Source organism: Rhipicephalus microplus, chromosome 7 (assembly GCF_043290135.1).
Source record: "Rhipicephalus microplus isolate Deutch F79 chromosome 7, USDA_Rmic, whole genome shotgun sequence".
NCBI classification, from domain to species: domain Eukaryota; kingdom Metazoa; phylum Arthropoda; class Arachnida; order Ixodida; family Ixodidae; genus Rhipicephalus; species Rhipicephalus microplus.
This window is the reverse complement of record NC_134706.1, coordinates 119,269,514-119,413,692: the sequence shown is the minus strand read 5'-3', so window position 1 is coordinate 119,413,692 and position 144,179 is coordinate 119,269,514. Positions and strand designations below refer to the sequence as shown.

The window sequence follows — 144,179 nt, the reverse complement described above, 5'->3', positions numbered from 1 at the left end:
TTGAAGGTTGTGTACACCTTGGCCAGCTTGATGTCCGAGCCTTCTTCCTCGAGCTGCTCGGCAGCCTTGGCAAATTTGGGCACGAGGGCCTCGCACTTGTCGATACAGGAGAGGTCTGCAAAGGCAGCTGAACAATTTCTCAAACACAAAGAAAGAGCGCAATATTTCGAACACTTCACAGATTAGCGGAGTCCGAGGCTTTCGCTTGCTAAGGCCTCATCACTTCTCGGTGACGTCATTTCAAAAGAAGGGGCAGCACGGAGGGTGCGTTCTCTGAAATGACCATTGCTACAAACTCGTTAGTGTTCTAATGGCGAGTTACAAATCCTGCTTGAAAGAGATGCGAAACTTATGCCCGGTTCTTGCGGTTTCCCATTTCCCGAAAGCGCCAACAAGGCAAACAACTTCGTCATAGTGTGGTGACGTAAGTGCTCGGAAAAGAAGATAATAGGTCCAACCTAGTCTAGATGGTGTTGGTTATTCTCTGAGGGTGCTGGTTCTCTAAAGATAGCCAAAGTACTTGTGTTGTTTTAAAAAAGTGATAAACAATGTCTTTCTAGTTATCGTCCGATCTATATTCATTCTTCCCACATGAAAGTTATCAAAAATTATTCATAGTTTGGCTTAACAAGAATAAATTTGATGTATTGAAGTCCTGTTCATTTAGCTTTCGCTCTGTAAGTTCAACTGACTTTGCCCTTCTTTTCTATTCTGACTAAATCAAACGCTTCATTGATTGAGGGTGCTACTATGGGTCAATTTTTTTAGATTTATCAAAGCCATTCGACACCACTTTTCATCTCATTTTGTCCAAGAAGAAAGACGCATATGGCAACACAGGTGCATCCCTCAAGTCTCTAAACAGTTACCTGGTTATTAGAAAACATATTGCGTACATAGCAGGTTCCTTTTCATCGACTAGAACAATAAATAAAAAATTCCCCAAGTTTCACGACTGGGTCCCTTATTTTTTTTACTGTACATTAATGACCTTCCTGACATAATGACCTTCCTGACACGTCCGCGTGAAGTAAATGACCTTTTTACTTCACGCGGACGTGCCACATGTTTGTGAATTCGTGTTTAAACTTTATCGTCGTTCTTTTAAAAGTCTCGTTGAACAATTGCTTTCCAGGTGCTTGCAGAAACATGGGCACATACTCTTAATATTGCATGTGAATGAAGTACAATAAAAACGCAGTTCTAACGCAGTCACTGCAAAGTTTGCATGTGGCGACACGTTCGACGAACGCCTTATTCAAGCGGCGTGCTCATAGACGATTTTTTTAGGGGGTTGGAGATAGTGTCTGGGTCGTGCAACGCAATAGTTGGCTGACCTGTTTGTGCATACTGAACGTGAAAAAGCCAGCCTAGAAGGGACAAAAAGTTACCAAGAAGCAGGGGTAGAGGTGCAGAACCTTATACTGGGTGACTAGCCCGAACTGCTACACTCATACTAGGGGAGGTTTTGGCTTTGCTGATGCTGGGAAGTCACGCCCATCTCGCTAATAGCAATTCTGTAAGTTATTTGAGCACATCATATACAGTGAAACAGTTATATACCTAGAGTCAATCAACTTCCTCACTCCATCTCAGCATGGTTTCAGAAATAGACGCTCATGCGTAACTCAACAAGTCAAATTTCAGCATTACATCGCACAATCTATAGACAGTAGCGCTCAAGTAGATGCATTGTTCCTCGATTTCCGGAAAGCTTTCTATACGATCCCACACAATCTGTTCGAATTTGCAATGCTCTCCGCAAACATAAACCTTAATGTTACCAATTGGGTAAAGAACTATCTAAATGATCGGAAGCAGAACGTAGTGCTTAACGGCTCAAAATCGTCTGCGGTGATCGTTACGTCCGGTGTACCACAGGGGAGCGTATCAGGACCTTTGCGTTTCCTGATTTGTATTAATAGCATAGTTGGTGGTATTGCCTCTCCCATTAAGTTATTCGCAGATGATTGTGTAGTGTTTACAGTGATTAAATCACACAAGGATGCTGAAATTTTGCAGCAAGATCTGTACCGATTATCAACGTGAAGCCAAAAATGGAAAATGAGTCTAGACGTCTGTAAATGTTGCTGTGTATTATTCAACAATTGGTTTAATAAACTAGACACAACATACAAATTAAATAATTCAATAATTAGCAATGAATCCTATTATAAGTATCTGGGCGTCTATTCTTCAGAAAACTTCAAGTGGAATAAACACATTGGCATAACTGTGGCCAAGACAGGCCGGAGGCTTTACTTCATACGCAGATATTTTAGGCAAGTTTCACGGACTGTGCAACAAACCCTTTGTCTCATGTATGTAAGACCTATTCTAGATTATGCTTACGCAATCTGGGATCCCCATCAGCAATTCTTGATTGACGTACTGGAAAAAGTTCAAAACAAAGCAACCAGATTGGTTCGCAACAATTATAACTCTTTTGCAAGCATCACAGAAATGAAACGAACATTGAATTGGGAGACACTGATGGTAAGGAGGCAGAAACTGAGGCTTAAGTTTCTTCATTGTATATATTATAATGGAAATGCAATTAACCTTCTCGATTATCTGTTCAAATCAACGTACGTCTCTAATCGCCAAGACCATTGACGAAAAATATTAGAATAGCGCTATAAAACCCACTCTTTCGGTAGTTCTTTTTTCGTAAAAACAATACAGTACTGAAACCGTCTACCGCATGATCTCGACAATGAAACTGATAATGAATCCTCTTTTCTCTTCCTTGTAACCATGCCTGCAATATCACTGCCATTAAGAATGGTTTGTTGTCTCGAAGCGTGTGTGCGTTTACAAATGCATGACTGCGACGTTGATTTTGCTCACAAATATTCGAATGTTTTTTTCTTCTCTTAAAATATCTTGAGTGCTGTTGTATTTGTTGTATCCATTGTTTCGATTTAATCTATGTAGTCAAATTATTATGTGTACCTCCCCTACGTAATGCCTTAAGGCAATGTAGGTGAAATGTAAATAAATAAATCTTTCTGTTTTAATTCATCGAAAAGTCTATGATAGCTGTTTGTGCATGAGCTATGAACAAAAATTGTCATCAGGAACTGGAACGCATTTTTTATTTCTCCTTTTCATCATCGTCATATTTTTGCTTTTCGACTTTACACCTAAACACGTGCGCCAATTTTAGAGCGCGGAACAAGATAGGTTTAGTTCGAAAAACAACGAGTACTTGAGTTTTGTTCGAAAAACAACGAGTCTGCTTTCGGCTCCGAGCATTGTTATCAAGTTTTTCGCTTTCTACGGGAGACGCTGCTCCCTGCCCCAAGGCGACGGACGCGGAGTCATCCACTGGTCCGCCCAGCCAGAGGTCTGCTATGGCGAGCTCCTCGGTAAATCAGCGCGCCTGGCCCAGAACCAGTGAGGCCAACGGTGATAGTCACTGCATTATGGCTGTGGACGTGGAGCCTTCTGCGGCTATGTCCGACCATAGACCACTTTTGGCAAGCTCGTCGCGGAAACGAAGCACCTGTTCGAGCACCAGCGAGGACACGGAACTGTACTCGGCCACTGGCGACGACTCGTCGGATGACGACTTCGAGACCGTGAGAAGCAGGAAGGCCAAAAGAAGAAGTATCAAGTCGTCTTCACCAGCAGGGACATTAACGTCTCAGTCAAAAGGAGAATGCTGGCCGCACACCATCCTCTTCATGCCCGAGGACTCCACCATCAGCCTTCGAGCAGTAAACAGGCAAGCTCTCTCTATGTACTTTGAGGGGGTAGCACCAAACGACATTAAGGATATCCGGGTGAACACGCGGAAGAATATTCTAGCTGTGGACACAATGACTGCCAGCGCCATAGACAAGCTTCGCAGAGTATCAGATTTGGGAGGCATCAAAGTACGACCGGTTATTCCAATGGACGGTGCCTGCACGGCGGGAGTAATCTACGACATTGATTTGGCCATAGCAAACTCGGACCTCCCAACTCTCATAAAACCAGCGAACGAAGGAGTTCTCATCGCGAATGTACTTCGCCTCGGAAACACCCTATGTGTAAAGATAATGTTCAAAGGAGATTCCATTCCGTCGCATGTCAAAGTGGGACACTTCCGACATCCTGTTCGACCATTTGTCCCTAAACCACTCCAGTGCCATAACTGCATGAAAATTGGTCACATCAAGAGTGTATGTACAAACACCACAGTATGCCCCCGATGCGCTGAGCCGCACACTGCAGACGCATGTCGGGCAACAAGTCTGAAGTGCAGAAACTGTGATGGTCCGCATGATGCTGCATCCAAGGAATGCCCTCGGATTAAGAAGGAAATCGCCATTATCAAACAAATGGTTAGGGACAATTCAACCCACAGAGAGGCTGCTGAAAGGGTACGGCGGCGACGTAGTCGCCGACGGAGGCGTGGAGGACAGAGTGTTGCGCATAACCCATTTCCTCCGAGCACGAGTGAAGTAGTAAGCACGAAGCGAAAAGAAGTGGAGAAGCTCACAGCTGCGGATGAGTGGCCTACGCTTCCGCGTACACAGCCTGCAAAGGAGCCTCCTGCGAGGCCTCGCCGCCCTACACCTTCCACCGAGTCTACTTCCGTTGAGGATGTGTCAAGGGTCGATCGACAGATCATCCCGATGTTACGATCCCTCGTCGCTGTCATGGCAGACATACTAAGAAGCCTGGGAACTCCAACCGCTCGAAGCGGGTTACAGGTGTTGGACGCGCTGAGCCCAGTCCTCGCCTCCCTCGCGTAGAGTCATGGCAGGAGATCAACAATCGTTCCGCAAAGACGTCAGAGAAGCATCAGTCATCCAGTGGAACGCAAGAGGACTTAGATCACGGATTTCCGATTTTCGTCAGTACGTGTTTTCTAACCTTTTCCCAATCATCGTAATATGTGAACCGAAATTATCAAACCCGATCAGGCTATCTGGCTACGAATCAATCCCGTCCAAAACCCGAAACGAAAGCAGCAAGGTCATTGTGTATATTCGTCGGGAGCTTACCTACATCATTCAACCTGTGTCGCCTCATGATGAGAACCAATATGTTTGCCTGACTGTGAAGCAGAAAACCCTCACCTTCACATTAATAGGTGTCTACTTATCTCCCTCAGCCCGTTTTGATTGCCAAAGACTGGATGACATTCTTTCGAGCGTCCCGGATCCGTGGATAATTATAGGAGACTTCAACGCCCACCACCCAATCTGGGGAAGTTCAAAAGTCAATACCACGGGCCGGAGGCTGGCTTCATTTGTATCGACTCATGAACTGTCTCTAATTAATGATGGGAGCCCTACATTTCTGCGAGGATCAACGTACAGCAGCTGTTTGGACTTGACGTTCGTGTCACGTCGCTTCGCCACAAGCGTTAAGTGGTTTTTAGACATCGAGACACATGGTAGCGATCACATCCCCAGTTATCTCACCATCGAAGGCTTTGCTAGCGACCACCCGCCGAAAACCGTACGGAAGATCGATCTTTCAGCATTCAAAACCAACATTGAACACGCTTGTGAAAAAGGCTTAACCTCTGACATTGAGCAAGCGATCAAACAAGCAGCGCAGAGTGCGATGCGCACGCTGGCATATTCTTCAAGGCCCTCAGAAACGGACATGGAGTTAGAGCGACTCCGTGCGACTCGTCGGCGTGCGGAGCGTAGATATCGACGCACAAAATCCATTCAAGATCTACGGATGGCCAGGCGCATGCAAAAGAAGATCCAGCGTCGTATAGACAAACTGGAGTTTCAACGGTGGGCGAAATTTTGCGCGAGTCTAGACCCTCGCAAACCGCTTTCTCAAATATGGCGAACCGTGCGAGGCCTACGCACATTTCCCCAACAACGTTTTCCGTTTAAAGCCTTGGCCCTTTTCCAAAATAGAAGGGATATCGAGGTAGCGGAAGATTTTTGTAGGAAGATTGCGGGCCCACCAAATTGCACAGAAGCCCTTACTGCTCATTACACGCCACATTCACTTGACCCGCACCTGGACCTGCCTTTTTCAATGGAAGAACTGAATGTGGCTCTTGCTTCATGCAATCGATTGTCATCGCCTGGGCCGGATGGCATATCATACCGCCTATTATGCAATCTCGGTGATCGAGCACGAAGTGCTTTGCTGGAAGTATTCAATGAGTCTTGGAGAGATGGAACGGTCCCCAGAGAGTGGAAAACAAGCCGGTTGGTTGCACTTCTCAAACCTGGAAAATCGCCTCTAGAGCTGACATCATACCGCCCAATAGCGCTGGCTAGTTGCGTAGGGAAGCTGATGGAGCGAATGATCCTTGCCAGACTCGAGTGGTTCCTAGAACGCCATAGAATATATCCAGACGCCATGGCCGGTTTTCGTCGTCTTCGGAGCTCCATTGACAATGTCATTGACCTGGTGACCTACGTACAACACCAGAAAATGAGCAGACGGTTATCTGTCGCACTATTTTTAGATGTCAAAGGAGCATATGACAATGTTTCTCACGAAGCCATACTTGACGCCCTCGAGTCAGTTGGTTTGGGTGGGCGAGTGTACCGCTGGATCCAATGCTACCTACATATGAGATCATTGTTTATGCAAACTGATGATGGGCCGACTTCTGAACATTATACACACCGTGGTGTTCCTCAAGGTGGTGTATTGAGCCCCACACTGTTCAACCTGGTTCTGATCGGTCTCGTTGAACGCATACCAGATTCCGTGCAGATATCTCTCTATGCAGATGATATTTGTGCCTGGACATCAGGTGTAACACGTCCTCAGGTACGTGCGAGACTCCAGAAAGCAGCGAATTCAATATCGGCGTACCTTAGAGAACAAGGCCTCGAGATTTCTCCTGAGAAATCGGCGCTGGTCGCGTTCACGCGGAAGGCAATGACGTCATATTCCATCGCCATCAATGGACACAGTGTCTGCTACGCCAGGACCCACAGGTTTTTGGGGGTCACGATCGATCGAAATCTCTGCTGGAGTCCCCATGTGGCCACTCTAAAGAAGCGCCTAACGGCCATCGCACAACTTTTCAAGTTCCTCGGAGGCAAAACGTGGGGCACATCAGTGCACGCGATGTTGCATTTGTACAAAACGCTGTTTCTGGGGTACCTGCGGTATAGCTTGCCGGTTCTGACGAACGCTTGCAAAAGCAGTATACGCACAATAGAAAACGCCCAGGGCCAGGCACTCAGAGTTTGTCTTGGATTACCACGCTGTACATCAACAGCGGAAACCATCGCAATCGCCAAAGATCATCCGGCCACAGTGCACATTACTTTGGAGGTGCTTAGAGCTCATATTAGACACCTTGCTCGCGCCCCTGCCCACCACCTAGCTTCGCTTCCAGAAGATCGACCGAGTGCCTCCTTCTGTAAGAGAGTATTGACTTTCCGTGAGTGCCTTCCAACAGTATACACACCTCCGGAACGGATACTAACACCTCCTTGGTGCTTGGACCGACCAAAACTGCGCTTGACAGTGCCGGGGATTCGCAAGAAGGCGGAGCTCTCGGCGCCAGCTTTAAAGCAGATGATTCTACTCATGCTACACGAAGAATACAAAGATCATGTCAAACTTTACACGGATGGCTCGACAACTGTTGGAGGATCTGCAGGAGCTGTGATCTTCCCAGCAAGAGCCGAAACCATCCAGTTCAGAACGTCACACAAGACGACATCGACAGCCGTGGAGCTCGCGGCACTCCGCAGCGCACTCCGCAGGATTGACCAAGAGACACCACAAAAATGGAGCATTTTTACTGATTCGAAACCAGCTCTCCAATGTCTACACAATACTCTACGTCGTGGACCTCAAGATCAATTGGCGCTCGAAATACGACAACTGTACCATCACCTAATAGACGAAGGACATGACATATCTTTTCAGTGGTTACCAGGCCATTGCGGCATCATCGGTAACGAGCATGCCGACAATGCAGCTAAGAATGCTCACAAAAATGGAGTGATGGAACCCATTCCACTATCAAGAAGCGACGCAGCAGCAAAGATTAATACGCTTGCGCAGGATGTCGCAAGGTCTATGCGGAATACGCCCGGTTTTCTCCACACCCGTCTTCACCGCCTGGACCCATGCCTACGACTTACTATTCCATCTGGCCTACCCCGATCCGAGACGACCCTTCTCTGCCGTATGTGGCTTGGGGTGTCTTTCACGAACGCTTTTGCCTGCCGCATCGGAATGAGAGACAACGCTACATGCGACCATTGCGACAATGACGAAACAATTGAACATATTTTATGTCAGTGCCCCCAGTACAGCTCTCAGCGACAGTCCCTCTCAGCAGTGTTTGCTCGCCTCGACGACCAGCCATTTTCTGAGCAGTCAATCTTGGAATGTCGGAAAGATCGAGCTTCACGCCAGAAAGCAACGAAGGCGCTGATGAAGTTTCTGCGAGCGACCCGCCTCGTAGAACGATTGTGACACTACTGTGTGCGAGTGTGTGTATGTGTGTTTGTGCTTCTCTTCCTCCCTTTCCCCTTACCCTTTCCCCAGTGCAGGGTAGCAAACCGGATATGTTTTCTGGTTAACCTCCCTGCCTTTCCGCATTAAAATTTTCTCTCTCTCTTTTTTCTCTCTCACAACGAGTACGAATAGAGACTGACAAAGGGAGTGTGAATAAAAGGAAGCCTTCCAAACAAAGAAAAAGGAAAATTGCAAGGAAAAAATTCTTCATGGTGCAAGAGTGGCAACGGCGTACTCAAACCATAGCGGAACCATGTGTAGTAGTATGTAAGGCAGGAGACGGAAAACAAGAGACAAGGGTGCAATTCTTGGAGGTGAAGGAAGAGAGAAAATTGTAATAAACAGGAATAGTGACCTTGTTGGCTCTGTGATTCTCACTGTCGTTACCAACTTGGCGCAGCCGTCGACAAGACCCTGTGCTGCGACCCTGAACAGCCAGAACTTCCACAGGACAATGTGCTTCTTAATCGCTGATGGCCGTGAGGATGATGTAAAGACGGTGAGTGGTGTATGGTCAGTCTATGAGGAAAGTACGACCTGATCGCGCGCGTTTTGAGTGTTCGGTGACACTTCGCAAAAAAAAGAATGGTCTCGAACTTGAAGCGGCAGCTGATCATACTTCAGGGCAGCGTAGTGAAGACAGGCTAAAGGAAGGTTGAATAGCGAAAGCACATATGGCTTTCACTGACACAGTGTTTTAAGACTTAATGATATTTTGGAAGCTGTAGTGAAGTCGCAGGAAGAAAAAAATAGCAAGTGGCAACAGCTTCAGTCGGAGCTTATAATGCAAACCGACATTCAAAGGCACCAAGAGAAATAATTAAGCCAGATTTCTACTATGCGTCATCATCAGTCAGTGCCCAGGCCTGGCTTTTCTTTCTTGAATGTGCATGCGATCAAAGTTCTTGGAAACACAATCGTGATAAAGTCATGAACATGCCGTTTTACTTTGAAGGCGCCACGAAGATGTGGCAAGAGATGCATGCAACAGCAACGGCTGAACATACTTCGGCTGATTGGAGGCAAAATTTTCTGTCAACTTTCTCTGAAAACAGGTTTCCGAGTTGGGATTGTGCATTAGCCTCGAAGTACTTTTGTGGTTCGGTTGTGAACTATTTTTTTAGAAATGAAGGCTATTGCACGCAGCAGATCCTGCTCTCTCTGCTCTCTACGACTCATCACTTGTGTGCTTGATAACATTAGGATTTACCAAATTCATGGAGCACATATTCATCTTGGAAGAACTCGAACGCCCGAGGAGCTGCTACAGGTCATGAAGCTGTTCGTTCGATAGCCACATGCTACGGTGACAGTAGTGAGCACGCCCGAAGCGCTTCGAGCTCCTGGACGGCGAGATACGGTTAGCAAACCGTATTCATCTGTGAGATACAGCACGAGACAGAAAAAGAAGCATGCAATATTCAAAGGAACATCTGACGATATCTTGTCTCAAATACAAGAAAGAATTTTTCTCACTGACCACGCCAAGCTGGTGTACAGAGAGAGAGAGAAACGAGAAAAAAAGAAGGCAGGGAGGTTAACCGGATGCTATTATCCGGTATGCTACCCTACACTGGGGTTGGGGCAAAGGATGTTGAAATAGAAAGACAGAGTTAAAAAATAAACAAGAGAAAAACACCGACACACACGCACACACTAAATCAGTCCACTCAGAGACGTTCCGACAGGCCAGTAGTTCGCAAGAAGCCTAGTAGCGCTTGCACAGCTTTTTTCTGTGACGATGAGTCGTGACGATGGTGCAGTATTCTTCTGACAGCGGCTGGTCATCTAACCTGTTTAGTGTATTAGAAAGGTGTTGTCTTTTCAGGTTGTATTCCGGGCAGTCACACAGGATATGTCGAATTGTTTCTTCATCTCCGCAGTGTGCACAGTCGGCGGTGTCGGTCATCCCTATGCGGAACGCGTACGCACGGGTAAACGCGACTTCCAACCATAGTCTGCACAGAGCAGTAGCGTCACCTCGTCGAATGTTTGTTGGAAGCTGTAAGCTTAACGTTGGATCAAGGGATCATAATCTTGCATGCGTAAAGAGAGGCTCATTCCAAAGAGCCATGGAGCGTTGGCGAGCAAGCATGCGGAGCCTCCTAGCAGCGTCTGTCCTTGAGAGAGGTATTGACTGGTTGTTGTCTTCTGTATGGGCTAAACGGGCAGCTTGATCAGCGCGTTCGTTACCGATAATTATACAGTGGCTTGGCAACCACTTAAATGTAACGTGGTGCCCTTTCTCTGTTATAAGGTGTAGCATTTCTGCTGTTTCAGCTACCAACTGCTCGTGTGGACCACGGCGTAGAATTGACAGAAGTGACTGCAGTGCCGCCTTGCAGTCGCAGAAAATCGCCCACCATTGCGTGCTTTGGTCATTAATGAAACGCAGCACAGCGCGAACCGCTGTAAGCTCTGCTGTCGTTGTTGTGGTTGCATGAGCTATCCTGAAGCTGGTGTACGTGTCTATGCAAGTTAATGAACAATACGTGAAAGCTCTCAATGACAGCGGAGCATTTATTACTTCAGTTAACAAAAGCGTCAATCCCGAGTTGAATCGAGGAACGATTGCCCCATCATCATTCATGGGAATGATAGAAAGAAACAAGTGCATGATGGATTGGTTGACATCCTCATTACACGTCAAGGCAAGAGCATCATGGTAAAAGCATTGGTCCATCACGGGGTAAAATATGAGCTTGTTCTGCCCCACCCAGTTATGCAAAAACTACGTTTGAATCTCTATAGGAATGGGCAAATTATCACGAGAGATGACCATCAGCTGGCCACCTTCACAGCCGTCAGCGATCATCTCCGTAAGCTAATGCCACAGAAGATGTTGTTCGTACGTGTCTTGAACTTATTTTCCTAGGCGGATACCCAAAAGTGACCTCAAAGTTCGAAGTTCCATTCGGGCTGCGAGATACAACAGTGTTGAAGCGGAAGGCCTATAACATGTCGGGAAAGAAGAAGCTTTGGCTGAAGGGAGAGCTACAGAAAATGCTTGAGGCCGGCGTCATACTGCCTCCTACGTCTTCTTTTGCTTTGCCTATAAGCATCGCACCTATATATAGAGGACGAAATATTTAGTGTCGGCACCGATTACAGACAGATAAACAAACTGAACTATTTTTCCCATTGCCGCATATTGACGTAATTATTAATGAAAGGGGGGGCTGTCAACTTTCTCTCATCTGGACTTTTGCAGAGGATTCTGGCAAGTGCCTCTGCAAGAGGAAACGAAGAGGTTCTCCGCGTTCATTATGCTATTTGACGTGTATGCGTACAACAAACTTCCATTTGACTGAAAAAATTCGCGGATTGGTTTCAGAAGATGATGAACAGTGTTTTGATGCCATAATTTGGAATCTTCTGTAACGTTTATATTGATGAAATTCTCGTGTACTGCCGGTCAGTAGAAGAGTTTTATGAACACCCTTAAAAAGTGCTACAAGCCTTTAGTGACGCGGACTTGAAGATGAATGAAAAGACGAGTGGCTTCTTCAAGTCAAAAGTCATTCTTCTTGGAAGAGTGTTTGACGTAACTACTAAGACTATTAAACAGGAATTCGTCCATAGGATCACGAAACTTACGAAGACGCATAACATTAACTCATTTTGAGTTTTTCTATAAACAATTGTATCGGGCCAGATGGTAAGGATCCATCTTGCTATGAAGCGCAGCCACTATTACAAAGAACCTACTTGCGTTCCGTGTTCCTTGTAATAGTGGCTGCGCTTCCTAGCAAGATGAGTTTTTCTAGTACTCGTAGGCCACATGATGGGTTTTATCAACGATTTATTGAGGATGATGAAGTGCTTGATGGAGCTCACAAAAAAAAGAAGTACCCTTCGTTTAAACCAAGGAAAGTGAAAGGACTTACCAGGAAACTTTACAGCTCATTTCATCGAACTCTGTGCTTAACTTACCAAACTACAGCTTACCTTTTGAGACGAACACAGACGCTTCAAATTATGGTGCAGAGTCTGTTCTGTACCATAGAGATGTCCGTTCACTTCCAGCTCAGCAGCTGAGGGTAATAAGATATTACTCCTACACTTTCAACCGAATTCAGCCGAATTTTTCAACAGCTGAGAGGAGGCTCTTGTTGTTTAATGGCGGTCCGCTACTTCCGATCCTACAATGACGGAAGAAAGTTTGCATTGGACACACACATTCAAGCACTAATGCACCTTTTAGATACGTCAGAGCCTAGAGAGAAATTGGCCCGATTGGTCAACGAACTTCAGCAGTACAACTTTAATGTCTTCCATCGTGCAGGTGGCTATTATACCGACGCCGATGCCTTGTCTCGATTAGCAATCGAGGTCCCGCATGAAACCGTAAACTTAAAAAAGATTATGGGAAAGCTATGAAAATCTTCAATGCAAGAGTGACGCCTTCACTATTCCAGAGATACTGATTAAAAAAGTTCTTCGCTTGTGCCATAACAGTTCGAAATCAGGTAGTCATGCTGGTTTTTGACAGACCTATAACACAGTTTTCTGACGCTTCACATGAAAAAACATGAAAAAAATGGCAGCATATCCACGGAGTGAATGATGGAGAGTGGGGCGAAGCATCCGTCCGTCCATTCGTTCTTGCTTCCGTCCGTCCATGCGTGCGTCTCTGTGGCCGCCCGTGCGTTCATCCGCCCGTCCGTGCATCCGTCTGTTCGTGCGTCGGCACGTCCATCTGTGCATCCGTCCCTGCGTTCCTCCATGCAATCGCTCCTGTGTCCGTCCATGCATGCATCCGTGCGTCCGTCCATGCACCTGTCTGTGTGTCCATTCGTCCACCTATTCAACACTCCAAGTACCACCATCTCGCATCTTTTCATCATATATTCTTTATATAGAAGCACCGCCTTCCAGCGGACGTTCCAAGGACTGAACGAGAAGAGGTACACGCAGAGTTTCTTACGGCTTGCGCTTCGTGTCTACTTCCCACCTTTAACCACCTCGAATTCATGGTGTATACTAGTTCACTGTATTCATGGCACTGCGGCCCAACGCTCGCTAAACCTTTCTAAAACCAAGGAGGTTATGCCCAGCGAGTATAACGTAGCAACCATTTCTTGTCAGATAGTCCTGATTGTACGTGCGATTGACTGCTAAGGGGGAATGAGAGACAGGAAAATTTGGCTTTTAGTTAACGCGCAAGCTGCGAATTTTTTATTGTTCAACAACGCACAGAAAAAATCTCCCACCGGCACCACATTGGAGGTCAAAATGTAAGATTGTTTACAACTACTACTACTTCTACGAGGGCTGAACGGGTGTCGCTATAAGAAGTTTCGCCCCTGAAACGTCGACAAATATATTAAGTCATGCTACTTGTGTCAGTTGAACAGAGCGAAATGCCAGCCTTGACCCGATGAGCTCGTCTTGCCAAACCACTCGGAGAATCCTTTTGACGTTGTGAACGTGGACTTTGCGGAATTGAAAAAGAGGAGTGTTGGAGTTCACAAGACACAGTGTTTCCTGATTTGTACAGATCAGTGCATGAGAATGGTAGCGACGCGTCCTGGAAAAAAAGACGCCAACAGCGTCATAGCTTTGCTTAACCGAGCAATATTTTCACAGCTTAAACTTGCCATATCGGATAATGAACCGGCATTCTTGCGTAAGAGGCTGCTGCAGTGGGCAGACAGTCGTGATGTTACGCCACGACGTTTCTTTTCACCTACGGGCGATTGAAATTTATTAAAAGGTTATCCATGACATCAAGACAATTATCTCCACGTTGACAACGTTAAAAGGCTGATGGAAATGCTCTCTAGAAGCAGCTGTTGCACACCATGACAGGACACAAACTGCGAGTCTTGGCTGCAGCCCCACACTTTTCAGTTCACGGCAAAGTTCCAATGTTGCCAGCCGGCAAATAACTTGGAACTTACGACAAACTGCAATTGTTTGAACAATGCAAATCCAACGAGGAACCAAGTGGGTACCGAAGGGCGATGAAGATGCAATTCGACAAGCGACACCCAGGGCACAGGCCTGGTATTGGGCTAAACGATCTGGTGCTGTGCGGAAGGGTCTGCCAATTATGGACAAAAGGATCGTTGGGCCTTTTAGTGTTTTCAAGATATTGGTACAGCAAAGTGTGCTCAAGATCGTAGGCTATCTTGATGAAGGACAAGTTGAGTTTGCTGCTGCATGCAACGGTCTTCGCTATCAGCCCAGGAGGGTTGAAGGAAGAAAAATGAGAGGAGTGTAAGGAAGAAGACGGAAAAGAAGAGACAAGGGTTCAGTCCTTGGAGGTGGAGGAAGAGAAAGAACTGAAATAAACAGGAATGGCAACCGTGTTGGTTCTGTGATTCCCGGTGTCGTTACTTTGTATAGTACAGCAATTGTGTAAGAAAGAGAAATGATGAGGAGGTCGCATGCCAGGCTGAGGAAAGAAAAAAAACAGAATGCGAGAGTGTGAAGCATAGCTGAAAAATAAAGACAGAGAAATAGAATGACCAAAAGGCAGAAACACAAAGGAGATGAAGAAAATCAATAAAAGACGGGTGATGTGAAAAGCGCTAGAAAGATGCTATAACTCTGACGGCTGAGAAAGGTACAGCGAGGAAGAGAAAGCACGATTTATTATCAAAGGGTCAAAGTGTCTTCGCGAAACGGGACCCAAACCCACGTACCCATGATCTGAAGGCAAGCCTTTCAATCACTCGGCTATTGTCTTAATCACTCGCCTATTCTAATACGCTAGCCGAACATCTCATAGCGTTCGACAATACAGTATAGCAAGAAAGTGGGAAAGATAACTGACGGTGAGGAGCAGGAAAATGAAAAGTGCAGCATTGACCAAATTAGGGAAATGAGAAGCACAAAAGGCAGACCAACGAATGAAATAGATAAAAAGAAAAGAAGCAAGAAATACTAAGAAAGAAACCTTGGAAGAGAAATGAATAGATAGCGAGCAACAAACAAATCTATCCACGGAAACCCGAGTATAGAAGGAAAAATAAAGACACAGAAAATTTTAATGATTACCGATGCAGCAACACCCAGGATTTGTTATGTTATCATCATCAGTGTTTTTTTTTTCAGCATTGTGCCTCCAATGCAAGGTACAGTAATTATTTGGAAAACCTCTATCATGTACAATTCATATTTATAAAGGACTTCAAAAAAAACTCTTGAAATCCTGAAGTACTTTGGGGCTCTTATAAGACAAGCAGACCACAAAACGTAAAAACTGCTACCTATACTGCACTTTTTTAAACCACCCGAGGCCGCAATTCACGTAGCATATTCTTAAGCACTGCTCAGAAAGGCTGTATCTTGATAAAGATTGAAGCATCTACCCCTTGTCAATTAGGGAGAATGTATTCTTTAAAAAAAGCTGCACATTTGAGAGAATTGATGCAATTACTGAATTTCGCACATTCCACTCACCTACAGTGGTGAATACTGTGCAGCCCATGGAAAGAGAAATCGCGATTTAAGCCTGTCCGACGCCTCCACTAATACTGTGTATGAAGACCGACTCTGCCGGCTTAATAGCTTTTCGTAAAATTAGTGCGTAATAGGCAGTCGAGTATGCCACGGGCACAGTGGCAGCCACTTCCTTGGTCCAGGCCGCAGGAATTTTCCACATCATATCCTAATCAGCAACGACAAAACTCGCTATGGACTCGCCTTTGACACCTCCCATGACACGTCGTCCGTTCCTGTCGCGGCCTGAATACTCAGCCTAGCTATTTAACACTAACATTAGCCTAGCTATTTTGCTTGAAAGCACACATAGTGCATATGTGTTTCACTGTTTAGAAAAAATAGAACGCGTAACAGGCTTATGCGGAATGTCATATTTATGCTTTTGTTTTGATTCTCAAATCATACACATGAGTGGCAAAAAACAAATCTGCAAATATTTTCATTCTGAAAAGCTTGAACAAACAATAAGCAAAAACTCTACAAGGAGTCTAATTGTAATTTCAACACTAATATGTGAAGAAATAGGGGAGTCCAACTACGTGCACTAAGCCCATGCATCGAAGTTATGAAGAAGAATTGCCTTAAACTTTTTTGGAAGTCTCTTAGGCGGAATACTATAATGCAGAAGACTGCACTCTCCTGCATAATTTCAGTATTTGCTTTTCAGACGGCGATAATCAATAAGGAGACGCGCCATCATCATGAGATCAAGTCACCACTAAGCCCTTTAAAACTAACACGCCAAGGATGACACGGCACCTTTGAAAAAGATAGGTCCTCTTATTGAAATGTCGACCACCCAGCCTGACGCACTTCCACTGCTCATCGTACGATTATCCGTATACGTTGTTTCCACCTGTTGGCTCCCATCAGGATTTTGGATTCACCGGCAAATGGTAGACGACTTGAAAAGGCGAAGCGGTACCACGATACGATAGCGCATTTGCATACTGTATCCACGTAACTTGCTAAAAGATTCTACTGCCACAAATGACCAGGAGACAAGTGAAGCCGGACACAGGTGACAGCTTGGCGTAGATTAGAATCCCTGGTGCGACCTCAATAATCTGGCGCGATTTTATTAATACTGCTCTGGTGTGACCAGTGCAGTTCTGTCAGACATCTTCAGAACCAACTTTCAATGTATGGCTGCTTAAACTTTAGGTACAAAAAGACATACTAAAGGCCACCTGAATGAATTAGTGCAGTAATGCACTTATTATTTGTGACAGGAGCATCCTTCCATGGTCACTAAGCAGTACATCAGGAGACCCATAATGCAGAAATTTGACGTGAAGAATGAAGTAAAGAACTTTTGTCCCAGTGCTCATAGTGGTTGTCTCGGCGCAGCGCACCAGTGGTATACGGTGGTTACAATTTACCGCTTGCCAGTAGGTTTGACGAGAAGAGGCCCGCAGAGGTCGAGACCTATAATATTTCCTATTTATTTTCGAAAAGCACACATATATTCGCTTCACTGGCCTTCCATTAGTGACCAGATAGAGGGACACAGAATTTGTTGTGTGAAGCCGTCTTATATTTGAAGTATATGTGGTTTGTCTAACTTTTTTTTGAGGGAGCATCATGAGACAGAAGTGCTCGGCTTCGATTCGAAGTTATAATACCAGGCTATCCTTAAGGCAGAGGCAACTGCCAAAAAAAAGGGTTTCTGGCTTCTGGCTGGTAGGCCAGTGAAAGGATAACAGTCTTTCATTTCATTGGTCTACCACAGTCTACACGATCAGCTCGCCAATCACGAATGCAGTACTTAAGTGACAATGTCATCTGATGAGGTCACGATGACCTTTTATGGTGACGTCATATCATGGTCATTGCTTTTCGCTTGACTCTCGTTGATGCCGCCGACGCTGACAGTCAATTTCAGCATTTGATGAAGAATTTAAGGCTTCCACCTTAAAACATAAATGTTTCGTGGTTATGCGCACAGTCCTATATCAGCGAACTGTGTCCTTGCAAGGACACGGTTCGCAGTGAGTTATCTCCGTTGAAATTGAAGAGCTCGGGCATGCTAAAGAAAACTATACTCACCACGTGCAGTGTCAAAGTTCACTTTTACATTAGCAAGCATAATATCCCGGAAGTTGATAGCACTGTAATAAACGTCTACCTAGAGGCTCTTTCGGCCGATTTTATGACAAGGTGAGAGATAGGCCATTGGTGACTCGTATCACTGCAGACTCAAAAAATCTCCGGGAGTCTTGACTTCTACGTACGCGAACTGCGTTTTTGTCTTACCCTTGGCATCTGAAAATGGAATAATTACGAGTTTGTATAATGATAGGTTTGTGGCGTGGACATGTATGTAAACAACCATAAGAAAGTATGATACGAACACAGTATTATGTGCAAACGTAGTAGAAGTGGGCACTTTTTTGTATTGCTTGTTTTGGACGTGATCGACTTGTACAAAATAAATGCCTATTCACAACAAAAATGCATGAAAGAAAAGCAAGGTATCTTGGTTGTAAAATGGGCCTAAATGAACCTAATTTTTCTGTGTAGTAATATCTACCTTTACACATCAAATTTTTGTGTTGACGAAAATTGTGGTCAGTTTCTATCGAAGGACAAATAACTCTGCTGGCTCTGGCGTATAGATCTGTTATAAGCCCTCAGTTGGTAGCTTCGCTTTCTTTTTACTTGTTTGTACACTGCCGTGACTGACTGAATTCGGGCAAGCGTTCTTCCATATGCCCCATAAGGGCTGCTAATCAAACCAGCAATTAGTTTCATACTTCATGAATTCGTTCAGATAGCGTGGAGCAAAGGCGTTGGGGACGTCTAAGTGCTACCTGTGGCAACAAATGACGAGTATGTTGCTAGTAATGCCAACTTTACTGCTCTTTCTCGACACCTATTGACTATAGTCCCTTAGATTGCACGCTAATGTTTAAGCTGAAAAAAAAGCAATGTTATTTCACAGTTTTTTAAAAAAAAAATTCAGATTTAGTTTTCTATTGACCTTGAAGCCGCCATTGAAATAGCTTCAGTGAACGTCACCAGTCGCTGGTCATTACTTGGCTACTAATGTTGTTAAGTTATCCCACCAACGCGAGTGACGATAGTTGTATGGGTTTTTTTGTGAAAATTTTAGAGAACATTTCGAAGCATGGGATTCCTGAGTGTGCGGTGGCAGACAGCAATTTTGAGGCTTTGATGGGGCTTACACGCACTCGTTGTGCTCATGTGGGGCAGTAACTTGTAGCTATCATAAAAAACAGCGCACGATTTCAGCGTAGGCATATAATTCTTTCTTTAGAAGTGAAACGCGAATGTTTTAGTAAGTCCTAAGGAAAACATGAGAACGCATTTCGATAATCAGAGTGCCAAACACGCCGTAACAAATAGAAACAGATGAAGATACAAAGTTGGACACTCACTGACGGTGCGGTTCCGGTAGGATCTCCAATGGCCATCCTGGTGGACGTTCATGACCAGGTCTTTTTCTACTATGTTTTTATAGGCTAGGCTGGCTACGCTGTTGAAACCTTCCGAATTGACGTCGAATACACCGCTGTGTGAAATAGAATTTAGAAGTCAGGACATACGAGATATCAGTACCCTTTCTGTTCTTTAACTGAAAATACCGTGATGAACAATGCGCATTGTCCGCTAGCACGCAGTGAAACAATGTGGCGATGCGTGTTCAGCCTTATGTTTTTAAGTACAACTCTACTCGTGAGTATACACCCCATTTGGAAGTGCGTCAGCTTTGCTATCATGTTTCAAATAATGAACCAATTACTGATGTGCAAGCTTAACTGCTGATGAGTAACGAATAACACTTAAAAGTCGTCAAAAGCCGGGCTACTGCGTGGTGTGTAACTGAACTAATGTTAGACCAAAGATGCGCCGAAACATTCGTTCTACAGTAGTACACCTGTAGCGTAGGTATTATCACATAATTATTCCTCGCTACCATGGTGACCCTATGAAAAAACATAAGGTAGGTTACTAAACTACAATGCTCGATCAGAAGGAAGATAAATTTAGGTTGCGCTAAACACATGGTATTGCAATATATATGAGCCTTAAGGAGTCGTCACTCTAAATATCTGATATCCAGCGATGCACTGTGCGTAGACCTTGGCGTAATGCCCCATTCAAGCGCGCACTTAATACAGGGGTCAATTCTTGCATTACCGTCAAGGATCCAGCTGAAGTCAATCTGGTCTTAACTGTTGACCAAGTAAAAAGCAGTGCTTTCCTACAACTGCAGCGCGAAAGTGCATATGTCGAAAGAAAAACATACTTTCAAGCATCGACAAAGTGGAATAGCAGCGCCAGAAGCTCTTTCTGCGTCGCAACAATTTTTTTTGAAGGCAGCCTTCTCTTTACGTAGTCTATAAAGACGAATTTCGGTTTTCCTTGCAGTGATCGCTACCTAAAAATGTTCTATGATGCATTGCTACGGTGAACTCTTTTATATATGTCATTTGATATCTAAAGATAGCCTGGCAGATGGTATGTGGAACTCTTTATATAAAAGCTGGTCGAATAATAAATTTCAGAAACGAATTCACATCGCAGCCTGCACATCTTCACAGACTTCACAGCCTTCACATCCTGCACATCTCCGTAAAAGAAACAAAGCAACCCGCTGAGATAAATACGCACCGAATGCGACCACCAACGTTCTCCTTTCGAAGGCAGTTGGTTAAACCAAGGATGCCACTTGTACAGGCGTCTTCAGCGAGTAGCCATATATTATCTCATGTGCGCTTCGTGTCAAGTTCTGCTGATTTATGCTTCAAAGACTCAACCTAATCAAACTGCCCATTTTGTACACTGATAACTGCCTGCTTGGTGACATCGACAGCTATGGTAACTTTCCTTAACAGTAGGAGTGTTGAGAGGTTGTTCGACTTCAGGGCAACCATCCGAAATTCACGACCACTGAACGCTGCAGCCATGCTTCCTCAGTGTGAACTTGAAAAGGGACCACACTCATTTGAGAAAACAATACCTCAGCTGCAGGTGGGGTGGTCCGGTGAGATAGGAGAACAAAGCCGTGTTCCATGCAATGCGAGGCCATCGTTCCTGCCAAATCATTCAGATCACCAGAAGAATTCAACATGCCGCAGAATGTACCACTAAATGAGCCCCAAGTTGTTTTTCTTCAGAGGCCAAATAACGACCCCCTAAAACCACCAGCTTGTTCTCGGGCACATTTTGCGACACGAGGCTGACTGTGTTCACTCTTGACACTGCGTACTCTGTGTTGAGGCACACATTGTACATGGAGAGCAGAGCAGATACCCGAGGACCCATGGCTGCTACACTCTTGTCACTCGCGATCTCGAGCACAGATAGCTTAATGAGCTTGTGTTTTCACCAACTACATCAATGACATCTCGTAGGGGGTCTTCCTCTAGGAGTGCAGTGCTCAGGATATCTTCTTCGAGGGGATTGGCGTTAGACAGCAATGCTATTTGCAGTGTTGAAGCCAGTGTCGCAGGATCAAATGCCTCTTTCTGCCTTGCTATCAGGAACTGTAGTAGGCTTTGATTCTGCTCTATGTTCTCGACATAGTGGGTGAGGAGTTTTTCTGCCACTTCCACAGAACTGTTCAAGGTGGCCTCGAAAAATGGCTCGTTTTTTCTACGCTGAACTTCTGCAAGCCTCGGCGGATGCAGTTGCATACGCCAGCATATTCCCGTAAAAGGTCTTGTCGATGACGACGGGCTATTTCATCATTCATATACGGGACAAAGCGGTGTTCTTCTATGATTGGAATGTGGGCTACTCGCCGCCGCTGCATTGTGTTCACTTTTGTGCCCTGTACTTCAACGCCACCAGCACGGCGTAAGTTGTGGTAGGAGTCGTACACTAGGAGGAGTCCTGTACACATACAAGGGGAGGGGGAGAAGGAGGTGTAATGGGACATACTATGCAAAAACAAAATGTTCTGCTATATTTTTAATCGTTTTCAGTTCTTATGTAAACAGATATACACTGTGAAAGAATACTGTTCAGCCGCTTTGTTATCATATTTTACCAAATGTTTTATTGCCAAGTTCACGTTATTGGTAAATAAATTCATTTTTATTATTGGTCTCTGAAGTAGTGCATAGCACTATTCCCGCGTAATATTTAGTTGTTCTTGTACATCACAGAAGCTGACTACATTGTGTCCTTACTAGTTATTTGCTGGGAGTTCAGGCCCATAGCTCTCTTCTAAAATTTTGAAAGAAAGAGAGAGTTAAACATGCAACGAAAGGCAGGGAGTTTACCCAGACGCACGTATAGTTTGCTACTCTGCGCTGTGAAGGGTTTAGGGGGAGAATATATATAAGAGAAAGAGAAGAAAGGTACACACAATTACGAGAACACACGGGAGAGCACACGCAGTCGACAGGTGGTCACTCAGGTTTGTTGTCTTTAATAATGTAGTAGCGCTTTATTCACTTTCTGCGCAATTTAGGCACACGCCCTAGGTCCCAGAATCTGCTGCACAGAGAATAGCCTGTAGTCCTATTGGTTCAAAACCATCCGGAGCAAGCATCGCTGCGTGTCGTAGTAAGCGCAGCTTCACAGGACGTGTTCGATGGTCTCTTCAGCTATGCAGGAGTCGCATGTAGAGTTGTCTGCTATACCGATGCGGAATGAGTACACCTTTGTGAAATTTTCGAAAGCTTCTCATATAATTGTATACCTTCAGCAAATGTCATGATGTTCCTATCTTGCCAAGAAAATACCAGAGGATTTCACTTGAGACAGACGCTATAACCGTGTTATTGGGTATCTTTTTGCAGGCAAAACTCGTGTTCCACTCCTAAAGCCAGTGAAGTCACATAAAACTAGCAATTTCAGCCTCGAGACGCTAGAGAGGTTCACAAAATTTGCAGATGTCACATTTCCCAATACCTCGAATGTCTTTCGTATATCTCCGTGCATATATTCGTGAGAAGCTGAACGCTAAAGTGCGTGTTTCAGTGTGTTTTCGCTCGTCATTTTGTTGACTCACTGATTGGTTTGAAATGTTTAGGGAAAAATTGCTGATTTTTATTTACTCTTCTGGTTGAAGTAATATGCAAAGGCGAGCTAGTTGGTATGAGTGCATCTTAACTTATTTTTAGCGCACACTGGCACAGGGACAAAGAAACAAAGGGTACAAAACCAGCGCTACTAAAACAGAAGTGTTTATTCAGAAAAGAAACATTTATATATCAATGTAGTCACCGTCTGTCTATGCGCACCATCGTAATTTCCCAACTTTGTCGATCCACTGACCCTGGAATTGCGTGAGCCACGTTGGTAAAAATTTTTACACATCTGCGAAACCTGCTCAACTGTTTTGCCTTCACCTAAATGCGACCGCCATCACTGCCATTCGACCCCGCCACTTTAAATTCAGCAGTCAAGCACCATCGCCACATTGTGTATGTAGTGGTTCGGTTAAGGCAGCTCTTCACCTAACGTCGTGTCTGTTGTTGGCGATCACTATTGACAGTGATATTTGTAGCGGAAAGTTTTGAGGAAATGTTGATGTTGGGATGATGGTTCGAATGTTTTCAAAAAGCGCGACTTGTTAGAACGAGAACCAAGTAGTTGGTAGCGCCACAGAGTGAATCAACTTTTTGAGAATAAAAACGAATGTCTAAAATATTTGTTTCTGTTGTAAGTGAGCAATCAGGGTCTCCTGTTTTACACTATGCGTGATTGAAGCTCCAAGGGCATTGAAAAAGAACGCAGCACTCTCCACCGATTTGTTAAGGTGTTTATTAGCCGGCAACCAGCGATCATACGCCATGGCGACAGTCACGGCCAAGCACGGACTCTCAGTGCGAGCGGCGTCCTTGTTGGGTAACACCACTAGGAGGTACTCAAGTGTTCGACCCATTTCAGAGTTCGGGGGCTTCGCTACAATATATATATATATATATGTATATATATATATATATATATATATATATATATATATATATATATATATATATATATATATATATATAGATAGATAGATAGATAGATAGATAGATAGATAAAAGAGGTATACTTTACTGGCAAAATGTGCCGAAGTGTTTGTCCTGAAAGCATGGTCGGCAATTGGCTAGTTGGTATGAATTTATTACGGACAAGGTAGCACAAACCTGTTTTCGTTGAGAGTAAGCGCTTCTTGTGCATCATTGTCTGTCCCAGTTGTTCGCGCTGCTTAAACAGTCACTGACTCTGGTATTTCAACAGGTGGAGATGCAATCATACTTTGTTCTGAATATTAGGGTTCATGACACTGCGCATTCTGCCGTTTCCTCCTCTGTCAATAATAAAGCTACCGTGCACGTTCCCTACTTGACGTCGTCATGGCGTTTTTTTCATCGACGTGGTCTTCATAATGACACTTTTCCCGTTGACCAATCACAGGTTTCATAAGTTAACATGCAAAAGTATTGTAAGAATTTTATTCTTGTTGGCAAATCCCTGATGTCTGTCACACGAGTTCATGACAGCTTTGTTAACAGCTTTTCATTCTTGATCGCAGCTTCTCTTAAAATCTGAGTCAGTTGTTATGCAATCATATTTATTACTGGATAGTGCCCACGAAAAATTCGGCAGATCCCACGTACCTGGGAATCACCTTTATGCGCAGCCCCTGGAGAGAAGGTGACCATGTTGCATTTTTTTAATTCAGCGACACGTCATGAAATGACCATAAATATATGTACAAATGTTGCACGCAGAGACATATGTCGAAGAGCACATGGGTGTTGAAGAGTTGTGGATGTTTGTGTAACCAGTGTTCCACTAGCACAATGATGTTAGCTGGAAATGTGCTTTAGCAACACCAGACGCTGAAATGAAGCGCTGATGCGCGAGCGTATGACATGCTCGCGAAGATGCTCGCCCTTCACACTGCTACATACCACAATTTCAGCGCAGGGCACCTCACCACAATTGATGTTTACGCGACATAACAGCTGTATGAAAGGAGTACCTATTAATCGTTTATAAAATTGGGTAGACAGCGCCGCAACCACTATTGACGTTTCACGAAAACGAGAGTTTTTTTTTGAAACGTAGTTCCGAGACCTGGGGTAGCTATGTGGTAGAATGCTTGACTGCCACGCAGAATACTTGGGTTCGATTCCTGCTGAGACCCTGTAATTTAATATTTGCATTCGTCGAGTGGCCAACGCTGCCTATGTCTGGTTTTCCATAACACTGACATTTAATCCATGCCTTCGTTGGGGCGACGCTACCGATGTCGGGTATTGCTTAACGCTCATGTGTTGAAGTTTCCTGTGTGTGGTCTCGTCATTCCTGGGTAGATACTAAGTATCAATCACCTGAGGCACATACCCTCTTACCAGCGGCACGTACCCGCCCGTGAATATGTGCCACTGTCTGGTAGGAAGCGTTTCACGACGTACGCAACAAGTGTGTGACATTATTCATGTCTTGACCAGCCCATCATATTTGTCAAACCATCTTACCCTCATATGCTAATTTTGGTTCACGCCAAGTTGAGGGGATGACCACGAGAGTACCCAAACGTAAGCGCCAAGATAGAAAGATAGATAGATAGATAAATAAATAGATAGGTAGATAAACAGATAGATACGCTCAAAGTCGCCAAATTCTCTAAAAAATGCATGCTTCGCATTTAATAACTAAGTACAGGTGTTGCATAGGTTGACTCTCCTTATTTATTGAAATAAACACAAAAACACTAGGAAGGCCACACACCACTTGACACGTTGTGAAGTGGTCCGATACTCCGTGCCACGTCATCTGATTACTTTTCTTACTTTTAGATGCGAAACAGCTTACGGTCGAGCTGTACCCGATGTGCGGCGTGACCACCCTTGCTGCGAATGCACGTCTGCTCTTCTTCTTTCTCATCTCGCAAGCTCTCGTTCCCTCACCTCGCAATGCTGACGCAGGGACTGTCTGCTAACCTACGCTTATTCTTCCCTCTTCCTTCTCTAGGCATTCTCCCTTCGGCGTTTACACCTCCAGTGTGCATGCACGTCCCCCCTATTTTCTCTCATGCACCTCCATCTCTCGCTTCGCAACGCCGAAGCAGGCAGGGTCTGCTAGTGACTTTCTGAGTTTAGAAAATGTTTGTTTCGACATAGTATGAAAGAGACAAGGGGAGATGGTGTCTGTACAACAAGGACAGTAATGAACGCTCTCACAACGAGTAAGCACAATGTACTGGGAAAATTATGACAAAGCTTGCCAAGTCCTTGGGATGATCATAACACATTTGTTCGGAAAAAGTTAACGTGAAAGGCAATTGGACATTGACGTGGAAAGAACACGTACATTCCATGATTCACAGAAACACAGCCACACAAAAATCTGTTACAAAATAACAGATACACATATGAATATTGCAAAAAAAACATGCAGCACAAATAAAACTTGAATATGTAGATTTCACAAATATACATGTTGGCTTGCCATTTCTGCCGGTGCATCGACACATCAGCCTAGCACTACCAGGCCAGCCGTAAGACAAGTTTCACTCATCTGTCACAGACCGACACCAAAGGGCAAGACCAGTGCCGAAGAAATTCGTCTTCACTGAGGAAGAACTGCTCCTCCGACAAAACAGACAGCAGATCCGAGTACAATCGCTCTAGGATCGAGAAGAACGCGCGGCGGCGGTAGCCTGCTGACACCGCCTCGAAACGGTTGCACCAAAGGCAGAAAAAGCCGGCAACAATGAGAAGGCAAGCGAAGCGGCCTCGAGAACAACGTCCATAAGAAACGAAGCGATTTACTCTGAGGCAGCGAAATCAAGCATGTACAGGCGCGTTCACACTTGGCCTCAAAGAGAGCGAAATAAGCGAAACTTTCCGGAAACTGGCTTGTTTGACCGACAGAGCCGCCGGAAAACCGGGCCACGGGGCCGGCACTCAAGAATCGGTTCTAGAGCAATTTTACCACCCCGCCGAACCGGATCCAGCTTCCATTTCTCAGCATTGGCTGCACTAGATCCAACCATGTTAACTAACCAGCCGACCGCAGATTGAACATGGTGGCACAGGCGTCAGTGGTGGCTCGCATCGGCTCAAATCGGAAACTCCCTGTGCAGCACGACGAAGCTTGGTGGCCTCAGCAAGGACGCGTTCATCGAGAGCCTGACTTGGATTATGATCGCCGAGAACTGTGGCAGTAGACGGTGCAGCGGCAGCGAGTAGGCATGCCCCGAGATGTCTCGCTGTTGTGTACAGGTGGTTGACACCGTGCCGCCGGTGTGTTCGATCGCGTCGTTTCTGTTGGCGTATCTCCCAAATCTTGCCGGTACTTAGCTACGGAGCAGAAACCTGGAGACTTACAAAGAGGGTTCAGCTTAAATTGAGGACGACGCAGCGAGCAATGGAAAGAAAAATGGTAGGTGTAACCTTAAGAGGCAAGAAGAGAGCAGAGTGGATTAGGGGACAAACGGGGGTTTAGGATATCATAGTTGAAATAAAGAAGAGGAAATGGACATGGGCCGAGCATGTAGTGCGTAGACAGGATAACCGCTGGTCATTAAGGGTAACTAACTGGATTCCCAGAGAAGGGAAGCTGGTTAGGGGGAGACAGAAGGTTAGGTGGGCAGATGAGATTAAGAAGTTTGCGTGTATAAATTGGCAGCAGCAAGCACAGGACCGGGTTAACTGGCGGAACATGGGATAGGCCTTTTTCCTGCAGTGGACGTAGTCAGGCTGATGATGATGATGATGATGATCTCCCAAAACAACGTTTGAAAAGGTGCAAGCTGTTTCATTTCAATTCTTTGTCAATAACCAGAATACAGACTGTAGTTATCAGATAGCAGGCAAAATCGAAATAATTGTCAAAGGAGCGACGGCAGCGGCGGCGGGATGGGGCAGAACGAAAGTAAACATATTCAACGCACGCAGTTGTGGTTTTCCAGCCATTCTGAGGTTTTCGTTTTCTCTTCACTTCTCATGTGTGAACGCGCCATACGGCTCTCCAAAAAAACACAAGCAATTACAAAATGCCTCAGATAATGCTGATTCATTTCCCGAATGAAGCAGTTCGGACATGTTGCTGACTGGACCATTGTTCACCTTTCGGCGCGCTCGAGAGTGGAAAGCATACCCCATCCCAGGCACCATATAAAGTTTTGGAGATGTAAAGGCAGGAGTGAAGCCGTTGAAGTGCTCCAAGATACCCGATTAGAGCGAGCACGGCGGGCTTGGGGAACCAACGGAAGCAACAAAGCAGCACTTGCTTCGACTACATGGTTGTTAAACACAGCATGTTGTCAGGGTAGGTGGACTGGACGTGGCGAAAAAATTCAACAGTTGTTGCATAAGAAGAAAAAAGTCTTATTCACTGTGGCCCCCTGTTAAGGTGCACATTAGGCATCAAGTGCCGAAGGTGAGTACCCAGAGAGTAATATGCAAGCGCTCTTGCGGGAGATTCTTTCCCTTGCATTAGGCGCAAAATGAAGTACATTGCCAGCAGCCGACAGCGTATGAACACTGAAGGGAAAAGCAAGACTCCCTGAAAACGCCGCTGTCCCAATGCCACACGAGAGACCAACTCAGTGCCGCCTGACAAAAAAAAGGAACACAAGGCAGACTGCAGTAGTTGCACGATACGTACATATGGTTGCACGACGCGAGAAAGGTACCAAATGCGACCGGAGAATGCAGTCTGTGCAAGGTAGGAACAGACGGCAGGAACCCTACAGCCGCGGGCCGCGACAGGCAGCCATTGACCACTCTATGTTTACTATGTTACTCTATGCCCTATTAGTGTTTGCACTGGCCACGCCACTCCAGTACGAGCAGCGCCAAACCACGCCAGATCTTTAAATGGCTTTAAAAGAAGACCTTATGCAGGCGTAATGGCGGTGCAACGTCAATTACGGTTGCAGTACTGGCTATCAAATTTTACAACAAAGCAGTAAACACTGCGCATTCCTCCTATAATACAGGCGTCATGTCGGATAACGCCTGTTGTGTCTCAAATGTAGACATGAAATTTTCAGGAGCCTGATAAGCAATGAACTTGTATGTCTATGATTCAGCAAGCTGTACTCAAGCACTATTTAACCCCGTTGGCATAAGCCAACGGAAGTAATATAGGAGTGGGAAATGTTAGAGTGTCATACGCAAAGCTTTGCGTTTGTCACCACATCACACACTATCCTCATGGGCGCCTGTGTTAAATTATACAACAAACGCTAAGTAACCGTGCGCCAATCTAAAACTTCCATTTCCTGTCGTCTCCCCGCAATGTGCCGTTTGTTTCTCTCAAACTGACGTATTCAATATCAATCGATTGACTGTTATTACCACCTAACTTTCGTTTTGTTTGTTCGTTACAACTGAAGCAATATATAGTTGCAAGCATGAGAGAAACTTAATTTCAGTCTAGTCAATATAGAATAAAATATTAGCAATAGCGACAAAGCATATCGAATACCAACCGCTCTATCATTGTTTTTTTATATGTCGTCGACTGAACCACGCTCCCGACCAGCTAGTGGTGTCCTACAGACCAAACACGGGTTCAATGGTGATCACCATCATAATAATAACAATACTTGGTTTTTTTGTGCGTAAAAACCATGGTCTGACTTTGAAGGTTTTCGTAGTCGAGCGCTGCGAAATTTTTCACCACGTTGGTATTTAGCATGCACGTATATATAAGTCGATGGGCATGTAACACTTCCGCCTAATATTACGTGGCAATTACCTCTCTTGGAAAGACTAGGTGAGAGTTTACACAAGTGTGATTTGCAGCGGAGGCGAAGTACCGATCAAAGTATGCATTGTTAAGGTAATCTCAGGCGAAGTATTGTATCCTTTTTATTTAGCGGCTTGGGACATTACTGACGGGTCGGAACTACGACTTGTTTACCAAGAAACCTTCCACTTGATGAGCCATCTGCATGGTTGGATCACTTTAACCTGCACAAATAAAAATAATAATAAATAAAAATTAGAGGAAACTCAAGCTTCACTTTGAAAAGTTGAATGCATTAGCGATATACTGTCCTTCAGACTCCCCCCTTCGTACCTCTCTCTACAAATTAAGTAAGAATTGTTTCCACCACAACCATAGTTTGTACTTTATCAACTGAGTGCATATTGTTAGTGTGTGATGTTGCTTGACAAGCCGAAATTCTGAGTTTCTACAATGGAATCATTAAGGTTGAAACTGCTTTGTCTGGGTTAAGCTTTCTTACGTGGCTGCATTCTTTTCAATCGGCCGGACGCTTTTCAACAAGAGCAAGTATGTAGGTTAAATGTTTTACAACTTGTTGTGAACCCACTACGTGGTCTTGAAAGAATGTGCTCAGTACGGTGTGCGTCTTTTGTAATTGGTGACCGTCGTTTATGCACTGACGTCGGTGTGATAACAACATGTTTTGTCGCCCGACGGCAATGTACGCTTGTAGGCCTCAGTATTATTGTGATATTAGGTGTGGTATTGTGAAGCCTGTATACATAAGACGCGTGTTTGTAATCCAAGAACGTTGTTCTCACTGCATATTACAGTGCATCCAAACGCACGTGTGGCTGTGTGGTCGCACATCTTCATGCGAATCCAACATCCTGTGTTCGATGCTCACTGGAATCGGGAAGCTTTCGTTATTTTTTGTTTGCATCTTTCTTGGTCTTTCAATGACTGAAAAGCTTATTTTGCGCTCACCACCGATGGTGCCCACACCTACGCCATGCCGTCACTTTCACCAGAATTTTAACGAAACTAGCTCTTTAACGCTATAGCGTTATTATAAACAGAACTTCCTTTCTACTGTTCTCGCAAACTTATTATCTATCGACAACGCCCTGCCTTACCAGGAAAAAACTTTTCATTGTCACGGGTATCTCAGGCGCACTACTTCACCTCATTCCCTTCAGTGGCGACGGCTCTTTTTATGGGACGAAGCTCCTAAATCCGTGGGCAAGCTCCTCCTAGCTCGTACGCGGCCACCTAGTTCCATGACTCACTCAGGAGGTGCGGACAGAAAAATAGATGGACAGACCCACAGGCAGACAGACGGACGGACGAACAGACACACAGACAGACAGACAGACAGACAGACAGACAGACAGACAGACAGACAGACAGACAGACAGACAGATGGACAGACACCAAGACGCATACACATACAAACAGAGAGTTAGACGAATGGACAGATGATTGACGGTTTACCGATAAAACCCTCCGGTGCCTCGCCCCAGTCATCATCATTTACTCCGTAGATATGCTATGATCTTTTGTACGTAACTGATTTAGGCTGATTATGTCTACTTGTGGCGAAAAGGGACACACTCACATTGGATGAACTGAACTTTCAACGCAGTCAGCACGCCTTGGCTCAATCCAGTGAGCCGCGTATGACCGTGAGCGGTCATTGATCAAAGGCACTACACTGTTAGACGGGTTCTTTGGCGTGCTGCGTCTCAAAACTAACGTCAAAACTATTGCTTTCCTATTCTCTAAACGAATACAACCATGAATGCATTCCACACACATTTGGAGCCTACCTTTTGATTCTTCTAATATAAAAATAAAACACAACAGACGAGAAATAATTGAACCACATAGTTACAAGCTTTTAACAATTTATGATTGAAACTCACAACAAATTGTAACAGTTTGTTGGCAAGTATTATGGGAACCTTGAAGATATGCTGTACGAATTTAACACATTCCTAGACAATGCATTATCAATAGCGCCTCAAGGGGTTATATTTGAGGCCCACTAAGTAATTTCATTTGGTGATCTATGCGAATTTCTCGTCCTATTGCATACCACCCTGATAAACCACCGCATAAAGATACATTCTGTGCTAAACTTAGGAATACCTACAATATTACTGAGATAATTCTATAAAGTTTATTCTGTAACACCTGCTACACATCAAGGTAACTTGAATACTTGGGAAGTGAGATATTGCTACTTAAATGGCTTGTGTACTATTCTGCTACTTGTTCTATGCTGATTACATGACTGTCTTGGTTACTTCACTAAATGCTTGTGAGATTCATCAAATCAGTCTATACGTACACCAAAGCAACAGTTGGTGATTATTCATCTGTATATATCACAGTAATAGGCAAATACCTAGAGCAGCATGTCAGGCGAGAAGCCAAACATCTTCCGCTCTTCAATAAAATATTCCCTTGGCTCTCTCTTTCTCATCAATTGACAACTTTATAAACATTAGGAGAACAACAACTATTGTTATTTACTGCTTTCTGGGCGACCGCATGAAGCCCTTCTGAAGTGCCTATCAAGAAATTTGCGGTATCTCTTAGATTAGATTTGTGGGGTTTAACGTCCCAAAACCACCATATGATTATGAGAGACGCCGTAGTGGAGGCCTCCGGAAATTTTGACCACCTGGGGTTCTTTAATGTGCACCCAAATCTGATTACACGGGCCTACAACATTTCCGCCTCCATCGGAAATGCAGCCGCCGCAGCCGGGATTTGAACCCGCGAACTGCGGGTCAGCAGCCGAGTACCTTAGCCACTAGACCACCGTGGTGGGGCTTGCGGTATCTCTTGCCTGGTTAGCTAGCCGCGTATTGAAGTTGAAAGCACAGTCTTTGGGATATTACTGTCAACTTATCTGGACCACTACAAGTGAAATGAACCTATTTAGGCTGGCAGTTCTTCAAAGCAGGCCGTCGGCCACATAGAAAACATTTGATGATAACGACGAAGTGATTCCGGCGTAGAACACTGCTGTCAGTATCTGTAATTTTTCAATGTTTTCTGTGGCTCTGTGGAAGAAACCGTTCCAGTGACTGCGGCGATGGACGTGGATTCGCCTGGGCTTCCACCGCAACCACGGACGTCGTCTGCAGCTACCACGAGAAAGCGTACGGGCCACCCGAGTGTTGCCGACAGCGAGGACACGCTGATTTACTCTACGGCCAGCGACGAAAGCTCCGATGAAGGCGACTTCGTGCATGTGACAAGGCGGCACCGAAAAAGACTAGTGATACCGTCACCATCAACAAGTAGGAATGCGACGAAGATGCGAGAGCCCACAACATACACAATTCGGTTTGTGCCGGTTGATGTGGCTCATAGTCTCAACCGGCTCAATCGTCAAGCCACGTCTACGTTTTTTAGGGAACTCGCCCAGGGACAGATCGCGGACGTGCGGATCAATGGCCATAATATTATCCTCGCTGAAGACGTCACTCAACGAAGCACATTAGAAGTGCTGAGCAACGTCAAGATGGATAACATCAATGTTCACTCATACATACCTGATGGCCGCGACTCTACTGCTGGCGTCATTTACGATGTCGACATTTCCATCAGCGAAAGTGACTTTGCTGCTCTCATCAAACCGGTGTCTGCAGAACTTACCATACTGCAAGCTCGTCGCCTTGGGAAATCACGCTGCGTGAAGCTCGTGTTCAAGGAAGACAGCCTTCCATCGCAAGTCAAGGTCGGCCATTTTCGACACACAGTGCGACCCTTTGTACTGAAGCCCCTTCATTGCCGGAAATGTGATGAATTGGGACATGTCAGTGCTGTTTGTACAAACCTGGCTGTGTGGTCGCTATGCTCAGAATCGCATAGCGCAGACACTTCCCAGGCAGAACTTCCAAAATGTCAAAACCGTCATAGCCCTCACGAAGCATCGTCAAAAGATTGCCCAATCATGAAAACAAAAATGCAAGTTTTGAGTCAAATGGTCCGGGATTGCTCAACTCACAGGCAGGCCGCTGCCCAAGTACAACGCCGGCGGTGTCGTCGCCGGAGGCCGCAGAGGACATCCAGGGCCGAAGCAAGGACTGCACCTTAGCAAATGATCACCGGCATACCACCTCAAGCATCCAGGCACGCCGACAACAAATCTTTCAAGCAAGACAAGAGCATCACCGGCTCGCCTGAAGCATGGCCAGCGCTGCCAAGGATAGACCCGCCGTTTGAGCCATCGCATCGATCGTCTGCAGTCACTTCTGAATGAGAATGTGGTGACAGTCGCGATAAAGAAATCGTAGCCATGGTAAAGGCCCTTATGAATACCAATCGTATGTTCCTCACTGGCATTGACAGCCCGGCTGCCAAGAGTGCACTTCAGTTAGTGGATGCGCTGAAGCCGGTGCTATCAACTCTGGAATGGCACCAAGGCTCCGCCTCGGCAAGCCTTTCGTTAAGAAGTCAAAGAAGCTTCGATATTTCAGTGGATTGCCCGAGGCCTCATGCCCCGTATTTCTGATATCCTACATTTTGAGTTTAAAAACCAGTTTCGAATTATTGTTATCTGTGAGCCACAGCTACACAATGCAATATGACTATCCAGGTACGAAGCCTTCAAGTCCGCTACCTGCAACGAACAGAGCAAAGTCATTGTATATATCAGATGCGACCTTACCTATATCGAGCACCGTGTAAAACCTCACGAAGACAACCAGTATGTCTGCTTGACAGTAAACCGTAAAGTCCTCAATTTCACGCTCGTAGGCGCATATACGTCACCTTCAAGCCGTTTTGAACCTGCAAGACTACGTGCACTGCTAACATCCACACCCAGACCACGGATCATCACCGGAGATTTCGACGCTCACCACCCACTGTGGGGAAGTCAGAAGACAGACCGTCGCGGAAGGCAAGTATTCTCCTCTGCTCTGGTGCAGCAGCTGCTTTGTGTAAACGACGGAAGCCCAAAGTTTCTACGGGGAACGACATACAAAAGCTGATTTGACTTGACATTTCTGTCAGGAAGCAAAATGGAAAGCTTAAGTGGTTCGCAGACTATGAAATTCATGGATGTGACCACATACCAACTTATTTAACAATCAAGGACCTGGAAAAATCGCCAAACTACGACACTTCGACTCGCATCGACTGGACAAAGTTCAGGTCACTGACGGAAAAGAGGTGTCAACAAGATGAAGTGCCTCCTCTTGACACTCTCGAGGATATGATTAGAGGTGCTACTCAAGAAGCGACTCATCATATTCAACATACTTCAGAATATTGTCAACATGAAGCGGAATTGGAACGGCTCAAAGGAATCCGTCGTCGTGCAGAACGAAGATATAGGCGCACAAAGTCCATTCACGACTTGAGGGAGGCAAGACACCTAGAGAAAAAAAATTCAGTGGCGAATCAATTCACTTCAGTCCTTGTGGTGGAAATCTCTGTGTGAATCGATGGATCCACACAAGCCTTTGACGCAGACATGGAGGATTGTTTGTGGCCTACGAATATTGCCACATCAGCATCGTCCCTTCAAGAGTCTTTCTCTTCATCAAGGCCGCACCGAAATTGAAGTAGCGGAAGATTTCTGCATGAAAGTAGCAGGTCAAGCGTCCACGTGCACCACGCGTCACCTAGAAAACGCGCCAGTCTCCAGAGATTCAAGAATGAACACCTTTTTCTCTCAAGAGGAACTACAAGCGGCCTTGACCGCATGCAAACGATCTTCATCGCCTGATCCGGATGGGATCACGTACATGGCTCTTTGTAACCTCGGTGAAGCAGCTCGACGGGCCCTTCTATCCGTGTACAACGAATCGTGGAGCAACGGATTTTTCCCTCATTCGTCGAAATCCAGCCGCCTCGTTCCTGTGCTTAAACGAGGTAAATCTCCTCTGAACTCGACCTCTTATCGCCCCATCATGCTTACCTGCTGTTTCGGGAAAGTGATAAAGAGGATGATTTTGGCTCGCCTAAAGTGGTACCTGAAGCACAACGAGGTATACCGTAATGCTATGACGGGCTTTCAGCCTGGGTGGTCCTCAATTGATAAAGTTATAGACATGGTCTCGTCTGTTCAGCATCGAAACAGACTGAAACGTTTATCTGCGGCGTTGTTCTTGGACGTGAAAGGGGCATACGATAACGTGTCACATGAAGCCATTCTGGATGCCATGGAAAATGTTGGATTAGGGGGTCGAGTTTACCAATGGATCCACAGCTATTTAAAATGCAGAGCTTTATTTGTACAGACGGAGAATGGCACAACAACGAATCATTGCATCCGTCATGGTGTGCCTCAAGGTGGTGTTCTTGGCACCACAGTTTTTATTCTAGCGCTCCTCGGCCTGGTTGACGCACTTCCAGAATCTGTCCATGTATCAATATATGCAGATGACATCTGTATCTGGGCGTCAAGCGTAAAATGCCTTCATTTGCGTGCACAGCTTCAGCAGAGCGGCTATACTAGTGACGAAGTACCTGGAAGAACGGGGACTAGAGCTGTCATCAGAGAAGTGCTCACTTGTAGCATTCAAGCATAAGGCGAGGAGCCCATATGTTACTAAAATCAACGGACACACGATCAACTACGTGAAGACCAACCGATTCCTCGAAGTCATATTTGATTGCGACCTCTCCTGGAGCCCTCCCATCGCCCACACGAAAACTAAGCTCACCATGATCACCCACGTGTTGAGGTTTCTTTCTGGAAAATTGTGGGGTGCATCGGTACGAGCAATGCTTCAACTCTACACTGTTCTGCTCCTCGGTTATATGCCATATTGCTTACCCGTGCTTTGCGGGATTCGAAGAACAAACTTGCACGTCCTCCAGTCGATCCATGCCCAAGCACTGAGAATGTGCCTTGGTCTCCCGAGATGCACGTCTACAGCAGCGACAGCCATCATTGTGCGTGATTATCTGGTCAGCGCATACATCCACGTAGACGCTTTGAGAATGCACATAAGGCATTTCGCTCGGCTTCCATATCATCCCCTCGCCTTAGTTCGAACTTCTAGGTCCCACTCAGCGTTCAGGACAACTGTAGCTCAGCGTTGGGCAGTGCTTCCATTGCACTTCACGCGTGCAGCATGGCGGCAGATACTATTATCGTGCCTAAACCCACGCAAAGCCATTCTTACAATTCCTGGCATCCAAAATAACAAAAAGTCGTCGCATCTCGCCCTGAAACAGGCCCATTAGTCTTCCTTCAAGAGAAGCACAATGGACGCCTTCACGTTTACACCGATGACTCGGCGTCTTCAGTAAGCTCTGCAGGGGAGGTGGTTATTCCCGCGAGGCACATCGTAATCAAAATCATGACATCGCATTTGACGTCGTCGACAGCCGCAGAACTCACCGTCATACGTGCAGCTCTGGAGTTCATAGTTGAAGAACCTTCGGGAACTTAGTCTATCTTCTCGGACTTCAAGGCAGCTCTTCAGTGTCTTATGTCACCCTTTCGCCATGGACCAAATGAAGAGTCAGTAGCATAAGTAAGGCTTCCTCATCACCAAGCAATCGAAAAACAACACAGCATAGTGTGTCAGTGGATACCAGGTCATTGCGGTATATATGGCAATGACCGCGCAGATGAGGCCGCTAGATCTGCACACGACAGTACTCAATACACAGCCATCCCGTTCTTAATAACCGACGCTGCTACAAGACTTCGTTCGCTTGCACGAGACCTTACACTGGTACAGTGGAACTCACACTGGTACAGTGGTACAGTGGAACAGACTTCGCAAATGCGCGCCTGCATAACTTGGATCCCAATCTGCAGGTTCATCTTCCCCCAAAGATATCTCGAGCTGAGGAGACACTTCTATGCCGCCTGTGACTTGGAGTGGCCTTCACGAACACATACTCTTATTTCATTGGAATGGCCAGCTTTTGTACACGCACATACTACAGCTGCGAAGAAACCGTCGCGCACCTTCTGTGTGAGTGCACCCATTTCAACGCGCTAGAACAAGAACTCACTGCAGCTCTGGATAGACTGGACGATCGGCCTTTGTCGGAACAAAGGATTCTAGGCCATTGGCCGAGCCCATCCTCAGCCCAGAAGGCTTTGAAAGCTTTGCTGCGCTTTTTTTCGAACAACTGGCCTCAGAGACAGACTTTAGCGTCTCATACTCTTTGATGTTGCCTTTCCTCTGTCGCAATTTTTTTTTGCAAGTTCTCTCTCTCTCTTCGCAACATATCTTTTTAAGATCTTCTATTTCCCTCACCCCTTCCCCCAGCAAAGGGTTGCCATCCGGTCTAAGAACTGGCTAACCTTAAACTCTGCTTAAACTTTCTTCTTCTTCCTTTGATGGCTTGACGACACAGCGCCAGTATATAAAAAAAACAGAAAAGCTCTATAACCACAGACCTTGAGCTTATGCTCTGTAGATCAAAATGTGGAACTAACCAACAGAAATACCTCATACCTACTTCTATAAATCAACGTACATATGTTTTAAATAAAGTTATTGAAGCCATGTTAACAGCCGTATTTTAGCGTGATGTTAAGTCATACATTTTGTCCCTTGTGCCTTCATGGCACGAGAAAGGCCTTAAGCACCGTGTGGTCTGCAACTTATTTCTTTAAAAAAAGAATATAAAGAACATGGAATTATGTTATTTTCTTTTTGTCATCAACTGTTGGGAATAATACTGTGCCACGTATTTTTTTCTTTCAGTGCTTCCACTTTCTATTTTTTCATAATTTCTCCATATGTTGAAACTATGTTCGACATTGCTTTGGTGTATGGCCATGGCCAGGCAGCTAAGAAGCTTTTCGCCATCACATTCTTCTACATGTAACATGTCGGCATGAAACGCGTTGAAAATAAAGAATATTCTATCCTATTCTAATAAATTGTTACTCAATATACATAGAAGGTTTTTCGTGCAGCAGAAATAAATCATCGGACGTTGATTGAGAACTTGAGCATAGTGAAAATGGGGGATTCTGTAGGAACTCTTCTGGTAGAGGAACCATACAGCAGAATTCAAGAATTTGTTCTCGTTTTACAGACCTAAAGCCATGTTCTCGGCTTTGGCAATGTCAGTTGTTTTGGTCAAATTAGATGTGTTGTTTATGCGAAATTGCAAAACAAAAGAAATTGAAGCTCAAAGTCACTGCCAAAATATTGAAGTTGTCAGCAAAGTATATGTATGGGGCTGGTATATTGTGGGACACCTCAGTGCACATAACAGAAAGGGTTTGTTTTTCCTGGTTCTTCGAATCGATAATGTGGATATATTTACTTAACGCTGTGGTTTGTTGCATATACTCGTTTTCTATCCAGGCTTGCAATTTCACAGGTGAGTGGGAGTGTTGTGATACACTGTATATGCGAAACGTAAGCAAAGTGTAGTCTAAACTAACAACCAAAATTGAATGCTTTCATACGCAAAATCTTTTAGAAAGGTGCATTGTTACTTTAAAATTGACTTAACGTCCACGTAGATTTTCTAGCCAGTCGTTGCTATTACATCAAAATCACCATCTATATCAGAAACATTTATACCCCACAGAAAACGAAGTGCCAGGTTAGGTGGAGCCTTCATCCCATTTACTGTTATTGTGCTTGTACGTGTGAACACTAAAAAAGAGATGCGGAGGTGAAATAGGATACTTTATCAGAAAAAACAAAAAGAAAAAATCTCTAGCTGGGCCTTTCAGAAAAAAGACTACTGCAGAAGGCCATTCCTTATCTCAAGCAAACATAATCATTTTCTTTGACTATTTTAACCTTTTCTTAAGAAAGTGGGTAATTGTGCATGCTAATAGACGCTTCCTGCCCCAAAGTAGAAAACAAGAACGAAAATTACTGGCACTGGAACGCTGTTGTGGCGTCTGGAACATGTGGGCGCATCAAAAGATTTCCAGACGAGTACTCTGAAAAATATTCGAGACATTTCCTGAACTACTTCAGGCTTTTCTTTAGAACACAACTTGAATATGTTGAGCTATATTAACACATCAAACCAGTACTAGTTGTAATTGACTTACTCATTGTATACGTTACTGTTCCAACTGCAGCAAGTTACTGCAAGGGGTCATCCAATTGTTACCTATGCTTCAAAAGTGAACATTTCATGAAGTTCTGTTTGATTGGCAAGCGAATATTGTTTGAAGAAGAGGCACCAACCAAGGTAGCCCACTAGGAGCGCTTGAACAAATTTTTTTCTGGGAGTGGGGAGGCGGCGTTTCTTGATGCTCTGTGTGTCATGGCGAAAAACAATGTGGGGGGAGAGGGAGTACACGAACGGGGTGCATCGAGCCCTGGCTACACCACTGCAAAGCAACCAACCTACGTTGGTTGACGCACTTTTTCAAATGTCAGTTATGTTTTGCTTCATTCTGAATTGGAATCCATTGATAAAGTACGTGTATGGGGCATAACTGTGCCACTCTTGTTTTCTTTTACTTTGTTCAGCGAATGATAGCTCGTCTCACACACGAGCCCTACGAGCAAGCAATCTTATGAGGCGAACGTTCTCACATTGCATTCCGATGGCGTTCTCCAGCTCACTCATCACAGAGCCCACGATTTTCAGTGGTCCACTGCTGAGGATGTTAATAACAACATTGGCCACGGTGCAGAAGATACTTGTCATAGAGTTCCCTGGAGCCACAATAATGCTTGTGAAAACGCACTGCAACAAAAAGATATTTGCCGTTAGCATAGTTATAGTAGGAAAAAAAGCACAGGTGATTCACTGCTGAAGTTACCTTCTTAGGTGAAGAAGACCTCGCCGCAAGTTACACACGGCCTGCCTGCCCGAAATTAGTGTTTCTTCGTTGGGGTTCAATAAGCACAGTGTCAAGGTTGTGAACATCTAGGTTTTAAAACAGCGCAGACGCGGGATACCTTGTACGCCCCGCAACACAGGTGCTATACCTTTTCAAAAACTCTTTTTACGTACCGATCAAACAACTTCACCACGAAACTGCGCACAAAAAGGGCGAGAAAAAAACGTTTCTAAAATAAAGGTCTTTTACATCCTTGTACTTCACTGCTCGCGAAGTGAATAATCAGGGCACAAGGTCATCTTCAGGCGCTCGTACACGTGTATGCATGTGAGCCTATGTAAAAAGAACAGAAAAGTTTGATGTTTCGTTTTCCTCAACGCCCAAAATATTAGGCAGGCCAGCATGGGGGAATCGATGTGGCACTATGTTAGAAAAATGGCTGCGTATCTGCGTAGTTCCCTGCGAATGTTGACGAATGACGACAGTCTTCCGCCGGTCAAGTGACCGATGTTGAAATAATAATGGGGTTTTGTGGCGCAAGGGCAATCTATGGACGTTGTGTTCTGTCGTGATGTTCTGTAGTATTGTAATTGATGTTCACTGTCCGTGAGAATAAATTTCTCTGAACACTTAGAAGCGACCAATGTTCTACCTCGCTTCCGACAGTGCCTCCGCTATATTGAATGCGCTGCATATGGCTGACATTGATAAAAGAGAGGAGGATGCCAAAGAGAATGGACGTCATTTGGTAGTGGCGTCATGGGATGCATAAGATTGTGCAAAATCCAGGGGCATTGTCACATAGCAGCACCATATCGTCGGCAGAGCCCTTTTTTTGCAGTGGCACATTTTGAGTTTGCTGTAGGAAATCCTAGGATTTTTAGAATTATGTATCAATACGTGTCCCGTCGACTTATCGTTGTGTGTGGTAGCAAGGGTCTATCAACTCAAGCTGACGCCATGCTGTGAGTGATGCAAACTCGTCATCACTTTTGTAGAAAGTTTCTTGCCTTTAATCGCTCTCTGGAACGAGAACTGATTTGCTCCTTACCTGTTCACCCGCTATTCTGCGATGTTAGGAAAGCCGTAAATGCAATTACCAATACGTATATTTGACTCCCGACTGAAGACCGCCACTGTATCAATTTACAAGAGTTTTAATTACTACTGCAAAACGGAAGCAAAGTGAGATGCATTCTTAATGGCAGCGCCAATCCGTTCTTTAGCAGCTAGAAGCTTGTCAAGCTAACTTTTCATGCACTCCAACAACCCGCGACGTATAAGCTTAATGTTACAATCACATAAATGTGGCCAATTAGTTCGCAAAACCGGAGCGCACCTCTCGTCAGTTGACAGCAAACGTCAAAGTAGGAGTGTGACCGCTCAAATTCAGCAAACATCCGACATTGCGGACACTTAGAAGCTAACAATGTCAATGTTGAGCTGGGCACTAAGCTGGCCTAAGATCTCACGGTAGAAGACTCGAAAGCGCGCCGGTTTTATTTTTCAGTAGAATTAGGACTTCCGAACAGTTAAGAAAAGGCCAGGCGAGCTACGACTTAAGTGAAGCGTCGACCTGATATGCTGTGAGGTGGTATTCCAGAGTGCTAATAAAGTGGGACCGAACCCTCTATTGGAGATAGCACAGGAGCCTAGCATGCAATGACAAAGTTCGCTTCGAATGCAGATGCTGTATCGTTTCCTAAGGTATATTTACTCAAGACAAGTAACAAAGACGTTGGTAAAAAAGAAAAGAAAAAAAAGAAGATGTCTTAGCTGCGGCCACGCTGGCAACTACCTGCCAGTAATGTACTTCCTAACCAGAGCAGGATTGGCCACGCTGCTGCAGTACTTGGCCATTACCTCGCTTATGAAAGTACCAATCATCCACTGGTCTTCAGTGCCCAGCGGCTCTGAAGTTATGGACCAAAGCGGTGGTCAGATTTGTGACGCAGCAGAGGGCGCTAAGAATAACTGGGTCTGGACTGGCCGCCATTGGAACCAGAACTTGGCTACGTTCAACGCTAGAACGCTATCTAGTGAACCTACTCCAGCTGTGCTCTTTGAGGAATTGGAGAGCGTTAAATAGGGTGTAATAGGGCTCACAGAAAAAAGGAGGACATGTGAGGCTTATACAGTGCTGAAGAACAAACACACTTTATACTATTGTGTATTAGTTGACAGAAAAAATCTAGGGGTGGGGTTATTTATGCGCAAGAATATCGCTGGCAACATATAGGAATACTAGAGCATCAGTGAGAGGGTTGTGTCATAGTCAAGTTTCAGAAACAGTACACATTGAAGATGGTACAGGCCTACACGCCTACATCGAGCCATGATGATAAATTGGTTGAACGCTTCAATGAAGATGTAGAGTCAGTATAATTAAAGTAAAAACAAAGTGTACTGAAGGACAAAAGGATGACTTGAATGCCAAAGTAGGCAATAAACACGCCACATGGCATGCAGTGGAAGAATTAGCATCGGTTCTGAAAATGCCAGTGGGAAGGAATTAGTAGAGTTCGCAGAACGTTATATATTCCAGATCGTGAATACTTTCTTCAAATAACTGGCTAACCATTAGTGAACGTGGCAAAGTCCTAATGGCAACACTAAAAATTCAATTGACTTCATTCTGTTTGCACACACAGGCAATTACAGGACGTAATACTAGTTGACATGATCTAGTGCAGTTACCATAAAAGGGCGAAGACTTGCATTCCCCTAAGTTTAAAATATCAGATGCATACACTTATGCGCAGAAAGCCAATTAACGAGCTAGCGAAAAGAGGGGAAGTACAAGAATTCAGTTTCACTTCAAAGTGTACTTGCACCTATAAACAAAATAACTGATGCTAGCGTTGACACGAATAACAAAAATCTTACTAGTTTCATCAAATAGTGTGCATTGGAAGCCGGAGGTACAGGCACTAGACAGGACACTGGCAAACTATCTCAGGAAACGGAAAAAAATTTATGAAAAAAGAAATCAAGAAAACCTCAAATGCAACAAAATAGAGCTAGTGGAGATTTCGAAGCGAATCAACAGATGTAACCTTGTCTAAATCAGAAGGTAGAATGTGGAGAGAATCAGGCAGGCTGTAAATAGCCGCAAAAGCCTAAAAGCTGTGAAGGCAAACTTGTGCAGAGACAAAAGTTGAATGTATACATTAAGGGACAAGAGAGGCAATATCATAAACAATGTGAACTGGATAGTTGTATTGACGGAAGACTTCTACAGAGATTTGTAAAGAAACTGAGAAGACTTGGATGATATCGTAAGAAGCATTATAAGCTCGAAGGAACTCCATATCCTACCAGTAACGACAATGGAAGTAATCAAAACGCCTTAAAAGAATGCAAAGGTGCGAAGTCACTGGTGAGGAAAAGGTAACAACGACCCCTCTGATTGATGGTAGAAAAATTGTGTTAAAACAACTGACCACCTTATATACGAAATTTCTCTTGACGGGAAAGGTACGAGAATCTTGGAAGAATACCAACAAAGTTTTAAGTCATAAGAAAGAAGACGGCGAGGACTAAGGAACTACAGGCTCATCGACTTACTTTCCGTTCTCTACAAACTATTTACAGATATAACAGATAATAGAATTAAGGGGACATTACAGTTCAGGCAAGCAAAGGACCAAGCAGGATTTCGAAGAGGCTACTCCAAAATAGAACAGTGTACTACTATCAATCAGGTAACAAAGAAATACGCAGAATACAACCACCCGTATAGATTGTCTTTATATATTACGGGAAGATGTTTGACTCAGTCCAGATATCAGGAGTAATGCAGGTACTACAAAATAGTGCATCAAAAAACCCCGCATAAACATATTGGAAGATATCTAAGCGGATCCACAGCCACCATAATTCTCCATAAAAATTTAAGAATCCTAATAGGAAAGGGTGCAAGACAGGTAGACAGGCTCCCTCTATTGCTATTCACCAAGCGATTACAAGAGGTTTTCACTACCCTAGCTTGAGAAGAACTAGGGGCAAGATTAAACGGAGAGTATCTTATAGTATCCAGCGATTCACAGATGACATTGCCTTGATGAGTATTTCCGGGGACAAATTACAGCTCAAGAATGCTGACGTGGACAAGAAAAGTAGAAGGGTAGGTCTGAAAATTATATGCACAAAAGTAAAGTAATATGAAGCAGTCTCGGCAGAAAACGGCAATTTGCGAGAGGTGAAGGCATGCTGGAAGTTGTAATAGATTGTGTCTACTTTGAATATGCAGTAACAGCGGAGCCAAACTCCGAGAGTGAAATACCTAGAAGAATAACTATGAGTTGCATTGTGAAATAAAGAATGGTAATCTGCCATTAACCTTCAAGAGAAGGGTATGCGATAGCTCCATTTTGCCAGTAGTAACTTATGAAGCAGAAACCTGGGGTCTTAAAAAGTGGGTTCAGCTTAAATTGAGGACGACGCAGCGATTCATCAAAAGTAAAATGATAGGTGTAAACTTAACAGACTAGAAGAGAGCTGAGTAGGTCAGGGAGCAAACCGGGCTTGAGGATGTGAAGTTGAAATCAAGAAGAAATAGACATGGGCTGGGCCCGTAGCACGTAGGCAAGATAACCACTGGTTTTTAAGGTGTACTGACTGGATTCACAGAGAAGGCGGGCGAAGTGACGTTAACACATTGTGGAGATCGCTCATTCACGGATGCACTGCCATTACTGGACTCTACCAGAACATCGAAACAAGCGTCTGCGGGAAATAGACTCCGGTATGACTGTTCCTCTTCCGGCTAAATAAGCCGAGGACATGCTAATATACTCCACCGGATACGCCTGAGCGTCGCCTTCCTTCGTCACGACACCCAACTAACAGGCCGTGCGGACAGCCCGCATTGTGAGCATTGCTAAGTGCGCGAAATTTTAGCTCACATATTTTGTGACTGCCCGTTATACGTGGCGCAAGGAAAAATGCTAACTTCAACGTTGGCAAGCATCGCACGAACGCCACTGAGTGAAAGCCACTTGTCCGCAATGAACGACCAAACAGTGCCAAAAACTGCTTCAAGGGCTGTTTTAGACTTTATCAAAAGCACCGAACTAAATACTAGACTGTAGGGTGATATGCGAAGTGGCTAATATACATACGCATTATTTGTTCTTGTCCTTATCACTGACCTTCATCTCTCTGTTCTTCCTCTTTCCTTTATCTCCTGCGTACAGTAGCCGGCTAGAGTGAACAAGCTTAGGCCGACCTCTCTGTCTTCTAATAAATTCTCACTCACTCAGACTCACAGAGAAAGCAAGCGTACGAAGGGGAGAGTGAAGTTTAGGGGGGCCGAAGAGATTAAAACGTTTCTGGACATAAAGTGGCCGCAAAAAGCGCAAGACTGGGTTGATTGGCGGATCACGGGAGAAGAATTTCCATTGCAGCGGGCGTATTCAGGCGGCTGCTGCTGCTGCTGCTGATATTGTTGCTGCTGCTGATGATGCTGCTGCTGATGATGATGATGTAGGCTTTAGTGAAGTAACACACCACCTAATATATACGTATTGACTATGCGCCTTAGATATGCTTAATACTTGCTTTTTAATCGACAATGCTGACAAATATGAACGCAGCCACCACTTCAAGACGGCCGGTTGGTCACGTAAGTAGACAAACTTTGGCTGGTTGGCAGAACCATAGAACAAAGAGACAGAGCGTATTTAATGCGCTTTGTTGAAGCGGTGCCTAATGACGACGAAGGATTTTGGTTCAACGCTCTGTAGTCGGTTGGGAGCATTCGACCACCCGCTCTTTACACCGCTGGTATTCTGTGGCGCCTGGAGGTAAAATTCGTATTGTTTGACGTATGCATGATGGTTGTTTTACTTTTCTACTGCGACATATCCCTACATTTCATCGTGGTTTATTCTGTACACGTTTTTTTTTTATTTTGCAACTATACTCCGAGCACCAAGATGACTCCATGGTAAAAAAAAGCGCCAATCCCACGGAGCCAATCAGATCGAGTTCAATTTCGGTTTGGATATTGGTTGCTTACTTTGTGTGTTTTTTTAATATTTTAGCCACAGTGGCTATGGGCACCAGTGGTGGTGGCGGACAACTGCGGCGCCCAAATGAACTCTTGTTGTGATTTCATAACGACTTTCACCGTGAAAATATTGCGTGCAATTCTGAAGGCTCGGCCTTTAACAAAAAGTTTGGAACTAGTTTCTGCGAATAAGTCATATGAAATTGGTTACGAAAAGCAACACTCGAAATAATCAGGAAATAGCTTCTTGAATTCGAACAGGCTTTACAGAGCTCTGAATGAAATGTACTACCCCATGCTTGCCCATTGTTCCTCTTCCGGGGAAGAGGGAGAAATTGAGTAATCTTCGCAGTAGCTCCCCGTCAGTTAGGCCAATGTATGAGGCAGACCTCGCCTATGCGTCCTGCTTTTATTTGGCTGGAATTCGCTCTCCCCCTCCCCACCATTTGCACGCCAATGTGTAATACCAGTAAATTATTAGCATATGGTCATTGATCGGATTTTCTCATTTTTTATATCTTGGTAGTTATTGGATCAAGACATTGCTTCGAACACAAAGGGTATTTTCCAAAAATGTTGTTCCAATATCGGGATCCCATTCACGAAATCGCACTTGCAGCCAAACCATGACTTCAACAGCCAAACCGTCCATTATCGAGGCGTCCTTACAGTAGTGTAGCGCTGTCCATTTGACGTCACCAAGTGCAGTGAGGGTCGGCAGCAAGGTGAGGACTTTGCTCTTGAGGAAAGCGTAAGGGTCAAGCTTGAAGACCAATATGATTGATTGATATGAGGCGTTTGATTTGGTTGTTAAGTGGTGTTTTACGTCCCGAGATATGTGAGGTTTAAAGCCCCAAAAGCAGCATATCATTATGAGAGACGCCATATAGTGGAGGCTCTGGAAATTTCGACCACCTGGGGTTCATTTTTATGCACCCAACTCTGACCACACGGGCCTAGAGCATTTTCGCTTCCTTTGGAACGGCAGCCGCCACAGCCGGCATTCGATCCATCACTCAGTGGGTCAAACTTGAAGACTGAAACAACGATATGCATGTCAGGTAGAGGGAAAGTCAGGCTTTCTGGAATGAGGGAAGCAGCGAAAAGTACGCCTACAGAGGGGAATGTAAGGCTTATCGGAGGAATGCAGCCACTCTGTGAGAAACAGGTCAATTAACCTGTTGGCGCAGCAGAAAAAGGGCGGTCGGTTTTCTGGAGGTCAGCGCTTTCATAATGGCTAAGAGTGCCCAGGAGGAACCGCTGTGTGACGTGAGCATCAGTGCGTGTTGAGGCAAGAATAGGCCTGTCATCACCGAGCCAACCCCGTTGTTTGCTCGGGAGGCCAACGCTGAGGGACAATGCGGGGAGGACTGGAAAAATGTAGAAGTGGGACATACCATGATGAAAGAGGGGCTCCTGCTTCGCTGTTTGGGCAGCATTCGGTAAGTAAATGTGAGTGGATCTTGTTCTCGTGTATGTGGTCAATACCAGTGTTATGCAATCGCTGTCAAAGTCATCTCTTGCGTAAACTAATTCAAACATATTCATCACTTTCTTAGGACTTACACTATGGCTGAAGGCAACGCGCCATCTGCAAGCTTCTAACTAATGAAAGACGAAGCTGCTTTCCTGTTTTCTGTTTTGTTATAGGCATGGGTTAGTTGAACATCGTATAGCAGTTTGCCATAAATCACACAAACACGGCACGAAAGTATTAAAAGAATATTTTGAAGGGTGGAAGGGGGAAGGTTATTATATTTTAAATATGTTCATGCATGTTAGTATATATACCCACGCAAAAGTGGAAAACCTATAAAAGGTTCCAACGCCCCTCCCTCCAAACCTCTTGCCCTACTGAGGGTTTCCTCTTGCCCTATGAGGCTTTCACAAAAAGAATCCAGAGTGGTACTTACAGTGACTGCTTCGAAGAATTGCTGTATCACGAGAGCCTGCAGCAAAAATCCAAAAAAACAACACACTGCTGTGAAGGCCATTGGTATTGTGGTGCATGTTTGATGGGTTGAATTATATGTGCCAACCTGAAGACGTTATTGTGGATGCTGCGCTACAAAGGCAACGCTAAGTTACCTATATAAATAGCCAAATTCAGTAGTCGGATTTATATAGCGTGATGATGATGTTTTAGTGGGCTAGCTGAAAAAATAACGATTGTATTTTAACAATAAATATTCCCGAACGGGTATGTTGGAGTTTCGAGGCAAGTTTCAAAGAACATACCATGTAATATCTCCGCAGAGTTGTGGTGAGAATCGATTTCACGTTTGCGTTTCTCGGCTCAATAATTTTGGGCATGCAGAGTTCGTGCATAAACAAGCATTGAAAAGCACATAAGCGCAAGGTGTACGCTGTCACCCGTCGAAATTCTTGGCTGTATGATCTTTCTTTAGGTCCCAAATATGTTGGTAGTTTAAGATGATAAAGAAGTTGAGGAAAATATCAAAGCCACGGCATGGTTTGTGGTGCTGTAGAAACAGACAGATATTTAGGCATACACATACCGGCATGATATATATATCACACCGCTACGTGAATACATACAAATATATATATATATATATATATATATATATATATATATATTGGAAATTTTATTTAAACCTAAAGCCTATTATAAATATATTAGAATTTGTCTTCTAACTCAAACATTTATTTCTTTTTAGGCTTCGATGAATATTGACTAGATACTCGAGGTAGTACGTCCAACATGCCTGATTTTACCGGTGTTGCTTTGTAAATGAGAGGCCTGATCTACATTACGAAATATATACCCTGGATACCCAGGCGTAAGACAAGGTATACATGGAACATACCTGATTCGCATGAGTTCCAACGCATGCCGACATCGTAGTGTTCAGGCACTGCGATTGAGATTGTGCATTAGTGAAATGAAAGGAACGCTGCGTTGGCGTTAGTAGATTGCAGACAAACATAGGAAACAAAAAACAAGAATGGCAGTAATAGTATCTATTCGACAAAGGGTCAGATGCTAGTAGTGCTTGTAAATGGTGAAATATTTATTTTAGTGGTGAAAACCTTTACGATCGTGATTGTACCCGGTCCATTGGCGCGACACGCTAAGGATGTCCATATCTATAGGATATCCATGTCCATATAGATACCCATATATCATATACGTATCATATCCATATATTAGGCATTCATTAAGCACATCTACTATCTTTACACATATTCATCATCATGAGTGGTCGTAATCTTCTCCTGCTGTGGGGGCTTGGCTTGTCTGAGTTCTGTCCCTTGGGCGTGATCGCTTCATGGTGTCTTCTGGGCCTAATAAAGGTTGCCTTCGCCGTTACATCACAAGTGGTGGAGTGTGCTCTACGATCTTCCGTCCTCTCCCAGCCCGATCTGCCTCATCGAGCTCCGCTCAGGTTGTCGTTTGTGCCAGGTGTCCGGTAACATGCCTCAGTACGAGCCAACCGGCGCTTCTTCGTCTACCTCTACGGCCCCGGCTACCACGGGTATCCATCGTGGATTATCACTGTGCACCAGCGAGAGCCGCCCATGTTCGCCGGAGTTCGAGGTGAAGATGTTGAGGATTGGTTGAACCAGTTCAATCGAGCGAGTTCAACTAACAACTGGGATGATCCTACCAAGCTTCGCCGTGTTTCTTTCTATCTCACAGGCGTTGCAAAAAACATGGTTTTTCAATCTTGAAACGGACATTACGGACTGGACACGTTTCAAGCAACAGCTTCGCCAAATTTTCGGCACCCCGGTGGCTCATTCAGCTCTCGCGAAGAAGACACTGGATTCTCGCAAGCAACAATGCGGTGAGTCCCACACATCGTACATAGAGGAGGTGCTTGCTCTCTGTCACCGTTTCAGCGTGTCAATGTTTGAATCAGAGAGAGTTCGTCATCTATTGAAAGGGATCGGCACGGTCGCGTTCAATGCCTTGGCCATTCAAAACGCGACTACAGTCACTGACTTTGTTGCCACGTGCCAACGCCTAGAGGAACTTGAACCCCAACAGTTACTGCCAGACAGCGCTTAAAACACTACCACGACTGATGCCTCATTGCGTGCCATGATCCGGGCGATTATACGGTAAGAGCTGCAATCTTTCAGCCTCTCAATGACACCGAGTCTACCTCCTTCCTCCAACAATGTTTTGCGCGATGTTATCAAAGAGTAGTTGGCGTCCATGACCGGGCCAGCGTATGTAGACTCTCCAGTACCTCGACTCCAGCCGACGTACGCACAAGCCCTCGCTGGCTCACCACCCGTCGTACAACCGATGCCCGCACACTCGACGCCTGTCGCGCTGGCTTCGTTGACTCCGAGTGCGCCTAGCCAGGCCTTTCACCCACCATGGCGGCCACATCGTCCGATCTGTTATTACTGCGGCTATCGGGGCCACATTGCACGCGTCTGTCGGAAGCGTCAGCAGGACGAGCGTCGTGGATTTGACACCTATGGACGGGATGATGGGACAAGGTGGTACGCTTTCCACCGTCGTCCTTATGATCTGCCGCTACGTCGCTCACCGTCTCCAACTGCGACATCTGAGCCAACCAGTTCTTACCGCTCTACTAGACGCCGCTCACCGTCACCCCTCCGCCGTTCCACGTCTCTATTGCGACCTGTCTTGCAATTCACCAACCAACGCCCGGAAAACTAAACTCTGCAGCTTTTGGAAAAAAGCTACATCAAACGATAAGACAGAAATTCCTCCAGGGCGTCCATATAATACGATATCTGTTTTAATAGAAGGTGTGTACGTGGACGCTTTAATAGACACTGGTGCTTGTTTGTCTGTGATTGATCGTTCTTTGTGCTCACGTCTGCGAAAAGTCACCACCCTTTATGATGGACCTACACTGCACGCTGCTCAAGGGGGACGCCATGAGACCTGCCGCTATGTGCACCGCTCGTGTTTTGCTATCTGGTCTTCTTCAATTTGTACAATTTGATGTGCTGAGTTCGTGTGCCCACCAAATTATATTAGGCTGGGATTTTCTGTCTACGGCGAACGCTTCCATCTGCTGTCGAGAAAATGTTGTTCATGTGATGGAAACTGACTGTGCCTTGTATGCGGATGACAAGCCCGTTTCCTTGCTCGCTGCTGAAGAGACCGAGCTACCACCTGGTCATCAGCGGATACTTGCCATCACTTCTAATGTGATCGACTCTGGTGACGTGTTTGTCCAACCATCTGCACGCTGTCTCGCAAGAGGTATAGCCCTTGCTTCAGGTCTAGCGCGGTTCCACAATGGCTCCGGACTTCTCAACGCTACAAACCAGACTTCTGAGAAAATTCTCATTCCTAAATGCACCACAATGGCTTGCGTTTCTGAATCTCAACCTGTCTCTGTTGTCCCGCTTATGCCAGCGTGTTCTGACCTTCCTTCTATTGGACGTTCATCAAGCGTTTCTGTTCTTGCTGTGACTATTAGTCCAGAACTGACCTCTTCTCCGACAGATGAGTTGCTTGCCTTGCTAAAATAGCATAGGAGTTTGTTTGATGCCCATTCCTGATCACTGGGACAGACTTCCTTTATTGCGCATCGTATTCAGATCGATGGCATTTCCATCGTACGCCGTCGACCATATCGCATCTCTTCGTCCGAGCGTGAGATCATTGAACAAATGTAGCCGACATGCTGCTACAGAACATTATACGTCCCTCCGCGAGTTCTTGGTCATCCCCTGTTGTTTTAGTAAGGAAAAAAGATGGCTCCGTGCGATTTCGCGTGGACTACTGAGCACTTAATAAGATTACCCACAAGGATGTTTGCCCCATGCCACACATAGACGATGCTTTGGATTCTCTGCAAGGTGCTGAGTACTTCTCAAGCCTAGACCTGCGTTCAGGTTACTGGCAAATACCCATGCACGAGGATGACAAAAAAAGACAGCGTTTTCAACACCAGATGGGCTGTACGAATTCAACGTCATGCCATTCGGCCTTTGCAACGCTCCAGCAACATTCGAGCAGATGATGGACACAGTTTTACGAGGCTTGAAGTGGAAGACTTGCTTGTGCTATTTAGACGATATCGTTATTTCCTTGTCAACATTCCCTCAGCACTTGCAATGACTGGACGAAGTTCTTACGTGCCTTGCAAACGCAGGCCTTCAGCTGAACACCAAGAAGTGCCGTTTTGTGAGCAAGACAATTAAAGTGTTAGGCCCCATCGTAAGCAAGGACGGTATTCGTCCCGATCCTGACAAGATTTCCGCTGTGTAACACTTCCCGCGTGCTGAAAAAGCTAAAGATTTGTGCAGTTTCCTCGGCCTCGCTTCTTATTTTCGCCGATTCATTTGAGACTTCGCCTCAATCGCTTCACCATTGCACAAGTTGCTCGGATCAGGCGTCGCCTTTGTGTGGTCTCCTGAATGTGAAGCGGCGTTTGCCCAACTGAAGTGTGCACTCACATTCAAACCAGTTCTCTGCCATTTCGACGAAACCGCGCCTACGCTCCTGCATACAGACGCTAGTTGTCGAGGCATTGGTGGAATTCTCCTACAGCGAGACCAATCTTCACGTGAGAAAGTCGTCGCATACGCGAGCCGTGCACTGACCCCTGCCGAAAAGAATTATACCATCACCGAACAGGAGTGCCTAGCGGTCGTGTGGCCGATACAAAAGTTTCGACCTTATCTCCATGGCCGCCACTTTACTGTGGTTACAGACCATCACCCTTGTGCTGGCTCTCGACAATCAAGAATTGTCCGGCCGCCTTGGTCACTGGATTTTTCGCTTACAAGAATACGACTTCACGATCACATACAAGTCGGGAAACAAGCATCAAGACGCCGACGCACTTTGGCGTTGCCCGCTCGCTCTGGAGCCGCTTGACAAGCCCGCCACTGCCACACTCGAGAAGCTTTCGGCCGCCTCTTCCCTGCATGTTTCGTCATTAACTACTATGGACCCAGCTTCTCCAAGCGAGTGTGGTTTGTTCATATCTCACCAACGTGCTGACCCTTACTGTCGCCGCATCATGGACCGTCTTGACGGGACTTGCCGGCCCCCTAACGCCCGTCTTCGCCGACAGCTGATGCAATTCAAGCTCAACAACCACGTCCTGTACCGTCATAGCTACCACCCTGATGGTCAACGCTGGGTGCCCGTTCTACTTCGCTCTCTTCTGGCTCAAGTCCTCAAGACATATCACGACGACATGTCTGCTGGACACATGGGCTTCCAGAAAGCGTATGACCACATAAGATGTCACTACTACTGGCCGGGCTTGTCCACCTGTGTGGTGAAGTACGTTGCCTCATGCGCCCTTTGTCAGCGTCGCAAGCTACCTACATCAACTCGAAGTAGACAATTACAACCACTCCCGTGTCCCCTGCAACCATTCGAGGTAGTTGGCATTGACCTGTATGGTCCGCTTCCTATGACTGTCACGGGCAATCGATGGATAGTTAAAGCTGTCGACCACCTGACCCGCTACGCCGAAACAGCTCCCGTGCCTTCTGCATCAGCATCGCAAGTGGCCGACTTCATTCTTCGAGCAACAATCTTTCGACACGGAGCTCCTCGTGTAATCCTGAGCGATCGTGGAAGAGTATTTCTTTCGGAACTTGTCGAAGAAGTGCTCAAGGCAGCCGGCACTACACACAAAACAAGCTCCAGTTATCATCCTCAGACGAACGGCCTGACTGAGCGCTTTCATCGTACACTGTCAGATATGATAGCGATGTATATCGAACCCGACCACAGAAACTGGGACACCATTTTGCTATTTGTCACTTTTGCATATAATACCTCTGTACATTGCACAACCAGTTACTCGCCGTTCTACCTCGTACACGGTCACTTTCCCTCTCCTTTCCTCGATGTTTTGTTCTTCTCTGTGCCTGTCAAACCATGTTCATCTTCAAGTGAAGAATACGTGTCTCGTCTACTTCATTGCCGTCAGCTGGCTCGAGTCAACACTGAAGCCAAGCAACAGGATCGCAAGCTTGAATATGACGCCTCTCATCGTGCCGTGTCTTTCAGCCCTGGCGACGAAGTCCTGCTTCTTACACACATTCGCACCCCCGGACTGTGCGACAAGTTTCAATTACGTTTTATTGGCCCCTACACTGTCTTGGAGCAAATGTCTCCTGTGAATCATCGCGTGGCACCCGTTCTTCTTCCGACGGACCGCCGCTACTGGGCAGCGGAAATAGTCCATGTATCCCACATGAAGCCTTTCATACGTCGTTCATCTTCGCTTTAAAATGCGACCAAAAACTGTGGTCAGGATGACCGCTTTCACGTGGGGGGGAAGTTAGTGTAGGCATTCATTAAGCACATCTGCTATCTTTACACATATTCATCATCATGATTGGTCGTCATCTTCTTCTGCTGTGGGGACTTGGCTTGTCTGAGTTCTGTACCTTGGGTGTGGTCGCTTCATCGTGTCTTCTGGGCCTAATAAAGGTTGCCTTCACCGTTACATCACAATATAAATATTCATATGTATACCCACATAGATATCCACGCCAATACGATATCCATATGAATATATATCCTTTTGTACATCCCAACACCATATGCACATTGTGATTAATGAAAAACTTTGTACACAGTTTGCACGCGTCTTGTCACCTCTTTGCTTGATCAAGTAGTGAAGGACACAGTAGCGTGACACCGTTGCCGACATGAGCTTACCTCGCTTTTTTGCGCAGGTTCTTATCGGAACCCTGATTATTCCACTGCCTGGTTTCTTCAAAGTGAGAGAAGGCCTGCCATCGTCTTCATGTTCTTCGTTACAGACAGATGCGTGCGATCTCATGGTAATGTCGTTTCCTCTGGTAAACGACAGGCAAGTGCCAACGATGGATTCTCTCAGGCATCTGGCCTTCACCCACCTTCGTCAACTAATACAGCAGGGGCGGAGGTCCTACTAAAGCACCACTTCTGCAGACTGCTGCTGGAGCATGACACCGCTGCCTACATGAGCTTACCTTGCCTTTTCGCGTAGGTTAGTTACCGAAACTCTGAATCTTGCTACCGATGTTCAAATCGTTGTTTGATAGCAGTGTCATGCACCGACTGCCTATTTCAGTGTTTGAAAAAGTGCATGTGTTTGCACGCGTTTTGCTCTCGCTTCTTTGATGTATTGCTTTTACTGCTCTCCGGTGACGTGGAACTAAACCCTGGCTCTGGTTCCGCTACAAGAAGTAAAAACTATAGTGCTGGTCTTGAAGAGATTTATGAAATTGTAAGCCGGATAGATCAGGGTCAGAGGTGTTTTTTTGCTAAGCTAGAAGTAAGCAAACAGCAGTCTGCTTTTGCCGCTTTCCTTCAGCAACTGCCAAGTACCGTTGCTGCTCTTCAGAGCGACTTTCTCACAGTGAAAGACAGCACATCTGAAAATAGACTCAAACTGGTTGAAGTCGGAGCGTCTCTCGAACATAGCGGCAACAGGTTTCGCAGGAAAAACCTGATAGTGTTTCGGCTGCCTGACAACACAAATGAAAGCTGGCGCAAATCCGAGAGAAATGCAATTGCATTTTTTAAGGAAGAGCTTAATCAGACTGTCACAACACAAGCGATTGAACGTTCCTACACATTAGGAAAGTACTGCGAGGGAAGGACCCAAGCGATAATTATCTCAAGTTTTTAGATTTAGGATTAAGGAATGATTTTTTTTATTCCAGATCAAGGCTGAAGGATAAAGACTATGTAATTTGCGAGCATTTCGCTCCTGCTACTAGGCGTGCGCGCTTTAAGTTGACTGAATATGCTCAAGGTTTGAAACTCCCTTTCAAGCTACGCTTAGATAAACTTTATATGGCAAATAAAACTTCTGTCTTTGACACTGCAGAAGATAGGGTGACGGAACTCAAGAGGTAGCTACGTGGCAAGCAATCTGCCAATCAAAAAGCCGCAATTGCGAATTACAAACGTGTCCCTTCTCGCAAATTATCTCTAACTATACTGCTGGTGAACTGCCGCAGCCTCGAAAATAAAGTGGCTGAATTTGCTACTTTGTTGTCTACTTCGCAACCTTCCGTAGTAATTGGAACTGAATCTTTGTTACACGAATACATTGCTAACTTTGTAATCTTCCCTCCTGGTCACAATGTATACCGATCTGACAGAAACACACAAGGTGGCGGTGTTTTTATACTTATCAATTAACTTCTTCAGAGTAATGAACTGTCCGCTACTTTTCATCATTCAGAATATGTCTGGTGCAAGGTCTGACTTAACAATGGAAATTGCTTTGCAGTTGGTTCCTTCTACCGATCCCCAAGCTGGACTAACCCAGATTGATTCGATAAGTTATCATAATATTTACATACAAAGAACTGCAACTTTATTCTTGGAAGAGATTTAAATACGCCTCTGGTAGCCTGAAATAATGATAAACCTGTGTTCTCCGATTTGAGTTGACTTTGCTCTTCTGTTTCAGAGCTTGTCACGACAAATGATCTGACTCAATTCGTATTTGAGTGCACGAGACAAGGTCACTCTTCCGCCAGCATGCTGGATATGATTTTCGCTAACCCTGAGTCGTTGCTACATGATATGGTTTTCATTCAAGGCATTAGTGACCATGACTGTGTCGTTGCCACTTACACTAACACATCATTAAGATAAGCCCACAAACCCCTTGAAAAATTTATTTTTATGAGCAAGGTGACTCTGCGTCATTGTCTCAAGAACTTTGTCTTCTCTACCCTGCATTCTGTTAAGTGGCTGATCAAGCAACATTGATGAATTGTTGTCTGTTTTTTGTGATACATTGATGAATTCAGTTGAAGAATGCATTCCTTCTAAACTCGTAACAAGTCGACGCCGCAATGACAAACCATGGGTAAACAAGAAAATTCGAACTTCATTAGGAAGAAACGCCACCTCTACGTTGAACATTTAAAAAAAACTGCAAACAGAATGTGTCTGAAGAAATGCGTGACATAGGCTACAAAATAACCTTCAATTTAAATAAATAGGGAGAAATACATTTCTTCACTCAATGTAGCTCCCAAAAACAATTCAAAAGAATTTTGGAAATTTATTAAAGATAACAGTAACAAGGTGAACGCGATACGAAATCTTTTAGTCAACGAAGAAGCAGTGTTTGATGATTACGAAAAGGCTTGTTCTTTTACCTGCTATTTTAAGTCCGTCTTTCAAAACACGTGCGCTAATCAGCTTCTCGTGTTTCCAGATTTACCCTACGGAATTATGCCCATGGTCACTGTCACGTACAATGGGGTTCTTGGGCTGTTTAGTAACCGGAAAAAACAATTTAGCTGGAGGCCCTCATGGCATACCAACCAAGGTAATCAAAGCATGTCTTCAGGAAATAGCTAATTTCTTAGTCGTCTTGTTTAATAAGTCTCTAAACGGTGGTTCTGTACCAACGCAATGGAAAACAGTAGGAGTTGATCCCATTCATAAAAGTGATCCCAAACATTCTATTCAGAACTATAGACCAATTTCGCTAACTCTTGTAGGTTGTAAAAGTTTAGAACATATAATTTACGGTGATGTGATGAAACACGTTGAAAACAATGGTTTCTTCTCACCGTCTCAACATGGTTTCAGGTCGGGCTTGTCCTGCACAACGAAGTTGGTTGAATTTCGCCATGATCTTTTTCACTCTTGTGATTCAGGATTTCAAGTTGATTGCAATTTTTTTATTTTAAAAAGGCCTTCGGTACGGTTTCTCATAATCTGTTATTGCATAAATTATCATCTTTCTGTATTCATGCGGCAATAGCTGTTTGGATGAAAAATTACCTTTCCGGAAGGACACAGCATGTTTTAATTGATGGATTTACTTCAACTGGAATAACAGTTACTTAGGCGTGCCGCAAGGATCTGTTTTGAGATCTTGCTAATTTTAATTTAAATCAATGATATTCTTCAGGGTCTTAAATGCTATTTCAAAGTATATGCAGATAAATGCGTCGTTTATAGGAGGGTAATAAACGAACGCGATGTCAATAGCCTACAAAGTGATTTATGCACAATTCCGACTTGGTGTTCTACGTGGTGTATATCTTTGAATAGTACTAAATGTGAATTTATATCTTTTACCCGCAAACGTTTGCCTGTGAGATCGGGTTATCAATTGAACAATATATCACTTGAAGGAGCACAGCATTACAAATACCTTGGCGTTTATATTTCAGAAAATCTGTCATGAACTAGACGTATTGAACATGTAACATTAAAGTCTTTTCAAATGCCCAACCTCATCAGACGCAATTTTCTTAAAGCCCCCAGGAGCGTTAAACAATATCTTACAACAACAACGTTCGCCCATTACTCGAGTACGCTTGCGCAGCAAAGGACCCAGACACCCTCTGTCATGTGAATGAAATTGAGCGTATCCAGAATCGCGCAGCCAAGTTTGTCTCTCGTAATTACAAATATAAAAGCTGCATTTCGTTAGTTGAAGACAACTTTGGCTGGCAAACCCTTGCCTGATGCCAGTTAGCAAAGAAATGGGAACCTTTTCTGTATTTACTCTGATCTCACAGGCATTAACAAAAACTTGTACATTTTGCCCCCTCACTTCGTTTCTACGCGTTGTCATCATGACTGTAAAGTGCCTGAATTGCAATGCCGCACAAATGTGTTTCAATATTCATTTTTTCCTCACACCTCCACGCTTTGGAACACACTTTCTAAAGGTATAGGTAATTGTAAAACACTCTCATAGTTCAAGCCGTTTATACACTTTCCCGTGACCTATAAACCAGCTGTCCCCTGGTTTTTGCTTGTGCTTTCTGTTATTTATTTATTTTTTCTTCTTTTCATGAGATTGTGCTGGAATAAATTGTCACTACTTTTCATTGTTGCATACGCCGCTTCTGTTATTAGCTCATGTTTTTATCTTTGTCTTTGTGTAAACAAATAATTTTACGCCATTATTTTCTCTCATGTTACCCCTTTGCAATATTGCCCTCGTGGCGCTGCAGGTACATGTATAAATAAAAAAATAAGACTTCACGGAGGTTAATGATCCCACGAGGCTTCGCCCACTCGACATTATTCACTTCGTGAACATTCTGTGATTATTTTAAGTAATGTCAGTACCATCAGATGCAAGGTTTTAAGGCCAATAAATGATTGTAAATAATTAACTTCTAATCAAATTATCAATGCTGTTGTCTATGCACCGAACAACTTCTAATACGACACTGCACAGTTGCCGTACCTCTAACATCAATAATATCTGTGTTTCTCCTTGTAATGTTCTTATCTTGCAAACACCGCAGTAAACAATAAAACTTTGGATTGTGGAGGAGCCTTCGCCTAAGTTATGTACAGGTATGCAACAGTAGAAGCACTTACAACAAACGCTAGCGTTTCAAAAAATTGGCCCTGTGTCTGCATGCAATCTGCAAATGTCGTAAAAAGACGATGGTCTTGCGTGTGGAGAGAGCGAACAAAACATTTATTTTATGTTGTGTGCAAGAAAATTGGCGAATGGTATTCCGGAGGCGCTACGTTAGAGTGTCTCTAGCGTGCAGCGGAGGAGAATGAGCGCATCGTCACATCCCACATGAGACATGAGCGTCATCTGACAGTTTCTTTTTTTGAAAACAAAGCGCGTGGCCCTGAGACGGGCGTGCGTGCATGTCTTAGAGGTTATAAGGTGTAGAACGCAAGTCGACGAGTAGGGGCCACCACCGTGTCTTCTTAGCGTCTATTAGTGTCTATTTTCTTGTTGATTTTTTTCTCGCTATCTGAATATTTCTTTTTTATCATACTTTTTTCATTCTACAACTTTTTTCCCTTTTTTGTTGTAAGCAATAGTGCAGTTATCGTCCATATGAGAACATATGTTCTCTTGGCCAATCCCCTGGAGTGGGTATGAGCCATGGATTAGAGGCAACAAGCAAACAAATAATAATACTGGCGGGATACATCAACGTAAACATCATAGAGGACACCTCACTTACACAACATAAGGCATCTTCATATGCTCTCTAACGCGTAAAATTCGATTATCTACAACCAACGGCTATCCCAAGAACCACTGTCGCTTCAGTTCATTGACGAACTGATTATAATGAAGGGTTAACGGAAGCAGCTTCTCACTACCATGTACGGCGAAGAATTATGTTGTGTTGTTACCCTGCCACCACCGTGTTCGTCCCGTATATTTAATGAATGAGTAAGCAAATAGTACGGTTTACTATGTTTACCTCGGGAGTTTCGCCCACTTATCATCATTCACTTATTGGATATGGCGGGATTGTTGATATTTGCTGCATTTTAATTGCTTGCAACCGATGGCACAAAACCAGATGCCGTTCGGTCACTACGTAATCAAAATGGGAGTGCAAAGAATAAAGAGCAAAGCTCCCCCTTTATTTGCCTCCAGTTTCGGCAGCGCCATCCACGTATCAACGGCTGTTTTCCACGCACTCGAGTGTACGAGCTTATATTACTCACAATAGTACGTCTTACCGGGGAGTAGCGGTGAATACAGCTAAGAAACAGTTCGCAGCTGCTCACCTTTCCAATGTTAAGCGTGCTGGGAAACAGGAAGACTACTGGCTGGCCACACATGATCTCCCCGGCTACGTGCAGGCCGGTGCAGTCCCCAAGTGGCATCATAGAGGTGGCGGTGTCTACGATTTCTCCAAACATGCCGCCGAAGATGCTGTGGCCAATCTTCGAAATCATCTTCATGCCACCACCGACAGTCTTGCATAGGGAGAAGATCATGTCGACCAATGAACCTGACGATTTAATAGAAAACGTGAGCTCAGGCAAATGCTGCATTTCGATACAGTCCATCTTTTTCACAACAAAGACAGAAATGAGCATTTGAAAGCTAACAATTGCATCTGAATGGCGGTATGAGACGAATTATCGTTTCCATTTTTTAGAAAGAGTCTGAGCATATCAAAGACGTACCTGGCTAGCAGCATTCCATCAAGTGTAACTCATCATTGGAAAAAAATAATAGACCAACGTCTCTCGTATTCCCACATGAAAAAAATTCAATGTTAAGTACTAAAAACGTATGCTTGGATATTACGTTAACGAAAAGGGCAAAGTACTAACTAACCGGTAACTCGAGAACAGACGCATCAAAAAGCACACACTATTCAAAAGTCACACAGCTCCACTTGAAGAAACAAACGTACCAATCCCATAAAAATACCAGCTCAAGATTTGGGTACACGTTAAAGAACCCCAGGTGGTTGAAAGTTCCGAAGCCCTCCACTACGGCGTCTCTCGTAGTCATATGGTGGTTTTACGACGTTAAACCCCACATATCAATCATCAATCAAAAATACCAGCACTAATTTATGCTAAGTGCGACGCTGAATTACAAAAAGTGAAAAGCTTCGGACATCCTTCCTATAGCCCATTGAAACGGTGGTCGTGTTTATAGGCGCTTTCTGAGTTTTACCGTCGCTTTACGGGGAGTTCCACTTTCACGAAAGAATAAAAGCAGACAGTGTTACCCTGTGCTGTCTATATTTCTACAGAACATTACAAAACAGTCAAGCCCTGCATGGTGACGTATAAACAGTGCTGACGTTTAGGAGGCCGTTCACACCGAAAAAAATCCCTATAATCATCATAAATGAGTATGCGCCACATAAATTAGATGACTCCTGCAACTAACCAGTGGCCATCTGAAAACAAATGCAACAGCAGGCACAACAACACAAGTGTGTGCCATCACCATGCACGTGATATGTGCCATTAAAATCACGTAAATCCCAATACATCATCCAATGAATATAAACCACTGAACACATTTTCTATCATGTCACCGATACTGTTTACTTATAAAAAGGCTTCTAGCTATTGCTGTTTGAGAATATGTACTAGTTCGAAGGTGGAAAATGCTCTGAACTTCAGTGCCTCTGTTTTGGGAGATCGCCTCAGGGACGCATTCAATGCGTCTTGCAATTGTATTCAAGCTAATAAACGCATCTAATGGTATATCTCAGCTGTAATAAATACTATTGATGTAACATCATTTTAGGGTGTTGATACATATATTCTGAATGGCTAGATAAAGTAAACGCAACCATCGGGTCAGCTCATATTTTCATTTTTTTCATTTTGTTTCTTATTTTTCCTAGTGCTCTGTTTTTCGCATTATTTGTATGATCTGTTTTCTTATTCTTTCGATAAATTTATTAATCAGTGGTATAATAATGCTCATTGAAAGGTTCTGCTACACTGTTTTGGCCAATCCTCAAGACTAGGTATGGGCCAGAATACTGTTACAAGGAGACAACAAAGACGGTTGAATTTACAATAACTGGTCCAGCAAAGTGATTGTGGCTGCAGCAGCCAAGATGGTGACAACAGGAGACAACTGTCCTAGTCTTTTTCGACCTCTTCGTCAGGAGCACAAAACCTTACCCTCCGGCGGCAAAAGCATAGACTCGGTGCATTCAAACCAACGCCCAAATCAAGACAGTTGTGAGAATGAGCACTATACACGTGCATCGGTGAGGTCCGGTGTGCGACAGGGCTTCAGGCACACAACGTGAACGATGTTGGTGGGGTGATTTAGACGGGGACGAATACAACGGTTCATAGGACACCTCAGTCACTTGACGGCATGCACGGTATGGGTCCGTGGACGGGAACAGGCGTTTCTCAAAAAGGCCAGCACTAAGTGCTGGCGACCAAGTTAGTAGAATAGATCTAAGCAGAAAGTAGGCGTTCCTGTGGCGGCTATCTTAATGACATTGCTGTCTCTTTTCGATTCGGTCAATAGCTTCTTGAGCGTAATGAGTAAGCGGGTGCGTAGAAGGAGGCAACATCGAATCCATAGGCAACACTGGGTTTAAACCGTACAAAAGAAGTAAAGGAATATAACCAGTGATGTATTGCCAGGACCTGTTATACGCAACCCTGACAGAAGCCAACGTGAATCCCAATATTCGTGGTCGGGTGACACGTGCATTGTAAGCATGTCGGTAATCATTCAGTTGATCCGCTACGATAAGCCTGTGGATGGTTAGTCGTTGTTAGCTTATGCTTGGTCATTGCTTACCCTGGGATTTCATTTAGGGCCCTTGAACAAATCTGCCCGTAACGGTGGCTAAGAGCTGGCGCAGTGCTTTGTGCTGAAGGATAACATTGTGAGGCTAAAAGTGCGCTACATTGATTGGGCAGCTGGTTCCAAGTGCGCGAATAAATCGAGACCGCTTGTCGTAGCTTGTTGAAACAGTGATCCGATTCCCCAGCCAGATGTAGGAAACGGACCAAGAAATCCCGGCTGACATGATGAAACCGCTCATATGGTACGTCGAGAGATTGAAGACGGACAGCAGGCGAGAGTGTTGACATCTTCAAGAGCTGACAATGGTTGCACGAGGTCACGTAACGACGGACCGACCTATACATTCCTGCCCAGTCTAACTGAGGGCCTGCATGATAGTAGGTGCGGGAAACGACGATGTGCCCGTCAATTGGCACATCGTGAAGCTGTGCCAGAACAGTCAAACGAAGGTGTGTTGAAATCACAAGCAAGAGTTTTTGGCCATCACGTATAAACTGCGGCGAAGCAAAGTGCCATCTGTAGCACGAAGACATGAAGAGATGAATCGGGAGCCTGTGAGTTGAGGTGGTTGATGAACCCGCTGTGAACACCACCGATGCCATAACCACTGGCATCGGTTCGTACTTCGGTGGGCGCCGAGTCGTTGAAGGGGGCAAACACAGGGTGTGATGTGAGTAAGTGGGTGAGGTGAGAAATTTCCGACACTTGATAAGGGCATCAGGAGAAAGGCACGTCTTTTTGAAGAAGTGAGGGGCTGCGCAATCACTGCAAAATGTTTTACAAAGCGGGCGAAATATTTAGCATTGGCCAAAGCGAACGATTTTGAAGGAACGTGGAGGGGAAGTTCATAACGGTGCGTAACATTTTCTGGGCCCAGTCGTATGCTTGCAGCTTCAACAAAAAGGCCAAGCATATCGCTCTCTCGGTGATCAAAGCGGCATTCTGAAGAGTTGAGCTGAAGAACTGCGACGCGCGAGACATGCAGTATAGCTGATAAGCTATCGAAAAAGAGATTTTTCGATAGCTGGAATGCATAGGGCTGTGTGATGACTGCGCATATCTGTACGTTTTTATTTATGTCTTTGTTTGCTCTCAGTCTTGTTTAGTTGGAAGTTGTGTGTTACCTTATTCTGTGTTTGTGACAGTTCATGGCTAAACGATGCCATTGAACAGGACCACACATAAACGTGGTGGTGACTCCATGGTGAAGTCAGGCATACCAGGAAGCTCTAACTGTAAGAGAGCAGAAGAACAACAGATAACTGCCGCACGCACACACAGAAATTCTTGGCTGATAATGAGAATATGGAGGCAGTCATGCAGAACAGCCAAGAGGACGAATATTGTCGTTCAGCGAAGCTCAAACGCGCAGTACACATTACAAGAATGCGAGAAGTACTGCTATCGGTTACATGAACTAGGCGATACGGCGGGCGTAAGCACCTTGCGAAGGCGACTGCAAAAGCGCGCGCTCATGACCAATGATTGGGCTCGAGTGTAGATTAGCGGCAAAACAAGCACGCGACGTACTTCCACGTTGATGATATTTTGTCGTACAGCCAGAGTCAACAGATAATTTCCGGGGTTGGAGGCCAATGCAGCCTTACTTCGGCAGCTGCACTCGTCAGTTTTCCCAGGTGAGACAACAATGGCATGGTGAAGGTAAGCGACATGCAGAGGTGACCGAGAGCATTGCTTGTCCTGCGGGGACGGTGAGTGGCCGTAGCGTCGGGCTGAGGCGCGGGTATATAGTACAGGATGAAACGATGGCCGACGACTGCGATAATAGCAAGAATTGTGGCCTATCCCGTTGCAGTTGAAGCGAATCGGTCTGTCATCACGTGTACTCCACTAGTTCGGATCACGGTATTGAGAAGAAGTCGGTGGTGGGCGACAGGAGAGAACAGGGCTGACCGCTGGACGAGGGATAGCACGTAAGTGCTGGATACCTGCGTTCGCCAGGTTTTCGCGCACGGCGGCCTGGATCGATAACACTGCCGGGCGGGCCTCCTCGTAGGAACGAGCCAGCGAAGCAGATAAAGATGGTGCTTTGATATCTCACAGCATAATGAGCAGAAAGTTTTTAGTACTGAGCAGCCAGAGCTTGAAATCTGCCAAGACTACGTGGCGGCGTTGTTAAGGAGTCAGACGAATTGTTGCGTAACTCGACGGCTCTTCACTTCTTCAAAGATTCGACACTTCCTGATGATGTCACTTGTGGAGTAGTCTTTTTATACTAGGAAGTATAGCGTGTCATGAACGATGCCTTTCAAAATGTGGCTAGCTTTTTCACCTTTGGTCATGTGGTCGTCAACTTATCGGCTAAAGGCTAAAGCGTCTTGGATTTGCACTATGTGCGGCTGCCGTCGGGGTTTTTGCACGGCTCGAGAGTTCTTTCTGGGCTTCTTGTTGGCATTAAATAGGATTTCTGAAGAGGTCAATCTTTTATGTCCGCACACATTCGAACTGGTCAGCTTCTCCTCATGTGTGTCAAACCACACACAGGCCGTTTCTCTGAGATAGTAGCTTACGTTTCTTAGCATCAAAATTGGATCTCACCATTTGATCACGCTGGAACGCTTGTAGTCGGCCAGCAACATTTTCAAGTTCATTTTATCAGTTGTTCAGAAAGTGGCAGGGTCTCGCAAACGGATCACAACGACGTGGCTGGGTTCAGGTAGCATAACAGGGCGTGCATCTGTTGATAAGATGGATTATACAAGAAGACACCCGTTGTTACGCTCCATGATCAGCGTCGGATGCAACCAGCAACACCAGAAAGATCTTGCAGGACGACGACAAAAGATTGGTGCATTCAGAGGGATTCCGGAAGCAAAGTCATAGAGGCTACAGCAGCCAAAACTGCGTGTACAGAAGACAACCCGTTTTCCACTTCCTCGGCTTGTAGGTTAGCGGCCCATAACAATATAAAAAAAATCGAATAGAATGGCCAGGAAGTGATGGTGGTATGCCGATGACAACGAGTTGGTACATGTAAATAATACTCAAGAAAAAAAAAGACAACGCTGGTGAAAAAAACACCCTTAAGCTACTGAAGACTTGCGCCAACGACGACGTACCCGTCTCGTGTTTGTGGCTGCCTGCGGTTTAACGCGAGCCTATCTTCTCCTAATATCAACGAAGCCACAACCTAGCATCCCCTATCTCAATCCACACAGTGACCTAAAAGGCACATAAAAACAACCTCAATCACTTTACCATGGACTGCAATCTACCTAGAAGCAACCAGATTAGTCTCCACAAGCGTGCAATTTTTCTGTTCAAGGCAGCCGCAGCTTTTTGACAAATTTGCAGGCCTATTTTGTTCCCACAGTTTCATCCTAATAAGTATTGGACACAATAAAATCAGGTGTCTGAGTGCAGCCACTCGCAAGTCTTGTGGGCTCCTGCATGAAAGAGCTTTAACTACTATGTTGCCTATGAGTGACTGACAGATTGACACTAATGAATTTATGATGGTATACCAAATAAATTGATAGCTCTTTATATTTTTTTATATTTTATGTTTTTCAAGCATTATCTGTTACGTGTACTACTATTTAGAGATATATATTTGAAAATAATACCGTTATATTATTTCTACTGCGTTAATAGAACACTTTTGTCCAAGAAGGGACGTGCAGCCACTTATGATAATTGTTTATTACGGCGACTTTTTTTAATGTTTGTAGAATTTGGGAACTTTTCTTCCCATTTAAATGCCTCAATTTGTACTTTGAGCTATCTTGTGACACGTAAATCTAGAAAATCGAGTGCAGATAGAAACGGGGAACTTACCAAAACCAAATCGCTCGAAAACTTCGGTAATAACACCTTCCAGAAGAAATAGTTGAGATCCTATATCCAGGTGTGATATTCCACTCACGGCGCACTACGAAAAGAAAGATTGATTAGGACCACCTTATCGACGTGGCAGGCGAGGTACCAAACTCTGGTTTCAGGCAACATAGTAAATTGTTTATTGTGATACGTTAGCGGTGTTGTGGCGGCAATAGTATGACTTTATGATATGCTAAGGTAAAAATTAGGTAGGCTAGCTGGTGTTACAATGTGAACTGCACGGACAGCACAGGGAAAAGTACAACTCGGAAAAGCACGGCCACATTAAAACTACATTTTACACCCACGCTGAACGACTTTCAATCGAAAACAAAGTGGCCGAATGTGATAGTTTGGGACTTGATGGAGTAATACAATCATGCCCTAGAAACTGTTCATACCTGTAACGCTTCGGACAATAATCTGGTGGCAGTGGGAGGTGGAAGCTGAAAGCCAAGGGGCAATTTAACGATAGTTATAGCGCGAGAACAAAACAACATAGAGACAAGATGGAGACAAAGGAGATGAGCACTCCTTCTTGTCTCTGTGTCGTCGTTTTGTTCTCGCGTTATAACTATCGTCATGCCACACCAACTAGCCCAAGCTGCCACACTTCTAAGGCAATTTAACGTTTTGTCTCAGTGACCAGACCAAGGCATTCCTTGTCTCAGTCCTCCATTTAGGAGTGCAGTTCCTTAAGACGTTGGTGGCGCGTCTTCTGTATGTGTACTAGCCATTTCTCGTTTTAGTACTTTGAATGTCCGCTGGATGGCGGCATTTGTATATGATAAATATATGATGAAAAAATGTGAGATGGTGATACTTGGAGTGTTCACTAGATGGACAAACGAATGGCCAGACATACAAACAAGCGGATAAGCGGACAGACACAAAAACAGACAGGCCGACCGATAGATGGATGGACAGACTAATGGACATACATACGGAGAGACAGAAAGAAGAATGGACGTACAGACAAACAGGCTGACAGGTAGATGGACAGACAGACGGACGGACGGATGGACAGGCATACATACATACATACATACATACATACATACATACATACATACATACATACATACATACATACATACATACATACATACAGGCTGACTAATGGATCCAAAGGCAGACAGATGGACGAACGGATAGTCAGACAGATACATGGACGGACAGATGGACGGACGTGATCAGCGGATGAGTCATGTTTCGCCGACAAAGAGCTTGTAAGTTTCGCCCCACTCATCATCATTCACTCTGTGGATATGCTGCGACTTTTGCTCCACTTGGGTGGCATGTTTAGGCTTAGTCTTGTTGAAAAAGACACTGTCTTGAATAAAAACTGAAGGGTATGAAGAATATCTTGGTCAGACCGGTTAGATAAGCCGTGCTACTTAGCCGCATTATGTGAGTTAGTGAAAAAATTGCCATATCTCCACGAATTGAAGGATCATGAGTGGGCGAATCAGTGGGACCATTCGGTGTTACTGTAAATTCCCTGTGATATTGTGCCCTCATTCATGTGTATGGGTGACAAAGCAGTGAACAGTTAAATGCATCGTTTCCTGTTCATAAACGGTATCTCGTATTGAATGGTGGATTCCCTTTTGCCTTCAATATTAGTGTTTCGTGGTCCATGAAATGTAAAGCCAATAGTTCTTCGATCAGATCTAGCCTAAAGGTGGTAGTCACTAGGTCTGTGCAAATAACCCTGGAGAATTTTGGCCGTTTAAAGTCATACGAAATACGTCGTACAACGCACCGAGAAGCCTTATAATGCACAAGCCATTTGGTGTTTGCACTGAGCCGTCACTCCCCGCGCCAGCAACTCCGGCCCCACTTGGCGTTTTTGTTGTTTTGTCGCCGCTTCTCGCGCCTTGCGCTCTGCAGAAAGAGAATGTTTCTTGGTGTGAAACGCGTTTACAAACCCATTCACACCTCAGCGACTTGAGGTGTAATCAACGTCATCGTCATCCGGTACATTGCATGTGCTAACGGGCACATTCTTCGTCGTCATCATCATTCAGTGTAGTGGGTACCTTGCATGTGCTGTGCTGAATAAAGCACAACGCCAAACTGACAAGCCTACACTCTAAGGTGCTTTTCTCATCAAACTTGAATTCGGTGCTTGACAATTAGCCAACCCGGGCTTATGTATCGTACGTCAGATAGCCCTGGCCTTGCATATTTAGTCTTTCGTAGGCTTGCCGAGTGGTCCTGATTATTCGAGGACACGATTGACACCAATCTTCCATAAGGTGCTTTCAGGGCAACACAGATAGCCCTAAACGAGTGTATCAGCATCTATGCGGATCTCCGGTTCCAATTACTGAAACAAATAATATTTAGTATTCATCCCCAGCTGCGCGTGATGAAAGGGGTATTTATTCAGACAACATTGTCGGAACATGTATGCAATTAGTGGTGGTGCCCATAGATAAATGGTGCGTTTACTGATTAAGGCAGTCAGCAAGCGCGAATGTTCACAAGATATTTGATGTATTCTTATGCAATGGTGTATAGTAGAGGTACCTTCTATTTCCACACTGCCTTTTTTAGAAGGCATGCACATTGAAGGCATGCCTCCACGAAATATTTGTTGCGACAGGGTTCGGTCACCTTAATAATAAGAATGCGAGACTCATAATAATGAACAACATAAAATGTCAAGATAGGCATGCCTCGATGAAATGATTGTTACGAGAGGGTTTGGTCACTTCAGTAATATGAATGCAAGACTCGGAGTTAATGAATAACATGACGTGTGAAGATGGACATGCCTGCGTGTCTTTCGTGTCATTCTTTCCTGCGTAGTGCAACATGTATGCATGATGGAAAAGGCTTTAAGCGTATGTCGTAACATGGAATAGAGAAAGATTATGCATAAAATGATGGACATGACATGCGTGACATCATAGGATAGCATAAAATTATTAGCGTGCTCAAAAGATGTCACGCATGACTTGACACAATCAGAAGACATAGTTGGCATGGACGACGCAAATTGATTACAACTTGAAATAATAGGGAGATTTAGAATATCGTTTGCAAGCGCTGCGGGCGTTGCGGGCGTAGCGGGCGCCATATGAGATTAAGAATAGCGTTTGCCCTGCGGCGATCGGCAACGCACGATCAAGGCGACACCGTAGCCTCGAAACCAGCAACGTTGAACCAGCGCTTGCGTGCAACCTGCGACCGCCATCACCGCCCGTAGCCTCGAAACCAGCGCTCGCGGGCCACATGCGGGCCGCCATTACCACGCGCCATTTTGGAGTTTTGGCGTGCGGTCCGCGAACGCGAACGCCGACTCGCGTTACGAAGCAAGCGCAATGGCAGCGACCGCACCGCAAGGGATGGTGGTGCGCTATTCTAAAACTCCCTAATAATGGGCATGCAGCAATCGCTAGAATAACGAGGCGTCTTGTCTAAACGTAGCTTGCAAGGTATATCACGCATTTACTTGTAATTCTGAACATGGTATTTTAGTTGCTCCCTAAGGGAGTTCCTTATTGCAATAATACTAAAAACATTCGCTGAGTATTGTCCCCAGCAGAGTATTCCAGCTTGCATGAATTGGTAAATGTCATCAGGGACACGCATGAAAAAAAAACCAATGCAGCAATCTATTTTTCTATTGGTATCCGGATACGATTCCTAAACTGAGAGACAGGGTCCACGCCAACACAGTTTTCTCTCACTGCACATCTTAGCGCAACACCACCACTAGCGAGTGACATGGCATTGAGGCTGTTTTTTTGTATCAGTAAACAGCCAAATGCGGTACGTGAGGAGAAATTCGTTAAAACATACCAAAACACATGAAAAGACCTACTCGAAGTATTTCCCTTTGTTAAAAGGTTAGGTAATCGTGGGTCACATAGAGGTTGGCATGCAGATGTTTAGTATTAGTCTAAAAGAAAACTCGCACTATTGTAGTCCAATTTGTCTTTTTTTACGCCTGCTGTACACATCGTATACTGATATGTGCGAAACCCTGTATTTCTTTTGAATACCGCATTTGATTAGGGTTGCAATAATGAAGGGCAGCACTATCACAAGGGGTCACGTTACATGACTTTAAATGCGGAGCATTTCTTAGTGAACGTCAGTGACTTTAAGCGTATCTATCTATCTATCTATCTATCTATCTATCTATCTATCTATCTATCTATCTATCTATCTATCTATCTATCTATCTATCGATCTATCTATCTATCTATCTATCTATCTATCTATCTATCTATCTATCTAGCCGCCTACAACTTCAGCGCTCCTGGCCGTTCTGATAATGGTATAGTTACCAAACTTGATATGACATATCATGACTTATGGAGAACATAGCTGACAAGTCATGATAAGAAAATCATGACATGTATGTCATGAATGTCATGATTTACACTTCATGATCCTCCAGCTTTTGCGGTGGTTTCGTGCACATGGCATGTTGCAAAACTGGTATGGTATGACATGATTGCATGGTGAACACAAGCGACAGACCCTAACATGAAAACATGACATGCGTGTCATCTAACAACATGACTACATGCAACGCTCAAGATGCGATCGCGGGCGTTTCACTAGCGTCATATATACCAAATTTGGTATTACGGTACGTGATTGGGTGATGAATATATGATACTGGTGCAAACATGATAAACATTCGATCCGTATCATGTAACAACATGACAACATGCCACGATTATAGTGCACTGGCGGCCGTTTCACTAGCTTCACTTATACCGAATTTGGTACTACGGGACGTTAATGGATGACGAAAATATAATACTGGTGCAAACATGATAAACATGAGATGCGTGTCATGTACATGCTATGCTTATGATGTGCTCGTGGCCGTTTCGCTAGATTCACATGTACAAACTCGGTACTTTGCGACGCCAATGAACTAGTTGGTAAATGACACATCAAAACATGATTACCACGACATGCGTGCCATTTAACAACATGACTGCATGCCACACTCATGATGCACTCGCGGCCCGTTTCGCTAGCCTCACATGCGCCAAGTTTGGTATTACGTGACGTCAATGGATGACGAAGGTATGTGACTGGTACAAACATGATGATCATGAGATGCGTGTCATGTGAGAACATGACGACATGCCACAGTCAAGGCTCCAATACATTTGGACGTGACTTGGTGCGTGTGCTCACCGGCGTTCATTTCGTCGCGTCACATCGGCGTTGCGACGCCACGCGCCGGTTTCGCTATATGCTCGCAGGCGTGCGCTGCGTTGCTTTGACGCATGCGCGTTTTAGCGCGTCCGGCATCCCTCCGTCACGAAAAGAGGGAGACGCAGTGTTGTCTGGGTAACGCATCAGTCTGAATTTCACGCCGGTTGCCATCGGGCCGCGCCGACCACCGCTGTTCGCACCGGTCCCGCCTGGCGTTAGACTATACAGTGTTCGCACTTTGCTATCGTAGCGTCGCTGGGCCCATCGTGCGCGCGCGTCAACAGTATATTGGAGTATACTGGGTCTTTCATGATGCGCTCGCGGCCGTTTCGCTAGCTCCACATTTACTAAATTTGGTGTTACTTGATGTCAATGGATGAAGAAATATATGACTGCTGCAAACATGATAATGCTGACACGCGTGTCAGGTAAGAATATGGCAACATACCACGCTAATAGCATGCTCGCGGCCATTTCGCTAGCTCCACATATACTAAATTTTGAATCACGAGGCGTGAATAGATGAAGAAGGTAAACGTACATTCAAACTTAGAATTTCTAACACGGAAGTCATGAGCTGCATCATTTACCTCCAAATCTTAACGCTGAGCTGTATTTATAGTGATAGATCAACCTGTCTTTTTCGTGCTTCGCATATCATCGATTCCCACTGTATACGTGAGATCTGCCAATTTTTTTTGTGATAGTATTGAGTGTCCTGCTAGAGATGATATACATTTTCAGCAACTTCAAAAGAGCGAAATCATAAAGAGATATCTCGCTTCTATTTCACATTTGCATGGTAATCAGACAAAGCACTGCCAGCCATTATGCTCCAAGCATTCATTGCCTATATAATGTCCTTCTAACGACACTACAAGCAAAGGGCATCAATTCGATCAGTGTACGTGTAAATAAACTTCGTTATATGTAAACCTTTACCTTGAACTGAGTACTTATAACCAAATACAATTCCACAACGCGGCCAGAATGAATCTGGATGAATCTATGTTAAAATTGCTGGGCTTGGTGTTCTAGACACAATAAATATAGCGACGATATTCTACCTGAAACAGCTAGTACATTATTCTACGCGAAAATACATTGTTTTATTCATATGAATATCATACGATACTTTTATTCATTTATTTTGAAAGTGCGCCTCACAACATTGCGAGCAATAGCAATGAAGCCAGGAGGTAGGCGAGAAGTTCTGATGGGACACAAGTATTTTCGCCGCAGTGGCACACGATCACTTATGAATTCTTTCAAGAACCATCGTCGACTAGCCTCTACAGCGTTCTTAGGAGCAAAAAATTTGGTTATCTTATTCAGTACGTAAAGAAAAATTTAATGAACCAGTAACAACGTATTTTGTATAGCATAAGCAAGGTTGGTGGCAAAAGAAACATTAAGGTATCCTTTCCTCAGCTACAATTTAGTATCAGTTTTTGTTTCCTTATCGAATAAGCATCCTACAGTCAATTTTTATTTATATGATGATGAGTTTTTACAACTGCTCTAGAGTGTGTCGTTTGCTTTTGTGTGTCTTTTACCGTTATCAGAAGAGGGCTGTATAAAATAGTAGTTATTTGAATTCTAATATCTATGGTCGCCTTCGTATACTCTCACATATTTAGTAGTATTATAAAACTAGCAATGTCGGTGAGCCCATCAGTATTATTCAATTTTCTTCAAAATTTCACTTACAAGAATAATATATTTGTGGTATTACTCGGGACTCAGGACCTGCTACCCCACGACAAGAGCATTGTACGCCTCCGCGCTGCTCACTTCCAGTACCAAGGACACCAACAGATTCAATGAAATAAATAAAACAGCGAAAGTTCTGTGCCCTCTATATTCACACAAATAACATTTCTTGTCATGTATCTAATCCACCGCTGGTGTCCGTAACGACTATTGCACAAAATAACAAAAACGAATAAAAAACGCTCAAGACAAGTAGTTACACGGTGGGATTCGAACCCGGGTACACTGCATGCCAGCCTAGTACTCTACCGCTGAAGTGCGCTCGTACTTGCGTCACATTCAAAAACTTTGCTAAGGTAGTTTTGGTGTCGGGAAAGGAATCGCGTAATTATGAGTAATGAAGCGTTTTAAAACGGTAAAGGAACAACCAGGCGTCACAAAATATGAACCGCGTAACGAGTCTAAGACATTACAAAAGCTTGTTCTTCATTACCTACTAACTGTGGCACGTACCCCCTTCAGGCGTAATTATTCATCATCTTAAGCACCTAAATGCAACACAGAATTTGCACAGTATTTGTTGAAAAGGTTGAGTGGATACCAAGCTTCTCCGAAGAGTGATGAAGGATAGCGTAGTGAACACCGGCATACTTTACAAAAATTATGATTGTTTATGGCGTATTGAGTACCCAGCAAGTGCGCTTCTGGGATTAACCCAAAAAGATATTTTGTTTTTTTTTGGGCTGCTTCATGAAAATTCAGCGACAGGAAGGCTGTGGGTCATGTGCAAATTTCTACATGACACAAGGAGATCAACTTGCTAAGCCATTGATCAGCTCTGAATTTTTTTTAACTTTTTTTTCTGACCAAGATACATTTAGTATTCCAATATTACACAGCACAGACTTAACCTACTGAAGAATAATGTGTTATGATACGCCGCAGTTATTCGAAAAATCCTAATATTTTTTTGCTGTCGCTTTTTTACCATTGAGCAAAATATCCCCATCTTGTATAAACAAAGTAATCATAAGCCTACATATTCTTGAATTGCTCACTCACATTAACCGCCGGCTTCTTGGCCAACTCCCTTTAGTGGGCGAAAGCCACAAGAGAGGATCAAGGAAGCAAGCAGGCAAGCAAGTTTCAAAAGGCTCTAAAAGGCTGTTCTTCAAGCGTTCGCTGTGACTGTTCTGCTCGTTCCGCGCAGGCCTGGCCATTCTTTTCTTCACCGTTTCACGTGTGTGAAACTTTAGTTGTGGCCCCGCCGTGGTGGTCTAGTGGCTAAGGTACTCGGCTGCTGACCCGCAGGGCGCGGGTTCGAATCCCGGCTGCGGCGGCTGCATTTCCGATGGAGGCGGAAATGTTGTAGGCCCGTGTACTCAGATTTGGGTGCACGTTAAAGAACCCCAGGTGGTCTAAATTTCCGGAGCCCTCCACTACGGCGTCTCTCATAATCATATAGTGGTTTTGGGACGTTAAACCCCACATATCAATCAAACTTTAGTTGTGTACGCATGAGAGATAAGGCTGATTTGCACGTAAATATGCATTGACATATGAAGGAATAAAACTGTTGAGTCAGTGCTTGTGCGCGAAACTTCTCTCTATTGTGGGGCGTGTTCTGTGCTTGCGCTGGCAATTTTATTTCAAAGAAATCAGATGATTTCTTTCTGCGGTTTTCGCCCTAATCATTTAGGACCATTTTTCTGTTCAGATTCAGCTGTCACAATGCTGCAGAAAATATTCATCAGCTCGCCCAATCTCGCATGTTTCTCGGGCAGTGACATTTAGACATCAAGAAGTTTCACAGTCATGCGCTTTTCTGCTTCATGAATAGTGTCCAGGTTGAAATCTATGCCTGCGTTCAAACCGATGAATTCTTTTTGCTCCTTAACTCTTTCTGTTATCACGTTCTTTTGGTTTCAATCCTTGGTTGGGCAGTTGTGCATGCGCATCATTTTCTGCTGACGTCTCACGAAGCAAAAATCAAGTTGTTATTGCATAATAGGCAGAATAATAAACAAATAAATTGTTTCAAACTACGCCTAATATATATTAAAAAATTGTATTAAGCGATAATATTGAACGGATGGCATAAACAAACACGCCCGCACGAGCGTGCACGAGCACATGTTACGCTCATGCTAATGTGAAGTTCTTCATCAACAATCCTCGGGCAGTGCTTTGTCACCGGCTCCAATGCCTGCTGCGAGAATGAACACTTGAGCAGTCTGTACAAATCAATGTTATTCTAAACATGTATTTGCATCTGAAAACCTACGTAGTTCACAAAGACGGTTACTTACAAGAATGATCTTCTCGGCGACTGTTACGATTTCCGCCTGGAATAAGGATTATGGTTAAAGCTGAACACTTGTAACCAACATACAGTATTAAAACTAGTAGCAAGCGGAAGGTGAAACCAACCATAACATAAACTGGTGCTTATATGAGTGCACTTTCTCCGCTATTTACGCCTGATTTTATAAGGTAAAAAAGTAGCAAGTGTTGACATGTTGAACGTGGTATATGGATACAGTGAATGCTAATAACAGGCTAAGCTACTAACAAACCATACGAAAACTCCAAGTTGAATGTAAAAAAAAGATAAACTGGCTCGCAACTAAAGTTTTTTGCATCGAACAGATTTATATACATACACCTTTGAAAGCCGATGACAAGAGGCTCCTGATTTTGCAACCGAAAAGAGTTTCTTAAGCACCACATTTTTTCTTGGCAAACGAAATCTGAGGACACCGAAAATTACTGCGAGCATCATGAAGGTGCACCACTTTTCTAGAAGCCTGTGTTCGGTGCGTTTAATGAGTAATTACTACATGGACACTTATACCGGCACTTGGAGTACATGGCTATTGCTCGACTGCTTCTGACAACTTCAGGCACATGCCGTGGCTCGTCATATACGGGAATGTGCAAGACGTGTCTGAAGGACAGTGTTTAATAGCGTATGAGCACTTTTTTGCGTTATTCATGCCATTACAAGCAAGTTGAATAGATAGATAGATAGATAGATAGATAGATAGATAGATAGATAGATAGATAGATAGATAGATAGATAGATAGATAGATAGATAGATAGATAGATAGGAAATGCTTCGACCTTAAAACCGGCTGTTTGCGGATTACGCACTCTACATAGAGGTGGACGCGGCTGTACAGTACTCACGAACTGAAACGCAATATTAAGTTGTTGAATATAACGAATGGCTATGCTCGAGATAAGCACGTCATGCAGAGATGAAGCTGGTTCATGAAGATGATGTTGCTTTTGGTTTACGGATTTAAGTCCAAATTATGCCTATATTATCCAAAACATATGACGGTGAAATTTAAAGTATAGCATGTGCGTCTCTAAACCCCGATTCCCAATACTTCATTGCGTGAGTGTTTTTCATAAAGGCATTGGTGATGAGCTGAATCAAAGTGCCATACCATGAGTCAATATGTTAATTTGTCCATGACAACAAGTCGTCACTGAAGTTGGGCTCCTAGAAACGAATTGTGCATATAATATGAAAGGTCCAGGTAAAAATTATGTATGCTGTACAGCCGCAGTCGTTGGCCGACGATAAGCTGATCATTGGCGGTGCTCGTTATATGTTATACATGAATATTTGAAAATTGTAGCATTATCGCACGGGCTCGTTTTCGCTCAATACAGATCTTGCTTACTCGTAGTACGTGCACTTATCAGAATACTCTAGAATATTGGAGTGATTTTTCAAATTTTGTGACGCGGCTGGTGCTGAGTGCCGGTGCCAGTTTTTCGTGGATGAAACGCCATCAAATCACAAAATAATCTAATCGCATAAAGAAGCATGATAGGACAACAAGACTGATCTATTGCAATCTATCGCAAGCTGTGTGAAAAAGAAGATGTGCGGCGTTTTATTATATTTCAGAAAATATGCTTCAGGATTGCGGAAGTTACAACTTACCGGATTATGGCACATGTCCTGAGGTTGCCCCAAGCACTAAAATGATACACATTACGTAGTTGATGAAACTTTTCGAACAATTTATTATTCTAATCTGTGTGGCTAATTCATTTGAATCAGCCACACAGATTCGTGCCACAATTAGCAACACAATTCATGATAACCTAACAGGTGATTTTAAGCTTATTTCTCACAAGTGGCCTTGGATCACGTATACCTGACACGTTTTGCCGCAAAACTTGTTAGCTAACCGCAGATGTGTTACGGCAATCGCAATGACTCACTATGCGGTTAGTCATACCTATGTAGAAAACAGCGCGCTTCTAGACTGCTCAATGAACACTGTAGATTTCGTCTCTCGTTTAGAAATATTTTCCGTCGGCCTCATTTACATTCCGCGTACAACAGCCGCAGCAGGTCACTCTAACTGAAACTAGCATTAGGCTTAGGGTTGTACTGCGTGTGCCACGGTCACTGTGAAGATCGTGGATATTCAGTCAGAAAGAATCTAATAACCGTTAAATTGTGGTTTCGATCATAACTGACCCTTGAGGGGTCATATTTGCACCCTCGACTACACAAATCAGAAGCTAAAGACACCGAGTTAGGGCGTTGCAAAAGTTAACTGTTGCCGGGAACGCGCGGCTTTCTGCAGTACGAGCTTGAACGACTGACTGCTAGAGTAGGCTGGTCTTGATTATCAGACTAATACTACTGTGATACTGTGTTGCGAATTGTCGATTCAATTGATGCCGTTTTTGAAATACATTGACGAAGCTCGATCACATTCCAAGGAAAGCATACCCGCGCCAGGGCGGGCAGGGGTGGGCTGGAATTTTTTACTCGAAAATTCTCACCTGCCCCCTCTTTGCCCCCTTCTCCCTAGAGCAAGCATAATGAAATGATACATACGTTTTGTGCCTCCCTACACTCTTGCAGGAACGCAATTGTCGTCAGTGGTCCCCCCCCCCCCCCTCAAGAATCCTGGTGGCGCCCCAGACCCAAGCGCTCGACTAATGATTGCTTTAGCGTACTCGCACATTCATCGCCTAACTAAAACTAAAGCTATAGATTGCCGCATTCAACCTGCAGAGAAGAGGTAGCGCAGCAAGAAAGGAAGACGAAGTTTTTGACCGCTCCTGTTTACGAGCGTCTTGCATGTTATTAAAGTGAGCTCTCATATATCCAACTTCTACTGTATCTGCGTCGTGACACTGGTAGAGGTGCTGGGTACATGCCCAGGATAACTTCCAACAGCCCGAGATCTAGTCCACGAAGACTTCCGCTCGTCGAACCACCCGTTAACCGCACCAGCCGCTGCCTGTTAGGCCTGCGCCCAGAGTTGAGTCCTTGGCCGGAAAACATGACCGCGCCCGGAAGCAGTAGCCCCGCCATCACCAGCCCAAGCACGACGCAGGTAACCGTTTTCACCCCTGAAATTGCTGTGAACTTCCACGGCAACACATATGAGGACGCAGGTGACTGGCTTGAGGAGTTCGAGCACACAGCCAACGTCAACGGGTGGAACGCCACACAGAAGTTAAGGTACGTGTATTTCCCTCTTCAGGACGGGGCTCGCACATGGTTCAAGAACCGCATGTTGTCCACGTGAGACGAGTTCCGGTAAAAGTTCCTGGAATGCTTCGCAAACACCGAAAGGCGGGAGCATTCACAACGACTCCTCGAATCACGGATTCAAAAGCTAAAAAATCTGTTGGAATGTTTGTTGAGGACATGACTCATCTTTTTCATTGAGCCAATCCTGATATTTCCGAAAGCAGAATGAACAGCGACGTCATGCACGGTGTTAAAGAACAGACCTTTGCTGGTCTCATGCGGAACCCACCTTAAAGCGTCGAGGAATTTTCGGAGGGGGGGTCCGTCATCGAACGCGCACTACAGCTAAGCTACCGCCAGTACGGCCGCCGAAACATCAGCGGACAAATCAGCGCAACTGCCGTGACAAATGTAACACCGGACAAGCGTTCTTTGCATAATCTGATCCACGAGATTGCGGAAGAAGAGGTAAAGCAGTTTGCCACCACACCGACTGACTGCACAATTGCGTCGGTCACAGAAGTTGTGCGCTATAAAATAAGGCAAGCGCTTTCAATTCTCAAGCCGAACATTGACACGGTTAGGCCAACCTATGCAGATATTCTCCGTCGACAGCCATTAAACGTGCCGCCACCGCAGCATTACGAACAAAAAACCCGCTGGCAGTGCCTTAATACTACCGGAAAACGTCGACGCCGATGCGACCTCCACTCCGCGAAACCGACATCTTGTGTACACCTGACTACTGGCCCCTTTGTGTGGAAGCAGGCCACATAGTGCGGTATTGTCCTCATCGTGTCACCGGGTACCAAGTATTTCTGTCCACTACCCGTCAGCGCTATTTCAACGGAAGACGCAACGTTGTTACGAGCGTGGCGATCCCGCGGGACGTTTCTCCTGGGTTCCGGTCACGCTTGCCCTCTCCTGGTCATTTTCCGCCATCAAATATAGGTAGCACCTTGGGCATGGCGAGAACAAGATCTCCCAGTTCAAGCCGGGGAAACTAAAAACAGCCACCTTAGGGGGGACGAATGAGAATCGACGAAAAGTTGAACGTCCCCCTTCACCGCAGCACGAAGCGCCGCACATTTCAAATGAATCGACGAAATATTAGATCGTTGCCGCCGGCATTACACTTTCAATTGACGGTCACGACGTGACAGCACTGGTTGACACTGGTACGGACTTTTCAATAAAAAGTGCGATTCTGGCCGACAAAGTCAAGAAGGGAAAAATGAAATGGACGGGACCGCAAATTAGAGGAGCTGGAGGCCAGCTGCTGACGCCTACCGGAAAATGCCCCGCAAGAATCAAGATCGGAGATTCATCATTCTCCGCAACCTTTTTATTCTTTCTGAGTATTTTAAACAGGCCATCTTGGGTATGGAGTTTTTGCGGGAGTACGGTGCCATAAAAATATACCGGACGGTGTACTGACCTTCTCAGCTGACCATAGCGCAGCGCAAGTTCATGTACGTCGTTGACGACGTGACCATACCATCTCTATCATGCCGCCTAGTCCCTGTCACGTGTAACACGAAGCATACTGAAGAAGGTGTCGCGGAACAAGTATCGACGCTTTTACTCTCTCGAGAAATTCCTATTGCCAGAAGTCTCGTCAGTGTAGTGTCTGGGGAAGCAGAGGTCCTGCTTACAACGAGCATCGACACATTACAAAGAGTACCACAGTTGCATACTATGACGACATTGTAGAATTCCGCGAGTGCTTCGCAGTGCAACAGGCAGAGACGCCAGCCGCTTCAGCACCACCACCTGCCGACGTGACACATAATTATCGCCAGCGCAGACGCAGAGTCTTCTAGATGTTGTCGGCCAGTTCGAACATTATTTTTCGTCGACCTCCAGGGTAAATCAAACGCCACTGACAAACTATCAAATTACAACAGAAGAGACGGTGAAACGAGTTCGACAAAATCCATACTGCGTGGCGCCGAAAGAACGTGACGCAATTCAAGAACAAGACCAGAAAATGCTCGACGACGACATCATTCAGCTGTCAAAAAGCCCTTGGACATCACCAGTAGTGCTGGTTAAGAAGAAAGACGGCAGCTTACGCTTCTGTGTGGACTACCATAAGCGGAACCGCGTGACAAAGAAAAACCTTTACCCATTACCACGTATTGACGATTCGCTTGACAGGCTAAAGCATGCACGCTTCTTCTCGTCGGTGGAACTGAAAAGCGGATATTGGCAAATTGAGGTTGATGAGTGAGACTAAGAAAAGACTGCTTTTTTAACGCATGACGGGCTTTACGAGTGTAAAGTCATGCCCTTCGTATTGAGCTTAGATTCAGCCACATTTCAGAGACTGATAGGTACCGTCTTATCAGGCCTTAGGTGGTAGACGTGTATTGTATACCTCGACGACATCATTGTTTTCTCAGCAACAATCAAGGAACATCTAAGACGGCTGCTATTAGTATTTCGAGCCATACGATCCGCCCGCTGGAATCTGAAACGTGTGAAATGTCATTTCGGTTTGAACGAACTCCTATTCTTAGGGCATGGAGTGAGCCATGAAGGTGTTTGCCCCGACCTCGACAACATTGATGCCGTCCGAAAATTTCCTGTGCCAACAAATAAGGAGGTCTGAGAACTTCTATTGACACCTGTGCCTACTACCACAGATTTATTCTCAATTTCTCGCACATAGCGTCGCTCTTAACACGTATAACGAGCGACGACGTTCCATTTTTATGCGGCGAAGAGGAACGAGCAGGATTTGATGATCTACGACAGCGCCTGCAGACACCACCTGTGCTTGCTCATTTTGACGAGGAAGCTCCTACCATAATTCACACCGATGCCAACAACATATTTTTAGGTGCTGTACTCGTCCAGTGGCAAGACTCAGCTGAGCGAAAGATCGCATATTCAAGTAGGACGCTTTCCCGTGACGAGTCCCATTATTCTACTACGGAAAATTAATGTATTGCTGTAGAATGGGCAGTTATGAAGTTTCGCCCATACCTCTACAGCTGTCTCTTCCACGTTGTCAGCGACCACCACTTCCTTTGGTGACTAACCAACTTGAAGGACCCATCTGGTCGGCTAGTGCGCTAGAACTTCCGACGACAAGAACTCGATATGGCGGTCGTCTATAAGTCGGGATGGCAGCAGTCCGATGCTGATTGCTTGTCCAGGTCACCTATGAAGCAAGAAGATGTCCCAGAAGAGGATAGCATGGCGTTTTCAAGAGTGGTCAACACTGTCTTCTTTCGTCTAGGCAGGAAGAAGACAGCTAGTTGTTTCCCCTTAATAATTTTCTTGACAAAGAGTCTACAAGCAATACCAAGATGTTTGCAATGAGCCTACCGTCATTCTGCTTGCGCATTGGTGTCTTATATAAGAAGAAATTTTCCTCCAGCGTAGTCCTCACATCCAATCGCGATGAGATTCTGAGTGCTTTCCACGATGAGCCAAGCTCTGGCCACTTCGAATGCACGCACACATTGGCCAGAATCCAACAGAAGTACTACTGGCCGAAGTTTCCAGGCACTCTAAAGCATTACTTCCGCACGTGTCTCGATTGTCAACGATGAAACTCGCCACCTTTAAAACCAGCCGGATTGTTGCAACCAGTTCAAGTGCCCACCATGCCTTTTGCACAAAGTGGAATCGACCTCTTGAACCGTTTCCGACTTCACATACTGTAAACAACTGGGTAATTTTCGGTAACCACTATCTTACTCGCTACGCCGAAAAAAAGGATTTATCAAGCGGAACCGCAGTAGAAGTGGCACGATTTTTCAATTAAAATATAGTTCTGAGGCATGGTGATCCTAGGATTAGAATAACGAGGAGAGGTACCGCTTTCACGGTCATACTTATTAAGTCAGTGCTTGAGCTTAGTGGAAAGGCGCATCAACAAACTATTTCCTACCACCCACAAAGCAACGGCTTAACAGAACGCCTCAACAAGAAAATTGCCAATATGCTGAGTATGTACATCGACGAGAATCATAAAAGTTGGGACGACGTTCTGCCATGCGTGACATTTGCCTATAATACGGCACAGCAGAAAACTACCCGAAGCACGTCATTTGGTCTTCTTTAAGGCCGTGAAGTGACGACAATGTTCGATGTCATGTTGCTGCACAACTGCGACGATACAGACATGGATACTCAAGACTTTACTCAACGAGCTGAGGAGGCGCGACGGATTCCTCACGTGCGAATCGCCCGGCAGCAGAGTTATTACGCAGAACGTTATAACCTGCGACATCAATACGTCACTTATCAGCCAGGCGAGAAGTGTGGCTCTGGAGCCCTATTCACTGCGTTTCGCCAAAGTAACTCTAGGAGCGCTTTGTTCCCTACAGTTTTCTACGGCAACTAAATTATGTGAATTATGAGGTCATCTCTGACAGTTCCTCGCGAATTCATCAGCAGAAATCAGAAATTGTACACGTTGTGCGGAGGAAGCCATATTGCACTAATGCAGTTACATAACACGTCAACTATATACGCAGTGTATTTCGTAGCAGAGAATTGAGACAATGTTCTTTCTCGAGGGAGGCAAATGCCGCATTCAACCTGCAGAGAAGAGCCCGCGCAGCAAGAAAAGAAGACTAAGTTCCTAATCGGCCCTCTTTAGGAGCGCCTTGCATGTAATAAAGTTAGCTGTCCTATATCGGACTTCTGCTGTGTCTGCGTCGTGATAATATGTGTAGCAGATAGATGAGAATACCAATATATTCGTTAAATTCTACGTTCAGCATCACGCAATTCAATATGAACTTTTACGGAAAGTGCGCCGATCACACCTAGTTTCATCCAATATGCCCCTAATATTTCCAGTGCGTGAGAGAGACGGTATAGCGCGCCGAGTGCCTCCCAGCGCGCTTTGAAACACTGGGTTACGCTGTTCGGTGTGGCCCAGTGCGTTTCAGTGCACTGGGCGACACTGGCCACACTGTACAGTGTGTCCCAGTGGCTCCCAGTGCGCTGTAGTACGCTGGGACACACTGTACAGCGTTTCCGGTGTTACTAAGCGCACTGAAACGCACTGGGAGGCACTGTAAACGCTGTTTTTTTATAGGGATGGACGAAGGAACGGATACACAGACGCGCAGATGGATGGATGGACGCATAGAAGAACGCATGGTTGGACGATAGAACGCACGGACGCACGTGCGGACGAATGGACGTACGCGCGGACGTATGCACGGGCGGACGGACGGACGCAGGGATGCACGCATGAACGCACACACGCGCGAACAAACTGACGCAAGCAAGAACAAATGGACAGGTGGGAGCGCGGACGCACTGACGGATGCTTCACCCCACTCATCGTCTTTGAGTCCTCCGTGCATATGCTGGGACTTTTTTCCGGGATAAAATTGGGAAGCTTGTGCACGAAAGCCTCTCCTAATTAGCTGAATCCTTCACGTAATTTTTTCGCTGAGAAACAATTTCCCGCCAATTTTATGTTAAAATTGTTTGAAAGGCAATGTGCCATTTGTGGTAAACACTTTGTTAATTATCTTAGCGATGTGGCTTAGTATTTCACAATGCTCTACCAATGTAACATTAAACTTGGCCCTACATCTGAGACTCCCGTACAGTATACAAATCGCACATTACAAACGCACAGTTAATGTAAGTACAGAGGTGAACACATTCAGGCAAACCAGACAGCACAGTCATAATCGGTGTCCTTCTGGGACAATATTGAACGTCTATCGTTCAGAGTGATATTCTTCATATGTTTTGTTTTTCCTTGTTGTGTACATGCAATGAAAAATGGCTTCACTGATTTGAAAGATTTGTTTATGCTTTTTTAACGCAAGAGGTCGTCTTTTTTTCTTCTGCCAATTTTGCCCAACAATGCGTTTTAATGTGCTTGTTGTAGCAAAGCATAAATTGCCTTCGTCCACTATCGGAGCTTGACCATCGAAAGTTTGCTTACCTCGCCGAAGTGGAATATATTTGGGAAAGTAACTTGTATACATGACTCTGCAAGAAACAAGCGGGAGGCATTGTAAAATTTCAGCTATGACAAAGATATTTACGATTTCTACGAAAAAAAGAATATTTGTGTTCCTTTGTTCATGTGTGCGTGAGGTGTTGTAACGTGATACCAGATATAACTCTTCTCTGCTCATAATTCTGTCATGGAAGTTTATTCAGGGGAATTTAATGACAGTGTGGCAAAAGGCGCTGCAAGAATGAAGCAAGTTTTCAATGGACTGCTGTGTGTTTTTGAAGTAGCCTCTTGGACAAGCGTGAAAATTTTATAAAATTTATAGCTGTGCACTTTCGAAACTTGGAAACTATGTGGTGCTTCGAAAGCACATTAATCAAGGACGTCAATATTGCATCTCCCACTTGCGTGAATACCCCTAAGGAGTCTTCGCATAGAAGCACACATGACAGATTATATAGCCAAAACAGCCATATAAATAGTTGCTAGGCTAAATGGAACTAGGTTTAACTGAAAATCACCAACGCCTTTTCAGAAGAACAAATATAGCCCTGAGTATACATGAATTCCAAAAATGCACATCAGGCTGCTTCCGCATTGTATCTTAAGCACAAATAGAAGCATCTCATTACCTTCACGTACATGAACAGGGGCAAACACAAAGCCCAAGGCCGGCTTCCTGATTTCACTATTCTTGTGATAATATACAGTAGTCACGTTTTCATTGAGTTCAGCGAACCTTGAGTGCTATATTTGTAATCGGTGAGTACAGTCCCCAAGATTTTCTTTCCGTTCAGTTACCTTTTTACCGCGAGATCGTGCAGTTTTATACATGACAAACCAGTGAACGGACAAGTATGGCTTTCATATTTCCAGTGAGCTCCAATTACAATAATAAACATGTGCACTAGAACACAAGTATGATAGGGCAAACCCTATTCACCTAACATAGTGCGTGGGGCAAAGTCTGTCCCATACATCGACTTAGTGGGGTGGGACTCTGCAATGAATCTTCGCCTCTCTTCAAGAAGAACCCTAACCGTGCTTATCGTTGTCAAATATTTTTAATACCAAACAAAGCTTACATGACGTATCGGAAGAAACGTTAAAACTGGAGCGGGTGCTTTTTACATTTAATTTCTGCCACTATTTTTACTTACAATAAGCCTTACCTAATAGGACTGTACTTAATGCTCGAAATATTGTCTATTGCCGTATAAGTTTTACTTCTGTATGCCATTTACGTATATTTTAATGAGGAATGACGCGCAATGCCAAGTTTCTTGTACTCCCCCTGCCTCTCCTTCTTTACTATTTCTTCTCTTGATGCGCTCAAAATAACAAGTGCAAATATGGAAATTTTTTCACAGCCGTCAACTTTGGTACGTCTGTTCAGATGCGCATACTGATAATGCGAATACGTTATATATTATACGCTGCCACAATGATAAAAGACGCTGCTAGTTTTCGTATACCAGAGATATAACCTCATGAAGGGGATGAAACGAGTATATTGAAACTGATTATACTTACGATCCGCCGCAGACGCCGTTGCGATTGCCGAAACAATCAAAGCAGCAGAAAACGTTGTCTTCAGTGCAGCCATGTTGGATGTTTTCGATGTGTGCGGGTCCGCGGACAAATGGTGCTTTTAAGTATGCTCATGCAATTGTGTTCCACATATTGTACAACAGCAAATCAGAGTTCCTCTGATCATTCCCCATGGCATGTGGCCATGCTAAAAGATTGTTATTTTTTTCCGACACGGTCCAACATACTCATATACCTGATATCAGTGAAAGTAATTAGGCCGCACGAAAAGCGTAATTAACTTTGCTAGAGAGCCTTTTTGTTCTCATCATACACCGCGTTTTCGATGGGCAAGGCAATGTTCACAACTTGATACTAGCAAACATGACAGCTGCATTACCATCACTACGACGCTGACCGAACAGGTTATATAATAAACAAGCTTCGCAAATAGGCTTCGTTTTTTCCTACAGTTGCTGTGACAGTTCGTTTAATTGAATTCGACTATAACGGCAATATTCTGTCATAAGCTTTGACCCTTGTGCTTTGCCTTTGTCGGTAATTATTATGTCATGTCATGCAGCACACGTACATGCCCTTTTCGATGCAGGTACATTTTTTATGCATGTACGCTATCAAGCCTATTACATGGTGTGCTATGTCACGACAGTGTACTTTATTGAGATGGACAATTGACATTAAATCCTGAAAAAAATGTGTTGAAACAAGTTAAAAACTTCATGAAGAACAAATTTGATACGTCTCAGTCACAATAAAAGGAATCATTAAGGAATTCGTTGGCATAACCTGATTTCCTGCACATCTGTTCTTGATGATTTTTTGAACATCTTCCTTTTTATGCGGTAACACAATTGATTGTCTGATGCTGCATATAAATCTGATTTTATGTATGCCTTTTTTCTATCATATTAGACTTTATCAGTTTTCGAATACAATTAGGGCATGTAAAAACGTCCTCCTTATCTTCCCAAGAAAGCTTTTTCGGTTGGCATTTCTTCAGATATTTTTGTATTACCTGCGCTGCCTTATAGCGCCATCACGGTTGACACCATTGAGCCTAAGGGTAACTCAGTGTACGCAAGCATTGACGTAAACATGATCTGCAGCTGTCATCCTGTGCCCAAATTTTGGGATACAAGCAGTCATCACTTGCCAAAACAGATCTGACCCGACAAATGTGCACCATTTATTGTAGACTGCGTATATACATAACCACTAAGCTCGATTGAAGGCACTTTTTTCATTATTCTCTAGAGAGGCTCGCGTGAACGGTAGGTTTCTTTTTCTGAATTTACACCCACCTCATATGCTTCTAATGACATTTCTTCCACACTAAAAGTGATTGTTTGATCAACCTAGACTTCATGAACAGATATTCATGAAAGTTGGTTAAGATTTATCTTATAAACAAAGCGAGCAATAAAAACACAACGGATGACTGATCATTAGAGGGCACTGTTTTTTTCTTCCTTTGCCTTTGAGTGAATTTCAGCGTTTTTAAAAGTACTTCATATTTCTCTCTTTTTGACATCCTCCAAACGGTCTTGTGGCACCTTTCTTTTACTTACCAACCTGGCTTCTCAGATAAGATTCTAAAAAACATTGGGCTATGGGTGCTAGTGTGCAACATAATACAAGGACACAACTGTCCTCAGCAGTCTGCTAATTCAACTGCAGTCTGCGCGAAAAGCTTGATGAGATGCCTACAAACTAATATATCGAAGTTTGTTCTTTGGAATCTTCGCTTTAAGCTACTGTAACCTGTAGTACACAATATATACAGGCATGACCAAACGTGTGCAGTCCATGATATCGCATGGCAGAATGCCTGGATGTGCCATCTGCCGACGCGGTGCCTGCTGTGGGGCAAATGCCCACCCTGTCTTCATGAGGTGGCCCCTGATGTCACCCTGTCAGACCAGGTTATGACGCTCGTAGCTGAAATGAGAACTCGGCCTCCATTTCTTTGATGCATTGAATCTGTGTCATCCTTTTAGGTAGCGACTAATTTCATTTAATGAATAAACCTATTTATTCAAACTGATCGAATGGAATGAAAAAATTTTATTTCACTCCTGCAGGACGCGCTTAGCGCGTAGCGGGCGTCTCCCACGTAGAGACCGTCCCACGTAGGGAAGATTATTTGATCAAAGTGATTGAATAAAATAATTTGAAATTCCTCATAAATTCAAATAACCCAAGGTCAGAAAGATCCTAGTTGCTTCTGACCGAGTCGAGTCTCAACAAGGTGATATACCTAACTAATGTTTAGACAAACTATACCTATACCTTGTTAAAGTGTACGACACCAAACTATGTCCACCCGAGATACTCGATTTCGCAGAATCATGAAAACGCTAGCTAAGCCTATTTAACACTAATGTTGCCTAATGAGAGACATATGTGTCTCTATCAACACTTCTTAGACCTGAAAGAGGTCGTCCAGTCGATAAGGAGTAATTAGTCTCTTCCTGGACTTGGCTTTTATGAGGTCATAAGGAATCGGACCACAATAGAACCTTTACAAAATTCAGAGCCACATGTCGAACAAAGCCAAGACCATATTTTTCTCGTCATGTCTTGTTCACCCACGGCAATGCGCACTGCTGATACCAGGATGCGATTATCGCTGCGTATGTGGGTTGTGGTTGGTAGTCAGTGGGACGACCGAGAGAACGGACAGCGGTAACTTCAGAGAGCGGTGTCAGCCCCGCCGCGGTGGCCTAGTGGCTAAGGTACTCGGCTGCTGAACTGAAGGTCATGGGATCGAATCCCAGCTGCGGCGGCTGCATTTCCGATAAAGGCGGGAATGTTGCAGGCCCTTATTCTCAGCTTTTGGCGCACGTTAAAGAATCCCAGGTGGTTGAAATTTCCGGAGCCCTTTACTGCGGCGTTTCTCATAATCATACAAAAGTTTTCAGGCGTTAAATCACGTGTATAAATCATTCAGGGAGTGGTGTCACTGCGGCTCTTGCGTGAGATCTTGGGGCGGCGGATGGGCTGTTCTTACCGGCAGATCAAGGACATGGCCTCCAAGGGACACTCATTGGCGTACCGTTCAAACACAGTACACGCCCTGCAGGAAGCAAGCGGTGTCAGTGCGTGCTGCAGGGAACGCATAATCGGCGTCACTGGGACACACAGTCCGCCAGCTCTCACGAGTGCACAAGATATGGCAGAACAGCCAAGTTACCAGACTGAATTTTCTAAAGCGTCTATTAGGTTTGGCCTAATTAAGGTAAATATGCTCGGCTAAATGAAGTGATACCACGATCAACTATACCTAATTAGATTTGGATATACTTAGGTCGACTCATTTGAGCTCATCTAAGTTCAAATTCGTTTGACATGAAGATATAAAGCTGAAGTAGGCTTAATTGAATTAGCCTAATTAAACCTACTTATGCTTCACTCTGTTGGGTGACACCATGCTCCACTACATTTCATAAGTTTCGGCTACAGTTATTTTGCTTAACTAGGCTTCGTTATGTTTAACTTGGTGTGACGAAAAGACACATAGGTGATGTTTAATGGTGATGCGTAAGCACAAAGAACCTAAAACGGTAAACTGAAATAAAAAATGGCAGCATATCCACGGAGTGAATGATGGAGAGTGGGGCGAAGCATTCGTCCGTCCATTCGCTCTTGCTTCCGTCTGTTCATGCGTCCGTCTGTGTGACCGTCCATGCGTGCATCCGCCCGTCCGTCCGTGCGTCTCTTCGTGCGTCCGTCCCTACGTTCGTCCATGCATCCGCCGCTGCGGCCGTTCTTGCGTCGATCCATGCATCTGTCTGTGTGTCCGTTCGTCCATCTATTCAACACTCCAAGTACCACAATCTCGCATCTTTTCATTATATATTCCACGTATAGAAGCACCGCCATCCAGCGGGCATTCCAAGGGCTAAACGAGAGGTGACACTCGCACACTTTCTTGCGGCTTGCACTTCGGGTCTACGTCCCACCTTTATTCACCTTGAGTTCATGGTATATACTAGTTCACTGTATTCATGGCACTGCGGCCCAACGCTCGCTAAACCTTTCTAAAACCAAGGAGATTACGCCCAGCGAGTATAACGTAGCAACCTTTTCCTGTCAGATAGTGCTCAATGTACATGCCAATTGCTGCTAATGGGAAATGAGAGACAGGAGAATTCGACTTTCACTTTCATACGGCTTGCGCTTCATATCTACTTCCCACCTTTAACCACCTCGAGTTCATTCATGGTATATACTAGTTCATTTTATTTATGGCACTGTGGCTCAACGCTCGCTAAACCTTTTTAAAACTAAGGAGGTTACACCCAGCGAGTATAACGTAGCAGCCCTTTATTGTCAGATAGTGCTTAATGTACATGCGAATGGCTGCTGTTGGGGATCGCAGCGTGCGCGTTAACTACAAGTTGAATGCTCCTGTGTTTCATTCCACCTTAGCAGCCATTGACATGTACATCGAGCACTATCTTTTATTGTTCAACAACGCACAGAAGAAATCTCTCACCGGCACCACCTTGGAGGTCATAATGTTATACTTGTTACACACAACAACGGCTACGAGAGACGAACGGGTGCCGCTATAAGGAGTTTCGCTCCTAAAAACCCAAGAGCACATGGTAGGTGGTGCGGGGTGCGTAAGAAGTAAGAGCAAGCTACTACGCAACGTGCGGGAACAGACTCGCGATGGAAGACGAAGAAGCTACGAAGGCATGATCAGATCTTTCTGCCACAATCTAAACTTCAATCCCAGAAATTTTTAGAGAACAGGTCAGCAGATTTCCTGGTGCATACACAGACACGTAATATAATAGCTACAAAAGCATCCTTGAATGAGGAAAGGGCAGGCGTATGAATAGTCTCCCAATCACTTGGCTGGTCATTTGCCGTGAAGCTGCGTGATTTGACTCCGGTTTCTGAAGCCGAGCTCATGGCAGTCATTCATGACACCGCGAAGAGTTCCGATGCATGAGAACAGGGCAGTAATAAATACTGACTCCCTATCAGTATGCACAGATCTTACAACTTCTAATACTTCTCGTGCCATCACGACGTTACGATCACTAGTTTCGTCTCAGCTGAAATACCTGAAATTCGTGTGGGTTTCAGGTCACTGTGGGTTAACATTGAATGCAACGGCCGACGCTTCAGCCGGCTCCTCGCTGGATTTCCCAATAGGTCAGGTTCTCCCAGCGGTAGAATACTATACAGCAATCAGATATAGAACATTAGCTATCCGCACAGATACAGTGAAAGCAATAACCACGTTGACAGAGGAAACAAATGAGCACCCAGAAACAGCGTGCGCCGCCAAGTTCTGGCGGTGACGGTTCTGGGCGCCGGAGGGGCACCTCAAGGTTAACGCTAAAGAAGGAAACAAGCCTCCAAAGACTCCCCGGGCGCGCCGTCTCTCCGCCTTGTAAGCGTGGTTTTGCCGACCAACCTCCTCTCATCGGCCGCCGAGCAAGCCCTGGAAAGATTTGGAAGGAAAGGGTCATGGTGATGCGGAGTTTTGTCACGTGTCGCGGACGGCTCTCGAAACGTCTCGCCCATTCCCCCGCCTCAGCTGCGCATCGCGCCAACTGAACGATTAGAATTTTCCGGAATCTAGCGTGAAAGTTATTTAAGCGAGCAGTGGAGAAGGGAGATCAGGAGAAGAAGAAAGTTTTGCGCAAGTGTGCGTAGGATCATTCCGCTGTGTCGTCGAAGGCTTCTGTCCTCAGTGACAAAGCAGGTGTTGAAGAGAGTTTCCACCTGAGGGGTGAAGACTTGTGCTACAAGCAGAAGAGTGTGTCTACCGCCAGCGAGCCGTGGGAAGCCGACGTGTTAGCGACAAAGAAGTTTGGTGCTTGGTGAGCGGCCAAGCGAAGACGCAAGGCTTCCTGGAAGGGAAACTTCGGGTGCAGCGGATCTACAACAATGCTGCACTTTGAGTGAGTGATTCTTGGAAGAGTACCATTCAGACTTAATTTGTTCCAAGGACTTTGGACTGAATAGGTTTTTGAACTCTTTAGTCTTTAAGTGTCCTGGTTGTTCGATGCCTATGATTGCATTGTAGCACGTACTGTGGTTTGTGTCCGTGTTTTCGAGTATAGCTGATTGTACTGCGTAGTCCGTTGTTTGATTGGGGACATATCGAATTGAACTATATTCGAGTGTGCATATTTGTGTATCGTTAGCTCTGCCATATTTGAGAATATAATTTTGTTTTGTTTATAAACTCTCTGCTTTGACTCGTTGTTTGGACCACAGACGGCGTCCCATGGCCCCCCAAATAGGACCACTTCTTTATTGTCCGCGCTTTCGCGGTGCAATTTTAGGGGCCGATACTTCGGCCCTTGGAATTAGCCCGGCAATCGCCTCCGTGATTAACGGGACCTGTGACAACGGAATATAATTAACTAAAATATCCAGGGAAGTAGCAGTGAAGGCAATCTCGCGAGTCAGAAGTCACGATCACCAGCTTCCGATTTCGTGTTCCCCACAAAACTTTTACTTGTACAGGGCTGGTCTGATGATATCATCCCTCTGCCAAATCTGCAAACAACTGGAAAATATTGCACTGTACGTTTTGTCATGTTCAAGATATTGTCGTATTAGAACTCAACTTCTCATTAATCTTCTTTCAAAAACAGGCATGACCTTATAAGAGGAAGATGTTTCAAGCTCTGGTCTCTCAAACTCGGGATGCTGCCGCAGGTGTGCTTTTGATGCCATGTGTGATTTCGTATTACATACTCAATGAGGACCATTTTATTCTGGTATTTAAAATTTTTCGTCAATTTATTTATGTAAAACTAACCTAATTTTCAAAATTTAAGACTATCCTATCAGGCTGATAGCACAGTCTGAAATAGTAGCTCAAAAGCATTTTATTAGTAGTTGAAATTCAATATATTACGTAATATTGTCGTTTCGTTTCTTTATTTTCGGTTTTTAACCACCTACCTTGCCTAAAATAACATTTGAAAGTATCAACGTCGCTTTCTTGGCCGATCCCCCAAAGTGTATACGTGCCATTTATCGAAGGGAACAAACAAATAAACACATTCAGGAGCACGGTTAGAGATGACGAGCGTCGGGCAGCTTTAATTAGGTGGGCGTCGGAGCAAGACCGCGTCTGCCCGAAATTCAATCCCGGTAGCCTATTGCGAGGTTCAAGGGCGTGACCTGTGGCGCCGCCCCTGCCTGGGTACAGCGGCCTGAAGCGGGTTTGTGGGCGACGCCTGCATGGTGCTGCCTTCGTGGACCACTGGGTGATTATGGTGCTTGGGAGTGGCAGCCCATCATTCTGAGTTGGCCGGCGAGTGTTATGCAACGGTGCCGTATACGGTAGCATACGTGTGTAGCGACCGTTCAATACCATGTGACCGTGCAATTTCTGCCCTGCTGCATGACGACCGGCGCACCACTACGAGATGAAAGTCATCCAAACTTTGAGGCGGTGTTTTTCTTGTCACCGCTTAACAGTGAGGAACCCCACGGACTCGACAGGGTCGTGCAGTAACGTAGCCGAATTCTGAACAGTTTAGGACTGCCTGCTGCGCATGCTTTCAAATACGCTGAACACAGTCTTTGGCTTATCGCTATTCCAGATTTTGATTCACTAGGGTGCTTTACGAAGCCCTTTTCTTTACCGCTGTTGCGTTCTTTCAAATTGTTTTTCGTTCATTAGTCGCAAACGACGCGACGAACGTCTTTAAACACCACACTTGAGTTAACGGGAAAAATGCAAGCTGGCTTGAACAACCGTTACTTGATATGCATGGCCTAAACAGGTTGTGTGATGCGAGCTATGCTTTGTTAGGCTGAATAACGGTTGCAAAAAACGACACAAGCTCTAACCCGCACCACCACTGCCCTTACGTAAAAAATGGCGCAGGTTCGATGGAGGAAAAAAAGCAATACCCAGTTGTCGTTTTGGTTACGAGCACGGTTACTCCGTCACTTGGTAAAGGCCTGCGTGATCAGCCGGCTGACATATCGCTTGCCCTTCCAGCGGTGGACCCAAGCACAACAACTACGCATAGACGCCATGATCCGCGAAGCGACAAAGCTGGCCCACGGCCTTCCCAACTACACTTTCACACGTCTTCTTCTTAAGTTGGGCACCCACAACACACTAAGCGAGCTGCTAGAGGCAGATTGGGTCATTCAGCGTCAACGCCTCCTACTAACCCCTACTGGCCGCAATCTCCTCTCACGCCCCGGATATCTTGTCGTACCACCTGACATTGAAACCCGCCCCACGCCCTTATCGCCTGCGATACGGAAAATACTAACTGTTTATCTCTTACCATGTAACATGCACCCCCAGCATGACAAGGGGCGGCACAAATCCCGCGTATGATACCTCAGCCGTATGATCGAAGACATCCTGAAATCGCATACTCTTTACACAGACACAGCCAGAACTCGCGAAGGTTACACCTCAGTAGTGTTAGATGGCACCAATAATTCCCTGCAGGACTCGGCTGCAATGCGTGGGACACATGCCACTCAATGAGAAATTCTCGGAGTTGCTCTAGCAATAAGATACGCTATCCGTGTTCACTGTGAGGTCTAGATATTGACAGATTCGCAACAGGCATGTCGGGATTTGCTATCAGGACATGGCATCCCAAGAGCAGACCACCGAATTCTCAATCAAATTCGGCTAAATGAGTCAAACAGTACTTTTGGCATCCACTTACCCTTGACTCCTGGCCATGCCTCTCTGTCAGGAAATGAACGCTCATACGCTGTTGCCCACGAAATTTCCCTCCGGGCAGCCCGGCAAGGCGAGGTGATCACTTCGGAGTGGGGGATCTTCTTCTTACTTACAATGACATTCTTCGTCACTACAGGAACGTTCGTCGCGCTCAGAGCACCCCACCGCCATATTTCTCGCGAGAGGAGGCAGTAGCGTTACGCCAGCTACAGACTAAAACATTTCCCAATCTAGTATAACTTCATGAATTCTACGTGCAGTGCTATGCAGACCTTTGCCCCGGCTGTGAAAACTCGCCCACGACGTTCCATGTCTCGATCAAGTGCACTGCGAACATCATTCCTCCCTTACCTGTTCTCTTTCACCCTTTATGTAACGAGGAGCTGTGGGATGATGCTCTCCGCGATGGACCTCTTGAGGTCCTCCGAGCTCTGATACAGCGGGCCCATTGTCGCTGGAGTCATCCTAGGGACCCCAGACTAGGGGTTCCTGCCACGCCCTCCTTCTCCATGCTTGTGTAATAAAGACGTTTCTCTCTCTCTTTCTCCGTTACAGAAAGCGACGTGAAATGCCACCTGATAATGACGGGAAAGGCATGCGCACTGGAGCAGGTACAACGTCGGCAAATCGAGCGCCGATGCCACGAGATCCATTGCTCTGCAGACTGTTGCTGACGTCTGTACATTGTGAAGTGTCTGCTGTCAGTTACTTACTGCGGCTCAAAGACCTCACAAGCCATTCTTCAGCCAACTTCTTTGCAATATTTACTTTACAAATAATACTGGAGTATAAAAGAGTGGTACCGTGGAAGCACCTGTTCACCCTCTTGAGCTTTATTTTCTTGACACTGCGACACATTGTTTTGAAGCATTCATATGTATAACAATTTATACTGCCAAAAAACACGCAATTAGTTGTTACTCACCCCAAGAACACGTTGGTTCTTTTTTTCGAGTAATACCAGCTCTTTTACAAAATTTGTCTTTACAGTAATAATTCCTTGCAGAGCACAAGACTTCTTGTATATTTTATAAATGACCTATTGGTAATATTGTGACATACAGTTACAATCTAAACTCGCAATGTCAATCTGTTGTTTATGTCTTTTAGTTAGGACTGGGATCTCACGGTCATATCTACTCGCAGGTGTTTTATAATATTTAGCAACACATAACCTAAAATTTGTACATTAAGCCAAACTCTTCCAGTCGACGTTTGGGCATTTTGACTTTTTCTAACCAACTACTCAAACTATTCACAGTTCATGCAGCTTTAATTTCGATTTTTGCTTGCACTTGTTTTTTGCACAGCTGCATGATGTCATCATTGGTTTCCCTATAACTCTGGACTTCTATAGTCCATCCACGATAACTGCTGCTTTTAAGCTTTGCGATAACTGAAGGTACGCCAATTTCTGTTTTTTTTCTTTTAAGCTGGTCATTTTCTGTACAGCGTTTTCTTATCACCACAAAAACCTCTACCATTACTTTTGTTTTTGTCAAGGTTTATTGTTTTCTATTAGAGTTCTTCCCTATTCTTGCTTACGTCGGTTGCGTGTCCTTGTCAGAAATGTCGGGACATTGCCTTCCTGCTTCCCGTTCTTCTCGTCCATGAAGGTACGCTGAATTTCTTGCTTCAATCCTATAAGTTACAATCGCAAGCACTGTGTCGGCTGCTTCAGGTGTTCCTAGTTTTTCTATCATGTCATTCAGTTTTTTGGGGGCGAAGCTATTCAAGGCGTGGGTCGTGCGTGTCCTGTATGTAGTAGCCACCTCTCGTTTTAGTCTTTAGAATGTCCGCTAGATGGCGGCACTTGTATATGGTAATTATATGATGTAAGATGCAAGATGGTGGTGCTTGGATAGTTCTCTAGTTGTACGGATGGATGAAGAGACATACAGACAGACGCACATGCAAACAGACGGGCGGACAGACAGACAGACGAACGACGCGGCGAGCGGATGGTTTACGGTTTGCGAAAAAAACTCTCGAAGCTTCTCCCCAGTGATCATCATTCACTCCGTGGATATGCTGTAATTTTTTGGTAAGTCCGCAGTTTGTTTTTACTATGGTGGCTACCAAGATGGTCGCAACAGCATCATGAGTGTCCTGCGATGTCACTGCTTTGTTTACATCGGGTACCTGAGAAACAAGCTGATCACTGATGTTCCTGCGATGGGTCGTAATCACCGGCTATAGTAGCCTCTGTGCCAGTGCCTCCCGCAGTTGTCAATATTCCCGTATCAGTGTTGTCTGTTTGTTCTTGAGCCTCTCCTTCGTTCATCTTCAGTGGCGAGTCTGACATCTTTATTTTCCATTCACTACTCAAGTATGCTGTGTGCTATTCATAAAATATGGTATGTCTCATATAGCGGTGAAGGAAAAAAGTAGGAACTGCTATTTTTTTCACGCGTCTATGTCACAGAAGCGATCCGAGACGAAATGCATTGGATGTGTATCAAGTCAACATTCATGTTTTTATTGCCTTACTCAGTGGGTGCTTTGAATGTCTGCTGTGTTGGAACTCTACTTGTGTCCTGTGAAGCTCGCACAATCGTCGTTGAAAGTCAAAGATGTTACAATGAAGTTAAAGTGCTTAGAGAGAGCAAGTACAAGAAGGATTGTACCATGCGAGGTGTAATTAATGAAGTGCAGATTGAAAGGCGTGTAGTTCAGATGCTGCATTAAAACTGCCAAAAAGCTCACCTGGGCGCAAAGGTAGACTGCGCAGTGAACATGGAGGCTACACTTGCGTACTACTGACAGACCTAAAATTGTCACGGCTTCACCTAGAAGCAGTAAGTCTGTGAAACAGCGCATTGCATATAGAAACGATATATTTTGACAAAAGACATGAAATTCGAACCGTGGTCTTCTGCATGGCAACCCACATTCTTCCTCCAAACTACAGACTAGCAAACCGGAGCATTCCTATGGTTAACCTCCTTGTCGGTTCTTTCTTCCTCCCTCTCTTGAATGAAGGGGTATATATAGTCAATTCGACAGTACATTGCCAGGTATTTATTAACGCGTAAAATTCATTGCGATCATTTATATTATTCAACATTTTGCTAAGAAAGTATTTAATAGGTAGTACCTAAACAAGAAGCTTAGCATTTGCTGCTCAACGGCACGTTTTTTTTATTATATAACATATTTGCCGTAGAAACGTAAGCTGTGTCACACTCAGTCAGTTTTATCGGGCTGTTGTAGAGTTCGAAAGGTTATTTTTTACTAGACGGGTGATAGTCATAGGACAGCAAAGCTGACAGCAGACATTCTTTCAATGATGGCAATCAACGTAAGTTGATGGCGTTATCTCGAATGAACAGAACAGCTCGCGTAATTTTTATGTGCAATAAACGGCACGTGTGCACTCCGAAAGGGAGCATCTAAATTGATCGCTTTACAATAGTAGGTGGTACTGCCTCTAAAATTTGATGTATTTAACTTGATTAATGCGGACATCAACTAAATACTGTGCCCTAGTTGCACAGCGTCTTTGAAAAAAAACATAAACAATCTCGCAAATGCTTCTATACAAGCCCAGTGGCATCGCAAATGTTTTGGATGCGCACTCACACGTTTTAAGGCATTTAAAAAACTATTTTTATTGAAAGGTGGAAACAGCCTTAATTTCTCTCACACGACGAAAACGCTGAGTGGGCCAGCGACGAAAAAAATTAAATTCCTACTTGAGCACGCGTTACACTTAACCCAAGTATTTCTACATCCGAGAAAACATGCCTCTATCAGCAATGAAAAATATTACGAAGCTGCTTTTTCTGAATTCTCTTCCTAGAACACATTGCTGAGTCAGTGCATATCATTAATTCACTATCACAATTTATTAACGTTTAGAAACTGATCGTGGCGCATATTCACTGTATTAGTGTCTCATTTGGTGTCAGGTGCGACGTGTATGATTCGCAGTCATGATGCTGACACCTCGTTTATGCAACTTTTCTTTCAGACTGTAATACCTTTTTTTGTTTTTTATGAGGATGCGCAAGTATATACCGTGTGGTGTTGGCGATTGAACAATGATTGCAAATCAGCACTTGTCTGTACCTTCCCTTTCACTGCACCCGATTTTCGTGACATTAGATGTTACAAGAAAACCTTGAGTTTTTAAGTGTCAGGGTAGGTAGTAGTTATGAGTTATTTGTCATGCAATTGAGATTTCTCACAAAACTAAATTCACAATGTGATTACCGCAGTTCGTTCTAGTTGTCGGAATAGCAAAGTGTGTGTTTCAAGAGATGTTTCTCAAAATACTCATGAATAAAAAATGACATATTTTCCTGTTGCCTGTAGAGTTACTTTTTGTGTCAGCTTATATTTGAAGCAGACTGCAGCGCTCAGTCACAGAATCAAGTAATAAACTGACATCAATAACTTCATAAATATTTGAGGCAAGCGTATGGGCAAAAAAACGTGGCTGATCAGAAGTCTGTGTGATGCGAGGGTGCAATGTGCCTTCACTGAGCTAGTTGAGCGTTTACTTGGGATCGTTTTGACAAAAGGACGGGTGCACTGAATTGAACAGCAACAAATTGCAATGTCACACGCAGAACGCCTAGTAACTCAAAAGTTGCAGCGCGCAGCTCAAGCAAAAACCACGCACAGAATAGGCATATACAATACGAGCGTCCACAAAAAAATGCCGTGGCTTGACACCAAATCATTGTGCTCAAGCAGAAATATGCACAATACCAATGCACAAGCACACACAGGATGAGCTTGAACAACAGCCACAATGATTTTTTCTTGCGTGAGCAACGCGATCCTTTCGTAAACACTGCCGCGGCAGCGAGCGAAGTGACCTTCGTGCTTTCTTATAACACTGTAACTTAAAGCAAACTTACCGTGGAAGCATGAGCGGTATGAAGCGTCCGTATCTGTAGATAAGCGCGCGCACTAGTGAGTGGCTATGGCGCAGAACCTCTACAGGTGATTTGACTTCTTTGACCACGTCATGTGGAGTCGCGTCAGCCGCGCAAAATGCAGGGCGGCACTGGACGATGAGGCGTGCGCCCAACGTGTGCCGCTAGTGCCATCTCGATTACTACGAATCACGAAAACGAGCTAAATTTGCTGAGCTGTGATGACCGGCAACAGTACATGGTGTATATTATTCGCTCTCTGTTAACAAGCTGAACAACGCACGCCCTGGGACCTAGCGATTTCATTGGAGGTGCTCAATTAAATCACTAGACCATGAAACAATCGTAGAAGTTCATACTTTTGAAAAGTCGAAGCACCAAAATATTTGTAAACAAAACACTCTGTGGCCTAATGGTCGGAGTCCTGTGCTACGGAGCGAGAGCTAGCCGTTCCGAAGTCGATTTTTCTCCCCCCGCCTTTTTTTGAAGTCTGTGAGTATATAAGGTACAAGCTCTTATCCGTGACATTGAAGCCTGGCACCAATAGCTTTCGTGTTAAAATGGCAGCTCTTCTTGAGAAAAGCCTATTGCCGCTTTCAGGATACACTGTCAGATGTATTGGAATAGAGAAGCGTAAATTTTTTAGCAGTGATGATGCGAGTATTGATATGTGCAACGAAACATTGCAGTAGTGTACCTTAAAACTAGTACCATGGCTATATGCTTTCTTCGCAGTCATAATTGTATTCCTATTGCGAAAATTAGCGTCCCCAGCGTAATGCAAGTGCGTTTTTTTGGCCCTAGTACAGGCTGGTATTCACTGGCACTTTGCTGGGCGCCCTAGGGAATAGCTGGGTGGCACTTATAGGGGCGCTGGCTTTATTGCTGTGACGCGCACACACTGGGAAGAGCTGGAAGAGCTGGGCTCTTCTCTGCAGTGCACTGGTACATACTGCAGCATGCACTATTCTTACCATCGCCACGTGCACGTTTATGAAGCATGAGCAGTATTATGGTTTGGTATTGTTCAATATAAACTTCTTGATTTGACAGCATCGACAGATGCCACCCTAACAGATTCCTAGCATGCCTCACAATTGTACATATATGACACATCGTGATCGTAGTGAGTGATGTACGCAATGACTGTCAGTTTTAGTGTTTTGCTTTGGAACGAAGAGAAAATGCGTCAATAACTTAATGCAGCCAACACTGAAGAGTTCGCCTACTAGAACGCTTTGCTGTTTTAAGTAACGCATTGCCAATATCAGCATTGAATTTCGCAGTGCGTGTGCGTTGCGGCAATCATCGCAGGTTTTTTTATATATAATTGTCGCTCGTGTATTGCATATACCTATTCGGCATCAATGATGTATTGTTGTAACGATTCTGGATTGCGGAGTTTATATTCCAGGAGCTATTCGCCACTCCTAACAGAAACGGCAAATTGTTTGCGCCGCAAAGTTGACGAGACGTAGGTGAGGTCTCACAAGCTTTCCCAGCGGAGACGATAAAAACTGCTGTTGTTGAATTTCGGCACACCAGAAATGCGTGCCTGATAATACTTGTCCTACTTAGTTCAGGTAACAGTTAAAATTGTTCTGAAGCTCAAATGCAGAAACTTCAAGCATCACAATTCAGCTGCTTCGAGAGTGGTCTTACCCAGTTCCCCGTCAACGAGCATTAGGCCTCTCGTGCCGGCAACATCAGCGTACATGTTACCTGCGCTTTTTGCTTTGAGTACACACAAACATAAAGCGTAAAAGCAACTGTAACGTATAGCTCACATGTCCGACATCCTAAATCGACATTTTTTTCTTCGTGTGTGGTGCCCGCACAAGGAGCGACGACGATTGATGCATTGTTTTTCCCGTAACGCAGGCTCCCACCGAAAGCTGCTGGGCGCAGTAGCTGGAACTACTCTGACTCGTATGTAAGAACACGCATTTTTCAGCCCGTAATTTCATACGCCTTAGTGAACTAACACACTGGCATACTTTTCAGTGGATTCCTTCAGTAATTTGTTGGGCGGTTCTGTAGCTGTACGTAGCGTTATAACAGTCAATCTATACGCTGACACCCCTGCTTTATACGACCAGCGGAGACCGGAAAAACAGCCATCGCTCGGTATCGCTCTACTGTAAGTGAATGTCTGACAATGCTTGCCCTTCTACCTACTTCAGGTACAGTTTAGGTAACAGTTATAAATTATGTGAAGCTCAAATGCAGAAACTGCAGGTATACCGCAACTCTGCTGATTCGAGGGTGGTTTTACCCAAGGCCCTATCCCTGCGAGAATCAGGCCTATATGCCTGAATCTCGGCCTATAGACCTTAAGATATCGTGCCGGCCATATCGTTGTACATGTTAGCGGTGCTTCTTGTACAAAACGCTCCATACACACAGTTTTAAATTGTTTGAATGACTGTAAAGTACAGTGAAAACTGCTATGAAGTCACAGGAAAGGTCACGTGCGCCCCGTAGTTGCCCACCACCGCCACCTGTATCGGTACCACTATCGCACGAAATAGGAAAAATGCAGTAATAAAATAAATTAAGGACGCAATGAAATTGGAGTCCAGGTTCCTTGCGTACCAGCCCAGTATTCTGCCACTGAGCAACGCTAGTGCGTAGAACTTCTTTGCGAATCGGTCCTAGGCAGGCGTGACGTAGGGAAAGAAATCGCCTTATCTCGAGTAATAAAGTGTTACAGAGCAGAAATGAACAACCAGGTGTCAGATAATGTGAATTGTGAAACGAGTGGGTTGTCGAATGCTTCAACTGTTCCCAGAAGCTTGACCACGTTCACCGAATAACTGAGGTCCATGCTGACTGTGGGGGACTGTGAGAATTATAGAAGCTGCTGGCATATATATTCATTGTCGTTAGCCGCAGCACACAAAACTTGCACAATGTTCTTTGCAAATCTGCACCGGTACCACGCTTCCTCGAGGAGTGACGTAGGATGGCATAGGGAATGCTTGCCTATTACACACTGAATAAAGGCATAGTGGGTACCTGCAAGCGTGCTTGCAACATCTACCTAAAGGGAGTTAAGGAAAGGCTCCTAGAGGCCGCTCTTCTAGTTTTTGCTGCGACAGTGGTGTGCGTTCAGCGCAGTACTGACGGTTTCTTCTTTTGGAAAGGAGAAACAACTCGCTGAAGGCGAGTTTTTGGGGAAATGTGCCCATTCGAGGTAGCAAGCTTGCTTACTTGGCTGCGGTATTGATCACAAGCTCACTAAAACCGCCGACTTCAGGGATTCCTCAAGATGTCCCATGGTACTAAAGAACGTCCGTACTCATGTTAGAGTACGGATGTCAGTTTTATGCCAAAGAAGTGCAAGTTACTGTGCGATGGAATGCATATTGTGACGACGCAGGGCCAACAATCAAACTGTGAATTTTAAAATAGAGTGTATCAGAATCTACAAAAAGGGCGGCAGCGTCTTCCTAATTGTTGTGCGGGCCAAGTGTTCTCGCGCGGCTTCTTTGTACTAGCCACCTTCACATACGCACGAGATTATTTCCTCTCCGAAAAAACAAAGCTTGTCCTAAGTGAAACGAACACCTTCTCGAGACGTGGGGGGCCAAGGTTGCCTTGGGGGACCTGGACCAAGAACGATGTCTCGTCGCCAGAGCCAAGGAGGCAGCGAAGGCCAAAGGGTTCCTGGAATGAGGAGAACTCCCAACTAAGGTGGACGTGGAACCTGCACCGCTACACTGTTTTAAAAAATAAACGTTTATTTCTCCTCCTCGATGAAACAGGTTGATGTAATGTCTTGAAGCATAAAGTCTTGCAATGCTCTAAGGCAATATAAAATCTTGTTCTTGATACCCTATTAACTGTGGCGCATACCTTCTTCAAGCATCACTCTTCATCGTCGTCAGCAACTGCATAAAAATCTTACAAAATTCCTTGCAAGTGTGCAGCAGATTCCACACTTCTCCTTAGAGTGACGAAGGATAGCAGAATGAACGCCGGCCTACTACACAAGAATACGATTATTTATTGCGTAGTGGACACCCTGCAAGTGTGTTTGTATCAGTTATCGAAAAGTGTTTAGAAATGCCTCTGAAAGGCCGTTCTTCCAGACTTCACTGGGGCGGTACTGCACGTTCGACGCAGGCCAGGTGGTCTTTTTATATCTATATCGGAGTCACTGCAATTTTTTTAAAACAATACGATTAAGGTCACCAATATCTTTATTTGCTTCATTATCGGCTGGTTTTTATCAACATTATGTCAAACAAAAAAGGAGCCTCCAAGTACTTATCGGGCATGCATTGCGACTGTATAAATACGCGTCAATACATACCAGAACGTTTTATTGATGCTTTGGCTATTGCTACTAACGACGAATTCTAGCTGTCTTTCGTGCAGCTTTTAGCAACCACCTACAACAATAGTGCGGGCACTGATGGTACATATTAAATTTTTTACACCCTCAAGGGTGTAAACTGGCTTTTCGTCTGAGAGACACCCCACGGGTGTTTTCAAATACACCTTACTGAAAGGGTGTTAGTTGAACACCTCACACGAAGGGTGTCCGACAAAATGTCAGGGTGTTATTGTATTTCAACACCGTTCTAAGAGGGTGTTGAAAGGTTGTGTGCCACCTGCTATATCGACTCTCACAGAACCTCGAATAGGTATACGCATGAGACACGCTATCAACAACTGCAAAGAGTAATAACAAAAAAGGTTCTCTGTTTGCGTCACAAAGAAGGCTAGTTGCTACACACACACACACACACACACACACACACACATATATATATATATATATATATATATATATATATATATATATATATATATATATATATATATATATATATCAGATAACTTGGCGTGGGCAGGATCCTTGGCATCATTGTCTGTTAGATCTCATTATTATTGTGTAAAAACACGGGAAAACGAGCTCTTAGGTATACACTTTTTTCCTTATTCATTAACGAGGGTCTCGTACTGGCAGACTTAGTACCTTTAGGTTGTATACGAGGAACTATTGGCCAGCTGCCCCCTCGTAACAAGTTCACGTACTACGTGACGCCAAACAGGCTCAAAGAGTGTGCCACACTCGCCGCCATGGCTCCTGGTGGCGCTGACTCTCCCACCTTTAATTCACATATAAACCCTATAAAGCGGCTGGGGGGTTAGCTGTCATGGTAGCTCAGTGGTAGCGCATCGAACGCGTCATTCGAAGGTCGTAGGCTCGGAACCTGCTCACGGTAGGTTATCTTTTCAGCCACTTTTCTTCATATTTACATTACAATTTGGTCCAATACTTTCCCCTAACCTCTCCTTGGCATTATTGTCTGTTATATCTCATTATTAGTGTGTAAAAACACGAAAGAACGAGCCCTTAGGTATACACTTCTTTCTATATATATATATATGCAAGATTACGTAAATGCAATGATGTTACCCAAAGCCCTCTTTGTAAAGACTAATATATTTTGGGCATTTGTTACTTACATCGTCCTCATCTCTGCATAATCACAATCACCATCATCCGCTTGTCTCTTTGTCTTACTGCCACAGGGCACTACTGCCACAGGGCACTACTGTGGCCCGTGTTGCCGACTTCGAGCCTGTATTTCTCACGCCACTTCAGGCCATCGCATCTAAAGAACCTTCCCTCAGTGAGCATGTTTCTCCCTCCGCCTTTACCACCGCTATCAGCAGCGAATTGACATATTGTCGCGAGAGCAAGGTTTCGCGGAGAATCTTGTTCTTTTACGGCTTAGAAACGGAGCAGTCAAGGTCGCCCCCGTTCGGGATTAGAAGGGGAAAGCTTACTCGGAAAAGCGTCTAGCAAGAGGCAGGTCCGGCGCCACCGTCTCAGTCTAAACCATTGTTAACAGGCACGCGTGTCATTGAGAATGACATGGGAACGCGACCACTTAGCCTGACCGAGACATTGTGGCGGCAGGTAAACGACCATATTCTCCCGCGCTGTTGTTAGGATGTCGGGGCGCCTCGCTGTCGCATGTACACCTGGTAAGCAATGGTGTACCCATCGCTCTTAAGGACGCTTCTAGGAAGCAACAGTTAATGAAAGAACTGACGGGGCCCGAGCGTGGGAACGGCCGCCGACGGTAGTCGGCCGAAGGAGGCAGCACGGCCTGGTATGGGAGAGAGTGTCCCGTGCGGAGTACCTATCCCTTTGCGTGTTTCATTTGGTAAGGAGGTTTTTACAAATGTAGTGCCTTTTATGAAAGTGTTTCTGTGATTGGTTGTGATGCTGCGAGTCCCAACATGTGATTGGTTTTTGTGAAGACTCTTTGTTCGACCAAGTGTTAAAAAGAGGATGTTTGAACTTGAAAAGTGAGCGGATTCGGGGTAAACAGCGGATCTCACCACGGGAGACCAGGCCATGCAGGCTGAGGGGTATGTCACCATTTTCTATGTTTTGTCTTTGTGACCCAGTGCATTTTGTAAATTGAAGTTGTGTTAGCTAAATAAACCCCCAATGAGTGCTCCCCAAAATCATCGTGTTGACGTCTCATCGATTGCCTCCGCGGAGTTTCACCCACACTTATTCGTCTCCCTGGTCGTCCGATGCGCCTAACTTGAACAACCCCGACGTTTCGCTACAATATTCACAGAGGCAGCAGCTGCTCCCATTGTTACAGAAATATGCAAAATCTTTCGATTTTTGCTCGTCTAAGCTGGGCCGCACTAATACTACAGCACATCGAATTCAAACTGTTGGGACATCTATCGTACACCGCCGAACCTACAGCATGTCTCTAGCTGAAAGAAAAATTATAGAAGAAAACGTTGCGGACATGCTTAAACGGGAAGTCATCCGATCTCATATAGCTCTTGGTCGTCCCCTATTGTTTTGTTCCGCAATAAGGATTGCTCTGTGCTTTTTTGCGTAGACTACCGGGCGCTCAATAAGATCACACGCAAGGACGTGTACCCTATGCCACGCATTGACGACACCCTTGATTCCCTACAAGGCGCGGAATTCTTTTCAAGCATCAACTTGCGTTCTGGGTACTGGCAGATCCCCATGCATGAAGACGATAAGGAGAAAACGGCGTTTGCAACCCCCGACGGGCTATATGAATTCAACGTGATGCCTTTCGGGTTCTGCAACGCACCCGCGACTTTTGAGCGCATGATAGATACCGTGCTGCGCGGCCTGAAATGGAAAAGGTGCCTTTGCTACCTGGACGACATTATTATTTTTTCGTCAACGTTTCCTGAGCACCTAGAACGACTGGATCAAGTTCTGACGTGCCTGGCCGGCGCCGGGCTTTCCAATAAACACTAAGAAATGCTTTTCGCTAGCAAATCTATCAAGGTCTTAGGACATGTCGTTATGAAAGATTGCATATGGTCCGACCCTGACAAAATTTCTGCAGTTCTTCACATTCCGCAACCCGAAAAACCAAAGGAGCTTCGCAGTTTCCTTGGCCCCACCTCCTATTTTTGCCGGTTTATCCAGAACTTCGCTTCTATTGCTGCTCCATTACACTATTTACTCGCTTCGAACGTCACCTTTCTGTGGTCTCAAGAATGTCAAACGGCATTCGAGCTGTTGAAGCGGGCACTCACGTCTGAACCTCTGCTCTGCCACTTTGACGAAGCCGCAGTGACTATCCTTCATACCGACGCTAGCGGCCTTGGTATAGGAGCCGTTCTTCTACAACGCTACAAGTCTTTCCTGGAGAAAGTTGTTGCATATGCCAGTCGCGTACTCACCCCTGCTGAAAAGAACTACACTATAACTGAGCAAGAGTGTTTGGCTGTGGTTTGGTCGGTCCGGAAGTTCCGTCCCTATCTCCACAGCCGTCACTTCACAATCGTTACGGACCACCAATCCTTATGCTGGCTTTCTACAATGAAGAACTTGTCCGGACGCTTGGGTCAGTGGATACTACGCTTGCAGGAGTACGACTTTGACATAACTTACAAGTCAGGCAGAAAACATCAAGACGCCGACGCTTTATCTCGTTGCCCGCTTCCAACTACCCATATCAGCGTTGGTGAGAACTCAACCGCCACATCTACCAAAGTTCATACGCTCGCATCAATAAGGTAACCCTCTTCGGACGACGAGCCAACATTTATCTCCTTTCTCATCGAGGGTTTCTCATCCACCCAACGCGCGACTCCGTCGTCAACTACTGCACTTTAAGCTGGACAATGGGGTTCTCTACCACTACGTCTACCACGCTGACGGTCAGCGCTGGGTTCCTGTACTGCCAAGCCCTCTTCAACTTCAGGTGGTCGAAGCCTTCCACAATGACTTGCCTGCTGGTCATTTTGGTTTTTAAAAAAATCTTGACCACGTTCGATGTCATCATTACTGGCCTGGCCTTTCTTCTAGAGTAGCGCGGTACGTCGGTTCCTGCTACGCATGGCAGCGTCGTAAACTCCCCACGTCTGCACCTGCTGAACCTCTACAACCACTTCCGTGCCCTTCAATGCCGTTCGAGGTTGTAGGTGTCGACCTTTACGGGCCCCTCCCCGTCACATCTGCTGGCAAACGATGAATAGTGACCACTAATGACCACCTGACACGCTACGCTGAGACTTCCTCTGTTATTACAGGCTCAGCTGCGGAAGTTACAGACTTTATTCTTCACGACATAATTCTGCGTCATGGGGCTCCTCGTGTACTGCTTAGTGACTGCGGCAAAGTGTTCCTGTCACAAATGGTAAATGAACTACTGCGCGCTTCCGGAACTGCTGGCAAGACAGCTTCAAGCTACCACCCTCAGGCAAATGGTCTCGCAGAAAAATTTCACCGAACCCTTGCTGACATGATAGCCGTTTACATCCAACCCGACCACAAAAACTGGAATACTCTTTTACCATTCCTGGCATTCGCTTACAACGCCGTTCAGCGAACAACTTGCTACTCACCGTTTTACCTCGTGTATGGACGCACCCCGACTATCTTTCTCGACGTCTGCTTTTTTAACAGCCATAGGAATTCATGTAAGTCTTCTAGCGAAGAATACATTTCCCGCCTGGCCCAGTGTAGCCATCAGGCTCGCATCAATACTGAAGCGAGACAGCACGAGTGGAAGATCATCTGTGACGCATCCCACAGCGTTGTATCTTTCCAACCTGGTGATGAGGTGCTGCTTTCGACACCTATTCGCACACCTGGTCTCTGTGACAAATTCCAACCACGCTTCATCGGGCCATACATTGTTTTAGAACAGACTTCGCCGGTAAATTATCGTGTGACACCACTTGTCGCCCCAACAAACCGCCGTTACCGCAGCACCGAGATTGTCCACGTTTGTCGCATGAAACCTTTCACGCGACGTTCCCTGTCACTTTGACTTACGGCGGCCAGGGTGTCCGCTTCCAAGTGGGGGAATTAGTGTGGGCGTTTGTTACTTACATGGTTCTCATCTGTGCATAATCACAATCGCCATCATCGGCTTGTCTCTTTGTCCTCATTGCCACTCTGGGTCATCATCATCGTCATCGTCTGTGTACTGGCTCTGCCCGTTCGTTTTGCGAGGTCTTTCCTCAAATGAACGCTGACGCAGCCAAGACTACCGAGACTTCATAATATATTAAAATTTAGACTGAATTTTATGGTTATACAAATAAATACAAATATTTAGTGTTGAATAGCATACACATCTCGGGTATATCTATTGGTGACTTAGTGAGTCGATACATCAAGAGTGCTTGGTATGCATACGTTTGTGTAGACACACAAACACATTATATTGAATACAATAGTGCCCGTACCAGTGCACACGTCTAATGCAGGATGCAGCTATATACGTGTTTCAGCAAATTAATTTGCAGTTAACCGTGGCATCGCGATACTATGTGAGTTCAGCCTCACATAGTTTAATTCAAACTTTCAAATTATACAAAAATAACAGAGCTGCCTCGGTCGACAATGTTTCTACCTAACGACTAATATCTTTTCACACCTTCTAAAAGTATATATATATATCGGCGCAAGATAAATGTCAAGAACATGTAGCAAAACACAGGCTTTCTCTCAACTAAGAACAAACACATTTATTATGATATTTCATACATGTTATTTTCATTCATAGTACAGTTTAGAGCATTTTACCGCCAATATTCGAACAGGTAAGGTACATCTGTCAGTAGCTGAAGAAATATAAGATTCACAGATCAGCCCTAACCCCGTGGAGCTTCACCACATATAAAAATTTTAAGTTGTAATTTTTCAGTATCTTTCTAGGTAATAGAGACTGCATTCATTTCTCAAAAACACACTCTTCACAACAACATCAAAATGGGAGCCGAGTGGTGGAAAAACATAGTGGGATAGTAAGGGTGAACAGAGAAAATGTCTCAGATAGGCTGACCAATGTTTCAATAAGAGGACCTATCTTCGTCAAATGTGCCTTGCCTTCTCATCTTTTGCATGGTAGTTTCAAGGGGGATAGTACAGACGTCATCTCCTGGTGGTGGCCCGTGTCCCTGTTGGCAATCGTCGTTTGAAAAGAAGAAAACAGACAATAAAGCAGAGGAGTGCAGTCTTTGCTTCATTTCAAGTTGGGTGGTAGTGATTCAAATTGTTCAGGGAGGGTGGAGAAAAAAGACAGAAAAAAAGAGGAAACACGCAAAGTAGGAGCGGTGTGATGCCAAGGGGTGCCTGCTACAGACACGAGCAAAGCGAAGAGCTTGAAAGTTCGAAGCCAGCAGACGGCCCCCGTGTCCGGCCATCACAAAAGGTGACCTAAGATAACGGCTTACGCCTGTTCTCGAACACCTATGAATGGGACTGATAACAAGAAAGCGGTTACAAAAAGGGGCAAGAGAGAAGGAGGTGGCGTGCTTCTAAATGTCGAGATGTCAAAGGTAAGCGATACCAGATGTGTTCGGAAGCGCATGTCTTTGATGGGAAAGATCATTGGTTAAAATATGCTTTCACTATCCCCGTAGGTGGCCCGCTCAACGAAATTGCCTCAAGAACTTTGTGGCATGTTGGCAGAGGATTAGAGAAATTCAGAATGCAAAAGAAATAATCAACCACAAGAGAAACAAAAAAAGAAAGGAAAAATGAAAAAAGGTAGGTTGGGGGTAGGTGGCACGCTAGCGTTAACAGACAAGGGGAAAAAAGAAGACGCGGAGGGCATTTTGGGTTGGCAATGACTAACGATGCATGGTAGGAAAGTTTCCTGAAGCGACAAAAGAGGAAAGAAAGCCGAGATTGGAATGTTCTAGAAAATAAAAACTTCGTAGTTGTATGACGATAGACACATGCATATCAATTATGAAATTTTAAAAATTTAAAAAGAAAAATAACAATACAATATGTAGACTAGGAGCGATTCTATGGAATACCGGTCATGTCTATTCGAAAGTTGATCCTTTCCCGGCCTTAAATGCTGTCGCAATTATGCTATGGCTTTCAGTGAATCCAGATTGCCACTAGCTACACTGATACCTGATGGGTTTAGGGACTTAAATTAGTGTGTGAAGTATGATTCTATGTATTCCGTCTCTCGTGATGACCAGAAATTGTTTTGTAAAACATAAGGCTTTGCTTGGTCGAAGTTGTAGTCTTGTTGGTGGAAGTTATTGGCTACTGCTTTCGATGAATTGTGCTTTGTGTCTGCATGGTGGCCATTCAGTCTCACGTGAATTGGCGGCCCAGTTTCGCCCATATATTGTTTTCTACAGCTGGCAGGCTCAGGAATGTATATTGCGTTGTTTAATGGGCAGGTGAAGATCGAAGTGACCTTGTGAATGTAGTCAGATGCTGTGCTTTTTATGTTGGTAGCCGGCTGTATATGTTTTGGGGGTGAGCACCTGGGCCGGCCACAGGGACAAGACGTCCTAGTCTATGTTTTGCGTGAACAAGCATGTCTTTAATCTAGCGTTGCAAGTGCCACGTGCCACGCATTGCAAATTAACGCAAAACCTAAAGCAAAAACTAGGACAACGTCTAGTCTTTGTGGCTGGCCCACATGCTCCTCCTGCAAAAATATACAGCTGAGTAACAAGTTAAAAAGCAAAGAATGTGACTACATTAACAAGGTCACATCGATCTTCACCTGCACTTCAAACAACCTAATATAAAGTGTACCACCTGTAGAAAACCATATATAGACAAAACAGGGCAGCCAATTAACTTAAGACTGAACGGCGCCTGCGCAGACACAAAACTCAATTCACCAATAGCAGTAGCTGGTCACTTCAACCGACAAGACCACGATTTCAACCAAGCAAAGCTTCATGTTCTACAAACTGATTTCCGCTCACCATGAGAGAGAAAATACACGGAATCATATTTGATACACAAATTTAAGTCCCTACAGCCATCACGAATAAATGTACCATGTGGTAATTTGGAATCGCTGAAAGCGATAGTATAATTGCAGCAGCATTTAGTGACGAGAAAGGTTCGACCTTCAAAAAGACATAACCGGTATCACATGGAATCGCTCGTAGCCTACATACTGTACTATTATTATTCTCTCTAACTTTTTTGAATTTTAAATTTAAATCTACATGAGTCTATATACACAAAACTACGAAGTTCTTATTTTCTAAAACCTTTCCACCACAGCTTTCTTTCCTCTTTTGTCGCTTGAAAACACTCCTACGTGCATCGTTAAAGTCATTTCCAACCTACATAGTTTTCTGCGTCTTCTTTCTTTTTCTCGTCTGTTAACGCTAGCGTGCCACCTACCCCCACAACCCGCCCTTTTCCATTTTTCCTTTATTTTTGTGTTCCTCTTGCTGTTGCTTATTTCCTTTGCATTCTGAATTTCCCTGTTTCTCTGCCAACTTGTCGCCAAATTCTTGAGGCATTTCCGTTGAGCGGGCCACCTAAGGGAATAGTGAAAGCATATTTAACCAACGATCTTTCCCAATAAAGACATGCTCTTCCGAACACAACTGGTATCGCTTACCTTTGACATCTTGGCATATAGAAGCACGCCACCTGCTTCTCCCTTGCCCCTTTCGGTAACTGCTTTCTTGTTATCAGTCCCATTCATAGGTGTTCGAGAACAGGCGTAAGTCGTTATCTTCGGCAACCCTTTAGGCTGTCTGGACATGGGGGCCGTCTGCGGGCTTAGAACTTTCAAGCTCATTGGTTGCTTTTTTTGTGTATGCAGCGGCCACCGCTCTTACTTTGCGTGTTTCCTTTTTTCCCTTTTTTTCTCCACCCTCCGAGAACATGGGGAATTCCTACCAACCAACTTGAAATGAAACGAGGACTGCACTTCTCTGCTTTAGTTTTTTTTTTCAGATGGTGATTGCCAACAGGGACACGCGCCACCACCAGGAGTTGACGTCTCGACTAAGCCCTTCAAAACTAACATGCCAAGGATGAGAAGGCAAGGCACCTTTGACGAACATAGGTTCTCCTATCGAAACATCAGCCAGCCTATCTGAGAAACTTCAACTGTTCACCCTGATTATCCCGCTTTTCACAACAGTTTTTTGTGATCCCTTGGCAGTTTTCAAGGCAATCAAAACCCTATGGGCTGCTTGGATAAGCTGTGCACACACGAATTGGCCATCTTATGTACGATATGCAAAGTATGTCAGAATGGCTTGTTGGGCTTTACAGGCTCTTACAGATTTAAAGAAGGAACAATCATAACTTCATAACAAACTCAGAATACATGCAACAATCATTAACTATAGCAAAAATTAGGAAGGTAATAAACAACACCTGCCACACTACGCACAACTGCTCAGAAACTCGTCTTGATAAAATATTGCAGTAAATGAGGAATGCAAAAACACAACACCAGTGCACTAGTACAGATGCCCGGTTGGCACCAAACTGCTGTACTTAACATGCATCATAGAAGCAAGACCACAGCCCACAACTAATACACTCTTCACGTAACCCTTGACTGCTGAAATCAAACCGTGGCTGTGGAGGCCACAATTTCGGTTATGGAGGAAATGTTTGACACCTGTCTGCGTAGATGTGGATGCATTTTAAAGAACCCCAGGTGGTCAAAATTTCTGAAGCCCCCACTCCAGTGTCCCTGATAATTATATCGTGGTTTTAATACGTCAACGTCTGTAAATAATATTCTCATTACACTTGACATGAAATAAAGCAAGCAGATAATACTATGTAGTTGAAAAAATTCCCCATTCAACCCCCCCCCCTCAATGAACTCACGTCACAATATTCTAGTATGCCTTCTATTAGTTATCAATAACAATGTTGAACATGGGTATGTATCACTATAAAATGTTGCACATGGTTAGGTATTGGCAAATCTAGGTTTGATGAAGTATGACAGTAGGAAATCACCTGATTGCACTGATGAAATGAAGTTCCCAAAGGCAATGAAATAACTAAGGTAACGAAAACCTATCAAAGAGAATGTTCAGTGAAGCTTAGAGTGAAGATAAAATTATTAGTGTGCTACTTTTTATGACAACACAAAACGTGTTTTTGAATTTCCAATTGCACATAAGGCATCAATAAAACATGACATGCGAGTTTGGCAAGCAACTCACTCAGTAGACCTTGAAAAACGAAATATGAAATAATGATCTTAGTATGTAGCACTGACACATTCATAAATGCGCTGTCTAGATGAATGAAAATTTAGCCTTAAGAGCAGAAAAAACACCTTAGCAGATTGTGTCCAGGAGGACAAAAAAGTAAGAAAATAATGATGTCATCTGCCCAATCAAACAAGAATATTGAAACTTTTTTACCTGAAATAAGCAAGTAAGTCTGAATTGAAAAGTTGGAGGCAGTCGTGTTTCTACGCAGCTCCACTTAGAAAAATTCTTTCATTAGCTTTATGGTCCTAGATATCCTGTTCCAAAGTTTATTTTGCTTTCGAAGATTAGGCATGCAAAGCAGTGAGGATCAGCAAAATATTACTCCCTAGTGGAACGAACAGTTGGTTCTTGCTATCACCATCAAATAGGAAGAGTAACCATTTTAATGTTTCTCCATGCCTTTGACACACGGTCAGATTAAATGCATGAAGCAAGAGAGTCTGTGCTAGTGCTCAATGTCCTGCACACATAATAATGCAAGCCGCAAATGAATTTTCAGTAGGATATCTTAGCAGAGGCAGGCTGGAATTTTTACAAGTGATAATATGTAGAAATGTGACTGGCTAAAATAATTAACACATACGTGATCACCTGCTGTGGTCACTGTTAAGTTCAATAATGAAACTTAATGGAACCGCTGACAGTGATAATGATTGTCTCACATTTCGGCTTCCTGGATACATAGCTATCAGCAAAGGTGGCTTTTACATATGTAACTTACAGAGCCGATTTTTTTAAGGAAAAAAAAGGTTAATTTTGAACACCCTGAACCTTGTGCTCCTTGAATACAGCTACCAGGTGGCTCTGTGCAGCTCACTTTCCACAGGAAACAAAAGGCATGCGCAGCTGCTGTGCACCAGCAGTGAAGTTTTCCACGAGCCAGTATTGATGATAGCCTAGTCCAAACGTCTTCCACACTCTCTGCCTACGGCGAGCATGTATAGGCTGCGAGGGAAACAGAAAAAATTTACTGACATGTCTGTTAGCGAAGCGGAATTCGGAACTCTTTTTAGAATGATCAGGAACGTTGTGTTTTAAAAAACAGGATGTACAAAAAGAACAGACATGTTATAACGAAAACAAGCTCAATGTTTTTGGCGAACATATCTGCAACCTTACGAAAGAATATGCGATTTCCACATAACAGATGTGTCACAAAGTATACTTGAATAGTGCTCTGGAAGTGTGCACATACATGCCAATTCAGTAATAAGACAGCACATACATGACAGTATGCACTTTCATCAAGTATCCATTGGAGGTAACATATAAAAAAATTACAAATTTTATTTTGAACACAGCTATTGTAACTTTTTTCCGGCTGCCTACATTAGGATAGTTATTTATACATATAACACCAAAAATTGGTCTCACTAAATTACTATTGTCAACTGCTAAGTTAGGGCCATTAATTCAATGATTCCAAGTGACTGAAAAGGCAGTGCTCCTCAATCATTTCACACATACCCCTCATTACAGGCTGTCTAATGAATAATGAAAAAAAAACGTGGAAATGCTAAGACACACAAAGCACCCATCTTGAACTACATACCATCCCAATGGAGATTGTTGCATGCAAGCTTCTGCAGCAATCTCCAGTAACAAGAATCCTGGAAGGCATTGGCCACGATTTAGCAATGCACAATGAACATTTTATGAGACTGATTTACGAAGTTGCAAAATGGCTTCAATACTAACAGCTTGGCAACATGCAGTCTATATTCATGATTGTCAGATGAATATATTGTCCAATTTTCCATTTTCACAGTAACATGTGCATGCTTTATGTATGCATAGTATGATGAATAACATTATTGCCTGTTTTGAACGATAAATAATATATTCGTTTCTGTAAGAACTACAGATCCCTTCTACGACTTTAGTGCATGCCTAGAGAATTTACATGAGCTTGTCATCCGATGTGCAGACAATTAAAACAACTTGCTGATCACGAATAAAAGCCAATAAAAGCATGACGTTTTGGCCCACACACAGGAGCCCTATTCACAAGTGACAAATATTGTGCTTTTTTCGTGGTCAGTGTGTGGTTTTTCAGTGCTTCCATGTGTGTTTCTGACCAGACGGGTATAAGCTTGTCATCTATTATTAAATGCCATTGGAGGTGGTGGTCTAAACGGTTCTTATTGTTCGTACAAGTGAAAGTGCTTAGCAAAGTTTGAACAGCAAGTTTGGGCGAGACGCATACAATATTTATTAAACCACAACAAAATAATGAAATCGAACAATAGTAAAAACAAGCAGGATAAAATAAAATGTGCTCTACCGCATGAACTACTGATCGAATTAGAACTCGCACAGTTAAGCTACAGCAATCGGCCACAATGGGCTATGAAAATTTTGTTCGAAAATAGTTTAGTTTAACGAACGACTCAAAATTCATGGGTTCCGGACGCATCAGGCAACCTATGTTGCAGGTGTATAACGTAAGCTCAGATTTCACTAAACAGGCACTAAAAAAGACCTTACCGTAGGTGCAAGCTTTGCAAGCCGTGCCTAAGACGAGGCAACATGCTACACGAGAACTCGATTAACACGGTAGTTCAAAGATGCGTGCCGGCGCGGATGCATACACCGGCATACGTTCGGCTAACAACAGCAATTTATGATAGCAGTTTAAAAAAAGGACGTACAACATATGAAATTGTCTTAGACATGTGGACTCCTATAGCACACAATGTGAACAGGCATGCAACCCTGCCAACACCGCTGCCGACAGAGGCGGGCGCCGTCACAACCCTGCTTAAATCCGCCGCTGAATTCAAACTGCACACGCACGTGCCATGTGCTTCACACAGCGAGGCATGCTTCTATCGAGAGAAAAAGCTCGCCCACGCTTAACTTCCCACAAAAACGCCTTCACCCTGATGAAATAACACACACAAACAGGTTCACTACGTTAAAAAACCTCACTTATCATACACATGTAACGAAAACCGTACCACGGCATCTTTATCACGCTCTCGGAGTTAACAAAGCGCTGACAGCAGGAATGTGGTACAGTCGAGTGCATAATTTTAAAGACCATGGTAGCGCGTGCCGAGGCGCGTCACTGCGCATTCTGGCGGCTGTGCAGCTCTCTCCGGGAGTGCGTACTGCGCACGCTCGTCCCATATCACCCGGCAGCCTGCCTTTTCGCTCGTTTCAAGGGCGCGCATCTCGAAACGATGCGGAAAGTGCAAAGTGCCACTTCTGCAGTTGCTGTGCAAGCACCGGTACCCCCGAGCGATAATATAGCGGCGAAAATGCCTCTAATGTAATAGCATGGCTCGAGCGCGCCATTCAATACGCTTTCTTTCTTGATGCCGCGCGGAAAACATGCGGTTTCTCAGCTTTTCTCAAACGGAGTTGCGTGATATGCTCTTCTTGCAGTGATAAATTTTGTGCTCTGTCTTGGAGACGTTATGCCAGCTCCATTTCTTTGTGCGAATATCGCGCGTACAGTGGTACCCAGTAAACCACAAAATATCGGGCGTCCAGAATGAATAGCCCGGAAACGCCATAAATAAACAGTTTATTCTTATAAGCCAGAAAAAAAGAAAACGATAGCTATAACTGCTATCCAGCAAAGGTCACTACTTTCAGTATTTATAGAAACGCCCATCGGCGGCAATCACTTGCGCCATAGGAGATGGCATCAAATTGTAAAGCACGGCCACAATCTCGGGGCGTGAATGAAGTGCTTCCCACTCCTCCTGTATGGCCGCGAATAGGGTCTCCTTCGTTGAACTTCCAAGATTCCGCGCCGCAAGTCGGCGTTTCACGAGACCCCAGACGTTTTCAATGAGGTTCAGGTCCGCTCCTACAGGTGGCCATTCCAATGTGCGAACAGCAAGGCCCTCAAGCAAAGATTTCACACTGAGATAAGTGTGAATTGGGCTCCTGTCATGCTGGTACACGAAACAACCATACTTGAACGGCCCATTCAAGACATAAGGAAGCAATTCTCTTTCTATTATAAGGAAGTACGTGGAGGCTGAAAGGTTCCCATCGATAAGAACCAGTGGTCCAAATCCTTTCCTGGTCATGGCGGCCCAGACACTCAAAGAGCATCGGCCACTGGCAAAGACCGACTGCGTGTACTGTAGTAAGTACCTGGCGACGAAGGAAATGCTGGATTCGTTACACGGATTAATAAGAACGACAATGTCGCATAGTCACTTTATCCCCGAACAATTTCGTTTTACTTGGAGATCCATATAATGAAATTTTAATTATGCGAGATCACCAAGATGGTGCGAAATATTCGACAAGTTGGTAAGGCACCCTCAGTGCGTTCCAGAAGGCCTCGAAAACTCAACTGTATTTTTCTAAGGTAATAAGGTACAATATACAAACATTGGCTAAGGTGCTTAAGTTTGACGAGCTGCTCACGATAAGAAGTTACAAAGCTTAAAGAGAATCAAAGCTAAGCAACGTTCTACAGCAAGTTCGAAGACAATAAAGTGCTGGGCTTTACTTGCCTTAACCACAACGTAATTAAGGCGCACTGTGTAGTGGGTGACCTGCCATTAATTTTTACCAGCTGTGATTACTTACCCTGTGCACTACTATTTCTACACAATCAATGGTAAATAGTACAAGGGTGACATTGTTGTAGAAGACAAATCGCAAATGTTACCTCGAGTTCGTTGGACGCCATACTCGCCGTTCCTGATCCCAGCGGCTTGAAAACGTTGATTCATTGCTGAACACGACCTCTCCTCACTCTTCTGATCCCTATGCCTGCACAGAACGCGCAAACTGCAGTCGCATGAATCTTTGCCTGTCGTGGTGTGGGCTTCTGGGCCTGGACGCAGTTGGCAAGCCCTGCTTCTGCCAACCTCCTACGAATATCCCAGACGGACGCGTTGAGATGCCAATGCATCTTTTATACCTTTCGATGTTATGTGGAGATCAGCTACTACGGCGGCAATAATTAGCCTGTGCACTTCATCATCTGTGCATCTTGACCTTCCAGCACGGTCTCTGTCACTGATCTCTCTGTTTGTCGGTACGCTTGGATATCACGATTCACCGCATTTCTTGACCTTTGAAGGAGCCGGCAGATGGCCCGCTGAGAAAAGCCTTGGATGCTTAACTCTACGATGCGTCTCCTTCCATAAGCTGGTACTCGTGGCGACATTTTTGAAGAAGAATGTGGGGGCCTTGAAACCCCCGATCTTACACTCTTTCGAGAATGGCACTGACAAATAGCTGTCTAATAGCTGGGCCGTGCCGCTATATGCTGCCATTCAATATTTGCTGTACGAGATAATTTCATATCGTCAACAAGCCCGAAAGACTACGAAACAAAGCAAAGAATTGACAAAAATAACAAAATGGTTTTCCGCCTGCATCGAAGCACGCGTGAACCTTCTGAGTGCCCGATTTTTAGGAGAGTTATAATAAAGGATCGCATTTCCACGCAGTGAGTAATGTGTACAAAAGGAGTGGTGTGCCACCATGCGAGGTATTTCGTCGAACAGCTTAAGGAATTAACTTTTGTTTCCTTGTGGGGCCTCGAACATTTAAGCACTTTGAACTGAAATGTGCACATCTGTAATTCACTGCAGTATTTTACAAAACAACGTGACCAGAATACCAGAATACACGCTGATACTCGAGTGACGGATGTAAATGAAGGCAGTCTCAATTCCCGACTACTTCGCATTCGAGAATGTTCCGTGCATATATCATGGGTAGAGTTCTATTGAAATACTGAAAGCGGTGACGCCCCTTTCAACCTTCGTGATTTTCTCTGGTTTCCGGAAAAAACATTCCCAGGAACCCCCATATATGAAAAGACTCGAAAGTGAAAGCCTACAAAATCATTTGCACGTCTCAATCCGCATTAATTCACGCTTACTTGTCTTAATCTACTATAATGCTTCCAGTTAATGAGATTACTTCAATCCGGGTTGATGGTTCGAGTAGTAGAAGACGACACATGAATATCTGAAATTCGAATCCTACAAACTCTCGGGCCGAGGCTCGACTCCTACCAGTAATAAGTGCGGGCTCTTGACGTGACAGAACCACAATATAAAGAGAGAAATAAATTTTATTATAGAGATATGACATAGAGCTCCACCAAAGTAACGTCTTGGGAATGTTTGCTCATTCGGGGTTCTTTAACGTCCACTGAGTACACTAGTTTCAATTATCTCGCCTCTATCAAAATACGGCGCACGCGACTAGACTTGAAAATGCGTCTTTCGGGTCAGAAGCCGAGCATCAAAACCACTGCACCACCGCAGCAGCCTTAATAAAGGATTCATCCTTATTAAACCGAGTTTGTTTTCACGTTTCTTCCTCGGCTGTTTTCTGCAGCTGTTGGACATTTGGTGGTTTCATGCATGTTCACAGACACATGATATTTACACAAACAGGCTCAAACATGACACAAACAGGCTCAAAAGAGTGTGCTACACTCACCGCCATAGCTACTGGCGGCGCAGACTGACACTCCCACGTTTAATTCTTATATAAAACCTATAAAGTGGCTGGGGGGATAGCTGTCATGGTAGCTCTGTGGTAGACCACCGAACGCGTCATTCGAAGGTCGCAGGTTCGGATCCTGTCCACGGCAAGTTATCGTGTCACCCACTTTTCTTCATCTTTACATTACAATTTGGTTTAATATGTTCTCCTATAATTTTCTTGGCATTATAATCTGTTAGATCTCAATAATATTGTGTAAAAACACGAAAAAACGAGCCCTTAGGTATACACTTCTTTTCTTATATATATATATATATATATATATATATATATATATATATATATATATATATATATATATATATATGTTTATACATATATATATATATATATATATTAATATATATATATATATTAATATATATATATATATATATATATAATCTTACAAATATTTTCAGATATTTACAACGATTGCACGCGATGACAATGCCTGGCGCACTGGCGGGCTGGAACCAGTCTCTATCCACTTCGTAGTCTTTTCTTTCAGCCAGGGGCCCTCTACCGCTTTATGTCCCAATCCCACTACTGCCTTGTGGCACTACCCCGCGCCGTTAAAGCGCCGACCCGGCGCTTGTCACGAAAGGGGAGTGTTGGGTGACACATAAGGCCACCACCATGCCACCACCATGCTCAATGCCACCACCATCCACTGTTACGCACGTCTGACGACGTGCACAACAGTGGATGGTGGTGGCATTGAGTGCGCTTCGTCGACGACTTGCTGTATCTCGTGGGTGAGGTTGGTGATCTTGCAAAGGACTTTGTATGGTCCGTCATAGCGAAATAAAAGTTTTTCTGAGAGGCCGATGTGACGACATGGGGTCCACAAGAGTACGAGAGAACCTGGTGCATACGAAACTTCGCGGTGGTGACGATCGTATCGATCTTTCTGAGAGGCTTGAGAAAGCATGAGTCGTTCTCGGGCAATCTGTCGTGCTGCGTCGGCTCGCTCTATGGCATCGCCGACGTATGTGACAGGGGAGCTTGAACCAGCGGGAAGGAGTGTATCAAGAGGCAGAGAGGGTTCCCGCCCATAAAGAAGGTAGAATGGGGAATAGCCTGCGGTGTCATGTCTGAAGGAGTTGTAAGCGAAGGTGACGTAGGGTAACGTTGCGTCCCAGTCACGGTGGTCTGGAGAAACATACATTGACAACATGTCCGTGATAGTGCGATTCAGGCGCTCTGTAAGTCCATTAGTTTGTGCATGGTATGCCGTTGTGAACTTGTGGTTCGTGGAACAGGAACGTACGATATCCTGGACGACGCGAGATAAAAAGTATCGGCCTTGGTCAGTAACGAGCTGTCGAGGAGCGCCGTGATGCAATATGATGTCATGTAGCAGAAAGTCGGCGACATCGGTAGCGCAGCTGGTTGAAGAGCGCGGGTGATCGTGTAACGTCTGGCGTAGTCGGTCGCCACGGCAAGCCATTTGTTCCCGGATGAAGAAGTGGGAAATGGCCCGAGAAGGTCGAGCCCTACGCTGTCGAATGGTTCAGCAGGGATCTCAATAGGGTTAAGGAGGCCAGCTGGAAGCGATGTTGGTCGTTTTTGACGTTGACAAAGGTCGCAGCTGGCGACATACTTTTGCACAGAGCAATATAGGCGTGGCCAGAAAAAACGGCGCCGGACGCGATCATAAGTGCGGGTGACTCCCAGGTGACCAGCGGCAGGTTCATCGTGAAGCTGTCAGAGAACATCTACACGCAAATGGGAAGGCACGACAAGAAGGTGGTCAGGACCATTAGGGCGCATGTAGTGGCGGTAGAGAACTCCTTCATGAAGGAAATACAAGTTCAGAGAAGTGGGTGGAGTAGCGGAACTCAGGCTTTCTATGATGGGGAGTAAATGTGCGTCGCGGCGTTGCTCAGAAGCGATATGAAGAAAGTCTGATATTGATAAGACGCAAGCCTCCGTAGCTCTCTCTGTGGCGTCTGGTGGATCCACTGGATACCGTGACAAGCAGTTGGCGTCTTGATGGAGGTGACCAGATTTGTACACGACCGAGAAGGTGTATTCTTGGAGGCGTAGAGACCAACGACCGAGACGTCCCATTAGATTCTTTAGCGAGGAAAGCCAGCTGAGTGCATGATGATCAGTTACAACAGTAAAACTGCGGCCGAAGAGGTACGGGCGAAATTTAGCGACTGCCCAAACAAGAGCAAGACACTCTCTTTCGGTGATAGAATAGTTCCTCTCGGCAGGGTATAAAAGGCGGCTGGCGTAGGCGATGACACAGTCACGTCCATGCTGACGCTGTGCTAAAACAGCACCAATTCCGTGGCCTCTCGCGTCCGTATGAACTTCTGTCGGGGCAGTCTGATCGAAGTGGGCTAATATTGGCGTAGTCATGAGGGCTGCAATGAGCGCCGAAAATGCAGCACTCTAAGGCGAATTCCAAGTAAATGGGACGTCTTTTTTAAGAAGCTCGGTGAGAGGCCGCACAATATCGGCGAGATTTCGAATGAAGCCGCGAAAATAGGAGCACAAACCAAGGAAGCTCCGGACATCCTTATGAGAAGAGGGCACGGGAAATTGAGTCAATGCGCGAATTTTGTCCGGATCGGGCTGTACTCCAGATGCGTTAACGAGGTGACCAAGTACAGTTATTTCGCGACGGCCGAAACGGCATTTGGAGAAGTTCAGCTGGAGACCAGCGTTGCGAAATACTTGGACAATACTAGACAGTTGCTCTAGATGGCTTGCGAACGTCGGTGAAAAAACAATTATATCATCTAAGTAGCATAAGCAAGTGGACCATTTGAAGCCGCGCAGAAGGGAGTCCATCATACGCTCAAAGGTGGCCGGCGTTTTACAAAGCCCAAACGGCATTACTTTAAATTGGTATAACCCATCGGGGGTTACAAATGCTGTTTTTTCTCGGTCCCGAGGGTCAACAGCAATCTGCCAATAACCAGATCGAAGGTCAATGGACGAGAAAAACTGTGCGCCATAAAGGCAGTCAAGGGCGTCATCTATTCTTGGTAAAGGGTAAACGTCCTTCTTAGTGACCTTGTTGAGATGTCTATAGTCGACGCAAAACCGCCAGTGTTGTCCTTCTTCTTGACAAGCACGACCGGGGATGCCCACGGACTAGATGAGTGTTCGACGACGCCTTTGGCGAGCATTTTCTCGACCTCTTTCTGGATGACAGAGCGTTCGGCAGCAGAGACGCGGTAAGGGCGGCGATGAATTGGGTTGGCATCGCCGGTGTTGATGTGATGGGTCACAACTGATGTCTTGCCTAAAGGGCGGTTGTCAAGATCAAATATATCCGCATAGGATGTCAACAGACAGTGGAGGTCTTGTGCTTCGGAGGGCGAAAGATCTGGCGCTATCATTTTGGCAATGTCAATGCTTGACAGGTTGGGTGCAGTAAGCAAGTTGATGTGCGGAGTAGGTTGCTGAGCCGACAGTTCAGAAATATCACACTCTTGCAACGACGGCATGACGCCTCGTTTAATACCAGCAGGCAGCACATGCGTGGAGAAACCAAAGTTCAAAAGAGACAGATGGGTCTGATTGTGGCATACTCTCACCACGGTGTGCGGGACAGCAATGGAGTGCTTTAGCACAACGTCGGTAATAGGTGAAACGACATATTCACCATCGCGCACAGGCGGATCACACACGAGCTGCACGTAAGTCGCGGCTTGTGGCGGAAGATGCACGAACTCGGTGGCACAAAGGCGATTTTGAGCGTCATGAGCAACAGCGGCGTCAAAAGGCAGTTCCAACTGAAGAAGACCCGTCGAGCAGTCGATAAGGGCGGAGTGCGTAGAGAGAAAGTCGAGGCCAAGAATCACGTCATGTGCGCACTGCTCAAGCACGGTGAACAATACAACGGTCTGGCACCCAGCAATACACACGCGAGAGGTACACATGCCGAGAACGGCAGATGTGCTCCCATCGGCAAGCATTACTGCACACTTAGTAGGAGGCGTGATCACTTTTCGCAGTTTAATACAGAGAGCAGCGCTCATGACTGAAATTTGTGCACCAGTGTCTATGAGGGCTGTAACGGTAACGTCATCCACCAAAAGGCCCAAATATTGCGGCGTGTGGGAATCGTCAACAGAGGATTTGCAGAATGGGTCGTTAATGCAGCGTCACCTCCGGGAGCTGCATGGGCTAGTTTCCCGAGGTTGAGGGCCCAGGTCGTGCAGGGGACCTGCATCGAGAAATCATCGGCGAGAGAGATTGGCGGCCTTGGGGTGATGGTGACCGGCTGAACCTTCGGCCCTGAACGTTAGTAGGAGCAGGCTGTGGATCATACAGAGTAGAAAAGCGGCGAGAACTGCCGTGCAAGCGACGCCATGTCCCAGTGTTCCAAGATGAGTTGGATGATTAACGATTGCGACAGTAGCGTGCAATCTGGCCAGCGCAAGAGCAGTGAAAGCAGATTGGTTTATCATCTGACGTTCTCTATTCAGTAGAGCTACGGTAGCAAGAAGGGTAGCGTGAAGGGTAGCGTGAAGGGTACACCGGAATCTGGTTAACAGAAGCCGAGCTCTCGGTGGTGCGAACAGCGCAAACAGGTGTGATGCCGAGATTGCTATTTCTCGGCGAACGACGGCTTGGATGAGGGAGACGGTGGATGCGTTGTCTTGAGAACCGTCAGAGGCGATGGCTGCAGGAGCCATTGCTTCGAGTTAGCGACGAACGATTCGGGTGACATTTTCGGACGATGTAGCTTGCGTGAACTTGGGGCTGTCTTCACAGGTCGAAGTGGCTGCAGTATTAGGCAGACGCGCAAACTGGCGGGTTATGCGACGGTTCTTGGCGTGCTCGAAGCGCTGACACTCCTTCACAACCGCGTCGACGGTGGCGCAATCTTTAACGATCAACAGATTGAAGGCGTCATCGGCGATTCCCTTCAATATGTGAGTGAGTTTGTCAGTTTCACTCATGTTCTCGTCCACCTTTCGACAGAGGCCCAATACGTCCTTTATGTAAGATACATATGATTCTGTCGATGTCTGCACGCGACATTCCAGGTGTTTCCTCGCGGCCTGCTGTCGCCCGATTGGCCTGCTGAATAACTCGAGAAGCTTCAATTTGCAAACGTCTCAGCTGGCCGACTCCGACTCATGCGTCTCATACCAGGTAAGCGCCGTATCCCGCAAGTAAAATACAACGTTGGCCAGCATCAACGTAGGGTCCCACCTATAGTATTCGCTCACGCGCTCGTACGAAGCGACCCAATATTCAACATTCATCTTGTCCTTGCCTGTGCCCGAAAAGGTTCCGGGGTCTCGTGGAGGCAGGAGAATCAGAGGAGGCAGCTGCTGCTGCTGCTGCTGGTGCTGGTGCTGCTGATGGTGCTGCTGCTGCTGCTGCTGCTGCTGCTGCTGCTGCTGCTGCTGCTGCTGCTGCTGCTGCTGCTGCAGCTGCGGCTGCTGTTGCTCTTGTGGGTGGGCCTGTTGAGCCATTGCAGGAAAATGAAGGTGGCGACCACTCCGAAGTTCCGTGTTGGTTTGCCGCAAAAGCCAGGTAGGCGTACCCCGCACCTCAAAACGTATATTTACAGATATTTACAATGATTACACGCGATGACAATGCCTGGCGCACTGGTCTCTATCCACTTCGTAGTCTTCTCTTTCAGCCAGGGACCCTCTACTGCTTTATGCCCCAATCCCACTACTGCCTTGTGGCAATATTTATATATATATATATATATATATATATATATATATATATATATGTATATATATATATATACGTGTGGGTGTGTGTGGCTTTATGTGTGCGGGGGCGAGAGGCGTGCATGTGTCTCTCCCTCCTCTCGTGCCCTGCTCCCCTTCAATGAACTAGCCATTCTCTGTCCTTTATTTCTTGACTTAAAGAATCACTTCCCATGCTCCCGCATGGTTGCAGAAGGTAGTGCACTGTTTTATTTTTCCACGAAGCACGTCTCGTCTTTGAGAAGCTTGTGAAAACGACTTGCGCTCAAATGGCTTTTGACCGAGAAAAGGTTTTTGTAATAAATTCACGCTTTTTTTTAAATTGCTTCTTCACTTGAATAGGTGCTGTCAGTAGATCGTGGCAGTAGCCCATTCATTTATTCACATGAATTGTGGACGACATAAAGTGGTAAAGCATGTCGAATCATACAGTGCGAAAAAAGGTTATTTGCTTTTACAATTTCTTTATTGTTCTTAGAGTGATATGTAAAATGTGCCAATGTCTTAATCATTTTCTTGATTTTGTCATGCCCACCTCATTTTATCTTAAAAAAGGCAGTGCAACAGGCACGTTGCGCTATGCGAGATATTTTATTTGCAAGCTTGATTCTTGCACGTGCACTACCCACGCCGGTGGTCTTGTGCTTGTGGTGCTCAAATGTTGACCCGCTAGTCGCAGGATTGAATCCCGGCAGTTCAGGGCAGCCACATTTTTGGTGAAGGTGAAATTGTTCGAGACATGTGTAGTTAGACTTAGGTGCATCTTAAGTAGTCCCAGGTAGTTTAACATTTCAGAGCCCTTTTGTACGGCATCTCTCGTGATTATATTTTATTTCAATTTATTCGATTTCATTGTTTCACATTTTCAGCGCTTGTTTCTTTGTTGGTAGATTCATTTGGTAGTCAGTATAGTATCTTTGATAGCTGCACACTTTTTACTGTTTGTTTGTATTTTTCCCCTCCAGCCTGGACCTTTTCAAGGCCTGCTGTATTCCTTTATAAATAAATAAAAAATATGACGAAATTGGGACGTTAAACGAAACAATTTGTATTGCAATTATAGGTGTACATCCTTCAGCTCTTTAACATCCTCACGAACGGCGTAATAACACCCTTATGCCACTTACACCCTTCTCTCAGGGTGTACCAGCCCAGAAAAAGGTTTTATAACAATTCAAAAAGGGTGTCGATTTTGAAAACACCCTTTTACACCCGTAAGGGTGCAAACAGTTTTACTGTGTAGGCTGCATGTAGCAAAATATTGACGGAGTAATTGTTGTTATTCTTGCAGGAAAATTTTCAGATCATTCTAACCTCTGAATTTTACTATAAAATACAAAGAAAGAGTAAAGAAGCTACAATTAACTTGTAATAAAAACGACCTAGTTATATATGATTAGTAATGTTGTTGTGGGCAGTAAATATATCATATTCACGGCATGGATACATTATTTACAGAATAGTTTTTTCATTTGTTTGCTTTAGGATATGCTGACGCCATTTTGTGGTGCTTTGCGCTATCTTTCTTTCAGTAATTAGAATGTAACAATTGATGCATACATTTAACGATCAAGAGTATGTTTGCTCAAACTTTAGGTGGAAGTCCGATACATTGCTAACACTTTTTCTTGCATTCGTTTCATGCGCAGATAATACTGAAACAAATTGTGCATTCTTCATTCATTGACTTCAATTACTTATGAAGCTTTAGTTTTTATGAACAGTTATATTTTAATAGGTTTATAAATTGGTGTATGTGAATTGCTGTGAAGGGCAAACAGATGGAGCTATCTTTAGATTAGCGGTAAGGCTAATAGAAAATAGGGTCACTGTCTACTCCTGAGGTCTAAGAGTGCATTTGCTATTTACTTTAGGCAGAAAAAGATGGTGGCATCAGCACTCGTCCGCCTGAAATAACTAACGAAGAGACAGTGACAGTAGGTATTGTTTCCATCTTAAAATAGATAATTAGCCAAAAGACATAAAATCCCTGCTGCTGTAGTGACACGCTTTGAACGAGCATACATTAAATTCAAAATCAGGTCTTTGGCGGTAATTTTGAATTAAGTTGTGCGATAGGCGACAGTACAAAGCCTGCGCCATTTCTGTACTGTGAGCTGAAAAGCTTCCATCTCGATTCATCTTCACAAAGTAAAATAATTTACAATTTTTTGCATTTACTTTGTTTTGGCACCTTCCGTGAAGGTTCTGGTAGAGAAATGTTGGTTATCTGTATAACGTTGAATAAGAACATTTACTGTATGCAGTTGCATGTGACTACCAGATAACTGCAGTGATGATCATGATGTGCCACTGAAGTTGCAACGTTCAGCGTGCTAATAAAAACAATCATTCGTATGCATTCAGGTATGGCCATTCAGTGGTGCCCCATCGGTGACGTGGGAGTTTTCCACGAAATGACCGGCGAGAACTTGAGGATTTCTGGACTAGTGCCACAGCCAATAAATTCTTGCATGGCACTGATGGACTACTGCCTGAGCCAAAAAGAACCCATCGTTTCAAGCTTCGTAAAGAGCAGCCAGTCATTGACGCCGGACGCCATGGATAAGCGAGATCTTGTAGAAAGCGTAGTTCGTATACTCGGTAAGTTCTTTTGGCGTTCCACAAAACCATGTACTGATTGTACTCAGTTGGATCGCAACTTCTAGAAAGCTTCATCGTAACTCACTAGAAGACCAATTTTATGTATCTTGGGTCCCTCAATCACTATTTTCAGCGTTATCGTTTTACATTCCACAATTACGCCAGTATACTAATATCAGCACGTTATGTTTGCTTCACTGTCAAAATATAAAGCCTTATAAGACAATTGTTAGTACACTTTTGTAAGTTTAAATCTTCATCTCCCTATTCCTAGTTCAGGGTAGCAAACCGGACGCTCATCTGGTTAATCTCCCTGCCTTTCTTGTTCTTATTCTTCCTCCTCCTCCTTTTGTAAGTCTTTAGAACAATACTACTAGCGAATGTATCAAATTTCATTGTTATGATAAGGTGCAGTCATGCAGTACAGAGACTTGTGACATTGATTCCTCGTCATATCGATCGCCTCTTCATAGAAGCAAATAGCGAGAAGACTTGTGTACAAGTGTATAGAACGAAACGCAGAAAGCATGGCAAGCAGTTTTTGTGAACCCCGGACCTTTTTGGCAATAAACAAAGGCTATACGGCTCTTGATTATATCATAACTATCTCTCAATTTCTCCCCATGCAGGCTAATACCTCGATAGTAATAAAATGAGAGCCTGTCATGACAGAATGAGCCATCCATGAATTCGAAACATCAGAGAATGCCAAAGCCGCATGCCCGCATTTCCTTCTAGCCCAACTCTACCTTGATTTAGGTGCCGTTTAAGACATCGTGGCCAATCTAAGATGATTCAAGAGTTTCATAAGTTGGCTTGCCTCCTACTTGTATGGAAGCTCTGGTTCATACATCTTCAGTAATAATTACTTATGAAGGCCAATTCCCAACAAACATGCGTTCAGTGTGGCAAATATTTCTGATAATAAATATAAAGTTTTTGGGTGAACAAGAGGAGTGCCTGTTTTGAAACTTGGCCGCCTCGGTGCAACAGTGACTGCAGTGCTCGGCTGCTCACCCAAAGGTTGCGGGTTGGATCTCAGCAAAATGGTAGAGGCCCGTGTACGATGCAGTGTTGGTGTACATTAAACAACCTTAGATGGTCAAAATTTGCGCCGCTTGCTACAAAGGCATCCCTCATACTCTTATAGTGGTTTGGAATGTAATATACCAGGTGTTATTATTAGGCTATCTTTGAAACCCTCAGTGAAGACAATTTGTGAAAATAGTCGTCCCATTTCATGAAATCCTCAATTGCTCTTGCCTGCTACAAGCGGCACAGCTGCGTGAACCGCGTACAAAAAATTACGAAGTACTTCGCTGTGCAATCACGTCAGCACTTTCACGTCTACCTGTAGTGCAGGTGTCAAAGACACGTCCAAGATGAACCCGTCCATCAGCCTCGGCGAATCGAGGATCGACTCCCTGATGAGCATTGAGGTGAAGCAACTTCTGGAACGCGACTGCAACGTTACCATGTCTTTACAAGAAATTCGCCAGCTCACCGTCCGTCAGATAAACGAGATTGGTGAATCATCCAGCGACAAATAATCAGCACCTGAAACGGCAACTAAGATTGAATCTGAACAAGGTATGAACTAGAGAAAATTCATGTGAGTGTCCCTTTCACTGGCATGCACTGATGTTTTTTTCTGTGGATTTTCATTTTGTACTTCAATGCACTCAACTTCATTACATGCTATAGCAACCAATGGTGCTCTCATGACCGTTGGTGCAAAGTGCTGGTGGCATTAGAGAATAAGTAAATCGTCCACGTGGATTGGATCTCTCAATTATTGCACTCAAACAATATTGCCGCATTGAATATGCAGCACCAAGAGAATGACAAGAGCACGCGCAGCGAGATAGAAAGACGAAGTTCTGATCTGATCAGTTCGCCAGTGTTCTGGTAAAATTAAAACGAGTTGTCCGGTATTCAACTGTTGCTGTTACACTGGTGGAGGCGCTGGGTACTTGTTCGGGACGCCTGACAACAGCCCCGCATCTAGTCTAGAAAGACTTTCATGCATAGACACCCCCGTTCACCGCAGCAGCCACCGCCTGTTGGGCCTCAGCCCGGAGTTCGGTCCATTGCCGGAAAGCGTGACCGTGCCAGAAAGCTTGGCTGCGCCTGGAAGCGCTAGCCCCAACATCTCCAGCCCAAGCACGACACAGGTGACTGTTTTGAACCCTCGACTTCCGGTTGACTTCCACGGAAACACATATGAGGACGCACATGACTGGCTCGAGGAATTCGAGCACACAGTGAATGTTAACGGGTGGAACACCATACAAAAGTTGGGCTACGTGTATTTTCCGCATCAAGGTGGAGCCCGAACATGGTTTACGAATCACGTGTGGTCGTCTTGGGACAAGTTCTGGCAGAAGTTTCTCGATACGTTCGCGAGCACCGACAGACGAGAAATTGCACAGCGTCTCTTCGAGTCACGGATTGAGAAACCAAATGAATTCATTACGATGTTTGTTGAGGACATCACGCGGCTGTTTCGTCGAGCAGATCCCAATATGCCCGAAGTCAAAAAGGTTAGCCACCTCATGCGGGGCGTTAAGGAGCAGCTGTTCACTGGTGTCGTACGAAACCCGCCTACAAGTATTGATTAATTCTCCAAGGAGGCGACATCCATCGAACACGCGCTGCATCTACGCTACCGGCAGTATGACCGCCCAACCCACAGTGCACCAATCAGCGCGGCAGCCACGACCACAGCAACGACATCCGACGAAGGTTCTTTGCGCCAACTGATACAAGAAATCGTACAAGAAGAGGTCAAGAAGCTCGTCGCCAACCCTAATGACTGCGTGATTGCCTCAGTAACAGAAGATGTGCGCCAGAAGATCAGGCAAGCGCTCTCGCTTCCTGAGCCGAGCATGAGCACCCCCAGGGCAAGCTATGCTGACATAGTCTGCTGACAGCCATCGAACGTGCCGACACCGCATCAGTACCACCAGCAACATCCGACTGCAGCGCCTTGGTGCGACAAAAAAACTTCGACGCCGAAACGGCGACCACTTCGCAAAACTGACATCTGGCGTACCCCTGACCATAGGTCCCTGTGCTTTCATTATGGGGAAGCAGGGCACATCATTTGGTATTGCCCGTATCGCGTCGCAGGGTACCAAGGGTTTCCTTCCAGCACACAATGGCGCCATTTCAACAAAACACCTGACGTCGACACGAGTGTCATGACCCCGTAGGATGTTCCTTCTGGGTTTCGGTCACGCTCACCTTCTCCTGGGTGTTATTGTTCATCCTCTAGACGGAGCACCCCTGACATGCCAAAAGGGAGATCTCCTAGTCCACGCCGGAGAAACTAAAAGCAGCGACCTCAGGGGGGAAGGTTGTGAATCGTCGAAGTGCTGAAAATCTCCCAATACTGCCGAGTGAAGAGAGACACATTTTCAATGAATTGACGAAAGATGGGGTTATTACTGCCAAAGTTGTAATTACGATTGACGCACATGACGTCATGGCATTGGTCGACACTTGCACTGACTTTTCAATAATGATTGTGAGTCTGGCAGACAAGCTCAGGAAGGTTAAAATGGGATGGACAGGACCGTAGATTAGAGGAACTGGAGGGCAGCTGCTCACACCTACCGGAAAGTGCAGCGCAAGAATGAAGATATGGGATGCATCCTTCGTTGCAACTTTCGTTATTCTTTCCGAGTGTTGCACAGGCAATCCTAGGGATGGATTTCATGCGTGAATATGGTGCCATCATCAATATACCAGACGTTGTTCTGACCTTTTCAGCGGATCAAAGTGCAGCGCTACACCGAAAATCCCTGCGAGTCATTGACGATGTGACCGCACCTCCGTTATCGTGCCGCCTTGTTTCGGTCACGTGCAGCAGGCAACATACTGGAGAAGGAATCGCTGAACAAGTATTGACGCTTCTACTCTCTCACGGCGTTGCAAATGCCAGAAGTATCGTCGATGTTGTGTGCGGTGAAGCGGAGGTTCTGTTGAAGAATTTTACCAACGAGCGACGACACATTACACAAAGAACTACAGTTGCCTCCTTCGACCAGATCACCGAAATTCGCGAGTGCTGTGTAGTGCAACAGGACTAGCCTCAAGCCACGTCAGCCTCACCACCTATCGACGTAAGCACGAATTTATCACCAGCGCAGTAACAGCGTCTTGTAAATCTTCTTCACCAGTTCAAAGACTGTTTTTCATCGACCTCGTGGGTCAGTGAACCGCCACTGATGAAGCACCGGATAATAACGGAGGAGACGGCAAAGCCATTACGACAGAACCCATACCGCGTAGCACCGAAAGAGTGTGAAGCAATTTAAGAACAAGTGAAGAAAATGCTCGATGATGACGTCATCTAGTCGTCAAGAAGCCCTTGGGCATCGCTGGTAGTACTGGTCAAAAATAAACACGGAAGCTTGCGATTTTGTGTCGACTACCGCAAGCTAAACCATGTGACAAAGAAATACGTGTACGCATTACCGCGCATCGATGATTCACTCGACAGGCTGAGGTATGCACGCTACTTCTCGTCAATGGACCTCAAAAGCGGGAATTGGCAAATTGAGGTTGACGATTAAGTTAGAGAAAAAACGGCTTTTGAAACGCCTGACGGGCTTTATGAATTTAAAGTCTTGCCCTTCGGATTGTTCTCAGCCCCTGCAACATTTCAGAGACTAATGGATACCGTTCTGTCAGGCCTCAAGTGGCAGACATGTCTGGTCTACCTGGATGACGTCATAGTTTTTTCAAAAACATTTGAGGAACACCTGAGCAGGCTGCTATTGGTATTCGGGGCAATAAGGTCTGCTGGCCTGACACTGAAACCCGAGAAGTGTCATTTCGGTTTCAAGGTGCTCCAATATTTAGGGCATGTGGTGAGCCATGAAGGTGTTCGACCTAATCTCGATAAGATTGCGGCCGTCAGAAAATTTCTGGTGCCAACATATAAGAAAGCAGTCAGGCGTTTCCTTGGCCTATGCGCATACTACTAAAGGTTTATTGCCAATTTCTCCCACATAGCCTCGCCGTTAACACGACTCACAAGAGAAGACGTTTCGTTCACATGGCGCGACGATCAACAAGCAGCATTTGACGATCCCCGACAACGCCTGCAGACTCCGTCTGTGCTTGCTCACTTTGACAAGGACGCTCCTACCATGGTCCACACAGATGCCAGCAACGTGGGTTTAGGCGCTGTACTCGTTCAGTGGCAAGACTCAGCCTAGCTTGTGATCGCATATGCTAGTAGGACGCTTTTCCACGCCGAGTCCAACTACTCCACAACGGAAAAAGAGTGTCTTGCTGTTGTATGGCCGGTTATGAAATTTGGTCCGTACATCCACAGTCGTTCCTTTGACGTAGTCAGTGACCACCGTTCCGACTGCTGGCTGACCAACTTGAAAGACCCGTCTGGTCGGCTCGCACGGTGGAGCTTACGCCTTCAAGAGTTTGATATTGCGGTCGTGTTTAAATCCGGACGGTTGCACGACGACGCTGACTGCTTATCAAGGTCACCGATAAAGCATAACGATGACACAGAAGATGACAACATGGCGTTTGTAGGAGTCGTCGACACCACTACAATTTCGTGCAAGCAGAAGGAAGACAGTGAGTTGCTTCTCCTTATTGAATTGTCGAATGACCGGACAACAATCGTTCTTAAATGATTTGAAAGGAGCGTGCCGTCACTCTGCTTACGTAGTGGTGTCCTCTATAAGAAAAATTTTCTCCCAGAGTAAGCACCCGCCTACTTGTCGTTCCGACGTCAATTCGTAAGGAAATACTTAGTGCTTGCCAAGATGAGCCAACGTCCGGTCATCTCAGATACACAAGCACATTGGCCAGAATCCAACCGGAATACTACTGGCCAAGACTTCCAGATATTGTGAAACATTACGTGCGCACGTGCCTCGATTGCCAACGACGAAAATCACCACCGTTAAAACCAGCTGGACTATTACAACCAATTCAAGTGCCCACGGTGCCTTTTGCCAAAATTGGAATGGATCTCTTCGAACCGTATCCGACTTCCCATGCTGGCAACAAGTGGGTAATAGTCGCTGCTGATTATCTTACGCGCTACGCAGAAACAAAGCTTTGTCAAGTGGCACCACCATTGAAACCGCATGATTCTTCATAGAAAATATCGTCTTGCGGCATGGTGCTCCGACAATCATAATAACGGATCGAGGTACCGCTTTCACGGCCGCGCTCCTGAAGACAGTACTTGAGTTCATCGGAAAACTACTTCCTATCATCCGCAAGCCAACGGCTTAACAGAACGCCTCAACAAGACTATTGCTGACATGTTGAGTATGCACGCTGACGTGGATCACAAGAACTGGGACGACATTCTACCGTACGTCACGTTCGCCTATAATGCAGCGCAGCAAGAAACTACACGAAGAACGTCGTTCAGTCTCCTTCATGGCCGTGAAGTGACGACGATGCTTGACGCCATGTTACTGCACGACTGTAATGACATTGATTTAGACGTTGCATTTTTTACCGAACGTGCAGAAGAAGCGAGGCAGCTTGCACGCGTCGGAATGAACCAGCAGCAACATTACGACGCCCAACGTTTTAATCTGCGACACCGACATATCATCTATTGGCCCGGTGAAAAGTCTGCGTTTGGAGTCCTATCCGCCATCGGAGATTGTCTGAAAAATTGCTGAAGAGGTATTTTGGCGTCTACACAGTTTTACAACGCCTGAATAACGTAATTACGTGGTCGTTCCTGAAAGCCACTCCACAACTCGCACGCAAAAACCAGACATCGTGCACGTTGTGCGAATGAAGCCCTATTTTTCAGACTGATTTGCAGCATACATCTATGGCACTGACTTTTGCAGAAGAGCATCGGGGTGCTGCACTCTGGAAAGGGGCAAATGCCGCGTTGAATATGCAGCACCAAGAGAACGACAAAGAGCACGCATAGCGAGAGAGAAAAAGACGAGGTTCTGATCCGATCAGTTTGCCAGTGTTCTGGTACAATCAAAGCAAGTTGTCCGGTATTCAACTGCTGCTGCTGCTTCTGCATTGTGACAATATAATAAAGAGCGAAGTTCTAGCTATCAAGTCCTCACTAGAGAGAGAGAGAGAGAGAGAGATAAAGATGCAAGGAAAGGCAGGAAGGTTAACGAGACGCACATCCGGTTTGCTACCCTACACTGGGGAAGTGATAAAGGGGAGAAAAGAGGTTGCAGAAAGATGAGAAGGTACACACAATCACGAGCACACTCGGGGAGCACACACAGTCTATAGGCGGTCGCTCAGGTTTGTTGACTTTAGGTAAAGTAGCAGTGCTTTAGTTGCTTTCTGCGCAACTGAGGCAGATGCCCAAGGTCCTAGTATCTTCTGCACACAAAATGGTCCGGGGTCAAGTTGATTCAAACCCATCCGGAGCTGGCATCACTGTGTGTCGTAGCAAGCGCAGCTGCACAGGACGTGTTCGACGGTCTCTTCAGCTCCGCAGTAGTCGCATGTAGCAGTGTCTGCCATACCAATGCGAAAAGAGTACACCTTTGTAAATGCAACACCCAACCAAAGGTGGCATAACAGTGTCGCATCGAAGCGGGAAAGTTGTGATGGTAGTTTTAGCTTGAGCGAAGGATCCAGTTAATAAAATTGACGCCTTTGGAAGCTGGTAGACGACCAGAACGTGCATGTGAGATCTTGAGCCAGCAGGTAAAGTTGTCTTGCTGCATCATTCCTTGATAGAGGAATCGGGACTACACGGGTTCCTTCATAGGCTGAGCGGGCTGCATCACCGGGTAATTGATTTCCAGTAATACCGATATGTCCAGGCAACCATTGATATATAATATCATGCCCTCGTGCTAGAGCTTCATGATGGCAATGTCTTATTTTTTGTAACAATTGGTCATGACTCCTCCTACGCATGGCAGACTGCAAACTCTGAAGCGCTGCCTTCGAATCACAGAATATGACCCATTTTCCTGGACGTTTTTGAACGAGATATTGTAAAGCAGTCCTTATAGCAGCAAGCTCTGATGCCGTAGATGTAGTCATATGCGACAACTTAAACTTGATTGTCATTGCTGCAGCCGGAATTACAGCGGCACCTGATCAGCTGCTGGACGAGACGGACCCATCAGTGTATATCTGCGTTCGGTCTAAGTACAACTCATGTAATATTAGCAGTGTTGCTTGCTTCAATGCAACTCTGAAGTGATTGCTTTTCTTTTTGATTTTCGGAATTTCAAGACGTACTTGCGGCTGGTCGAGGCACCATAAAGGACATGTCATTCTCGCAGCTGGCGTATATCCTGATGGAATGCTGTTTAGGTGCTTGGCTATGACGTCTGAAAACGTAGCACGTGGTCTTCCGGAAGGTAGAAGGGCCAAGTGGTGGTCGGGGACACGGCTAGCATGTCGAATGTGCGCTCTGAGGCAATCCACAACTCTATATGTCCTGACCGGATGGTCTTTGGCAAGCATGATTGTGGCATAAGTAAAAGCGCATCGGGGCAGTCCTATGCAGATACGCAGTGCCTGACCCTGCAAACTCTCCAATGAATGAGCATTCGATTTGCAAGTGTTAGTCAGTACCGGCAAGCTGTAGCGCAATAGACCCAGAAATAGGGCTCTGTACAGCTGTAGCATGGAGGCCACAGAAGTTTTCCATGCTTTCCCGCACAAGAATTTCATTATATGCACAATAGATAGCAGCCTCTTCTTCAAGTACGCGCAATGTGCGCTCCACGAAAGACTTCTGTCGATTAATATGCCGAGGAAACGATGCGTCCATGCATATTTGACACTCTGCGCATTGATGTAAACAGGGTATGGCGTCATTGGTTTGCGTGTAAACGCCATCAACGCGCACTTCACAGTTGATATATTTAGGCCTTGTTTCTGAAGGTAGGCTGTTGTGAGGGTTGCTGCCCGCTGTATTCGTGCACGCACCTGAGGGCGAGTAACTGCAGCACTCCAGAGGCAAATATTATCGGCGTATATGGATAGGCACACCGACTTTGGTAGAACCTTCACCAGACCAATGAGGGCAGCATTGAACAATGTGGGGCTTAAAACACCTCCCTGAGGTAGTCTGCAGTAGGTGTAATGTTGAGCAGTTGTACCCTCATATGTTTGTATAAAGAAACCCCTGCCAGTTATATAATCTTTTATCTATTGAAACATTCGTCCACCAATGCCCATTGCTGCGAGAGAAGTGAGGATGGCATCGTGAGCTACATTATTATAAGCACCCTTCACGTCAAGAAAAAGTGCCTCTGATATGCGCTAGCGACTTTTTTCTTGTTGAACAAATGTCGATAAGTCAAGGACACAGTCAATGGAGGAGCAGCCCCGACGAAGGCCTGCCATGCAAGAAGGGTATTTGGTGTATCGTTCCAAGTACGACTCGATACGAAATAGAACCATTCTTTCCATCACTTTTCCGAGGCAGCTTGCGAGGGCAATTGGGCGATACGCTGTCAAGTCCAATGGTGATTTTCCCGATTTCAAAAGTGGTAATAATCGACTTATTTTCCATTCTCGGGGAACACTGCCGCTGAGCCAGGAGTTGTTGAAGCTTGTTAAAAGTACTTTTCTGGCTTTTTGTCCAAGGTGTCTCAACGCACTATAAGTAATACCATCCAGACCTGGCAATGACATGCGCTTAGAAGCGACTAACGCACCTTCCAGTTCTTCCATGGTGAATGGAATGTCCATTTCTGGTAATGGCGTCTCAGGAACGATCACGGCGTCGATGCTCTCGTTCATAATATTCCCGGCAACTCTCATGCAAAATTCTTCAGCCACCTCGAGTTATGTTTTTCCATGATGGAGTGCCAAAGCTTTAAAAGGGTGCCTTTGTTGCGGAGAGGAGCGAAGACCACGAACTGTTCTCCAGATATATGACAGCTGCTTACGAGGGTCTAGAGATTCGCAGAATGCTTTCCAGTGTTCGCTCTCCAGCTTGTAAATGCGTCGTTGAATCTTTTTATGGAGCCGCCTTGCTTCCCTCAGATCGTAAATTGATGTTGTGCGTCTGTATCGTCGTTCAGCACGCCTTCGTATAGCTCGTAATTTTTTCCAGTTTGATGTCAAACTGTGTTATTTTAGGCGAAAATGGTAATTTACATTTGAACGCTTGCATAGCTTCCGCTATGGTACTTTCCAGGCTGCAGGCGAGGCCTTCTTGGCAAGCGTTCTCAACACGCGATGTAAACATCGACCAGTCAGTGCAAATTGGAACACCGGAAGAGAAATTTTTTATGATACCATCGATGGTCACGTAGGTGGGTATGTGATCACTCCCATGGGTCTCAATATCGCAAAACCACTTAACTTTGTGAGAGAAGCACCGTGACACCAATGTCAGGTCAAGGCAACTGCCATACGTGAGACCCCGCAGATATGTGGGGGTACCATCGTTCATGATAGAAAGGTCGTAATCGGAAGCGAATGTAACAATGTTCCGGCCCCTGGCATTCATCCTAGTGCTCCCCCAAAGCATGTGATGGGCGTTGAAGTCACCGGTGATAATCCAAGGACCATCGGTCCTCATCAAGTTGTCTTTTAATCTGTCGCCGTGAAATCGCGATGACGGAGTTATATATCCACCAATACGCGTGAACAAAATAGCATTCTTCTTTACACGAAGACACACGTAGTGATTCTCGTCATTTGAACTTATTGGGTACGAAAGATAAGTCAAGTCTGTGCGAATGTAAACAATTACTTTTCTTCGTTCTTCGCAAGCGGCTGAACAAAAAGCTTCATAACCGGACAATCTATAAGGCGTTGATACGTTTGGTTCACATATGACAAGTATAGGGAATTGATTGGCCCGAACAAATTGGCGAAAGTCCTAGATACAGGACTTCATGCCTCTGGCATTTCACTGAAAAATCGACGCACTTTTAACTTCAGTGCGGAAGATGAAATTTTGTTGAGCCATTGTGATTATACAAAGTTAGCAAGAACTGGATTCAGTGCATCCAGTATTTGCAGTGAACTCTTAGCAGACGGAGATTGTATGCTGCTCAGTAGCGTGCGAATCGTGGCAATTAATGATTGCACGATTGCAGTCACTTGCCTGTCTTGGTTGGAAAGATCTCGAATCGGGATCGCGGACTGGCCGTCATGAAACTCCTTCGGTTCGCTTGATGCTGCTTCCCTTTGAAGGGCAGGCCGCTCTGTCGCAGTTAGGGTATGCTCACTGGCGTTTCCCTTTACAGCCTTTCCCACGGCATATGGTCTGGGAGGCAAAGGAGGTGTAACTGATGAGGGATCTGGCAAACGTGTCGAGGAGGTAGCCGGTGTCCTCGAAGACCGACGTCGACGTGAACGACGCCTTCTGACTTCAGCTGCGGCTTCTCGATGAGATGAGTGATCGCGCACCATCTCCTTCAAGATGGCAATTTTCTTCTGAATCCGCGGGCAGTCCTTCAACGTGGCTTCATGGAATCCATTGCAATTAGAGCATTTCTTGACAGTTACGACGCACTTATCCGCTTCATGGTGCTCGGCGCAGCGACGGCATACCACCGAATTCTCGCAGACGCTGCTCACATGTCCAAGTTTTATGCATTTACGGCACGGGAGAGGCTTTGGAATGAAAGGCCGCACAGCATGTCTGAAGTACCCCACCTTCACTTGAGAGGGGAGTGATGTGCTGCTAAATGCAATCTTCACACAGCGAGACTTGACTAACTGGGTGACATCAACAATTGGAGTATCAGTTGTTGACTTGACAAGAAATTGTAAGTCATTATTGAAAATAGCCATATCAATGTCGTAGATCACGCCGGTTACTACATCACATCCCAAGGGAACATGAGAGCGCACCTGGTTCCAAGTCAGTTACACTGCGGAGAACGCCCAACGCACTTGCGTGCAAAACGTCCACAGCCAGTATATTCTTTCTGGCGTTCACTCTTATGACCGTGATCTCATTCGGCACGAGCGTTTCCAGAGGCCTCGACACAGACTGTCTGTTAAGGCGTTTCATGCTGACGGTAGGAAGTGCAGGCAGAAACAGGATGGTATAAGTGTTCGATTTTGGTGCTTCACTTACAGTTTGAATAGTTGAGGATGAGGATGTCCTCATGTTCCTCCTCTTCGCTTTGCGGCTCAGCACAGGTTGGAAACCGTCATCTGAGAAGTCCTCACTGCTGAGATAGTAAGCATGAGTATCTTCACTGTCGCTGTCACTCGCTTGTCCCATCCACTTCCTGGAGGCGGCCACCGCTGACGCCGCTGGTGCCGGCAGGCGCCCGGGGTGGTCTACATCCATGCACTCCGAGGGAGCAGCAAAAACTGATCAACAGACTTAAATTACAATTGAAATTCGCCGGAGTTAGCAGAAGTAGCTTCTATTTAAAACTCACTAGAAGTGCAAAAAGTTAAACAAGAATGAACAGCCTCATGCCCGTACTGAATTTCATGACCTTGGATCTGCGCTACAGTCATTTGTGTGAATTGTAAAGTAAGCGTGAAGAAAAACTGCAACCCAATATTTATGAGAAACGTATGAGCTGTGTACCACGGCATTACCTACGTAGCCATGCGTCGCAAGGTTAAGTAAGAAAAAAAATGTCTCACACATGTACTCTGAGCCATAACGTGCTCAAATTGTTTTTGTTTTTGTGTCGTCGCTCGCGTTTTTCGATGAAGCGACGCAGAGCGGATAGTCATGAAATCATACCAACTAGTCGTTGTAGCAGCTTTGCTAACATAGGGACATGACAAAATAAGGGAGTAGAGTTCTGACGAAAACGCGGGACACTGAACATACAGGTATAAAATTATTATAAAGTTCATTATGTCAAAACAGCCTGTTCTTGAAAACATTGATATCTGTAAGCACAACCATTAAAAAATAAATCATAATTGTTCATGCTGAAAATTGGTTTTATACTTGTTCATAGAAAGTACAATATTAGATGGTGTCCAGGTATAGAAACACACTTCAGAGTGTGCGAGTGAACCGCAGCGATTTCGGCTGAGAAAACGAAGAGTAACTGAAAACGCGTTTAGGTCATGTTTAGAAAAAGTTTATTCTTTCATGGGACGCAACAAACCTAAGAGACAAGCGTCTGCATAACAGGCACAATAACAAACAAAAGACAAAGCACAACATACACTGCACTTTTAAACTAATGTGTCCAAGTCCGTAGGATGTCCATAGTTTATTGTACTAATAAGTGTACATACACTACATAAATGCACTTATCAAAATATGGACAATGTACATGACGATATATGTAAAGAATTTACAAGACTTGGTGAAGATATTAGAAAATATGTACAACAAGTATCAATATTCATAAACGTTACATAACTTACAGCGTTAGAATGAAGTGCATATATAGGAGAGCTCACACTCATATGGGTGACGGGCTGGAGGAACCAGAGGAAGGAGAAGAGCCGCCGTTGTATCTACAATGCGGCTTTCGAGAACGTCCACATCGGGACAAACCTGCTGCGCGTGTCGATAAAATGCTACTGCCATTGTGTAAAATGCAGTTACGTGAAGTGTTTTGGGGTGCAAAATTAAGCCGTGCATCTGGTAGTAAATAGCGTAACTTGGTGCCTAAGAAATAGCAGGCAAGAGCACCCGCGGGGCACTGATCACCATGCAACAACCGAAGTAAGAATCGTAGGGAAAGTAGCCGGCAGCGAATAGAGATGGATGGGAATGCGAATCCACCGCAGTTTCTCGGTTGCCCAAGAGCTGCTCGGCAAAGCAGCTCTGTTCCACCCGACCAGAAAAAAGAGCCAATGAGGGATTGCAACGACCTGGTGATTTGTAATGAGGGCTGTAAGACATGAGATATATACCATGCACGGCCACAAAACACCGTCTGTGCCAAATACCTTCTTTCGAGCAACGGTAAATCATACTCTTGTGCTTCCCGGACGTGTCGTTTTACATCTTCGACTACTGAATTCCACAAGGAGGCTGATATGCCGTAGCAAGTATAATCAAGCCCCAGAATGCGAATGGAGTCACTTTTTTGAAGACCGAAAAAGGAACTTAGACTTGCGTCTGGTGAACCAATGAATAAATATCGACATTTAGAAACATTTAGCGCAGCACCTGAAATCGTGCCATACGTAGTAAAAAGCCGTAGGCTACGGGATAAACTGTCCTCATTCTTCAAATACAACGTGATGTCATC

The 144,179-nt window shown here is 45.0% G+C and overlaps 1 protein-coding gene across 1 annotated transcript; it reads right to left on the bottom strand.

Moving 5' to 3' along the window:
- Nucleotides 1-29,701: 29,701 nt before the first annotated feature.
- LOC119185210 (uncharacterized) lies at nt 29,702-87,243 on the bottom strand. The gene is made up of 10 exons (XM_075869608.1): nt 87,101-87,243; nt 85,553-85,599; nt 78,064-78,099; nt 76,411-76,446; nt 67,151-67,244; nt 60,826-61,052; nt 49,187-49,234; nt 48,269-48,304; nt 40,092-40,245; nt 29,702-29,819 (listed from the first exon to the last, which is right to left on the bottom strand). The coding sequence occupies exons 1-10, from the start codon at nt 87,171-87,173 to the stop codon at nt 29,815-29,817; spliced, it is 756 nt and encodes a 251-aa protein (XP_075725723.1). The 5' UTR covers nt 87,174-87,243; the 3' UTR covers nt 29,702-29,814.
- Nucleotides 87,244-144,179: the final 56,936 nt, after the last annotated feature.

Coding starts and splice junctions, on each gene's coding strand:
- LOC119185210 (XM_075869608.1), bottom strand. CDS start 87,173: ATGGCTGCACTGAAGACAACGTTTTCTGCTGCTTTGATTGTTTCGGCA. Junction 61,053..67,150: donor TTTCGAGCGATTTGGTTTTG/GTAAGTTCCCCG, acceptor TTAAATCGTCAG/GTTCATTGGTCGACATGATC. Junction 40,246..48,268: donor AATTCTTCGAAGCAGTCACT/GTAAGTACCACT, acceptor TTTTTGTTGCAG/TGCGTTTTCACAAGCATTAT.